This window comes from Drosophila erecta, unplaced genomic scaffold, assembly GCF_003286155.1.
Source record: "Drosophila erecta strain 14021-0224.00,06,07 unplaced genomic scaffold, DereRS2 tig00000055-arrow-pilon, whole genome shotgun sequence".
NCBI classification, from domain to species: Eukaryota; Metazoa; Arthropoda; class Insecta; order Diptera; family Drosophilidae; genus Drosophila; species Drosophila erecta.
The window spans coordinates 10,330,077-10,465,610 of NW_020825200.1; the positions used below are offsets into that span (position 1 = coordinate 10,330,077).

Genomic DNA, 135,534 nt, shown 5'->3' on the forward strand with positions numbered 1-135,534 from the left:
TCCTTTCCGCCGTACTCGAAACTCCCAGCTTCCAGCTCCCAGCTCCCAGCTTTCCTTTGCTTTCCGGAAAACTATGCACGAGCGCTGACATCATTTGTCATGTCTGCGCTGTGCGGGCGGAAAAAAAGCACCGGAGAAGGGTGGAAAAACAATAGCTCGTAGAAAAGTTGGCATGTGGAAAAAGTCAAAAATGGAAAAATTGCTGACAATGCAATCTGAATTGTGCATAAGCTAAAGTTTGTCAGCTCTGCGGTCCGCAGTCTCTCCTTCTTTTTTCGCTCCTCGCATAAAAGCTGAAGAAAACACAACGACATCTTGGATAAACACTTGGGTTGCAGATACGCCCACGATATAATGTGATATGGTGTGACATATCAGCGAGGTGTGATGATATCCGAGATAAAGTGGATAAATCCTTGGCATAGTGACTCCTAGTTGGGTGCGGATTGCTGCCACAGCAGATACAAGTACAATACACAAGTAGAACTTTATTTTCCAGTCCATTGCGTGCGGCTGTACACATTATATTTCTTGTCTTTGTGCTCCGAAGATTTCCAAGGGATTTCCCTCCAACTGTGATAAATAATGTTTTAGTTTTTAGGAGCTATCGCCTTTATATGCCATGCCTTACATACCAAGTAATTCAGCTCTTTATCACATCATATGTGCGAATCTCCCCTTTTTGCTTTCAGTGCGCATACATTGTTTTTAAATTAGCTATAAATCTGCTTTGATGAATGCGCTAATTTAAACTTATTCCCGGCACAAATCTGGGTTTGACCTTCACGTCACGTCGTCAGCCTTGAACCCGCCCCGCTGATCCTGCAAGGACCTGCTTAGTCCTTGCGTGGTCCTAACCCGCATGTCACACGGCGCACTGGTGGCCATCATGATTGATGGCTCCTCACGCTGTCGCGCTGTCACGCCGACTTCCTCTAGGTGCCAAAAAATTGTCAAGCTGGGGCAAATACTTGTTAACACGTTGTTGCTCACAATGTTGTGAGCCGGCGGCAGGACCTTCATGGCTCCTTCGAGGATATGCCGGCAGTAGTCAAGCAGTCAACTCGAGTTGCAGCTCAAGCTGCCCCCCTGCTGTCAACTACGTAGTTTGTGGAAATTATCGAAATTGTATTATGGTAATTTTATGCAAACCGAATTTTTCCTTTCACAGATGCTTTTTGCTTTGATTTTGTTGTTGGAAATTAGTTTTTCAATTTTCTTCGGCTAGGGCAGCCTCCACAGAGGCTGAGGCACAAAAAGCTGCCAAAGTGCACGGGCCGTGACCAAAAAACTTTCAGAACCGAACTGAACCGAACTGAACAGAACTGAGTGAAACGACAGGAACAGCCGGCTGGGCAGGCATCGCCTAAGTTATGTACATATTTATCGGATGGAGGGGCCCCCCAGCCCAATGTGCATTTTTGTTAATATGCAGATTGATTTGGCAATCGGAATCGAATATGTATGTATTTGCCTATTTATTTCTTTTCGACGCATGCCAGCCAGCGTGGCGCAGAGGAGGAAAACAGAAACAAAATCCTACTTGGCTGCATTTTTTAATTAAAAACTTTGCAGACCCGCAGACGCAGCAGGGTCATAGATAACCGACACGTCTCCGGTCGTCCTGGTCCACTGTTGCCAGCTGAATTTATGCCCAGTCAGAGTGCAAGGTGGGCAACACTCAGTCCAGTGCAAGGAGTCCAGGACCTCGACTCAACCCTTACGGCGCCCAGACAATCAACATGTTGCGGCCCAGTAATGCTCTGGGGCAAGTGGCCGGCACGTAATTGCAATTTAACCCGTTTTGAGCTACACTTAGCCAGCGTTTTATGGCACCGAGATACCCGACCTCGTCCTCGTCCTTCTGGGGCGACTCATCCGCCCTGCTGGCCGAGGCTTATGAAATTTATACGCGCCAAGCTGGGGAACTGAAGCTGATGCTCTCCTAAGGCCCGAAATTCATAAGCCGTGAGTTGTGGACTCCGGCGTATGGCGTGCGAGCTTCAGCCGCCGGCGTGCAAATACACAAGGACGAATCGGGAACAATGGCAGGACGGCCACAATGCCGGTGAATATTTTAGCCAGTTGACAACGCCATGAATTCGCTCTTGATGCAAAGTCGAAAAGTAGCAGTAGTAGCGGTAAATATTTAAGAGTGTTTTCATGGCGAATGCGTTGGCCAAAGAGGACTACTTCCGGCTGAGTTTGCTGGCCAGAGAAACTCTCAAATAAGTTAGGCCCCTTGAAATATTTACGACTACGATATAGTCCTAGAAAATTAACTTAAAGTGCTGCCATTATTCAGTAAAACCATACCATCTAAGTGTATTTTATGCAAATTATGGCTCTGTAAATTACACAGTTCTTAGTTAAAAAATTTATGTAAATAAATGACTTACAACCAAGACGGATTGATCGTTTGGCAAAAGGATAACACATATTTTTGAACTATATTAATATAAAACTTTTATTAAAAGCAAAAAGCAAATTTAATATAATTAAATTTATGGAATATCGGTAGAAATTGGGAAAAAATAATAAAATGAAAAAAAACGTAACAAATTTTTAAAGGTGTGGGCGTGCCAAAAAGTATTTTGCAAATCTATAGATTTCATCTATAGGCTAGAGAAATTAAGATTAAGATATTTAGAGTAACGGGTAGAATTTTATAAATAGATTTCTACATTTTAATGTAGATTTTTAGAGAATTGCGCCAGAAACATTTAGAGGTATGCCACTTCAAAATCCGATTAAGATAAGTTAAGTTATGTTTAAAACTTCAGCTTTGGGACATTTCTTAATTTTTTTTAATTTCTACAAGATAACCACATAAAAAAAAATAAAAAAATATTTTTCTAAATTTGAATGCAGATTCTTAGAGAATTGCTCCAGAATATACATACCTTTCAGCGAATCTAGTATACCCTTCTTTTGCTCTACGAGTAAGGGGTATAAAAATAATGTAAGTGTGTCCCTTCCATAGAGTTTAAACGTAGAGACCTGCAAAGTGCTTTTTACCCCTCGATCGATGATTGCCAAAGATTTCAGTTGATTACCCAGATACTAGCAAAGAATCAATTTATCCATGTATGTAGTTTATTGTGTTTGGAATTTTCGTGTGCCCGACGAACCGAGTTCAATAAATAATTTATTTTTCCCAGCTTCACAGACTCACGCAAGGCAAACGAAACGAAAACGAGCGGTAGAGCAGTAGCATCAACCTGCTAACCGCAAACTGGATGGACGGAAAAGTCGAGGAAAAACTAGGAGAGGAGACCACACACGCATGCAGTGCTACAAATGAGACAACACCTGTCCAGGATCCCCTGGATGTGGAACGGGCTGGGATTGGTAATGCGAATGGGAATGGAAATGGGCATGGAGGCGATGGCAAAGACTAGGCAACCAGAGACTCGGTTGGCAAGGCTCAAGTGGTTGGAGGAGCTTGGCAGGAACTTTGGCCCACATTGACGTGCCGACTGAGCCAACGAAGAAGCGACTGGCTGACTGCCTGACTGACTGACTGACATTTGAATTACAAGCGGTGAAAGCTGTGGAAATGGGGATATACTTGCGCAGCAAGGGTATGGGGTTGGGTATGGGTATGGGTATCTCAACGAACTCTCAACACAAACTCAACAAAATGACACGACTTGAATTGGCTGCCAAGCATGAACGCATACAAGTTAGTCGAGCAGCCAGGACTCGTCCAAGAAATGGCAAAAATTACCGGCTCAGAAAAAGAAAAGAAAACCCAAGATAGTTACGGTGTGGGGGTAATGGGGGTAAGTGTCCTAAAAGAAAACCATGCCGAAATACAGACAGCAAAAGAAGCCGAGGGGCTGGCAAACTAGTCGTCAACTTCAAGTTTTCTTTTCAACTGTTTTGTTTATTTATTTTTTCGGGCCGGCAAACTAACTGGGTAACTTTCCCAGAGGGGGACCTCCAATCAAATTGCAGGCAAACAGACTCTAAGCATAATTTAGATGTCACATCGGTGCCGCTTTAAGTTGCGAACTTAATTCGAAAGCCATTCTGCTGGCCGCAACAGCCAGCCGATTCATCAAGCGATTTAGCGAGTTTTCGAATTTCAAATTTTCATATTTTCATATTTTCCTATTTTCCAACTTGCCCGGCAAGTTGGCGGCGTCGTCCAGCGAAACGCAGCACAATGCTGGATGGGCTTGACTGGTAATTGCAGATTTATGACCCCCAAAACATGTGGACAGCTCCGGTCTGCCGCTGCCCCAAAGAAATGATAGATACATTCAAAAACACAAAAAGAGCAATAAAAAATGGCAAAAATCTAAACCGAAAGAGATGATTGTCCTGCTGTTTTTTTTTATTTTTTTGGGCTGCAAAGTTTGGCGCGAAAATTTTTGAACGTTTCTGCATAATAAATTTTGAAAAGTGGATTAAAATGGCTGAGCTAAAAAGTATTTTTCAACATTTTCCTTCCCTCGCTCTTGTTGGCATATGAACATGAACGTGTGTGTGCGTATGGGCCACTTTTCCTTTTGGCCAACAACAGACGTTCATGGGATAGCATATTTTTGGCCGTTCACCCGAATCACTCGTATGGGAATGTGTGAAATGCAAATAAAACAAATTGTTTGCCTACAATTTTTTGGCCATGTTTTCATCTTTTTCCTATTTTTTACACACTTGTATGTACGTTTGTGTGCTCGTATGCCCAGTGATTTGGCATTTTGACATTTGTCGCTGTCAGACATAACAATCGACCCGATGCCCAATGCCAATGGCAACAGAATTGGCCCACACTCGAGTGTGACAATGAAATTAGCCTGCAAATTGTGGAGAATTTAAATAAATGACAAATGAATCAAATTCCCCAATTTGCCACTTGATTTTCTGTCTACAAATATGGCAACTTGTCACATTTATGGCCCCCAAATTGCCGGTTAAGACTGCTGCCCGACAATTCCCCAGCGAATTGTGTAATTGGGCAAATCTCGCTGAAATCAAATTTCCTTCAGGTTGAGTCCTTGCCGACTTCCAGGATCGAATTTCCAGTCAAGTTGCGTGCTGTGGCTGCATCGAGCTCAAAGTCGTTACAACTCGAGTATTTGCTGGCATAAAAAGCAGTGATACTCGCTCATGGGAGCCAAAGCCAATTTTGTGAGTAAATATTCTATTAATTACAAGCCAGTGGATTTTACGTTGGCAAAAGTGGTTCCGAATCAATCAGACCGCAGCATGGACAGGTTTGTTTAATAAAGAGCAACTTAAGTAATAGAAATACGTACAAATAATTCTAGATTTTTGCTGTAAAAACCTTGTCAGTTTTATTTCCCTTTGTTACCATTGTTTATGTGGTGTGCCAACCAGTTCCTTCCAGTTCCAAACGCATTAATCTCAGTCTATATTCGGAACTGGGTGTAGTTATCTCTCATTTCGCTACCATTGCGAATAACAAATTGCCATAATTTAGTTAATTTTCTGTACGTGTCGCTGGGCCCAAAGGTTCGCCCAGCTTTGGGCCACATTGTGGGCATATGCTGAACTTGGCCAGGAAGCCCAACTAATGTCCCATCTACCGTCTATTGATATACTATCTCCATTTGTCTTTGCATTAATTTAATCTGACAGCAATTAAAGGCGGGCGTGTCATGTCTGGGTTGGCTTTGACTTTGGGGATTCGGGCACAAATATATCAGCGGGTATATATCTGGCATAAATGTTGTTATAATTTGTGTGAGCCTAATTAGTTGAATTTCACTGTTAGCCGACCCGATCCAATTAGTTAGATAATTTAATTCAAATAATAGAATGCCAAACAAAGATTGAATGCACCGGTCAAGTTTTATTTGTTTTTCATCGCATTCGAGGTGCGGTTAACAAAAAGGAAAGCCCCACTTTTACTGCAAAATACCCTTTCCAGCCGGTTACTTCCCTACATGTGCTTAATACAGTGGATTTAAGGGTTTAAGAGTTCTGAGATTATTTCAACTATCTATTCAAGTGGTAGAACAACTGTTTATTTCGCTCACTTATTGTTTTGCTGCCAGCATCTCGTAACCGGCTTACAATTACCAGTGCATCCGCCTGCGGGTGTAGAGTATCCAAGTTTCGCCCAGCCGGAGGGCGGCATTTCCTTTGGCTTTCATTGCATTTTGTTTTTATTTGGGCATTCGGGCTTTGTGCTTGTTAGCCAGATCTCCCTCATTTCTTTGGCTGCACCCTCTAGCCAAAAGTCAGGACCAACTAATTTACTGAACCGCCAGCTCCACCAACTGCTCCTCCTGCCCCCCGGCCACTGGCACCGAGGAATCGTAGATTCCCAGCCGGATGCAGATGCAGCTGGAAAAGGCGATGGCGATGGCGATGGCGATGGCAAGAGCGGCACCAGTAACAAATCAAACGAGTGCTTTTGTAAATTACATTTGAATTATCCGCTCTCTGTGTGACCCCTTTGTAATCCCCATTTCAGTTCCAGCCCCCGAATCCTGATCCTTCTCATGCATTCATTCATTTGCTCGCTGGCTCTTTCATTTGGTGCGTTCGCCGGACCATTTGGCTGGGTGGATCCTTTTTGTCTATGGCTGCCACCACCACATGGGCATCCTGGCATCCTTGGCCAACAGACGGCAACTGGCAGGCAAAGTGGATCAAACAGCCAAAGTTAATAAACACTTTGCCCCTTGATGGCCCCGAACTCTTTGTCCAAGTCCTTTTCCGTGTCCATGGCAATTTGGAGTGTGTGTGTTTGTTGCTAACTGAAATTGAATGCAAATAGAAAAACAAACACTGTTGCGAGTACAGGCGAATGCGAGCACATGAGCATTTCACTTAAATTTACGCGTTTTCCATTTCAATTAAAACAATTCGCACACCGCAAACGGCGAACCATTTAACGAACATTTGGCGCCATTAAGTAGGCTACGTGTTTGCGCCTATATCCTGAGTGCCTATGTGTGTGTGTGTGTGTGTGCCTGTGTGTGTTTCCCCATTTTTTCGGTGCATGCAAATGGCCTGTTAAGTGTGCCACAGAGCCAAATGACTAATTATTTATGGCCAAAAGGTACACACTCGTACGAGCCACCAAATTAAGGCCGTCGCTGCCAGCGCCGTTGTCTCTCAGTCATTTGTCTGATTAACAACAAATTCCCCTTCCGATGCGGTTCGCTGAATTTGTTGAAATATATTTCTGTCATCATCATTGTCTCCACTTGCATAACTAAGCAGCATTGCCTTATCGGGGCAAAATGTCTTTGGGGCCAAAGCACCAAAGTACTGCAAGTGGTGCATCAGCTGAATGACTTGTGACCCAGTTTGTGGGCAACGTATATTAAGATTTTCCTTTTAGCCGCCCAAGGATATTCATGCATTTTATATTTTCATTGCATTATGCCGCTCATGTGTGGGTGTCGCGCGGTCCATAGACCTCAAAATATTAAACACACTTTCACGTGAGCAAACAGTTGCGTTGGTTACTTACTTGCATTGCTTCGAAATTCAGCTATTGTATTATGTATTGCATAAAATATACAAATGTAAACAAATTATGTGGAAACTTAAATATTAATGTTATTGTTTTAAAGCTTGAAAAATTAATAGTTCCTGACAGAGGATGACAGATGTCTATACGAACTAGCCAATCACACTTCATCAGGTCGTAAAAGTAAGTGCTTTATATGTTTGTGAGCATTTTTCTGCCACACATATTTTGAAACAAAACACTTTTTGTGGCCAACTGGGCCAGCAGGCATTACATAATAAATTTAATATTTATTATAATCACTCAAACTCTGCCACTTCGTACACAACTAAGCAAATATGCAGCACATATGACTATTTTTGGGTCCTTTTTAAGCACACAAAAATCCCCACTAGGCTTGCAACAGAGTAATTTCGTGAATCTGATTCAAATCCCAAAAAAATACAAATATTTACCTACTGCTCTGGTCATAACTAACTTTAAACCATAGTGCTGCTGCAGAAAAACAAACTTGTCACATGTCAATGGCGAAAGGAAATCACTCGACCGAGCCCAGAGTCGAAAACTTGACCCGGAAAGAGTCTTCAACCGAGTGTCGTATAAAATGTCGCACTCTAACCGGAAATATTGAACCTTGCAGTGCGACCGAGGGGCGTGGACGGGGGCGTGGCCGTGTTGTGTTGTAATGAAGTTGTGTTAAAAATCGGAGAACCAAAGAAAACCATGCAGGATCGGCTTCAGGTCGTGTGACAAGTGAGCGACGTGAAAATGTGGCGGAAATGAATTTTATGCTCAGTCGGGGGCCAGAAAAACCAATAACATCAATATACATATAAACACATACATATATGTATATACATATATAAACAAATATATACATATAGTTTGGGAACACGGATGCAATCAAATGTGGGGGACAGCCCGAGGCTAGCGAAATGCTAGCTAAATGTTACGAAAACAACAAAATGTTTGTGCATTATTTACGCGTTGCTGGCATTTTATGCTAATAAATTACCAATATGCAGGACGAAACTTTGGTTGCCGCGCAGGTGGAAAAGGGAGCGAGTGCACATGCATATATAAAGCAAAGAAGTTCCAGTAAAACTGACAAACTGCACACCAAACCACACACACACACAGGCACACACACCCACGCTCACACACATATGGAGCAACGCATTTATTATTTTTGGATATTTTTTACCATACCATAACACACTCACACACGCACACACACACACACGGAACCTGAAAATCGAACTATGAAAAAAAGTTAGAGAGACAACGCGAAAAGTCAGAGCCACCAACTAAACCAACAATTTTCGGTATTTTTTTCGGGATCCTGCCCGCTATCAGTGTGTGGGTGTGGAAGGTCCTGTGCACTGGTTGACGCCAAAGAAATTTGGCGTCAGTTTTATGCGAGGAGCGGAGCAAAAAAGAAGGTGAACGGCGGGTTAGATCGGAAGGGAGGGTTGGAGAAAGGGGGGTCAGCAACAATGGCAAACAAAAGTCCGGAAAAAATAGCAAATCGTATAAAAATAGCTGAAACAGACACGCAGACAAACACTCAAAACTCCGAATGCTTCAGCAAAGTGCAGAGGGGCGAAAGTGCGGAAAAGTACACCACAAAACAAAAAGTTCCTTCCAGAATTAAGCCAACTCGAGCTATACGCCATGTGCTAGTCTTAAAACAAAATAAATGTCTAATAAAAACAAATAAATCATTTAAGGCTGTTTATTATTATAATTGAGCCTCATGGAAATTCACAAAAGAATAGTGTTTCTTCTTGGAATTATCGTTATATTATTCTATATTTATTTCTATATTTATTTAGATTTTACAGCATGAAAACTTTAAACCCTACTTAGCGGATATATTTCAAGGAATCAGCAAGTGCTTTCCGCCAGTGTAGCCAAAATGGAGCAGCAGCAGGCAGCAAGGATTCGCATCGCCACAACGAAGGAATCAGCTAATGTGGCATCTCGGCAGGAAGCGGCAAATGCAGCCAAACAGCCAAACAGCCAACAGGCTCAACTAATGGACCACCAAGAAAAATGGGAGTCGAAGGGAAAAGAGGTAGAAAGGTGTCGCATTTGGGTGGGCAAACAACGCCAATCTGCAAAAGCAAAAGCCGATAATTGGAAGACCATTCAATTTGGCTTACAGACTAACAAACGGTAAAGAGGGATCAAAGATGGGCTAGTTACACGTGGTAAACTGATTTGAAAAGAAGTCCAGCTGGTGGTCAAAGTCAATTAAAGCGCTGCTTTTAAGGCATACAAGTTTATTTTATTTTTAGCCAACTTTATTTAACTTACTCCAGATGCCTGGCTTTGCATGTTTTGGCACATTAGGCATTAAGTTTTCTGCCAAAACGGTAGAGGAAAAGGTAATAAATTGTTTTGGCAGTTGAAATACAGGTTGACATACAAAATATTCCTTGTGGTTCGCATGTGCAGCTTAAATCGAGAAATCCATTAAAAAATTGAATTGGTTTAATACCTTTATTAAGGCGTAACTTTCAAGGGGCAGCTCTGTTTAGTTTAGCTCTAAGCCAGCATTTTCTCCAATTTTCTACCATATTAGAGCGCATTCCGCACGCTACCCTTTTTTCGATTACCCCGCACTTTTGGAGTGGCGTACAGGTGAATTTCTGGCTGGCAAGCCCGCACACTCGAGTACTCTAAACACAGACAAACACAGACAAAATAAATGCAAGAAATTCTGCCGTTGAACTCAAGTAGCTATCATACCCACATATGTATATCCATGGAAATATAATTTTTTTTGGGTTGGCAGGTAAATATGGCTGTCGCTGCACAGATAACGCTAACACCGCTGAACTTTCACATCCGTGCCCCTCGAAGCCGCCCGCTTTTCCGCAGGGCCTCGCTTTTCTTTTCGTTTCTCTGGCTTGCGTTTTCCCTATTCTGCTGCGTAACCACATTTATGCATTTGCTATTTTTGCAAAAGACATGTAGACTAGCAAACACACACACACTCACGCTGCACACACTGCACACACACACACACACGAAAGCCGAAGCCAAATATTATTGAAAACCAAAATTTCAAGGTAAACACAGCTGCAGTTTGGCAACAGGAAAGAGGAATGCCCGGGGCGATTGAAGAGCTCTTACTAAACAATGTATACCTGGGTTGGGAAAAAAGTTATCTACTTAAATTTGATTCAAATCAAGATTTGCATTGTGTGGCTGCAAAAAAAATGCCATAGCGTGTGATTAAAATGAAACAAGTCACTTCGAGTTCTTGCCTTTGCAATAAAAGAAGTTTAGTAAATAGTGGCCCGAAAAGCAGCCTTTAAGCCGTGCTCTTAGCCAACCTACTTGGCATCGATCGCGTCCGGTCATTTTTGTGGCTTATCGGTGCAGTGGCATCGGGATGGCAATTAAGCGGCCATTGCATCTTGTGCCGCTTGCAGGATAATTTACAGAGTGTCGCAGAGTCCGTCTGTAGTGGCAACATAACTCAGGGCAGGAGCAACAATTGCCAGGAGCCGGGAGACTGCCTAAGCCAGCAGGAAATTATTGCATACTTATGGGGGCTGGGGGCTGGCGAGGGGTGCGATGCGTGCCAGCCCGTTGAAATGCATTTCGCAGCGGAAATGCCAGGGAAACTGTATAAAAACCGGGTGAAATGACGATTCTCTGTGTGGGAAAATGAATTTATATGGCACTTAAATGGCAGGACGTTGGTTTTGGTGACAGTTGAGCAGGGGAAAAGTGTAAACAAGCCAGGCAACATGAATGAGAACAAACACATTGAGCGTTGGACAAAGTAAAGTAAGATAAATACTTCATAAGGTGTCAGCTGCTGCACGAATCGGTTGTATGAAGATAGATTTGTGAGCGGATTTAGAATTTCTTGGGAAATTCTCGTTTAAACTATGTTTTAAGCCAAATAAAGTGCTTGACCCGAAATCATTAGGTATATTTGCTACCCCTTAAACTAATTTACTTAGACTAGTTGCCGGCGTATTCGAAAGGACTATTACCGTGGAAGGACACTTCGGGCGACATCGGTTGTGAGTCGTGAATCAAGTGCCGAATCCAAGTTAAAAGACTTACGAAGAAGCACTTCGTGCAGCGGTTAGCAGAAATTGAAGTTAATTAAATAAGTTAAGGAAATGCCTTCAAGGACGATAAATACTTCAATGAACAATACTTCCGAAAATCAAATACACATGTTCTTAAAAACTTTGAAAAATGCCAAGGCTATGCATTTATTTTTCCGTACAATTCAAACCACCTTTCGCATAGCAACGACTTTAGTTATGCTTGTAGGCATTGTTGGTCATATGAAAAGTTGGCCAAGACTTCTTATTGTCTAGGGCTACCTTTGCGAAATGCCTTTGCAAGCTGTGAATGCAAAATTGCTCCGTCAAGTGAATACATTTAATTGCTAACAAATGGCAAAGGGCGTAAAGGCAGCATGCACCAGGCGTCACTGCTTCTTGGTTTACATGTGGGCAGAATGCACTCGATAGTGCAATTTATTCCAACATTGTATGACCTATGATTATCCTGTAATAAATTCACTTTATGCTCTAATTGGGCGATTAAGGTCGAAGGAGATAATCCAAAAGGTTTCCATTAACTTATCTTGCGAACAAATCATCAGCCAATGTAAAACTGTTTACAGTAACGGTATGCTGTTATCCTTACTGCTCGTAACATATGTTACGCCTTAACATTACATTCTCTTTCGCTGTTTCCGGTAAACTCCCCTTCGTTTTTCTTACAGGACATTCTGCTTGCTAAAGCTTTTGATTTCTTACTACTTCAGCTGAAGGGGTGCATTTCCCACTATTGTGGCCCACTTATTTAACACTTTCATAACGGTCTCCCAATGCAAAAGGTTCCAAAAGATCGGCTTACACCCCAGTAGTCATACATGATTTATATTTATTTACTCACTCAATAAATCGAAAAAATAACAACTGGTTCAACAAGCTAGTATAAGAATCATTATCCATTTAACACACGATCTAGATTTTTTCTTCTTGTAAGAACTTTACTTAGGTACTGTAGTATACTATTCTATGAGGATCTTAAAAGTGCACAAACTGCTAAGATATTTATGTACATACCACCCATGCAGTGAGGAAACTTAGTCACGAAACTTACGCCTTGAAGTAACAGAACAGCTAAATGGGGAATGAAAGGATGGTACAGCAAGCTTTTGAAGTCGAGCCTGCAAGGAATCAAAATCAGATTTAACTGTCTTGTTGCTCTGTTAAGTGTTAACATTAACATTATATTAACAGGAGAAAGCATGGTAAGCAGATCATGTTAACTTTATTTTATGCGGTAATCTGTCTGCGAAACATTCCTAAAAATATGTAAAAACAAAAACAATATGTAAAAAAATACAACATTTAAAAAGAAATCCAAACTGTACAAGAGTCACTTTGTATTGCATTTCTCAGCTCAAGAAATAGAAAACTTAAGCATTCGCTTATATCTTTTATGCCTTTACTTTAAACTTTAAACATTGAGATTTATATTGGTGCATTTCTTCTGCGAATAAACAGGCACACAAGGCATTAAATCGAATACTTATTTAATATTTTATTACGTAATGAACCACAATTACTTACAAGCTTTCCCCGAGTTCATTCAAAACAAAGTAAACTTTTGCCACGCCGCTCTTTTTAACTAATTGCGAAAACAGAACTTTCCTTAAAATGCGAGCATGGATGGGAAGTGGAGAAAGTGTTGTTGTTGCTGCTTAGTTTTCTCGTCCATGAATTATTAGTAAAAAACATTTAATAATGCACTTCAATCTCTCTGAGCAAACTCTTTGCCGAAAGAGTACCCACCCTCCCCCTCCGGTTTTGCCGCCCACCAGCCCATTTGGTTACCGGCTTCATGCCAGCAATTTAATTAATCTGCACAAAATATGCAACACAGCAAAAGTTTGCCAGCCAACAAACGCAGACAGACACATAAACACACATAAAGCCAGACGTTCACACATGTGAAGAAATGGCCACAGTTATAATGCTTGACACATAAAAAGTGTGGGCGTGTGTTAATGCTTTTGTCTGTGCACAGAGAGAAATTTCTAGTCAGTTCTATCTGGTCTTACTGTACTGTACTGTAACTAATGAGAAACTAAAGCTTGCCAATCGTGTCAGATAAATCATAGACTTTTAAACATGTATTTCACTGTGAATAATCTTGATTTTAAGATTCCTCGAGATAATTTTCATTTCCTCGCTCTAAAATCCCCTAATTGGATACTTGGAAATGCAATTTCTTGCGGTGTATGCTCGAGTGCTTTGTAGTGCCTAAAAGCAGGCAACAGCGAAGTGGCAAAGGGCAGAGAGCATCTTCAGAGGAGCAACATGAGAAGCTGCAGCAGTGGCAATAAGATTACTTAATTGATTTAAATTTGCTTGTCTAGTAAAGAGATAGTGGGCGGGGGGCGGTGTGGGATGATGTTGCACAGTGTCGCAAGCGATAATGAAGTTGTTGACAAGCTCGTGGTCCAAAGGCAGGAAAATGCAAGGCAACAGCAGCCGTGACAATGGGAATAGGAAATGCAAGTAATTGAAAAGCAGCCGAAAGGAAAAATCCACTGGCAGCACAAAAATCTAGGAAACTTTGTAACATATTTAATTTCTTAAGTAATATGCATACACACATGTTGAAGTAATTGAAATATTCGTTGAATGCTGGTTTGTAATACATTTTCATTTAATAAATCAAAAATTACCCAAGCTGTTATGCAAAGCTACTAACTTTAGGTTTTGTTATTTTAATGCGACTAACTGGCATTCAAATCGTTTTTCCCAGTGTAGTCACTGAAGCTTTTCAGCCAGGATGTCGTTGCGGATAATGATGAGACGGCTGACGTTGATGGCAGCGAAGGAGACAACATGTCGGCTGCATTATATTCATAACTTGTATAATTAATCACATCACGCTGTAAGGAAAGCCCAAGAATTATATTCAATTTGACCCAATGCCCTTGTATTTGTGTGCGAGATTTATCCCGGCCATGTCCACTGCGTCAATTTAGCCCAATGCACACGGCCATAGTCCACAGTCCTTAAGCCGCCAAATCATGGCTCCAACAGCGTCAACTGACCCCCAAAGGCATCTTTTTGTTGCTCTTGTTTTCTGGCCATGTGTGTATGTGTGTCTTGTATCTGTGTATGCCCCTTTGCGGTTGGCTGTTATTACGCCGCGGTGCCACTTTTGCCACCCATTAGGACCCCTGCACAGAAAACAAATATTTGTTGTAACTTACAGATCAATTTTGTATATAGCACAGCTATAAAAATTATGCTAACTCGCAACAGATACATAAACAAGAAATAATTGAACCTTTTTACATGCCAATTCACAACGTTTTCTTGTTAAATTAATGTGAAAATAGTAAAAACTTCGATAATATCAATGGGACCATTAAAATAAACATTATTCAGTTGTACTTAAATGAAAGCAAAGAGCTGCAGCTGAAAGAACCATGCGACTTATATACCTTATTGCCCCTCCAAGACGATAGCATTGCTTAGCAATGCAGCTTCGATTTCGCTCAGTGTACGAGCTGTGCTCGTTAGCCTGGCCATGGCCAACAGGAGCCGTAACAACAAGGACGCGGATATAGATGCAGACTTGGACAGGGGCTGGCAGCTTAGTCATGCCTGCCAGTGCTGCGTCGACATCATAGCTTTATCTTTACCCGAACCCGAACCCAAACCCCTGCCACGCCCATTATCCAGCCAATCCAGCGCCCACCGCCCACCCCCCGCTGTTGTATGTGACTTGCATGCGGCGCTGAGCGCCAAAGTTTTGACTTCAATTTGCCCAGTTACAAATTTTGGTCTTCTCCGGCGGTTTTTCTCCGCTTTTTCACGTTGTTTTGCTTTTTTCGTGGCTTCGACCCATCTTGCAAATAAAAAAAATATAGAAAAGAACGTAAACCACAGTCAAGACGGAAGCAGGAGCAGCAAAATGTGGTGAAAGACTTGACCAGCATTGGGCGACGTGTTTTGGCCACATCAGCCGCATGCCATCATCATCATCATCACCAGAGACAACGGCCACAATAGATGGGGTTGGATGGTGAAAGTAGTTAAGGCCCATTCCTTGGAGCGATGACAAATCAGCCGCAACTAGACAGTTGCAGATGGCAAATGTGACAGGAATTCGGGAATATTTCAAATATTACAGGTCAAAAGATATAATACATATGCAGCTCAGAATTTCTTATAAGCGCAGTTCTAGTTAACTCTGTAAGTCACAAGCTGGGATTTTCAACCATTTATTTATTACATACAATTTCAATTGCAATTGTGTAATTGCGGGAAATAAATCAGTTCTATTACTTGATGCTTAGGCTTGAATTTACTTTTAGCATAGCCAAGTTCAAGTGTTCAACGACTCTGGGGCAAGAGCGAAATAATGCGAAACGTCTTTGCACTTTTGCCTTTTCTGGGAAACGGAAATTGGAAAAATACTGGCGGCATTTTGTTGGACAGGTCGACGTCGTCGGCGGGTTGGGAAAATAAAAGCGAGCCAAAGTGAAGTGAAGTGCGGGAAAAAAAACATACAAACTGTCAGTGACAGCATTAAAACTAACAGGAATGGAGAGCGGCATTCTCAGCATTTTGCACATTCCTGGGGCCATCGACAGGATGCAGGACGAGCACGAGCACGAGAACGAGGACCCCAAAGTGAGCGAACTAGCCTGCGACTCGTGTGGCATGCCACATGCAATTCAATAAGTATTTCCCACTTACCACGGCCATAAGGGCTGATTTGTGCGGAGCGAGTGCTGGGAGGGGGGCAAGTATTTCAAATGCATCCCAAACACTTGCTGCGGAATTCGTAATTGTGTCACATAAAGAGGCACCGAGGAGTCCTGGTCATAACTATAACCCTATGGCTACGTGATTCAAATCCGGCGAAAAGCCAACAAACTCAGAAACGCCAGGACTGCCGTCGCTTTTCCCCCTAAAACCCCCTTCCCCTAAGGACAACGCCCCTCCTCAATCTCCCTTAGTCCCGTCCCATAGAAGCCGCCTTACCGATTGATTTCATGGTCTGCCCAGATCCCCTCCAGATCCCTCGGAAATGGCCGGTCAACCACAGCAGATTTTCATTTCTTCGTGTACGAGTAGTGTAGTGGTGCGCTTCGTCACTACTTGAACTGATGGTGTAGTTCAAATCTGCCGCCTCTTTGCTCTTGCAAAAGCTGAAAACTTCAAAACTCAGCGCCACTTTGACCGGAACCAGAACTTAAAATCTCAAATTAAATGAGTCTGTGTGGAGGTGAAAAGCTGCCGGATATATTGAAAGCTCAGGACGTAAAAACTCAGTGCCAATTTGAACGGAACCGGGAACTGAAAATATCCAATTAAATGAGTCAGTGTGGAAGGTGGATAGCTTCCCTAATCCGAAATGGAACCATTTTTAAGACCCACCGACTTTGAGAAAGGGAAACTGTTCAAAAGAAATTAAAAGTACTTGGGCATGACAAATTTATAAGTTCAGTGACCATTAAAAACTCAAATATATATATATTTTTTAATTTTTATTAAAAATGTAAATTCTGAAAATGCGGAATACCATAGTTCTCTATACCATTGACAAACTTCTTAGGTTCTGTTTTCTCTATATGTGGTTTGCCGCGCTTCGATCAATTGCAATATTTCTGGTAAGCTGCGATGAACTTTTTCGACTGTTTACATTTTCAATAGCATCGATTTCTTCTGGAGATTACAATTACAATTATAATGCTGCATTATGCATGTGTAAGAGTTTGTGTCGTGTTTATAGGTATGTGTTATGCTTTTTCTTGGGGCCTTGGCAGCCACACAAATTGTGTCGATCACAAAAAAAAAAAGAAAAACCAAGCAGAAGGGCAATATACATAGATAATATATATATACGATGTCATATTTTATATATATGTATATTCTTTATTATATACTCGTACAACTAAAGTCCAAGCGTAGTCGTCTGACTGACTGACCGATCGGCAAAATGGGAGAGTGTTTGCTGAGTCACAAGCTGAATCTGTGGAATTTGATTTAGTTGCCTAACACTCACTTAGTTATACATATATATATATAGACGTACATATATACGCGACCGCATGTTGTATAATTTATGTTATATTGGTATATATATATATATATATTTTCTAGGCATATCCAATATTGCGCGAAGCAAGCAATTCGTTTCACATCTAAAACTTCATCTCTCGATGGAAAGCATTTTCGTAATACAATTTCTGGTTTTTCGGTTTTCTTTAGTTTTTTTTGGGCTTTTATTTTGGGTTTTCTTATCTTGGGTATTTCTTTAAGGTTTGGCCACGACGCTGAGACGATCTACGATGTTTGTGGCTGATGTTGAGCTGTCCAAATGCACCATAACCAGATGAGGCCTCGCTCCCCGTTTACTGCTCCTCGTCACCCAACTCGTGCTTGATCTTGGAAAAGTCAAACGTCTCGCCAGTGCCGCGCTTGAATATGTTCAACACATCCAGGCAAGTGGTCTCAAAGTGCGTGGTCGCATCATAAGACTCCGAAATGAAGATTTGCGACTCGGATCCATCGTCGATCGGCTCCAAGTAGTCCGAAATGGTCACGAACTTTTGTGCGATCGGCTCCAGCAAGTCCAAGCCTGGCTTGATCTCCACCTCCGGGTTCTCGGTCTCAACGGTGGTCGAGACCATGCCCACGAACCAACCCTTGGCGGCCACCTGGTGAGTGGAGCTCACTAGCGACACATAGATGTCCGACTTGCGGCCGACCTGCTTTTGTGGAATGATAATCTGCGTGGAGAGACCATCTTTGGTGCTGGCCACCGGATGGTCCAGAATGCAAATGCAGCGAATCACCTTGCCACGCTTGCGCACCTGATGGATAAAAGGGAGGAGCAACAATGTATATCAGTCATGATGGTTATGCCCATTAGATTTAAGGCTTATTTACAAAAGTCTTTTGTGGATCTCACCTTCTCGGGCACGTAACTGGGATCGCAGTAGACCTGCTTGCACTTGGCGACCTCGTCGCCGGAGCGCACGCCCACCACCTTGCCGCCCTCGCCGAGGACGATCTCATCGATGGGCTTGTCCAGCATGTAGGTGCCGCCGTAGATGGCCGACAGGCGGGCGAATCCCTGGGGCAGTTCACCCAATCCGTACATGGGGTATAGGTAGGGCGATTTGCCGTACCGCGCCAGCGAATCGGAGTAGAGCTTGATGCGCCGGATGGTGTTCACGGCCGGCTCGTTCAGATACTCATCGTCGCGGAAAAGGGCCAGGGCGTGGCCGGTGAAGTCCTGCGTGTTCTTGTCCAGTCCGAACTTGTCGTACAGACCCTGCATGTTGGCCTTGGTGGGGTCAAAGTCCTTCCAGGTCTTGGGGTCATCTTCTCGGAAGTCCTGCACGTAGACGAGGAAGTTCCGGAAGCGACGCTTCTCGAACATACCTGCAAGTATAGTCACACTTGTATATCTATATCTAGATCATGCCATATTGGTCAGTTTGGGGTTCAGAATCTGCATATAAAAGGGAGTGCACGAACCAAGGGTTTCAAGTTTCCCGTTTCCATTTCATTTGCATGCCACAAACACACACTTCTACACACACACACACTGGGAGTCCAGCACGCAACTACAGTTGGAAACCTTTAATTTAGGGGGCGGAGGACACACCACCAACAATCAGAAGCCACTTGGCCACCCTGTGACGTCATTTGGAGCATATGTGTAACGCGGACACAGTGAAGCATGAGCAATTAGCAAATTGAGACATGCAATCTGAATTTTCGCCACAGAAAGGTCTACAAAAATGATTTACTTATTATTAAATTTTTTTTTTTTTTAATGTTGCAAATGAATGTGCCAAATCGGTTAAATGGAAAAAGTAATACTTTTGAGGACAGGAACTGTTTTCTTATAGGCAATCTGCACTGTAAAGTGAAGGGGTTCAATGCGCCTGGCCGAAAAGCTGGTTGCAAAACTAAGTAAAATTGAAATGGAAAAATTCAAGAGCCAATCATAAATAAATAGAGCGTGTTTTAGCTAATTGCATTGCTGCCACGAAGAGGAATAAAAAACTTAAATTTCAAACAGCGAAATTCAGGTGTAAAATGGAGGCGACCAATTAGAGGCAGGTGTATGAATCAGCGCAGAGCGATTCAAATTGGGACTCCAATTGGAATAGGGCGATAATGGTTGGGCAAACAAACGTGGTGCGGAAATGCAAATGCGTGGGGGGGAGGGGGTTTAACTTTGGTATAAATTCTTTGCCCAGCGAAGAAAACAACTGTTTTTCGGCACACACATACGTGTCACATTAAAATAAGGGAATAACAACAACAAGAGCGTTGCCAGCGAGTGAAAAAGCGGAGACAAAGAAGAGAAGAGAAAGAGAGCGGTGCGGGCGAGTGAGGGGAAGCAGATAACAGTCGAGTACGAAAATACATACATACACACGCGCACACACAAGCACAGCTGGTAATTTGCACAATTTTTCGAGGGGGTCCCCCCACCCCCCACCGTGACTCCTACCCAGGCAAAAAGGCAACGGGACTTAAAAGAGCATTATTAACGAACCCATGAGATCGGATGCCAGGGCCTCCTTCTGGTCCACCGGCACCTTGGCTATCTTGCCGCCCTTGTAGACGTAGCTGCCCTCGATGGACTTGAACTCCAGATAGCGGGTGACGCCCGTGTGGATCAGCAGCTTGACCAGCTGGCCGTTGGCCATCAGGAACTTGGGTATCAGGTCCACGTTCCAGTCGCGGCCACGCCCAAACCGATCGCCGGGCGGCTCCAGTCCGTACCGCTGGAAGAGCTCCTCCAGCGGCGTTATGGAGGCGGACTCGCCGCCGTAGTACTTGTTTCGATCAATATGCAGCACCTTCTTGCCGGACACGGACAGCATCCCGCTGAGGATGCACTCCTTGAGGCCCGTTCCGAGCACAATCGCATCGTATTCCTCATTCATCTTGGATCGCACTTATTTATATATTGCAATCACAGTAATTTATATATAGTTTTTTATCCGGTTTTCGCCCTTTTCACTTGCTGCGACGTTCGATTTGGTGGACTTTTCTCTGCGCTCAATAATTTTTCTCTACTCGTTCGTCTTTCGCTCGTCCGCTTTGCGCTGGCCGTTTGCCGTCACGTCGTTTGCTGGTCACGTCACGTTACGTTTCGTACATGACAGGGCTGCATTGCAATTAGTTGTTATCGGCCGCTAATTGTGCATGGAAATTGGGAAAAAACGAAACGGCCAGGCAAGATATTTCATTTTACACAAAAACATTAATTTACGAAAGTAAATTGCTTGCAAGACTTTGCAATCAATTATGATTTTGCGATCCAACGTTTCATTCATAGGTTATTGGTGTTCCAGGACTGCATGCTGGGCGCGCAAGCTTATAGTTGCAAATTTAAATTATATTAAATAAATACGTTGGTATAAATAAAGAAAACGAGACATTGCGAAACAAAAAATCATTTGAAATTAACATTTGAATTTCACATTATCATTTGATAATCATGCAATCATGGTATTTTTTATTGTATACAGATTTAAGCTGTATCGAGTTGGCAGTTACATGATAACTCCCCGCACCATTTCTTGCGCATTCGTGCACTACTTGTTATTCTGAAAGAATTATAATTAAACAATTCCATTTTACAAGATATATAACAATTTCAAATAACCACAAAATAATGTGCACTTGATATCGGGTCCAATTTCGGAACACTAGGGGCATTCCTCTTACAGCTGTTAGCACGTCTGGTCACACCAGCCCGAAGCCTCTGCAAAGTTTTTCTGGTGATTTTGGTTGAAACGACGAGCCGATTCGGACGCGATTTTTGTATCGGGTTTATTTCGGTTGTTACGTTCTCTTCGCGTCGTTTCTTGTTTCTTTGTTTCGTCGGATTTTCGCGCGTGCAGCGAGCAAGGAAAACTAATCATACATAATCATACATTTTCGTGGAGCAAAAACACACGGCAATGTAAATGCTTGATTATATTTTCATTTAAAACGGAGCCAAACAACTGTGTACTTGTGTGAGTGTGTGTGCGTGCGGTGGCTGCGTGCTTGTGTGGAAAAGTGAAAATGCTATTTGGGCCATAATTGTATTGAAATTCTTAGCAACAACAAACCAAACCTCGAATTCGTGGCAAAAAAGAATTAAAAAAAATTCAAAAACGGAAAACCCCAGAAAAGGAAGGGAAAAAAGTGAGCGGCTCAGGGATTTTCATGCGGTGCTCCAAGTGAAATAATGTCTTTGGGAAATAATTATTAATTGCAATTCCTTCTCTGATGAAATGTACAAGAAGAAAACAGAGAGATAATCCCCTGTCCCGCTCACACTTTCTGCCTGACCTCGGTTATCATATGTTACCTCCCTGTTCTTGTTGTTGCTTTGAATGTGCTGCAACATTTTTGTATTGTTGCCATGCTGAAAAGTTGTTTTCATCCCCGTGTAAAAATAGTTTCAAACAAAAAATATAAAACAAAACCCCCACGAAGGCAAGGATAAAATACCACCAGGCAATTGAATTGATCGCAAAAAGGAGCAAATAAATCCACGTCAACGATTTTATTGGGTAAGTTTTTCGTTTAAACCAAGTTGCCATACTAAAAATTGCAAAGGCAAAAAGTCGGAGGGAAAAAAAACATAATAAGCCACAGACGGCGGCAATCTACAGAAAAAACAAGTTGGTTGCCAAGAACCAGTTAAGCGTTGCAGACCAACTGCCCCGCCCACCGCCCTCGGTCCCCATCCTCCCAAAAACAAAAAAAATACGACGGGTTTTTACCTGCCCGCATCCATCTCGCTTACTCCTTCAGACACAGCCTCCGATCGTTCTGGCCTCTCCCCCTCTCTTTCTCTCCCTATCTCGATCTCCCTTTGTCTCACCGGCATTTGATTAAAGGCAAACGATTCAAACAGTCGCGGTTTTAATTTTGCTTTTCGTTTTTCTGCGGCTTTGAATTCGTTTGCACCGTAATGCAGTAAAGATGCTGGGCCTCACTGTGCACAGTGGGACCAGAAACAGCAAGTTGACTGCGTTGGGCGGGGTGAAACCGACCCCCACATAGTAGTATCTATTTTGAGTTAAGCATTTGTTTTCCTTCCTTAAGCCGGTGAAATTGAATTCAATTGTGAATAATGGCTATGGTGTTTATTAACATCACATTTTATTACTTTTCTAAATTACAAATTTTTGTCTTTAATAACTTTGAGAGTCTATCCGACCAATAAAGTGTGCTGTATGGATGTTTTTAATGCTGATTTCAACCCAAATGTTGAGACTATAGTGGAAACATTGTTGCCGATCAGCAATTCAGTGGATGCTAGCAGCTGTAAAAAATTTCCGTTGTTTACCTGGCGGGAAAAAAGAAATTTCACTTACCTGTGACGTGTTTAAAAGTCCACAAAGGCGTACTTTTTATTGCATTTCCTACGTTATAAGGGGCAAAAAGGGGTTACTCTAGTTTCGTGTTGTAAATTTGTTGTAAAAATTTGTAAGACCTATTCTGGTCTTATTTTTACCCACTGTGCGATGTCTTCGGGTATTTCTTCATCTACCTCCCTCCCCTTTCGTCTTGTATTCAATTGAGTTCAACGGTAGTTGACGTTACTCGTTTGCTAATTGCAGTTGAGAGATGGAGAGAGAGAAAGAGAAAGACAGAGAGCAAACAACAACTTTTAACTGTTTGTTGATGCGTTGTTTGCTCGTTTGTCTCTGCTTCATGCAATCTATTAGTCGCTCTCCCTCGCACGCCCCCACTCTCCTCCCTTCCCCACAATGACGCTCCATCGCTCTCGTTTGCTCCAAGTACCGTTAAGACGGAGCTTGAGGCAATTGACTCCGATTCGCAGTCCACAATCCACAATCCGCAATCCGCGTTGCAGTCGACGCGAAAACAGCAAAAAGACGAATCAGAGGCAGAAACAAAGCGAAACAGCGGAAGCAGTCGACTTATCTCCTGTTTTTACAGTTTAACGCCGCCGATTATGGTTGGCTTAGTGCTCGTTCGATGTTTATAGCCAAAATATACCCACTGTTTGCTATGTGTCCAAACAGTTGACACCTACCGCCATTAAAATAGCAAAAATGTATACCAAATGGTATTTAATCTTGAACTTTTAATTAGTCAAGTTGTAAGTTTGAAATTTGTAGTTCCATTTAATTGCAGGCATTACTGTACTCTTAAACTACGAAGTAATGTGAATTCCGTATTTTAACGATTTCCCAACCCAAACTGAAACCGGTCTTATTATCATATAATAGGATCATCTAATTAATAGTTGTTTAGCCTAAATACTAGTCACACAACATGTGTGCATGCAATAATCAAAGTTATTAAGCCAAAAAACACTATTAGATTTAAATCATATTACATTTACAGATGTATGTTGGAAATACTGATGTTCTTATTAATTTTGGGATATTGAGATTTTTCACAGAGGTTTTTCATACAGAGTTTCTGCAGAATACTTTGGATACAGATGGATGATTGGACTGCCACATACCCCTTACGAACACGTGTTAGCTTTGATAAACGAATTCCACTCCAATCTCCACGAAGTACGTGGCTTGGCCACATCGCGTGGCTGTTTAGCTATGGGTCTTATCACTACGTCAGCTGTCAGAGCTGTATATTACTATGTGGACGCTGAACATTCAAGTGGCGTTGGGCTTATTTGTAGCAATAGCTGCCACCACCCCTGGTAAATTAGTATATTTATTCCTGGCCTAGCTTAATTGATTACTCATTGCGTTCTCATGGTTCGACTGCGAATTGAGTTTTCGGCTACGGAATGGATAATAAAATATGCGATTGGGAATAGTCAATTCGCATGTATAGGGCTCGTAAAACTCCCTTTTGTCATTATGATTTGTGCCTTATCGGTTATCACTTTATTTATAAGGCCTTCCTTATCTTTCGCAACTTTTTTTGTTGTGACAAAGAGGTGGCGACACTATTCATTTTCCTTTTGGAAAACCTAAATATACAATTTTACAAATAAGTTGCCGTACTTTGTTATGTAAACATATAATGGGTTTGTTTATTGCTAAACACCAGACGTTGACAAATTCTAAAAATACTCTAAAGGGAAATCACATGTGTTTACCAAACAAGATCAAAGAAAAAAGTAAAAAAGAACATCTGTGTCCATCTCTATAGAACTGTGCATTTCTGCTGACCGCAAACAATGGATCTCCTTCAACTGCAATATGATCTCATTTTTGTCTAAGATGATGCTGTTTGCCTTATCGCATACTGTACAATATATTTCCCCTTTCTTTTTTGCTACATTATTTATGATGCCATTCCTGAGATTCGCTACTGATATACACCTACTTATATACACCTACTGATTTATTACTTTAAAGAATAATAATAAGATTATTGAAATTGGTATTTTAAGAGTGCTATTGTTATGTCTCAGATCATTTGCTGTTTTACTGCCGTGCACTTTCTGGTTCATAGAAAACGAAGTACTTTTGCTTGTTTTCTATTCCCCTTTCTGTATACCCAACTTTTTGCCATTAACTTTAATGACTTGCGATTGAGCAGGTGTAAAAGGGGGAGGCAAGTGGCAACAGGCAGGGCCTATTGTTTTATTACTTACTTAGTTGGTATCGAAAGCCAATCGATCTCTGGCACCGTGGTAAATTGAGAAGGAATGCGAATAATTGAATACATTAGTATGTTAATTTGGACTCGGGCGCTTTGCTCAGGTCAAAGTTTCAATCAGACGTATATTTAGTGTAGGTGCACCGTTGTTGTCTAGTTAGCGATGAGTGCGTGAGTTCGTGAATACGAGAATTCGATATATTATAGTTAGGATTGACAAGGAAAAATTACATAGTATTTTAAATTATTTAGAAAGTAAGAGTATGTAGAGTATGTAAAAAAATATTTTTAATACGTAACTGCGATTGGCCGTCACGACCTCTCCACCATCGGAAAAATTAACCCTGTCTGTCAACTGGTGACGATGTAATTGAATAGATAGCAATAGCAAGCTGTGGAGGCGCCCCCGTCAACAGTTTCTAATTAGTTGCGAAACTTGTTGCCCCTTTGTGGAGATGGGTGTTTCGCTTTTGCCAGCCTCAAATTTGCCCGGTTGGCGCGAATATTCTCAGAGTGTTGGAAGATTCCCATGTCAAATGCCAAAGCATCGTAAATTTGAAACTCCATTGTTCAGTTTCACAAAGATGCCTTAATTAGGCAGCCCACGAAATTAGCATACGAACGACTTTATAGAGAGTATGGCTAGGGATTTGTGTGCTATTTGTCGTGCTCGTTGACTTGATAATATGTATACTACAATCCGCCACTTGAAACTTACAAAATAATTTATTGTGTTGCAGTTTTAAATTTAAGGCAGAATTTAAAACAAACGCTTGCCGTGCGCAATTACTATAATTTATTGCTATAGGTGTATATGTATGCTTATCGGTCGAAATAATTATTCATCACTCGGATTGCTATATCAATTATACGCCCCGTTGTACGAACATTAATATCTCGTCTGGAAAAATGGTACAACAGCTGCCGCCGAAGTGCTTTTGAACCCGATAAATAATTTATTTTGCTTTTAACTTAATGACGAGAACAAGCGATAGAAATGCAAGGAGAGCAAACCACACAATTGATTGAAAACTTTAAACAAATAATAGTCTTATTTGAATGTTTTTGTGCCTTAAGTTCTTCAAAACATAATTCATTCTGAAAATCAATAAATTTTTCAAATATTTGCGCATTGTAGATGTAAACAATTGGGCCGAATTTACCTTTTCGCCAAATGGTTGAGTTCAAGTTTTGATAGATTTGTATAATTGTACAAAGTGGAACAATGGGTAAACAATTCCATATTGCGCATTGAGTTTGAAATAATGGCTTACCTTTTACTCTATAGTCTCAAACTTTTATTGTTTTAAATTTATTGGCAATCTTTAATGAAACTCGTTTTATGTATATTTGAAAGGCCTAGCTTTGTGTCCAAAAAATATATGAGCCTCGAATTATTATAATTGCTAAACATATTGTTTACCTGCTCACTTTATATGTATATATAATTATTTTATAATTGGCCTGGCCATAAATGTGTTTTCAATGCAAGGTCGACCATTGAATGAACTAAAGTGAGCTCAAAAATGAAAATGCGAAATGTTCAAGCCACTTGAAATATTATTAGCTGGGCGATTCTTAAGTGAGTTTTTCACCTCGTAAATTGCGTTTTCAATCGTTTTTCCACCCCGAGTTCAATAACAATGACAAATGAGCTTCTTAGACATCTGGCGTCTGTTTGGTTGCTATTGAAAATCCAATGAACTTTACAACAGAGTCGCCATTTATTTTTATCTGTATCTTAATGCTCCCGTTTTTCTTGGTTTTTTATTTTTTTTTTTGTACCGATTGTGGTAATCGCACCCGGTTTTGGGCTTGGCCTGATGGAATTGTTTATCTTCTCAATTTATTTCGCATGTGCGTGGCTAAAAATAATTTCAATTTTGTTATTGCTGCTGCCGCTGGATGTATCGACAGCCGCAAAAGCTAAAAGCCAGATACGGATACGTCCACATCGAGATACAAATGCACTTTGAAGTTGGCCACTGAAGGGGCTTCCACTAATTAGCCGGGGCAGGAGTGAACTTATCAGTCTGGCCGCCGTCTTCAGGTCGTTTAACCCATCGGGGGCCAGTAAATAAATCAAGTTTTGGCACTCGAAAGTATTTTCTTGTAGCTCGTAAAACGGAAAGAAAGGAAAATTAAAAGTCGCAGACGGACATGGTTAAAGTTTCGTTCTTTTCTCTATTACACTTGTCTTCATTTTCTTTTTCATATTCTTGTCTGGGGTGTCTTTTTATGGTTCTCAGCCATGACAAAGTCAAAAACTCAATGAAAGCTCTATGACTAATAAAACTACAAGCAGAACTGCAGAAAAAGTGAAGCAAATTTAAGTCCACAAAAAAATGTAACAAAGAAAGTTTAACTACACCAAGTGATTTATGATTTGCCCAAATTGATTTTACTAATTTAAATCGTATGAAGAAAACGTATAGCTAAACTCGGTCGTGTGCCAAATACATTTTTAGCTTTCTTCTGCCCACTGAAAATTCTGTGGGTATTCACAAATATAACGTACATATATAGAAACCGCAATCGGATGTACATATATGAACATGCATATATTTGGTATTTTTATTACGCCATTGCCGCAAGTTTGCCATCTCTGAATGGCTTCACAAATTAGTTCTTCGCTCGTTTAATGTTTATTTATTTATTTATCAAAGAAGTTCTGCTCGAAAAGATATGCCTTCATGTAAACATTTCTATTTATTCAAGTATGATTATTATATTCTTTCAAAAAGCTGTACGTTCTCAAAAAAATATTTCGTATCCAGCGGAAGTCCGATTGAAATATTAAAATACTCATAACGTATAGTATAAAATGGCAACTAAAGCTTAAGAATCTATTTAAGGAACTGGAAATCATAGTAGATACCAGTCACTCTGGCTTTTCAATCACTTGCCAATATGAATATGAATATGAATATGAAAGAAGGTTCCAATTATAGTTGACCTTGTTTCAGACACTTTTGACAGCTCAGAAATTAAAGTTCAAGCCCAGTGTGATAAATGTTTTTTTTAGTCTCGAACACCTTGAACTTTTTTTCTGTCAATGCGGCCATCGATCGAGAAATCGAAATCTTGAAAAGCACCCACCGCCCACCTGCAGCTTTTGGAGTAGCAAAGGCCCCATTTCCTTGGCACCCGCGTTACGCTTGACCTTGTGGGTCTTTGTGCTCTTTTCACAGCTCTTTTCGTGATGTTTTCTGTTCGGATTTTTGGCTTATCGGAAGCCCCAAGTCTTGAATCAAGGCCAAGCTTAAAACGCGCGTTTTTATTACTATTATTGTATTTCGTTTTCATATTTTTGGTGCTTGAGTGCGTCGCACGGGTTCGACAAACTTTGGGCACTCTCGTTATGTTTTCATAGCTACGATATAAATTTGTATCGCATTGCTGCATACCCTATGAGAAAATATTTCACTTTGAATAAACTTCTAAGCATTTGAAAACAATGTGTTACTTATTTGTTTATTTTAATTAATTTCAGAAGATCATGGCCTCTGCAGCTAAGGGGTCAGCCCCAACATTCGTGACCAGGTGCTAGGAGCAACTAATCGATTCCCATTGGAACCGAGGTCCATTTGAACTGAGATAACCGCAGAGAATCCACACATATCCGGCGTAGATCGTGGCCAGGCCGAAGAATTTAATCTGATGTTTGTGGCTCGCGAAGATGCCTTCAGCGAACACGGAAGACTTGCGGCGAAAGTTTCTGGTGGTGCAGCAGCAGCGCTCTGCACCGCCCAATCTGACCGGGGATACACTGTCATCGGGTGTTCCGAATGCCAGTGTCAGCTCCGCCACCACCAGCCTGATGATGACCACGTCTACGGGTCTGGGCGGTGTGGCCCTGGGTGCCGGCGAACCCGAGCGTACATATGTCTTTCCAGGCGGCAATCCGGTGGTAGGTAGCGCACCTGGTGGAGGACAAGGCATACCCGGTGTGGCGATGGCAGCTCCATTGCGGGGTCATGCCCGCTCCATTAGCCATGGCGGAGGAGCCATCGTTGGAGCCAATGGGCGACCGATCAAGTCGGCCATGAAGGGCCACCAGCGAGCCTTTTCGCAGGGACAAATCACAGACTCACCACCCGGAAGTGCTGCGCCCGCGGGCCGAGGTCACAGTCGCGTGGGATCCAAGACGGATTTCATTCTGCCACCGGGTCACAAGGAGGAACCGGCGCGCGAACCCTCGGCGCCCACCTCAGCGACCGGGGGGCGTGGCCATTCGCGACAAGCCTCGCGATCCGAGTCCATATACACACTGCGGCGGACGGAAGCGCCACCCTGGTGGAAACGCCTCACCCTGTGCAATTACAACACCGGCGACAAGTTCGAGGAGCGGAGCTATCGCATGGTGGTTCCCAATCACACAGTGCCACCAAAGACCCCAAAGAGGGACCACCCCAACGGTCAGTTTGTGGGAAACAAGATACGGACGACGAAGTACACGCTGCTCTCGTTCATACCGAAGAATCTGCTGGAGCAATTCCATCGTGTGGCCAACTTGTACTTCATCTTCATTGTCCTGCTGAATTGGGTGCCGGAAATCAGTGCTTTTGGCAAGGAGGTGGCCATGATACCGGTGCTCTTCGTCCTGGGAGTGACTGCTGTAAAGGATCTCTTCGAGGATCGGAGGAGAAGGGCCTCCGACAAGAGGATAAACAACACCACATGCCGGGTCTACGATGGGTGAGTACTTCAGTGCATTTTATTAGTCAGAAACTGATAACTAAATCGCTGATTAAAAATTGTTCTATTGAAAATATGAAAATATGGAGGTAGAGGAACTAGATAACTAAGGCCTTTCCCCAGTCATTAGTTTGATCAAAGAAAATGATTCCAAATTGATTCATGCCCGTAATCTAGCATAATAAATTTGAATACGCTAAGCAAAGAGGCTTCGTATATAAAACTAGTTTCAACCAACGAAAATTGAAGTACTTGTATTATGCGCGCCATTCATTTGAGTAACCAGTTTAAACCCACAAATAATTTTGTCAATAATGGAACACTTGCCACACAATCCTCCCGGTAATTTGTCAATTTCCCGTGAAAAGCAAGCCAAAGCGGTTGCCAGATTTGGAACCCGCCGGCACAGACAGAATTGAACCCACCAGCAAACCAATTCCAGCCACATCGACCACTGGTTGCTGATGGAAATTGTTTGCCCCGTCTGCGATTTGTTTGGCACACACACACTTGCGGGGTATTGGTTTTAAAACGTGATCTAGAAATCGATAAAGTGCCAGGAGAGCAGAAGCAGCAGTGCCAACAATAACGCTAAACTTTCCCTCGCTGTTTGAACTGAACTTTTTCCCAACCCCCCACTTTCTTCTGCTGCGGCTTGGGCTTGGGTATGAGTTTGGCTTTGGGTTTGGGTTTGGGTTTGGGTTTTTGTCCCACATTTGCGCGTGGTTGACGCATACTTTTTATCTGCCAGCACCTTTCTTTTGCGAGACTTTCCAACCAAGTGACAATTTACTTGCATTGCACGTGTGCTTACACGGCAAGAAATTTGAGTGCATTTGGATACTTGGATAGGCTTGGGTTCTCCTTTAAATACATCACATTATGCTATAATTTTTCAAAAAGACAAATGTAAGGAGTTTGAATATCTTTGTTATGGAATAAACATGTATTAAGTAAGTGTAGCCTCGAACTCAATTGTTTGCATTCATTGTTTTATCCGCTGACTCCAACTCTACTTGGTATTCAATTGTTAAGCTGGCTTCCCGTTTGAATGAGGCAACAATAAATCCGGCAAAAGACAAGAAGACAATGGCCCCAAGAAAACTGAAAATTTGGTATACCCACGCAAATCTACAATGTAGGCCCCCATTTTTGCACCGTGTGCTGACCAATGAACTTACACATGGTTGTTGCTAATTATATTTGCATTTCCCTATTTTCCTTGCCGCTCTTTGCACAATTGTCATAAACCACAGCGATTTTGTTGCTGGTCACTATTGTTCGCATAACTTGTCCAGCACAGTGGTACGCAAAAAATACTTCCACACTACTACTATGTATTTGTTTATTATATTTGAAATAAGCTTTTGTTTCTCCAAAAAAAATTTTTCCTTTTCGGACGCGGATGGGATTTATTAAGAACTGTTGTTATATCGAGTTCTTTGTAATTACTCGAGGTTTTTAGCATGAAATGTATTTGAAGTCGTCAGGACTTGTAAACGATCATGTACCAGCTACCCACCATCAAACTTCGAATTCTCCGTTCACGAAATCGGCACGACACATGCAAATGGCACGCATTCGGGCCCCACTAAATAAGGCAGTTGGAGCCAACCAATCAACCAACCAACCAACCAACCAACTGGACAACTGACTCACTACAGCCGGTTGGGGCTGGAAGCCAAGCTCGGCACAGTGAGGCATGGGGCTCGAGAAACAGGCCTACCGGATTGCATATTTACCTTTCTGCTGGGGGCAGCATTTCCAGTTTAACGGCCCTGACCATCTCACGCCTGTCCGATTTTTGTGCACGAATCGAATTCAAGTGCGATCGCCGAATGATTCATGAATCATCATCGCGAACTCGAATGGGAGTGTGAACTGCTCGAGGTTTATTCGCTCCATCTTGTACTATCATTGTGATTACGAATGAACTATTTATTGGATCAAGGTGAACTGAAATATTTCACTTTTGGAAACATCTATATTTCGCTTCAATTTTTATTTATTCGTTTTTGCAACGATTTCCTTTTAAATGTCGTGTTAATTGCAACGGAATCGAATCGTTTTTAAAGTGCTAACTGGGTGATTAAACTGAAATTGAAGTGTGAAAAGACTGAGAATTTAATTAATACGAAATTGAATGCACACAAAGAACTACAATTAGTCACAGATACGTAATAAGGAAAGCAAAGGAATAATTAATAAAATTGTTGTAACTGAAAAACAAATGATTAAGATTACGAAAAAGGGCGCATGCGAATCATGGCTTGATGTATTGTATGAACTATGTACAAATCTGGTAATTCCCTTTATTTGCTCTCGTTGACTTCCAGTGGTTTTTCGTGGGACAGTTTTTGATAAGAAGTGCAATAAATGTGCAATCAAGGGAAATTGTGGCACTCGTGGTCAATCGACAGAATGATAGCACAGCAACTTTCTGAACGCCTATTGCATTCAAGACGAGGTCGCCCCATTGCATTTTCTGCTTATGGTCAAAGGTTTCCGCTTACAGAACAAAAATAAGATATTCATTCGTTGCACTTATGTAATGCACTATGCAACACAATAGCGCATCTGGCAATCTGAATCATACGAGATTTTTTCTGGAATTAAGCGGAAACTGCAAACTGCAATTGCCACTCACTGCAACTCGCCATGCATGAAAGTTTACATATTCTTTCATATTTCTGCTTGATTGTTTATCGCATTTTGTAAATGCTGAAAACCTATATTTGCGAAATTGCATTTCAAGCAGTGGGGTTTCAATGGAAATTTCAAAATTAATAATGAGAGAGAAACATGTACCATAAAATTTGAATGTTTATGATAGCAATAAAGTAAGCGCACTAAACGCCATTCTAAAAAGTTGATTTAAGCAAATTGAAATGTTACTTGTAGCGTTATGGATCTGATTTTAGGAAAATTAAAGCCAAAAGCGAAGCAACTGTGTGTTACGATCTTAAACTTGACTTGCCTTGAAATATACGAGTACTCAATAAATATTTAATGGGCTCATTTTTCCGCTCAAGCGCACTTTTGAAAACCAAATAAAAGTGTGCTACCTGAAATGCCGGAATAAGCTTATTGAACTGTCAACTTGAGATGGGCGGGAATCAGCTGCCGATTCTCTCAAGTGTCAAGTGTGCACTTTCACCGAAACTCCATGAATATATTCCGCCCCAGCCGGAGCTCTATGATTCTGGTTCTGGTTTGGAGGTCTCTGCATTAAATATAAATCTAAAACACGGTCATCAAGGTTGTGGGAAGACTTTGTGTGGGGCACGTTGCGGGTTCAACAAGCAAAAAAAAAATATATATATATAAAAAGAGAGAACGCTAACCTTGAAAAGCAATCGCGATGTGACCGCAGAACCGTACAGCCGAATGTATCTGTCGGATGTGGTTCTAAAGCCAGTTAGAGATGATGGTGGTGTTGATGATCGAAATGCAAATATCACATCCCCCTGATGGTTATGCTCTACTGGGGCGTATCGGTTCTTGTGCCATTACGCCGATCTCCTTCATTTTTTGGGCTTTCATTGGGCTATGGCTTATTGCTCGCTCGTTTTGGTAAAAGGCTTAACACTTTGCCTGCCACACACGAGCACAACGCAATGTAAGGCCCGAACTCATGACATTGAAAATGCTTAAATACAGCAACAGCAACAGACAAACGGGTTTTCCATTCCCCATTCAAGCAAACCGGTTGGCAATCATCGTTTACTGTCTCAAACTCACTCGGTCTCAATCTTGAATCTCAGTCCCAGCCTGGGAGACTCGCACACGGCCGCCGTGTTTGTCTAGCAAGAACCACAGACTCTGTATCTCTATCGCCGCCGGATTCCCAATCTCGACGGCGTTGGCTAAACCTGATGCTGATGCCCCTGCAAAGCCGGCTCTCCGTCTAATGGCCATGTTAACAAACCCCAGAGACCATTAACACCGCGCTGCAATTGTCAGTTGCGATTGCTGTTTGCTGTTGGTCAAGTTTTCCATTCGTATCTGCTGTCTTAGTTGGTTTTCTTGCAGTGTCACTGATCCGGCGGCTTGTTTCCAACTCAGTTGGGTTCAAGTGAAGCCAAAGCTCAGGGTAGAGTTTTGCTCAGGGCCAAGATAAGGGGCTATATGGTCAGCCAGGTGATGGCTTTGGGTTCAGACACACATAGTTGCAATCCACGCACGACTCTGCCAATTGAAAATGAAAAATGTTCAGTAATGATTTAGGCAAGGTTTCAGGTCTTGTTTTTTATTTTATCTTATTTTATCAGCAACTAACGACCAATGTTATCTTTTCGGAATATGTCGAACCAAAATTGATAATTACTTTTGTGACTTAACTTACTTCAAAACTAACGAGACACACAATTTTTTGCCCGCAACTAAGTAACTTCATAAAACTGTACAACATGGATTTATCTTCAAGAGGGAAATTTTTAGACTAGTTCTCCGCGAAGCTATCAAAACACTTGAGATAATATTTGATCAGTTCCAGTGACATACATACCTAAATATAATATCTCAAGAAATAAAAGCACGTACAAGAACTACGGGTTAAATAATTTATTTAAGTTTGTTTTTTGCTCATGTAAAACATTTAGGTGCTTATTTGGATATATCAAACATCCGCTTGAATAGTTTGCAAATATTAGCGCTCTAAATATCGAACACGCCCTTAGCAAACATTACCTAAAATTCCACCAGGTCATTTGAATGGCGTTAATTGTTAACTAAAAGCAGTAAACAGGGAATGTGATTGTTTGAATCCAATTTGGCTGGGCCAAGGGGAAGACTTTATTTGCCTTGTAGCTCTGTAACACAATTTGCAATCAGCGAGGGGAATGCCCATTACAATATTTACATTCAGAACTGACCAGATACTTCCCCCCATTTAAATTCCATATCCCAGCATTTCCATTCGTAATTCCAGTTTCTGCTTTTTGCCGCCAACAAGCGATTGCCAAGTGCAAAATGCTGTTCAGATACAAGAGGAATCTCAGAGATATGACCAGATATCAAATGACGGTTTGAGTAGTCCACATGGAGAAAAACATTTACAGCAGGCGAGGCAACTCGAATAGCTTCACTGACAAATGCCGATAGCTAGATGAAATATTAGAATGAGATACTGGGCATTCATTTGCGGTCAGTTTGCTTGTTTGCTTGGTTGGTCAGCTGAATGGATGGATGGCTGGACAAATAAACTGACTTTTGTTTGGCCTTTCCCAATAATTGACCTTACTTGCAGTGCTGCCCGATAATTGTCATATGAGTTTTTGCCGCCTGCGGCCACATTCCTTTGCCAGGGGAAAAGAGCTTTATTAATAATTAATTTAGGCGGGCAATTGAGCGATGGCCGCTGAAATGCCAACCAACACATACACTTGCGGCGGTTTGCTTAAGCTGAACTTCTCATTTCCAAGTCCTCTGTTGCGTGCAACGAGCTAATTACATGACCAAACTGTCTTTTCATTTCTGGGCGACGGAGTGGGCCAAAGGTGGGTTAAGTACACACCGGTCTAGCGGCAGTGCGGGCTCCATTGAACCGCTTTACGTACCGCCCAACGCCCTCCACACACCGCCCACCACCCACAACTTGTGCTTTAATAATGTTTACATGATTGATTCATGCGCGATGGCTCTTAGTCAAGTTAATGAGGCACGGCCACTGTTTCTGTTCCTGTTTGAGTGCCAGTGCGCGTGGGCGTTTCTTTTCCGCCCACCGCCCTTTCCCCGCTTGAATGGGCCAACTTTAAAAATGTATCATAAAAATCACTTGCGTGCTCTGTTTACTTGGCTTTTATTTTTTCATTCGGTGCCGAGGAAGTGGGTACGTCGCTTTGCCTTTTGGGTGCGCCTTAAATGCATTAACTCAGACCAATAAAGCTCGGGAAAACCAAACTCAGCATGACGGACATTGCAAGGACGACCTTCAAAGTGTTCCGACTTGGTGGGTGTGGAAGTTGTGGGCGAACTTTTCATTAATGGAAACAATGTAGCGCGCTGTCGGTGTCCTTTCAAGAGTAGCTTAAAGATAGGAAATGGTCCTTCACACATTACTTACTCCCCAAGACCATTAGCAGCCAATCAAATACAAAGGAAGTACATATATCAAGGATAATCTGTTTTTTGGGTATATTAACATAATGATTTATGGTGCCCTCCGAGGTATGACAATAGCCACCAATCTTTTCCCTAGCGAATAAAGAGTAGTACAAACAATATCGACATCTATCGGTCCAATTAAACGTACCTACGCCAATATCGAAATACTGTGCATATCGAATGCGAGTAAATACGTGTTAATTTACGTAGAGCCAAGTTCACCGTCACCAGTGGAGGAGTGCACAGTCCACTTTATCTGCGTGGACTCATCTGGGTGGAATGGGATTTCCGGGGGATATGGGCTTATTAAATGCTGAATTATTTATGACAGCACAGTGCGGGGTAGGATACTGCCGGCATAGTCCTTCTGGTTATGTTTACACAACCTGGCTAACGCTTCGTTGGCTTTTGCCTAATTTACTTCTCTGTTCAGGCTGCTAGTCGCTTTTTGGCTGCCTGGGCAAGTGTAAGTTGTCTAATCGCCGGGCCCGCACATGTTTACATTTGGTCTACGGAAAGTGCCTTTTAAATAACAACCTTGTCGCTACATGAACCTACATATAAGCGGATAGCTGTCTGCCCATTCCCATTTCACAACCCACATCCCCATCCCCACTCTCTGTTCCTGTTTATGTTGCAGCACTTTATTGACCAGGCTAACGGAGGGGGGCTGGCCCATTTGCCCACTTCTATTGCCCGGCCATGTTATGCGAACCTTTGGAAACTTACCCTAACATTTCCAGGTCCATAACTACCTCAAACGAACATGCATGACCCACTTTGGCCATATAAATTTCCATGTATACGATGGCAAACAGGGAGGCAGTTCGGCCAGATGGGAGCACTAAATAATCGAATGCACGGTCCAATACACTGAGAACACAATTTTCCGGTGCCCAAGATTTTCTTCACTAGGTATCGAAACCCATGACGCAATTGCCCTACATAAAATGAGTGCACTGATTGTTTGAACATGCATGAAACTGGCGTTGCACCTATCTTATCTGTAGTAGTGAATCACTGCTAATATTCTTGATAATAACTTATTGAGGAATTCGATCGAGGATTGAAACAAATAGGTAACTTAGTTGAGCCTCTAAAGTATGATATTTTTATGCTACATATCCTCTAAAAGGTTTACTTATAAAGAGTATACAACTTTATTAATTAAGTGCAACACTGAAGAGGTCGTAGATCAATAATGAATAATACGGGTTCGTATGTATCTCCATGACTCTGCTGAATGTTGTTCCCGTCATGAACATCATAAAATTCGATTTAAGAGAGGCATGTAATTACGCTTTTCAGTTAGATCGATACCATCACCATTTAGATTTTAATAGACACACTGAAGGAGAAAACACCCCAACTTCGCCCTATAAGTGGGGCGTATGAGAAGCGCGGAGAAAGGCGCGAGAATGAAGGAGGAATTCGATCGAGGCTTGAAACAAATAGGTAACTTAGTTGAGGCTCTAAAGTATGATATTTTTATGCTACATATCCTCTAAAAGGTTTACTTATAAAGAGTATACAACTTTATTAATTAAGTGCAACACTGAAGAGGTCGTAGATCAATAATGAATAATACGGGTTCGTACGTATCTCCATGACTCTGCTGAATGTTGTTCCCGTCATGAACATCATAAAATTCGATTTAAGAGAGGCATGTAATTACGCTTTTCAGTTAGATCGATACCATCACACCATCACCATTTAGATTTTAATAGACACACTGAAGGAGAAAACACCCCAACTTCGCCCTATAAGTGGGACGTATGAGAAGCGCGGAGAAAGGCGCAAGAATGAATAAATTGCCGCCAGAGGGCGTTGCCAATTCGACCCACATTCCCTTCAATCCAAACCGAAATCGAAAATACTACTTCAATTTGGGTTGCGAAGTTGCGTGAGTTTCACTTTTATTTCAAGTGGCTTCTTTTTTTTGTGTGCTCGGGGCGAATAATTCAGCAATCAACGTGCTCATCGCCAAGTTAAACTCGCATTAATTTTGCATTTCTGGAAAACGCCTAATAAATCGAGTCAGGCCCGGTAATTGCGCTTCGCCAAAACCGCATTAAAGATTCAACAGCCGAAACGCCCTCGGGGTAAATATGAATCCGCGACTAAGGCGGGGAGGGCCCAATTAGGTGACATGCAATAAAGCTGGGGTGGCACAAAAAACTTGTCTCACTGGGACCGAAATCCAGAGGAGCTGGTCTCTCCTGGCGTGGCTGGGCTGCATGTCCCCCCGAGGGATACAAGCGGATTGTCGCGCCTGGCGGTGGGTGCACTGCTTGGTTACTTGGTTGCTTGGTTGCCTGATGGGTTGGTGGCTTGTTAATGGACTTGACACTTGGCCAACAGTTGGTCACGCGCCGCAAGACAACGCCCATAATGATGATAATTACAAGACCAACAGCTGTCGCATTCTCGCTATAACTTGCACTTGTTGTTCCGCTCGATCCGGCTACTGAAGGTTTGTTTTGTATCCATAGGAATATGATTAATGACGTGGGCTCTGCGGTCAGCGGATGAGTAACACTTGACCTAAATACAATATATCGCCGGAGAAAGTGTGCGCATAAAAATATGGCAAACTTGGTGTTGCAAGGAAAGTGAGAGGGAAAGCAAAATCAAAACAAATGAATATGGTCATAAGAAGAACATCAAATAATTATATGCAATTGATCAAGTTCCGGTTCATTTTACAACCGGGATCGTTGCGATCTAATTTGGAGTTGTTAGCAATTTTGTTTTGAACAAATTAACCGGAATTCTATGTATAGCTTTGATAAAGTGAACATCTACAACAAATTGAATTTTACCTTTAAGTAACTTGTATCTGACACTAAAATTAGATAGATTAGTTCAACAACTAATACACCGATTTCACATCTTATCACAAGTGTTTGATAAAGGCGCGACCTTTATTGAATTAACGTTAAAACACAATTCGAATTGGCTGATTTAATAAAATTTCTAAAGGTTTATAGCACGCTTTCGCCATATAGAATAAGTTGAGCGCTTCATCGTGAACGAATCAATATCTTATCGGAGGAAGTGCTCCATAAAATGCGATTACATTTGAAGAACCTGGTCGAACTGGCATGTTATTGAACGTGATATATAAGGAAACTCAGTTCTGTCAACCGAACGGATGGCTTGCACCTGTCAATTAGAGAATTGCATTTACCGGCCAGAAACAAGAGTTGCTCGGCAAAAATGGTAACACAACACAACACAACATAAGAACAAATATAATTATATGGTCACAAAGGGGCTAAAAGGGGACGTGCGCAAATTGCGTTAGAATGTGCAATCTTGCTAATGACCCAATTAGAACGATGGCCAAAGCAAAAGCTTTCACCACCGACCTGTTTTCCTTTTTATTTTATTTTATTCTACTTTTTTCCGGTAGCTGGCTGGCTGACAGCAGGACATGCCAGTAGCATAGTCTGGATTCTAGCACTGCAAGGACACTGTCCACACAATGACAGAAAGTTCAGGGCAGCGGGTCGGGTCGGACACGCGACTCTTAAAAATTACATTTCCAACCATGACAATTTCGCGTCGAAGCGAGTGAACTTGAATGAAATGGAATTGTGTCTGTCCCTGTCCGAGTCCTTGCACTTCCTCCTCTCCATTCCCATGGCGAACTCTCTTTGCGGACTCTTTCATAAATATCAAAGCAGGGCAAAGATGACGCCACTACATGATTCCAAAAGCGAGCTGACATGCGACCCACGAAATTTTACAAAATTATGAGCGGACGGAGAGGAATACTTTCTCGTTGACGCAGAGGAAACTCCGGCAACCAGTCACCGCCGCCTGCTCATCCTCGTCATCTTCTTTTTGTCAAGGTCGAGGCCAAGTGGTGGCACATTATTTCGCAATTTAGTAGTTACTTTAATAACCCACCCACATGCGAGCCCTGACCGCCAAGCCACAGCTGGTCTCCCCACTTGGCACACCTCCTCCATTAACGCAGCACTTATCCCAATCCCTGACCTTAGCCGCCTACCCTAAACCACTAACCAAATAACCCGGCCAAACGGACCCAAGCCCAAGCAAACCAAAACAGCCCAGCTTAACTCGCATGTAAATTGTCTTGCGTGGCGGACCATCAATGTGTTCATTTGACAATAATTGAGTTTTGGTTATGACGAGCGTTTCATGAATATTGCATTGAAATGTATATCTGTATACGTAGGTATGACAGCCTGAGCGGCATTTCGTGACCAGAGGTTGACATTTTGAAAGCCAACTGGAGCTGCACTCTCTGGCATTTCAAATATTTACTTTAAAAATGTGTTTTCAAAAATATTGCAGGTCAAACTCTGGCACTTTCGGCTAGCCTACGTAAAATATACATAGGTTTTTTTATGGCACACTTTAATGTAGTTACTGTAGTTATTTATATATAATACAATTCAGCGTTATCGCTTTAGAAAAGTTGACAGCTAATCTGCAACAATTTGTACCATTCCACTTTGTTACAGAGAGACGGAGCGGTACAAGAAGGTGAAATGGCAGGAGCTGCGTGTTGGGGACATTGTCCACCTGTCCAACAACGAGACGGTGCCGGCGGACATCCTGCTATTGCGGACAAGCGACCCCCAAGGGGTGTGCTACATAGACACCTGCGATTTGGACGGGGAAACGAATCTGAAGCGACGCGAGGTGAGTTCGCAGCAATTAGCCAACCCAGTTGCTCTACGTGATTCTACAGATATTTGGCATTTCTTCGCAGGTCGTACGTGGCTTCGAGGAGATGCAGAGCATTTTTGTGCCCAGCAAGTTTGTTAGTCGCGTGGAAGCGGATGCGCCGACCACGAAACTATATAGATTCCATGGGGCCTTAATACATCCAACTGGGGAGCGTGTGCCCATATCGACCGAGTGCCTTTTGCTGAGAGAGAGCAGACTGAAGGTGGGTTCACCTCTAACCTGGCTTAATTCCTTAATACGAATGCGTTCTTTACTTCAGAATACGGACTATATCGAGGGTATTGTAGTCTATGCGGGACATGAAACGAAGTCTATGCTGAATAATAGTGGTCCACGGTACAAGCGATCCCAGGTGGAACAGCAAATGAATATTGATGTGATATGGTAGGCAAAACGATGAGATAATGAAAATACTTAATAAACTAATGGTTTCTCAACTTTCAGGTGTGTGATAATTTTGTTGATATTGTGCGTTGTTGGCGCTATTGGATGCAGAATGTGGTTGAGCTCGTTTACCCATTTCCCGGTGCCCTATCTGCCACCGAATAAACTGACTGCCAATATGGAGAGCATGTGGATTTTCTGGACGTACATCGTCATCCTGCAGGTGATGATTCCACTGTCCCTCTACGTGACCATCGAGCTGTGCAAGATCCTGCAGGTCTTTCACATCCACAACAATGTCGATTTATTCGATGCGGAGACTAACAAACAAACGGAATGCCGAGCGATGAACATAACCGAGGAGTTGGGCCAGATCCAGCATATATTTACAGATAAAACAGGTACGCTCACGGAGAACAAGATGATCTTTCGACGATGCGTTGTTAATGGTTCGGATTACAATCATCCGCCTTCGGAGCTTGAAAGGATATACTCTAAGCCAGGTGCCCCAGCGCCGCCACTGATTCCGAATGATAATCTCAATAGCGACATGGCGCAGCTTTCACAAGGCACATATCTCACACCTCATGCGCAGCGCATCCAGGAATTCCTTGTGGTGTTGGCCATCTGCAACACGGTTATCGTGGGTGCCGCTCCCCATCGAGATATGATGAATGCCAGTGGGATCATCGAAGTGCAGCAAATTGGCAACAGCCCGGCGAACCTAAAGCACAGCAAGCAACGCCAGAAGCTGCTGGCTTGTAGCACAACTGCGACCGCAACGGCGAGCATACTAAATGGACCTGCGACACAGCAACAGGTAGTGTCCATCCCAGCGGATCGTTACATCCGGCTGGCTGAATCACGTTCAGTGACTCCCTCTCCTCCTCCCAATCTGCTGTTTGCGTTGCCGGCTCAGAGTCATCAGCCAACTCTATCGCCCATCAGCAGTTCTGCTGAATCGTCGCCGAATTCCGAATCTGAATCACCATCACCGCCGATGAAAAACAAGTCCCTTTCCAACAGTATTTCACCCACCGGAAGGGCCAAGGCAGTCATTAACTCCAAGATTACCAGTATAGCGACCTTTCTGAATGCCAAAACTCAGGGAAAGCGAATGAAGTTGCCGTAAGTACCATCACTTATTGATATTTTAAAAGATGCGCCCTAATTGGTTGCCCTTTTATTTCCAGTTCATCCAAAACGGGAACGATTTACAGAACCGCCGATGGGCGTCCACTCTACGAAGCCGAGAGTCCTGATGAGTTGGCCCTCGTGAATGCTGCTTATAGCTATGATTGCTGCCTACTGAATCGCAGTCCCAACCAGATTTTGGTCAGCATGCCAATGGCGGGAGCAACCAGGGAGTACGAGATACTCAAGGTTCTGCCTTTTGATTCCAGTCGCAAGTGCATGTCAATTGTGGTTCGGCAGATTGGCACTCAGGAGATTGTGCTGTACACCAAGGGCGCAGATAGCTCCATCATGCCCGTCTTGGTGCCTTGCTCGCATAACAGCCCCGAAGGTGAGTTAGATAACTAATTTCTCTGTCCCGATAATTAACAATGACCGATTTTATTAATTTAAGGCATATTGCGAGAGCAGACCCAGCAACAGCTAGATCGCTATGCCCGCGAAGGTCTGCGCATCCTAGTGATGGCCAAGCGGACTCTGAACTCTGCCGACTATACGGATTGGTGGGCGCGGCATCAGGAGATCGAGATGTCGTTGGAGAACCGCGAACGAAGATTGCGCGACTCATTTGCGAAGCTGGAAAGCAATCTAACGCTGTTGGGGGCAACAGGAATCGAAGATCGCCTACAGGATGGAGTGCCGGAGACGATAGCCTCGCTTCTCTCCGCGGGCATATCAGTTTGGGTTCTGACTGGTGACAAACCCGAAACGGCCATAAATATTGCCTACTCCGCTAAGCTATTTACCCAGCAAATGGAGCTCATAAGGCAAGTAAAGTTCTAAATAAAAGGATTTCCGCATTTTTTATATTCAAGTATCTAATTGGAAGTCCTGTATGGTTTTAGGTTAACAGCACGATCCCGCGATGCCGCTGAAACGGCCATAAATTTCTATCTGACTGATATGGAGAATGACAAGACGACATCCTCGTTGGGCTATGGTCAGCCGTTAAGAAGGAAACAGCGCGCATTGGTGGTGGATGGAAAGACCTTAACATTTATTCTAGATCCCAAGTGAGTTGTACACCAAGTGTGTCTCTATTCTCTTATTTATTTTCGTTACTCTGGCAGGTCCAAACTAATTATGCCTTTTCTGCGGCTGTCTAAGCGGTGCGCTTCGGTACTCTGCTGCCGATCCACTCCGCTGCAGAAGGCATACCTAGTCAAAGTGGTCAAGGAGGAGCTCAACCTGAGAACCCTAGCCATCGGGGATGGCGCCAACGATGTGTCCATGATCCAGATGGCAGATGTGGGCGTTGGAATCTCTGGTCAGGAAGGCATGCAGGCTGTCATGGCCGCCGATTTCACTCTGCCACGCTTTCGTTACTTGGAGCGCCTTCTCTTGGCGCACGGCTATTGGTGCTACGATCGATTGTCCCGCATGATTCTATACTTTTTCTACAAAAATGCTGTAAGTTTCATTGAATTGAAATTAAATAACTGGACCCAATATTCTTTAGGATCTTAATATATGAACGGCTAACTAACCTTTATGTTCTAACCTTTGTTCAGGCCTTTGTCTTTCTGATATTCTGGTACCAATTGTACTGCGGATTTTCGGGCCAAGTGATGATGGATCAGATGTACTTGATGCTGTATAATTTAATATTCACCTCGCTGCCGCCATTGGCCATTGGAGTGTACGACAAGCGTGTGGCCGAAGATCTCCTACTGAAAAATCCATATCTTTACAAAAATGTAAGTTGACATACTACTTATGTATATATAATGAGACCCATTCACATTTGTCAGTCATTCATTAAACCGGATGTTCGATTAATTATTATGAAACCCATTCCATTTCAGGGTCGACTGGGCGTAGCCTATAGACCGCACGACTTCTGGCTAATACTACTGGATGCCCTCTATCAGAGCCTGGTCATATTCTTCGTGGCGCTGTGCGCCTATGCGGAGAGCGATGTGGGAATCTGGGAGTTCGGTACGACGATAACCGCGTCCTGTCTTTTCGCCAACCTCGTGCACTGTGCCATTGAAATACGTTCCTGGGTGAGTTTGTTAATCAAGGTACATAAATTATCTGCTTACCTAACTTTCGTATATTCTTTTACAGACTGTGCTGCATGTCTTATCCATAGTGCTAAGTCTAGGTTCCTTCTACCTCTTTTCGATCGTCTACGATTCTGTGTGCATGAATTGCTTTGGAGTCCGGTCCTCATACTGGGTCATCTTTGTGTGCTTTGCCTCCGCTGTGCACTGGCTAGTGATAATGCTCTCCACAGTGGTGGCAGTTCTGCCACGGTTAGTATTGAGTTTGAATTCCGTTTTAAGTTTCTTATTGACTTTTTGATTTATTTCCTACAGGTTGCTCCTAACAACAGTGCGTATATCGTTGTGTCCCGACGACAGCACCAAAGTTATCTTGCAAAGCAAACGCGAGCGCAGCAGAGGTGAGGGTTTGTTAGTTACTTGGTCGCGGTCCACGTCAGCCTCATCAATCTATAGGTAAAAAGGCACAAAATACTTGATTTGAAAGCAAGTTGCAGCTTTTTCATTTGCACGATTTGAGTACACCTTTTTGAGCATGTATTAGTTTATTTTGATTTTGTGTCTTTTTATTTGTACATTGTTGCGCAAACCTTCAATGTAATTAATTAATTAATGTAATTAAATTAAATATCTCATCCAATTAAATTCATACCGTTTTGCAGAATCACCGATTATGGGTCTAAGAATCAGATTATAACAACGATTACCTGATTAAGCGCCAAAATGCAAATCATCGGCTATCTCGGTGGCAACTAAAATTAGGAAGACGACTAGCAGCCCCTAAAACTTGTTCACATGTGCTTTCGCTCTAAATATGTGGCCTTCGACACCGATTATTGATACTATTGCGTTAGTTTAGTTAATCCACTTATCTTAAAAGTACTTAGTAAGCAATTGAAATAATTTGTTTAGCGAATGATTCGTTGAGTAAGTGCTTAGATTTCCGAGTTATCTATTTGAATTTTAGTTAAACTGTTTGCCTTAACTCTAGAATGAAAGCAATTGCACAATTGCATGTATGTCATAGTTTACATATTTATTTGTATAAAATTAGGGAGCTAGTGCTCGAGAATTGAACCCAACCTAACCGACTATTGTTAAAAAGAAGCAAAAATACAATGCTAACTTATGTGTACGTTTATTTAAACTAGCGACTAATAGATGCATCACCCTAACAGAAATACTTGACAATTCAAACACAACAGAACTCCATTGCGAGTTCGATGATAAGGCTGTGATTCTACACTCATGAAGGATATACCTAAGCATAAGATATATATACATACACAAACCTATAGACCTAGACTTTTATGTTAGTTGCATTAATTCAAGTATTGACAGAATAGTTTCTCACCTTCTGTTTCTTAGTTTGTTGTGTAAACATGAACATTTTTTACTTTTTTATTGAGACCATGCAATGACAAGTTATAGTAATCGATTGTTGTAATCTATTAGTTGTACTAAACCAATTAATCTACTTGTAGTCCTCTTCAAAAAGAATACAATAAGATAAACTCTAAATGCAATTCGAAATTAACTGGGTTTGTTAACAGAACGAATACCAGAGAGCAAAAATTGTTAGCTGAATATTTACATTGTTGAAAAGCAAGAAATCATTAAATGAAATAAATGTATATTTACCTAAACTACGCGGACAGAGAATTTATTTCATAAGTTGCTTATATGAACATTAGTTCGCAAACGTCCGAAGGGAACAATTGTATTTATAAATAGTAAGATAACAAATAACGGGATAAAAAGCATCGAACATTTTATTTTTATTTTTTATATATCAGCGGCAGTATTGAAAAAACTTCTATAAATACAGTAGTCACTGTATGCAAATCAATCAGTTTGCAAGAGAAAATGAAGCAGCATATATTCGTTTGGTTGGGCTACGTTCTCCTTCATTGCGGATCAGCTGAATCCTTGGAGCTGGAAAAATAATAAAATTTTTTCCGCCAACAAGAGATTGATGGACCAAACGCTATACCTTATGAGCGATTCGAAAAATCCCTGTAAAAATTTTGTAGATTATGCCAAAGGCAATTACGGACGAAGTTCGAATTCGTACTGTCAATTTGAACTTCAAGTGGTTGTACACGAAAAATGAACTCCAAGTTCCTGGCATTATTTGAGCAACTAAAGTACATGACTTTCGAAAAGGGAAGCCTAGAGGAGAAGGTTCTTCAATTCTATAAGACCTGCGAAATGGTTAAAGAGAACGAGCTGGATTATTTCAACTATTTGGACATTGTGCAGCCGGATGAAAGTCTTCCCTGGCCACATCAAACTCCATCTGGAACTGAATGGCCCAAGGAGAAATTTCAATGATTGGTAACGCTCGACCGATTAAAACTCTATGGCATGAATATACTCTTTGACATGAAGCTTGACTTAGATCACCAAGGGACCAGCCAGTACATGATAATGATTGCAAAACCATTTTTTGGAATAATACACTATTATGTAGCTGGTTCTGAAACTCGGTTTATTCGTCAGGGATTCAACAAGAGTCGGTCTTTAATGATTGGTATCCAGCAGCTGCATCGCGATTCGGAAACAGTTTAGACACAGGCTAGATAATTGGTGTACAAATTGGACAAAATGGAGTCAACCGACCCTTATCCTGGATATGAACAGGAGCTTGCTGTGGTGGGAAGTGGAACCTCTACCGTTGTTCCCTTTGGCATTTTGGAGGAGCCTTTTTTTGCAATACGTGGTCACGACGTATTTAAGGTACGCTCGTCGATACAAAGTTGGCGATTAAAAAATGTAATCATTTATTTTGTGTAGGTCAGCCTTCTTGGATATTTAATTGCGAAACAGGTGCTGTCGGCTCTATTTCCTTATCCAAAATTTTCGTTACATTCGATGATCTCGGAATTTATTTTGACGATTCTCCTTGCATCAGCCCTAGGGAAACCGAAATGTGGAACTATAAGGATATCACCGTGGTGATTTTAAATATGGTACAAGATGCATATTTCTCCTCCGAATCGGGATTTGATCAGAACCAACCCAGCTTCACCGATAAGACGCTGAAAGAACTCTTATAATTTACATTTCGCCCAGAATCAACTCCGTAGTTCATTTCACCAGAGGTCTGATTAACATTTCCAGTTTTGTGGAGGCCTTCGGCTGCGACAGATCGCGTAAAAAGTATGTCATTAAACCGCTTTAGTATACCTAATAAAGTAAGAAACTTAATTTTTTAAAAATCCGCTTCTATGAATGTGATAAATCTCCATAAAAATCCTCTTAAAAAATCATGACTGCATGCATGTGAGCCAGTGGAATCGATATATTTTAGTCTGTGGTCAAGTCGGTTTGTGTACCCACTAAATGTAAAGTACAACATTGGCTTGAGTCCAGGCTATGCTGGGATAGTGACGATAAAGACGAAAGTCACAACGACGTCTGATATAAAATTCTTGTTTTTCGGTGTAATTTTTTAAATATCTCTGCAAATTTGATCGTCTCTTTATATTAAACATATTATGAATTCCATAACAATTACATGGAGAAATATTGAAAAACCGATATATCGACAGTTGTACCATCCCTAGAATAAGAGCCAGAGCGGCGCATAATCGCTCTCCGTCTCTTCCCTATTCATTTTATCACCATTCGCCTTTTGAAATCCAAATTCGACGGATGGTAAAATCTTGAGCGGTTGAGATTGAACTGAACGAATTCGCGTCGAAGTGATTGAGCCAACTTTTTTGTGGCTTTCGTGTGGCAGCCAAGCGAAGAAGTGTTAAATTGATTTTGAGATACTTTCGCGACAGCATCGCTTCGGCTGGCGGGTGTGTGTGGGTGTGATCAAACAAAAATAACGTGCAATTACGGGTCAGTAACCCAAACAAAGAAGTGATAAGAGCGCAAGAGGTCCTTGATGAATACGAGTGTAAGGAGTGATAAAATAAAATCTATTTGTTCTGCGTGCGTGTGTGTGGGGCTCCTCACCTGTTTGTGTACCTGTGTGTGTGCGGACATCTGTTCTGTCTCGTCTTCTTATGTTGCCGTCCGTCTCTTTGTCTCCCCATCTTCCGCCGTCCCTTTTCGACCAGACTCGTCTCGTCTCGCTCTACATAGCCACCAGGTAAAGGTGTGAGCGTGTGGGGGATTACATGGTTGCTCTCTCTCTTTCTCCATCTCTCTCTGCGTGGTAAACGGCTTGTTGTTCTTTCATAATGCAACAATAAATTATTCAATCGTAATGCAAACCAAAAATGTTTTTTAAGATCACGATGACACAAAAATATCTTTGAATATCTAAATGATTATCTAAAGTTGTGAAAAGTATGTGCACTGTGAGTAATCTCCACAATTTCAAATCAATCAATTCAAACAATCATGACTGTAATTGAAAAAACAATTTAAAAAATGTATGCAATCTTAAACATCTGTGAATAAACAAATAAAAAAATTATTTGTGTCATATGTTCTTACACGAGAACACACATTTTCATACTTTTATTTGTAGACTAAATGCGATTTTAAAATTTTGAAAAACACTAAACAAATTTTTCAATGTTCGAAGAGCATTTCAATGTCAGTGAAAATGAGTATGAGCATGACAAAGCCGATGGAATAGTTTTTATTTCAGTGAGAGACCCTGTTTTCCTTTTAAAGCACTTGTTACAGATTCCCTTCTCCCCCTCCCCCACTTTTGGTTTCCCTTGCTCCCCCACTGAGTTTTCCTTTGTGGCGTTTTCTTGCGTTTTTTTCGTTGTTGCCTTTCAATTGATTTATTTTTGCATAATCGTTCATTGCCAGACCAAAGCAACTCATAAGTCGAGGAAAAAAATAAAAACGCACGCTAAGTACAATTGACACATGTGTACAAAAAGGTATATATATACATACAATGTAGGTATATATATATAGTACTCACGTAGTACGCACATGTTTACATTCATAGTATAGGATCTCAGATGGATTGTGCGATTTTCAAGTGATTTGCAGAGCAGTGCTAATGCCAAAATCATATTCCAATTGGTTGCCGATACTTCGATTTCTCGAGAATTATTCAGTCCTTTCGAAATTAACCGTTGAGCACCCGAAAATTGTTTAATAAAATAAACTGGTTTTTTCTAACACAGCCAGCTGTATTTCTCACAGCTCTACATTTGTACGACTGTGACAAATTTGGATTTAAAATTAGTACAAAGAAATTCATGGAAATGAGTATTTAAAAAGAAAATATATGTATAGTAAGGAAACACTTTAAAGCACAAATGCTTTCAGCTTACCTGAACTTTACTTATTGTTTGCTTATCAGAGAAGTTCATTTTTTAATTAATGATGACCTCAATGAAAACCTAATTTTTTTTTGTTATTTTCTAAGATTTAAACAAAAGCTTAATTAATTAGTATAGCTTTTAGTATAGCTAAATTAAATTAATACTAATTGTATTTCAGCCATCATTGAAAAAGTATGATTTTAAAGATTAGGTCTTCATTTTGGAGCGCCGAGCTGCAAAATAAAAGAAAAATACATTGCTGTGTTTTTAACCATATTCGCACAGGTGCTCAGATTTGTTTTTATCCGATTTTCCTGCATTTACACACCTCTATGTCTGATCCCAATATTCGTATGTTTGGTTTCATTTCTTGCGCTTGGCTGGCGCTCTCTTTCTTCTCTCTTCTCGGCTGCCCATCGTCCCTCTCACGCTCCCTTTGGTTGCTGGTAGCCCCAATTAGCTGGCTTTTCTTGCCAAATCTTCGCACGTAACAAAAGCAGGCGGGTAAAACACCAACAACATTGGGGTATAAACATAATCGGGCGATCGCGTTACGCTCTCTTTCTAACGGTGTTTGAGCTGGCCTCTCTCTCGCTCTCTCCATCAAACCGGTTAAAGCTGCGCTCACTAAAACGCACGCTCTCTCTCTTGAGAGAGATAGAGATAAATCGCGCGATTGTTTTTCTTCAATAAGTAAACGAAATTATCCAATAATTTTTAGCAAAACAAATATGTGCACTTTTAATGCGAAATAATTAAAGGAATCTCTTTGATTTGTGTGTGTTTACAAATAAATCAGCGAATGAATGTGTGAAAGAATCTCAATGAACAGACAAATTAAATGAAAAGTCGCTGGGAAATTTGAAATTTGAAAGCAAGGAGGAAACGCAAGGAAAGCAAGTTGAAGGTGAGTCCTCACTAAAGTATTTGTTTTGATTTTGCAATTGTTTCTTTCGTTTTGACAACTTGTCAACGGGTTTTGCCAACTTCCCACACACACACGGCCTATGAAATCAAGTTGTTGTTAGCCTTGCAATGGGCCAAATGGGCTAGATATTTATTACGTGATTTCTTCGTCGCCGAAAACCCCTGAAACTGAACTGCCATGGTGACGGAAATTGAAATCGAATCGCCGAGTGTGTCACACAATATCAATCAAAGTCGCTGAAACAAAGCTTCAACAACAGCTGAAACTGCAGTTCGATTTAATGGAATGTCGAGTGCGGCGAAGGGATAACTTTTCCGACGGTCGGAAAATCAACTGTGGGAAAATCGATTGCAACGGCAGCGATTGGCAGGACTTACGGGCTTCCTAACATTAAAACTTTGCCCACGAGGCCATTCAACCTAAGCCGAAAATCAGGACCTCAGGTCTCATTCCATTCGATTTGTGACACGATTCCTATGCTTTTGCCAAGAAAGTTAGTTAGCACTTTACTGAATTTAATAGAAGTTTCTAAAGAATCTACCAGATGCAATTGACTATCTGTAACTAAAAAAAAATGTATAATTTATAGTTCAGCCTTCCATTTTTGTACGCTTTTAAGAATAATTTATACTTCTAATTTATTTATGTATCATATATACAGCCTGCGTATTTTTACCCACAGTTGTTTAAACTTTTCATACTGTTTCCCAATTTCCCGACTATATATCTTTATTCGTTTGTACCAACGTTCGATTCGCCATGCATTTGGTTTTATGTATCTTTGTATCTGCGCCAGTGAAATGTTTTCCTTAAGCTCCGATTGCTTTGGCTTTTGTGCAAGCACCGAATGAGTTTTCACATATCGTCTAATTATGGCTTTAAGCGAACACTGAATATAATTTCATTTAAAAGTCATCGGCGGAAACGTTTTCATAATCTGAGAGCAACGCAAGGCGTTGTTATGTCATTAAAGTACTTGAAAATTGATTAATTTTGTGTGAGACGGCGCAGATGAAGGGAATGGATAGTTCTGCAATTAAAAGGGAACGAAAATATCAATTAACTTTTTACACAACGTCGGCAGAAATCTTGAAGAGTTGAGAAGGCATGTTTACTTAGGCAGACTGTGAAAAGTGGAAATTTCAGCCCAATATGACCGCTTTTGTTTACTAAAAACACTTTAAATGTTCATCTCGAAGTAGCAATTAAAAAGTCGTAAAAAACGTACACACAAAGTGCCCAGAAATATTTGCAAAATGTTTACAGCTCAGCTATTTGTCCAGATGTGTACAGATTTGGTAAAGTACCTCAGTATTATAATATTTTTTTTTTTGGGTAACTGCCTCATTTGGAGGAAGGAGTCACGCCAAGTGAATCATTTTTCTAGGGTTACTAGGCGAAAAACGAACGAAACCTCTCAAGCATTTGTCATTGACTCTTGTTTTCATTTCTCATTCTCAGTCGGAGAAAGCGCTTTTTTTAACAAAGCCAGCAGAAACAACGGCGATCAGAAATTATACAAATTTGGGTTGTATGGCGTCGAGCAGAATAACAACAATGATAACCATTTTAGTAAATTCACCAAAGTCTGTAAGAGAAAAGGCCCAGCACAACGAAACTGGTGTTTTGTGTTTACGTTAGGTTTTTCTTCCTCGACTGCTCACAAATTGCGTTGAACAGAGAGATTTAGGGCCACCCATCCATTCATTCATTCATTCATTCACCGACTCGTTTACTCGTTCACCCATTCACCTATTTGTTTAATTTTTCGTGTGTATTTTCAACTTTTCCTGTTGTAATTTGTTGATTGGTCTCACTGTGTCGCATGTTGGCGTTTTTAGGTCGGTTCCAATCTGTGTTTTTTCGCCCTGCCTGCACACGCAAATTAAAGTTTACCCCAAATAGTATATGCCTTTCCACTTTTCCCGATTTTTTGTATCATTTCAAAACATTGGCAATTAAAGTTTCCATTTTGATTGAAGCAGTTTTGGTGCTTCTACCTATGCGATTCGAATTTTAATGTTGGCCTGAGCTCTGTTTACTTTCTTTTTTATTTATAAATTCGAACATGGATTTTTCGGTAGCTTCTTAGCCGAAATGCAGTCATACATATTCACGAATCAAAAGCTGCACTGTTCCCATTTCCTTGTTAAGACTCTTCTATAGACTTCTGCCCCCTCCCATAGTTTCTTGGGTCGATGTTCGCCTTTAGATAATCCCGCCCTCTAGATTAAGTCCCGCCGAGAAGATGTTATACAAACTGGCAGAGAAGCAAACAAACAAACAAAGGAATCTAAAGCTCTTTTCGGGAAAGTGGTGATGGTGGGCGGAAAGGGCGAGCCTAATATAATCCGATCTATCCCATCTGAAAACGTGTCCGATCTGAGAGGTGCTACATACGTACATATGTGCCTATGTACATATGAACATGTGTACATGCATATGTGCTCTGTTGATTTGTCTTCATTATCAGCTCGTTGACTGTTTGCTTCTGATTCTCGGGTAAACATAGAGCAGACGACGTGGCCGTGATTGTTTGTAGTGTTTGCTTTTTGTGGTAAAACTTATTTTTAATCTTCGAGCACCCAGCGCGTTGCCAAGTCGCTCCTCCCACGGCTTTTTCAGCCCATCTCCTCCGCTGTTACAACCGGCGGAAACCACCACGGCATATGAGTTATTTTCGTTTCGTTTGGACTCAAGTCGATCGGACGCTTGCACATTTTTTGAATGCCTTTGACATTTCCAAGGAACTAAGATACACCAACACCAACCTTCACTTTTATCACATTTTGACAGTAATGGCATTGGTTACTCGGTTCTTGACAGAAAATCGATCAAATCAGGTCTTATTTTGCACTTTGTGTGATCTAAATATGTAAGCTGTGTCTGCGGAGATTATTCTATAAATAAAGCACATGCCCTTTACTCCAACAAAAGTGAAATACTTTATAATAGTATACTATATATCTAGTCATATAAAGATATTTTACTCAGGCAGTGCAGCTTGTTTATCTCAGATATATTGACGCATGGCTCCTGTTGTGGCTTCCATTGTTTCTATTTTAATTATTCCGCATCTTTATAATTCCCAAACATGCGTCAAATGCCCCCGAGATGCAAACACAGGCGGCAGATACATGTACATACTATATGAATGACTATAAAGGAATATGGCCAAGCTTTGGGAACTGGTACGTGAAATGATTTCAGCCAAATGTTGGCTTAATAACTGTTTTTGTTTGCTTCTGGCTTCCCAGAGCCATATATTCATTTCCTTTACCCAAAACCCCCTATCCCCATCGCTGTTTCCCCATCCCGTTTCCCAGGCAAGTGTCTTTTGTTTTATCAGCTGCAGAAAGTTTAGTTGAATAAGCAAGCGAACCTTTTTTTGCCTTGCCTATTGAGTTTTGTTGCGAGTGTGAATTATTAACCAAATGCCTGTGACGTCAAACTGCAGCGCGACATTAAGAAATGTGTGTATTCCCTGAATGATCAACAAATTTCAATGAAGCGCACTCAGCAACAAGGTTAAGGGATTTTGGCTACTGTTTTGTCAGCAAACGATTGAATAACATTCTTATCTGGCTAGTCAATTCTCAGGATTTATCTGTGTCACTTCGCTTGGGTTGGTGCCACTTTTCCTGAAACGGCCTTCATAGCCGGTCTAACGAGTACCAATGACCAATGCGATACAGCCGATGCAGATCTATATGTACCCAAAGATTCAGATACCGGTTTGCAGAAACACACCCACTTGAAAAGCTGTCGTTCAGTGCAGAAATGTCCAAGACGTGCAAATATCATAGATCCAACGATCGTTTTTGCTAGAATTGATTAAAAATTTAATTTATTTTGATGATCTCCAATATATTATAGTGATGTAATAGTATAATACTTCTGGCTTCAATGGGTTTTGTCCAAATTCTTTTTAGTTTCGTTTTTATTTTAAGCTTAGGAAATTAGTTTTCTTATATTTATTAGTGCTTATATTTTCTTGCTTGATTAAAAATATTTGATGATTGCAAGTTACTGACCACTTCAACCTTAAATAATAAATATGCAAGAAAAATTACTTTCATAATTTTGAAATTAAAACCGATTGAAATTGTTCCCTGATAATTCTTTCAATGTGATTAATGGGCGTAATTAATAAACGCAATTATGAAAAAGAATAAGTCTTTCTTGGAGCCTGAGTCTTGACCAGATCGCGAATCGATCAATTACCGTGAGAGGGGCCAAAACTGTGCCCCGGCCAATGATCGAGGTCAGCACTCTGTGAGTGGAGACAAAGCGGCAAGATCAGCGAACTTTCCAGGGCGGGAGGTGCCATGATTCAGATGGGGGCCACCTTATGAGGCAGTCGCGATGGGATGAGATCTTGGGCAATAAATTAATGCACAGTTTCCCGCCACTCTTGGCACAGCTCACATCTCGTTCGGTGACATGTGACTTTTGGCGACTTGTGCAATTAAGAGCAGCAGCAACAATGGCAAATGTGTCGCAGTCGCAGTCGCAGTCGCAGTTGTAGCCCCAGTTACAGATATTGTTGCCCCGTTCCATTGAAACTCACTCTTCGTGCCAAAACTCAACTCAACGCAACTCAACTGAACTCGACTCGTCTGAATCGAACTGAACTGAGCTGAGCTGACTAAGAGGATTATGTGGCACTCCGTTGCTGTTGAATCTCTGTGCTGTGGCCTGTAATCCGATCCACTCCATCTAACTCACACCGATTTGGGTGTTTTGTTGTGCTTGGCAAGACATCTGGGTGGGTGGCTTGAATACTTCGCGGAAGCCCCTTTCATTTGGGCCAATCCGAGCCAGAGTAATTTAAAACAAAAAGCTTACAACGAGTTTGTCGAATTCCAAAAGCCAAATAATTAAACGCAACGCATTCGAGTTGCACCAACGAGCGTTTTAAAGGGGAACCACGAAGCTAAGCCTTTGGGGCTTTGGAAACTTGAGAGTTGCATTCGAGTGGCCGAAAAGAACCCGTTAGTACTCACGAAACCGTTTGGGAGTATCTCCAACAAAGAAACATTTCGAGAAACCATGAAGCCTTTTTTTACTGAGCCGTTGAGTGTGTGGTCTAAACGAATATAATATATTACAATAGTCCAAACTCGGCTCAAAGAGCTCAAATGAGAACTCGACATATTTATCTGACTGTATAAAAGAGTAGTTCCTACATTCCCTTTGATTAAACAACACATATTCGAATTAAAGGAAATATCTAATGTCGAAATATCTAATATCTAAGAGAATGGCGTTCTGTTAGATATTCTGTTCTGGCACAAACAGAGCATTTTATAAATCTATACTACGAATTAGCTTGAATTAGCTTAAATAATCTGTAATTTATATAATTTTCTGCAAGTCCATATATCGATTTGCCACGTGACATTTCAAACTGTAGCAATTACCTTTCAATTATGCTCGGAATGCAAAGCTAATGGTATTATTCCACTTGATGCGGCATATAAAGCCATGGAAAAGCCAATCCAAATCAGTCGTAATTAAGACGCGCGATATTATGGGTATAGAACCGTTTTCTCCATTGGAAGCTTCATTGCCATCCGCCCAACTCAGGACTCCGAGTTGTCCGCCAAACTTACAGTGGAACTCTTTGGCTATGACTTGTCTCCCGACCTTGGATGCAAATAAATATATTCCAACCGTATCTGGGTCTCCGTGGAACTCAGTTGTAAAAAAACCTGATGGAAAACGTGAAGAAAAGCCTGGAGGAAGTTCTGGCGGAGGAAAGCCTGTGACTCGTCCTGTTGGAAAACCTGGCGGTAGTACTGGCGGAGAAAAACCTGCAGAAAAACCAGGAGGAAATCCTCAGGATAAGCCTGTAGAAAGTCCTGGGGCTAAACCAGCAGGAAGTCCTGAGAGCAAGCCAGCAGATAGTTCTGGCGGAGCAGCTGGAGGAAGTCCTGCAGGGAAACCTGTAGTAGGTCCAGAAGGAAAACCAGGAGATAATTCTGGCAAAGGCACTGGGGGAAGTCCCCAGGATAAGCCTGTAGAAAGTCCTGAGAGCAAGCCAGGAGGTAGTTCTGGCGGAGCAGTTGGAGGAAGTCCTGGAGGGAGACCTGTAGTAAAACCAGAAGATAAACCAGGAGATTCTGGCAAAGGCACTGGGGGAAGTCCTGAAGGAAATGCTGGAGAAAAGCCAGCAGCAAGTCCTGAAAGCAAACCAGGTGGTAGTTCTAGCGGAGCAGCTGGAGGAAGTCCTGGACAAAATCCTATAGACAGTTCAAAAGAAAAACCAGGATCCAAAAACGTAAATAACAACAATATTAGTATAAACGAAAAAGGCCGACTTAAAAAAAAAGAAATTTAAAGTGTAACCTTCATCAATTTGAGTACTGTTTAAATAAAATGATTTCAGAACTTGATGATTAGTTAAAGCAGAACATTTTTTATTTATGTTGGCATATAATATATATGGTTTTGGTTATATCGACTTTTAACTTTAAAATATTAATAATTAAAACCTGAAAAATGTTGTTAAAAATCATTTTAAATAAATACGTCATAGTGGTATTATTTATGATTGTATTAATCAGCAACATATTACGTAAAGTGCATGAATGTAGGTCGGAAGTTCAAGCAAATGAACAATCTCGTATCAAAAATTTCCAAGTGGTGGATTCAAATTCGAATAATTCTTATCTCTATGTATAATTGAGCTATAAGAGTATTTGAAATAATTTTCAACACGGTATCATAACAAAAATGAAATTTATTGAGCTAAATAAATAAATATCATCAGTTTAGCTTGAGTTATTTTTGTTTTTCTTATTTCACAGAACCTTGCCTTGAAAGTAATCGCCATTAATTTTGACCACAAACAGCTGCGTAAATAAAACGGAGCCTTATAAGATCGCTGTGCCATATTTATCAACCTTAAGAAATGCTCGTAATAGTGTGCATGGGAAATCTAATTGTTTGTTTCGAGATACAAGTACACGTCCGCAGTTTTATCGCACTGCTGTTAAAGTGTTTCGCCATAATTACTCCAGACTGAAAAAGTCAAAAGCCCATCTGCCCCTTTTCGCCTCTTGTTTTTGTTTTTGTTTCCACATTCGTGAAGGAAATCTATCGCAGTGTAGACACTCTTATCAGGAAATATAATATATAAGAAGTCTGAACATCTCTCAGCACAGAAATAATTTTTCCGTAATTAGTTGCTAACGATCGAAGCATTTCTGTGCCTTCAATTCTAGGGGAAATTTGCACTCGATCGCAAAAAGTATCTTTGTATCTTTCTATCTACTAACGCAGAAATCGGTTGGGCAAAAAACAGCAGAAAAGCGTAAAAACAAAGCAAAACAAAAACGAGAAAAGAAACCGCGCTCAAAAAACTTGTTTTGTAAACTTAACTTCCTGTATGCGAATCGCATAAGATCGCACATGTATCTGTATGTCTGGTTTATGCATACAAATTCACAGATATGCAGTTTGGGAATCGAGTATGGTAATGCACTTGTGTTCACTTTCCATTTACTTTTGATTGTTCTTCGAGAAATGCCATTAAGATTCTAAAAATGAATTTGACGGCCGGCTATTGACTGAATGAACAAGTGAACAGCAGCAAACGAGAGGGGCAGTAAATGACTCAGCCAGAGTCCGAATCTCCCAGCTTAAACAAGTTTCTTTATTTGGCTATGACAGGCTTTCTGCCTCCAACTTGGACCGACTGACCTTTACCATTACCATTTTGGCCAAGGAACCCATGAAATAAATCTTGCTTTGAGTTTGCACTTGCTGGATCTTCCCCTTTGTTGAATGTCGTCTAGATTACTTATTGTCTTTCTTAATTACGTTAGTCATCTCTCCGCCGTCTTCGGCAGTTCAACGTCCTGCCCCAGACAGAAATATATAGAATAAATTCAGGGCTTACTTAGAGAATGGATGAGAGAAGCATGCTGAGGAACCTGTGCGTGATCTGCATCTTCATGGTCTGGGGAATATCCCGCAAAAAGGGCGTGAGCACGGAACTAATGCCAATTGATCAAGAGATCGGGCCACAATGTGCATTAAAAAACAGTGATATTAAATCACCGACGCTCTCTGAATAAATATGAACTCGTTTGCCTGGCGGAAATGGGGATTTAATTCGCTGTGAAATTCAATTGGGTAACTTTTTCAATAAATTGTGTAGGGCTTCTTCGTCTAAAAGCTTTTTCCATAATCCATGTCACATTTTACCTTCTCTCCACTTTGTGAGCATTATGCAACAGTCCACCTGTCACTGCTGTCCTGCATTATGTTTTATATTCGAAAAATGCGAACTCAACTCCATATGATGGGTTTTTTCCTGGCCGCTTTCACCGCTCGAACTCCAGAAATCCTGTCCTCTTGCAGATGAAAAATTTCACAAATTATGTCCATTTGCGGTACAACTTCCATTCATGTAATGCCCTTTAAAACCCTAAGTTAATTCACTCCTTAATTAACTCGCATTGTGCAATTCATGCGAGAGTTGTTTTGACAATCATGCATTCGATAAATTATTGCTCGCAGAGGAAATATATTGCACGATGTTTGATGTTTTTATTTCCCGTGATAGATCTGATTAATGAAAACACTTCCGATTGTGCTTCAATTATGGATGTAATTCAGCAGTGGCATCATTAAAGCTTATTTACTTCGCTGATCTCTGGGATAAACATTTCCTGTGTTCTCGTAAAATTCGCGACTACCTCAACGAGAACAGGGTAGAATATGTATTTGGCAATTGGCCAGAAGCGAAGCAAAATAAGTAAGCCAAAAAAGTTGGCTCATTCGTCATTCCTCTGCTTCTTTTCATCCTGGTTCAGCTGCCGCATCTGTGACACCGAAATCCTCTAGAAAAATGGAAAACCCAAAAAGAAGCAGCATTCAAAAATGTGGAGCATGGAAGCAATAAGCGGCCGCATTTGTGGGTCAGTGGGGGGAAGACTCGATACTGGGAGGAGCATAATTGATTAACTGGCTGGCCAGCGGGTAAAGTGGTGCACACCAGCCAGAATGCAGCAGCTCATACCCTCTAAACCACACTTAAGCGGTCAGCCATCCAAGCATAAGGGTAAATCCTCAATTAGTCGCCATTCGCAGGGGTTCCCCATCCTCAGCTTCGCGGTGGGAGGAGGCACAGCTTGGAGGCACGGAGGTGCCACAAAGTAGCAGAAGTAGCAATCACCGGCATTAGCGTTTTGCTGATTTTCATTTTCATATTTCTTCCGAGCTGCAAGGCTCAGTCAATCGATAATATTCTGCCCCATTCCCGCCACCGAATGAATGCGTGCCAGGAGGCGTGTTCAAGTGGCGTCGCCCACATTGTTGATATAGCTGTAGCTGCTGGTCCTTGGCAGTATCGCATATTAATGAAAGGAAAATCGCCCGACAAAGTGAGCAACTGTTACTGCTCTCACCCGGATGGTTATTGTGATGATGACGATGACGATGACGACGCCATTGGAATCTTTTTGCATCTTGACGAGGGCATAGCAGTTTCATTAGCCCTTCCTTGAGCGGTTGGGTTGTGCGGTCTTGTCACGCATTTATCCGAGTTGGGAGTGGGGCATAAATTTGCAGGGGAAGGGGCAGGCGTCATTCCCTTTCGAGACACGAAGCCAGTTAAGCACAACATCTTTAACTTGCAACTTTTCAGGTCTGTGCTGAGCAAATCCCTAAATCCTTTTAGCTTAATCAGAGTTACTGAGTAACAGTGTTAATGATAACGCTCAACATTTAACTATAAAAAGTGGGCTTTGATTTGTGCCGAATCCGTGTAGAAACATTTCAGCTCGTTGGTTCTGTTCCAGATTTGCTGCAATCGATTTTAAAATGTGTTCTACTTTGAATATTAGTTTGAACTCTTACCAACCAATCCCTTGAAGCAGTTTCGTGCAGCTGTAAGCCAGCAGTATGGTGCCATGATTGCATCTCGAGTAAGGACATGCTCCGCCAGCCCAAGGATGGGCACACATCGCCATCGTCCCCACATGGACAAGTGGCTGAGTGTAGAGCGCGCTTTTAATAGAAGACGGCGTCAGCGAGCATCCTTCTCGTCCTGCGGAAGTCTGGGCCAGAGAAATGGGTGGGGGAAATGGGTGCTGAGTGGGCGGTGGTGCCTGTGTCACCGCCTTCTGTAATTATCTTTTCCCCTACTTTTTCGCTCCATCTTGGTCGCATGTTGCAGCGACTCTTCTGTTTGAGCTCAATTAGTGTGGCAATGGGGCGAGCATTTCAGGAAGTAATTGTCGGCTTCATCAACCGGAGTCTTGTGCTCCATGGGGATTATGTGAAGGTGTGTGTGGGTTGGAAAGTCCCTAATGGCAGTTGCGTGGTGCAACCTCTGAACCCTGAAAGTCAACGCCCATGCTAAGCCATTTATCCCGCTTCTCTGTTCCAGGATATGCCTCAAAGCTGATCGATTGACCGAGTGAATGATTGCGCTGCCAGTTGGTTAAATGCTACACAATGTCGGCCAAGCACATCGAGCAGTACACGAATCCCTCCTTCGAGCAGGAGTCCGACCCGCCGCCTCCCCCCTTGGGGGGCGTGGCAGATGTGGGAGCAGGCAACGATGCCGGCACGGCAAATCGCAAAGGTCACAGGTGAGGAAATCGCTGCCGTTGCCAGCTTACAGTTTCTAGCTTCCTTGTTTGTATTCGCTGTTATTATTTTGTATTTTTTGAGACATTAGGCCACCCCACCCCACCCCATTGTGGAAGTACAATTTACTATTGACACTCGCCTTGGGCAAGCAAACAAAAATATTATGTGCCGATACTTTGCTCCATATCAATAATTAGCTTCAGAGCTTCTATGGACACGTTTAGTAGCACGTGGATGGGCGGGTATGGGTGGTTAATAATTCATAAGACTGCAGCGCCTTGGTGCCGTCAAAACCAATCGATAACAGTCGATTACGTTGAGTCGGTCAAGTTTGAAATATTCAAAGGCCCCCAAGCCGAAAGGAAAAGGAAAGCGTGACAAACAAGTCCAGGGTGAGCACGTGAGCTTGAAGGCTCGACTAGCAACTCGCCGCAGTTATCCGCAGTCAACCGCGCGCTCTGCCCGTTGATGGAACTCCGGCACAGCCGTCGAACGGAGAACGCGAACGGAAAGTCCTGAACTCCCGAAGTGCCAGGATATAGCCGGAGTGTGTGGTTGCAGCTGCCGGGCCAAGAAAGCCAAGTGGGTAGGAGCGATGGATGCGGGGGTCGGGGGATAGAGGGATGGGCCAGTGTGTTGGCCAACAGCCCAGAGAGCTTGACATTGAGTGGGCCATGCGTCCTCGCCCTCGAGCGTCCTTGGACCGACCATCGCCAAGTTCTAGGCCGTCCTTAGATCAGGCTGGCAAAAAAGACACATAACACTACAGCAAGGCTGAAACTTTAAATACCCTGGGCCAAGGCGCGCCAAATCAAATTTTTATATAACATCGAAAGGACGTAACCGCGTGGTTAAAACACAAAACGAGAAATTTCAACATTCAAAATCCGATTAAGATAGGTTGAGTTATGGAGTATAGAACTTCAGCCTTGGGACATTTTTTAATTTTTTTAAATTTGTACAACATAATACATCAAAAAATTAAAAAAAGTTATATTAAAACCACTTCAAAATCGGATTAAGATAAGTTGAGTTATGGAATTTAGAATTTCACCCTTGGTACTTTTTTTCAATTTGTTCGAATTTGTACAAGATTATACATCAGAAAAGTTAAAAAAAAATTTTTTTAAATGAAATTCTAAATTTGAATGCAGATTTTAAGAGAATGGCGCGAGAAACATTTAGATATTTTGCCTGATATTCTTTATATGTTTGCGTGAAGTATAATGAGGATTGTATTATTTACAAATATTTACAGGAGTCACATAACTCCAAAGGTTTGCTGTTATAAAAGAAACTTGTTAAATTCATTAGTAAATGCATTATAAATAGTACATAGTACATAATAATTTAATAATAGTAGATAGGAAATACCACAAATTCAAGATAACTCCAATAGCCCCACCGATCATTCATATCCAACAAAATCCCAATAGGCAGGCGGCTTGTCATAAAATGTTCGGAAATTAGGTTAAAATTGAACGTTTTCAACGAGTTTTGGCTTGGGGTATGGCAAAAACCCAATAAAAAATGCAAAAAATCAGCGCCTATTGTCCAATCCTTCTTGATCTGAACACAGAAACAATCTCACTTGCAGGCGGCAGGAATCGATGTACCAGATGACCGGCCTCTACTCGGAGACGAATAGCGGCGACGACAGCAGTATAGATGCGGCCCTAGACCAGGACAATCAGCCCCATGCCACGTCCTACCTGGCCGGGGATCAGTTGCCGTCGGCAATTGGGGGCGCAGGTGGTGGACCACCAGTGGTGGCCGACGGCGTGACGGTGAAGTGCCACAGTCGACAGGCATCGGCTGGTAAATGTCCGGCTGAACCGGAGGAGGACTTCGACGAGGAGCAGTTCCGATCGGGCGATTGCGGCATTCTCAACTGCAGACCTTACGGAATCCAGCGATTCGCCCGCATCAAGATCTTTGTGGTGCTGCTCTCGCTGCTGGTGATGATGCAGCAGGCCCTTAGTTCGGGATACATTAACTCTGTGATCACCACGATCGAGAAGCGCTTCGAGATCCCCTCCAGCTACTCGGGGCTAATAGCCTCCAGCTATGAGATCGGAAACGTGATCACAGTGATCTTCGTTAGCTACCTGGGCAGTCGGCGCCACATTCCCGTGTGGATTGGAATCGGAGCTGTAATCATGGGCATCGGCTCGCTGGTGTTTATGGTGCCGCATTTTACGGGCGAGCCCAATCCGGGCATAGCGATCGTCAACAGGACCAGCGACAACATTTGCAAAAACGCATTGGTTAAAAATCAGGACATGGACCTGGGTCGCCTGTCCAGCGGACTATCCAACCAACCCCTGGCGCCGCACACGCTGCGCGAGGACAACTGCCTGGAGGGCAAGGCCTCCACCACTGGGCCGGTGCTACTCTTTGTGCTCGCCCAGCTGCTCCTCGGATGCGGAGGCAGCCCGCTCTTTACACTAGGCACCACCTACGTGGACGATCACGTGCGGACGGAGAGCTCCTCCATGTATATCGGATTCATGTACAGCATGGGAGCCTTTGGACCAGTGGTGGGCTTCCTGCTTGGCGCCTACTTGCTATCGTTCCACATGGACTCACTATCCTCCACCACCATATCGATCAGTGAGTAATATCCCTATGGGTATACATTTTGAATGAGAAAGTCAAACGTTATTAATCTTATTGATTTATTGCAGCACCCGGCGACAGACGTTGGGTGGGCATGTGGTGGGGAGGTTTCCTGCTATGCGGAATCATACTGCTGGTGGTGGCCGTGCCCTTCTTCTCCTTCCCCAAAGTGCTTGCCCGCGAAAAGAAGAAGATACGGAAGAGCAGCATAGTGCAGCCGGTTTTGCCGAACAACTCTAGAGCCACTGTGACGACGGATGAGATGGGCAAGGTGAAGAAGCTGGAGATAGTTGCCGTGACCAGCAAGGAGGACCAGTCGCAGCCGCCGCCCAAAGTGGACACGGGCTACGGGAAGGACATCAAGGATATTCCGCAGTCGATGCTGCGCCTGGTGAAGAATCCCGTATACATCGTGACCTGCCTGGGCGCCTGCATGGAGCTGATGATCGTCTCTGGCTTCGTGGTCTTTCTGCCCAAGTACCTGGAGACGCAGTTCAGCCTGGGCAAGAGCCAGGCCAACATCTTTACTGGCTCGATCGCCGTACCTGGAGCCTGTATTGGCATCTTCCTCGGAGGCTGTATCCTGAAACGATTCCAATTGAAGCCCAAGGGTGCCGTCCAATTTGTGCTGATCACTAACGTCATCTGCTTGGCCTGTTACGCGATGCTCTTCTTCCTCGGCTGCGACAATCTTAAGATGGCTGGCACCACGATTCCCTACTACACCAGCAACAAGCATGGATCTACATTGGAGCAGCCCTTCCAGGTGAACCTCACAGCCGCCTGCAACTTTGGCTGCGAGTGCCTGACCAGCGAGGTGGAACCGGTGTGCGGCAACAATGGACTCACCTATTTTAGTCCTTGCCACGCCGGCTGCACTGCCTTTTCGTCCACATCCAACACCAACTACACCAACTGCACCTGTAAGTGCACTGTAAATATTCCATAATATACTATATTTACATCATTTATATTTCATAGGTGTTCGCGCCAACATCTCGAGCAGCATTTATCGTGGCGCTGGTGGCAGCCAAGCCCAGGCGCTCAACGCCAACGAGAACTTCGCCGAGGTGACGGTGGTTCCGGTGGCCACCGCCGGTCCATGTGCCACGCCTTGCCGCACCATCTACCCGTTCCTCATACTGCTGTTTTTCATGACCTTTTTGGTGGCCTCCACGCAGATGCCGCTGCTCATGATCGTGCTGCGATCGGTATCCGAGGAGGAGCGTTCCTTCGCCCTTGGAATGCAGTTTGTAATCTTTCGCCTCTTCGGATACATACCGGCGCCCATTTTGTTCGGAAACCTCATCGACTCTACGTGCATTCTCTGGAAGTCGTCCTGCGGCGAGAAGGGCGGTCGCTGTCTCATCTACGACATTGAAAAGTTCCGATACAAGTATGAAAAATTTATAAAATATATATACATATATATGTTTTATTTATTTGTACTTCTTTTTCAGATATGTTGGACTGTGTGCATCTGTCAAGCTGATTGCCTTGGTTATCTTTATGGTGGATTGGTGGCTGGTGCGCAGGCGCAAGCAGCTCGAGAAAATGAAGCCGCTTAACGCCAGCGATCCAATAATCGGATCCATCATAAGCCTAGACAAATGTAAGCTTAGTACTACATTTACTAGTTAGTAATTGTAACTTATAAATCGTATATTATAACTTCTATCATTTTCAGTATTTGAAGAAAAGTTTTCGGGTGCCGAGCCGTCAACAGCATTTGTCGGTGGTGGAGGAGAGCTGATCATACCCACAGAAATACTTCGTCATTCCCGCAATGATTCACGCACCATGCAAATGGATTATTGGTTAGTCCTACCCTGCATTTGAATTCAAGTATTATGTTCCCAATTAATGGCTTTTTCTGCAGCTACGACAAATGCGGTCGTGTGGTGACACCGGCAAACACATGCAACCAGCCACAGACCAAGTCTAAGAAGCACTTCCGAAGTGCCTCCTGTGACGTGAAGATGATCAAGAGCTTTGCCCGGGATCACAACTCGTCCAGCGGACCTGCGGATGCGGCTGGTCAGGATGCTGGTGGTGGCAGCACCAAATACAAGAATCTCAAAAAGTTCCAGGCGCACACGCGCAATCACTCCACAGACCTACACGACCCCAGTCAACCCATCCGATATATTCAGAACCAGCTCCGGCCGCAGGACTGCGCCGAAGAAGATGATGACGAAGAGCTGACCACCGGCTGCGGACACTTCGTTAAAAAGCACTCGCGGAACCACAGCTACGACCAAATTTACATGCCCAATAACATACGCTTCGATGCGGACTTCCTAAGACATCCCCATTCACACCACAATCCCAAGAAGAATGTGAATGTTTTAAAGAATGTGGTTTCTGATGTCGGCAAGCTAAAGAATTCAAATGAAATAGAAGCTGGTGGATCTGGATCACGTGGACATTCTCGCAACAACTCGAAGGACTTGAACACCAAAATTTCCAGTGGTACTCCTGCAAACAACGCATCTGGTCAGGTAGCAACGGATGCCAGCACCACGGGCCTAAGTGTGCTGCGACATCGGCGAACCAACTCCAAGGATCTAAATTATCAAGTGCTGCCGGAGTCTGCTCCATCCAGCTCCGTGTCAGGGCACGCACATCCACAGCACTCGCGGAACACGTCGCACCACAAGATCCAGATCGATGACGATCGAAACGAGCTCATCAACGACAATGATGACGAAGAGGAGGAGCGTTCCGCGTGTGCTTAGTGCTAAGCCATGTAGCTTCCAAGGAGCTAGGACTATCGATTTGTGGCAACATCAGCAATGTCTCCATTCCTGGCGGCAATCGCCTCATCGTACTTTGAGTGTGTGTGGTTCATGCCCGTTTCCTGATGAAGTGACTCATCCCTCAGCTGCTCATTGTACTTACGACCGAGTGTTCAAATCTACTAATAGAAGGCATCTGAAAATAGAAATCTTTTGATATATGCAACATTCAACCAGAATTCGAATCCGAGTCAGATACGATTGCGAATCCTTGCAGATAATATTTATGTAACCAGGCGTTAGACTAGAAATCCTAGAAAGCAGCTAGCATATTTTAGGATAGGAGTAGATCGTTGTGATAGGAATATTTTTTATTGTATTTTAGTGGAGTGTAGATCCGTAAAAAGTCGATTAAGTGTTTGAACTGCTGCGTACGTTTCGCTTTATTTCGACTTTGTGCAATCTCGGTTTCGAAGTTAAACGATTGACTGAGAATCAGTTGGCGAAAAAAAAAAACGAAACGAATAGTAAATTACAATGTTTTAATAATCTGAACATATAACCATTGTCAATGGAAATTGTGCTGTGAAACAATTTGTGAGTATAGAAAACAAAAAATTAACGAAAACGTTGAATAGAAAGAAAGTGAAAATACGCTGAATGTAATTCTTATGCAATACGTCATTTAGAGAATCTTTGTGGGCAAACAAGCGATGGGTTCGAATGAAGAATAGGTCTGGAATAGTTTTACGAGAAATCCTAAATTCCCTGTTTTAATTGTAGCGAGAAAATCAAGTCTAGCCTAGATTTTAAAACCGAATGATGTACTTTAAATGCGATAATGCCTTAAAAAATATCAATTAAATATACACGCGGATAATATCAGTATCTCAACTGAAATGGGAATCCAACCGCTCCATCCGGTTGTTTTCCTACGCACTGCCCGAGTGCAAGACCCCAGTAGTCCTAAGTGATGCAATCTAGGTTAATTAGTACCAACTATTTCTATGTTTACACCAGCCAGCCACATACAGTAGGAAGGGAGGCAGAGTGCTCCTCGAGCACTAAATAGATACATCCATATAAATAAATATATGTATACAATTGTACGTTAATAAGTACCTACGCGTAGCTAATAATCGTATTGGGATACGTGTTTGTACAACATAACTTATACATTATTGAAGAGCGATTTTAAAACAGACCACAGAAAGTGAGTCTTCGGTGCAAAACTCATATATATATATATATATATATCATATATATGTTTACGCGAAAAGTGTGTTTAAGGAATACATATTTTTACTTAGAGAAATATTGCAAATAAACTAAATAAGGACATGTATGAAATGAAAACAATGAGACTCCTAAAAAGAAAACAAAATAAACCAAAACTGCAATAAACAAATGTATTTGTGTTTAATTCGAAATTATAATTTTAAATGTTTCATTTAAAAAAACTCATTTTGTAGTTATTTCAAAGGGGCTCAGTGGCGCCCCTAGTAGGTGGTACTCGATTTTGGAAACTACTTGAATGGTGTGACCATGATGTTGTATAGCCAAGGCTCAAACCTTACGTTTAGATTACGTTTTTTTAGATACAAATTTTCTTTTAAGTTTTTTATAATTTCGATTCACAAAAGAGTTAAAATATCATTAATATTTAAACTACAAAACAATAAAATAGTATAGATTTCCGATTCATTTAAAATACTAACTCCATATGTAACTTGTCACTTCTCTTCCAGCTATCGAGACTTAACAAAATATTATTTATAGTATTTAGTTTTCCTTAATAAAGAGCCTTAAAACAAATGCAAAAATAAAGGAATAAAAAAAGATTTCAATGAGTTTACCTTTTGAAGGACAACCATTCCTTATAAAAAAATACAGAAATATTTTTCTATCTATTTAGGGTCCACCTATGTGGAAAAAAGTGGTTCAGTGGTAATAAAATTGTTGAATTTAATTAAATTGAATTAGAATGATAAGTGATCGATTTTATATGTTTGTGAGCAATCGAAAAACTTAACAAAGTAACTCTGACATTCAACGCGCTGATAGCTTATCTTTACTGTATTCAGCCACAAAAGATATTCAAGTAGCTGAGTAATTTTTACCATTACGAGTTAGAGAATTACAGATCGATCAAATGGAAAAACGTGCCACATCTACCATCCAGGTGCTCTATGCAGAACTGGCAGCCGGTGCGTATGAGCAATGCCGTTGCGTATACGCAATGTATTGACACTCCTTTGCAGCGAAGTCCAGAAGTGCGGATCTGGAGGAGGAGAACATTTTGCTGCGCCATCGACTGAATCGTGCGTCTGCCAATCACAGCAGCGATGCGGCAATCAATGTGGAGGCCAAGATCATGGCCTTCCAGTTGGAGGAGGAACGAGATCGTCTGGTGGAAACACTGCAGAAGCACAAGAAGAAGTACAACAAACTGCATGACGCTTATCTGGAGAAGGTGAAGCGCTGTCGTGCCTTGGAGGAGATGTTTAAGCGGCAGAAGACACTTACAGGCCTGGTGATGAAGTCTTCTTTAGATCAAAGAAATGCAGGTGTGTTATGTGGATTTTAGCCAAGAACTAGATCAATACCATAAATTCCTTTGTAGAGCAACGAATGGCGTTTGAGAAAAGACAATCGGTCCAAAACGACGCCATTGAGTTGAACGAGCTGAAGGCCAAAGTAGAAAAACTTCAAAGAGCCCTTGATGAGTCATACGACATTATCGACGAAATGGATTTTGAACTTGAGAGCGTAAGACCCTTGTAAAACTTATTACTAAACTTAGGTAACGATGATTCACTTAAAGGTGGAATTACTGGAAATGCAAAACCAAAACTTACGGGACGAATTGGCCGCCTTAAGGGAAAACTCAGTAGCAGGAGCGACCAGTCTTCCAGCTTCAACCCCCAACGAAGACGAGCCGCCGCCCAAATATGAGGAAGACCATCCCGGACAGCACCATAAGGCTATGCAGGCCCGTCGCTGCTCCTCGAGCAGTGAGTCTGACCCAAAGGATGACGATGCCGACGCCGAAACCATGGAAAGAGCTGCCCTTACCCACAGTGTACGCTTAAAGCAGCATTGTCATTAATGCTATACGTCTGATGGTTCCTCATTTTCAGCTCATTCAAACGGTGGAAGCCGAGAGCAACGCCCTAAGACGGGAATTGTTGAGATCCCGCTGCCAAAGAACAATAAGGGCCAAGTTGGAGAAGGAAAGCGAGGCTGCTGAATAGATAGTTGGCAGGATTGACCTGTTAAATAACTACCAGCCTAAAATAAACTAACAACCCATAGATCGTAATGACAAGTAGCCACACTAAAGCTGATGAAACTGATCACTGAGTGTACGCACATGGAGCCATATCTAGTCCACTGGACTAACCCAGATTCCGAGCCTAACTACGCCTAACCAGTGCACATACCAGAGTTTGCTTTTAAGGTTCGACAAACACGCTCTGCGGCTGCGTTGAATCAAAACTTTTGAGATGGAGTAACCTGGTTTCTGGGACTGAGCGCGGAGGAAACTCGTCTAATGGCGATTAATTAAAATATTTGCTAATGCCATCAAACGAGTTGCAAGCGGATCACCTGCCAAAGGATCTGGCCTCTGAGCTGTGAAGGTTCCAGCCCCCAACTCCAATCCCCATCAACGTGGCGCGCCATCCATTAACACATGACAATTATTTTTATGACTTAATGCAGTCGGAGGCCTTGTTGCCCAATGCCTAATGTTGCAAATTATTGACAAAGTAAATTAATCTCCACATTTGCTGCTCGGACCAGACAAACTAGCGCGACACCTCTAAGATCACCAGGCTCTCCCACTTGCGGCATAATTTGGGTGCTTATCGCATGTGTGCCGCTAAAGGAAATTAAAATGGTCCATGTATACAAAACTCTAGAAGTCTTATTAGATTTTAGCATATTAAAAATGCGTAGTATTTTTATAGAAAATTGTTTTTTAATTTTTAATGGGAAATGTTGCAATTTTGAATGTCCAAAAGTATTCCTTCTCCGATTTGTTGGATTGGGAAATATATTATATTAAAAATGGGAAATTGTTTCCTTGTCGTTTTCATTACAAGGATATACATATTTACGGCTACTTAAAGGGAAAAATGGAGTACGTATTTCAGTGCTTCTTAATTTTTCTCAGTGCATATGGCTCAGGCTGGTGCGAACCACATTTTGCATATTTCTTGTTTAATTATAATTTTTCGGGGCTCACCTAATGAGCGCGCTCCACTTGGCGGCGATCTTGTTTGGGAGGCGCGTGCCGCAAGGCGACACGACGCTTTGGGTGGATTGCCACATCCAAGTCGGATCGCAGCGTGGCTCTGGCCTGGTAATCAGTTGGCCAGCTCGTATATAAGCAGCCTAGGACTGCCCAGATTAATTACTTCGATTTCGATCTCTGTCGAGTGCATTTCAATACCCAAAGAGTTCTGGAAGGAGCGAATACCACAAAATGATGGGAAAAGTGAGTGCAGCAAGGAGTGCGATACAAAGGATACTAATGCCTGCAGTGCTGTCTCCCTTCTAGGCTAGCTACTTGTTGTGCCTGTGCCTGTGCCTGGCCAGCGCCGTTTGGGCCATTGAATTGCAGGCGGAGCCGGACTACGGACCAGTGGCCTACGAGTTCCAGTGGTCGGTGAACGATCCGCACACCGGCGACATCAAGAGCCAGAAGGAGTCGCGCAAGGACGACAAGGTCGAGGGCGTCTACGAGCTGATCGACTCCGACGGCTATCGCCGCATCGTGCAGTACAAGGCGGATGATCACAACGGCTTCGAGGCGATTGTCCAGCGCGAGCCCACGGACATCAAGATACCGCTGCCAGAGCCACCCAAGAAGCTCCTGGCCGCCAAGATCCTGACTCCCGTGCTGCCGGTGGCGCCACTCGTCCACTACGCCGCCCCCAAGGCCATCGTCAAGCAGGAGCTGTCCTCCGGCAACTATGTCTCCGTATCCGGACCCACAGCTCAGTACAAGTACTGAGTGGATCTAGTGACTGACTTGCTGACTTCAGCCGCATAAGCCCATTAGGATCCCCGCCTCCACCCGGGAAAACTCACTGCCATACATCGTAGCTTAGTTACCATTAAGACAAATGAGTGTACATAGCCAGCTTACATTAACCTACCATAAAGATGCATCCCATTCAATCTGTTCGCAGAGGAACACAAAGAGCTTTGACTTTCATATGGAAACTATGGGAAATATGCTTCATACGAAATATATTAAAACAAATTCTAGTATTTGTAGACCAGTGCATATGTGCATATAGAATTGCAGATCAGTAAAGAAAAAAATAGTGAAGAATATTTTGCGAGTTCACATGAGTGACACAAAAAAGTTGGTAGATTATAAAAAAGTAACAAAAAAGTGTTGAATGAAATGCTTCACTTAGTTCAACTCGCTTGTGAGCTCAGCGAAGTCGTATCATAAAGTTTGCGACTTGATGTCTCATAAAGTGATGCGTCATGGTACAGGTGGCTTCGATACTGTGATAAGCATAAACTAATGCTATCGCCGCCAGACGCGACATGGCCCATAGATGCATAGATGACGCTAATCTCACGTAGCTGCTGCCACTTTGGGGGCGTCCAATTGCCGGCGCAGTCGACGTCGTCGATGGTGGTTCTATTGGATTTGGCTAACGCCCTGGCCCATGGATCAATGGGGCATCAGTGCGAAAATGGTCGGCTGCCCGGAGACACGACAACTGGTGGTCACACTGCTATTGGCCCTGGCCTTGTGCCTGGTAGGCTCAAAGGAAGCAGCTCCAAGCGCGGATGACAAGTGGATGGCCCCGCTCAAGCAGTTTGGGTACACGGCACAGCATCTGAAGAACAAGGTGGAGCATGGCGAATTCACCACCTTCGAGCTGGGCACACCCAACTACCAGATACTCAATCCCGAAGACGAGCCGGAATACATAACTGCGGATCAGCCGCACTACCAGGCGATGCTGAGGCGTCTTACCAGTGGCCAAAGTGGAGCCCAAACCATTGATGTGGAAATGGCCAGTCGCACGGATACAGCTCGAGATTCTACCGATCAGGCTCAAACCGAAAAGCCATCCAAAACCCAAGTGACGGTTAAGCCAAAGTCACAGCCCAAACGAAATCGCTGGGAGAAACTGAGAAAGCGCAGCTCCATCGAAAGGAGACGTGACCACAAGGAAGCCATGGAAGCTGACGCCAGGGATGAGCTAAGTTTCTTCCCGGAAATTCAGGTCTATCCAGGCCTACCCTTCCAAAGTCGTGTGGCCAATCTTAATTAAAATCAATAGGTCAGGTCATACAAATTCTCAGTCGGCTTTGGTTCTACGTGAACTCTGGTGACTCGGACAACGAATAAATAGTACCCGGTAATTTGATTTTATTTTTCTTGTTCTTAAGTTTTTCTAGCTTAACATGAAATAGAGTTATTTGCTATTTTATCTTTGTAAGGCTACAATTTTAATAAATGAAATTGTATAGCCCTTTACTAATGAAAAGAAAGTAGTTAAGCTCGTGTTTGTTAAAACAAAATGTAATTTATTTGTGCCCAACTTTTTAAGTAATTATTTTTATATTTTAAAAGTATATGATAGACAGGCAATTAATGTACTCAAGTTGTAAGAAGATTGCTCAGGCAACCAGCACTATCGCCTGCAATGTTTTTATCCGTTGTGCACGTGTAGACCTTGAGCTGCTCGAAATTACAACGAAAATTGATAAGTCAATCGACACAGAAGTTAATATCAGATCTAGGCCAAGACCCAGAAATTATAAATCCCCAAGCCGCCGGAAAAAGTTGTGCAGAACCGCAAAAAAGCCCAATGCGGTCGGAATGGGTTTGGCTATTTACGAAAGTAGGCTTGCGGGCAGATTGCCAATCCGAGCTCCAAAAAATGCCCTATAACCCTAAAGGTTGTTGTCATGTTGCCAAAACCCAGAGGTCAAGCCGAGATATGTTTGCTATATGTTCCTGATTAAACAACTCTTGTCGAGCACTCGATGTTATCGACTGGTGCGGGCAGAAATGCTTGAATGTGTATTACGGAAGCGGCGGCATCTGGCGATTGTCTTTGCCCCCGCGCCCATTCCGGACCGCCACGCCCCATTCCGAGCCGTTTGGGGCGTTTGGAACGTGACGCGGTCAACGCTTCCGCGACCCATTTGCTCGCTTGTTGTAAGAACGGGAAGAAGAAGCTCTCGGCCAGCGCAGCGTATTTAAGAGCTATTCAGCAAAATGCATGAAAGAGTTTCGCACGCGACCGACCAACAGCCAACAAGTGCCATCCATCGGCGATCCGGGACAGAAATTCCAGCAATTGTGGGGAAAGTGATCGCGAGCGAGGGAGAACTTCATTGGAAAGGTGGGTAACGGGGTCAATCGATTGGTAACGACGCCGCTGCACTTCTCTGACCCATTTTAAAGCCATATTCCCACCACCACCCGCTTTCAGATGTTCGAACGCTGCAATTTATTGTGCATGGCCCTGCTGATGGCATCGGCACTACTGACCCAAGCCCACTTCCCGCAATACTGTGCGGAATGCGAGCAGGAGGTGTGGGAACAGGTGCCGTGCAGCGAGGTGCCCACGACGGTGGCGCCCACAAGCACTGCAGCACCAGCGACCACTACCACCCCGGGCAGCGTTGAACCCACCACCAGCAGCACCAGCAGCACCACCAGTGCCCCGTCCACGCCCACGGACCAGACCACCCAGCCGTCGGCGTACAAGAAGTGCTACTGCGAGTGCAAGCTGGGCTGCAAGGAGTTCTGCCGCAAGGTGATCTCCTCGGAGCCCAAGCAGCCGCTCACCCAGATCTCCTCCATCGGGGAGTACGCACCTGGCGGGCAGGTGGAGTTCACACACGTCCATCAGCGCAAATACTTTCCCAAGTATGGAGGCGACTCCTATGCGGGTTGGGTGGGACCCGTGGGTGGACCCAAGGCCTATAAGCCCTATCCGTTGGTCTACGAACAGGCGGCCGCGGCATCTGCTGCATCGCCGGCTTCCATTCCCTCGGTGGCATCCTCGCCAGCGGTGGCCAGCATAGCTGCTCCGAATTACACGCTGGAAGAGTTGGCCCAGCTGCTGAGCACCGCCTATGGCAGCAAGAAGGGTTATCCGGCTAGTGTGCCAGCTCCACCGCCACGTCCCCAGTTTCAGCTGCAGCCAGCTCCCTCCGTGTACTACTCCCCGGTTCCAAGCTACGGAAAGCCAGTGGTTCCACTCGTGAGCAAAGTGCCGCCGGCACCCAAACTCACCTCCAGCATTAAGTACGCCGCCTCAGCGGTCTCATCATCCTCATCGGGCGTGTCGGTGGCCAAGATAAAGACTCCGTACGAGGAGAAGATTGTGGTGGCCACCCCGGCGCCCATTTATGAGAGGTCCACGTCGTATCCCATTGTCGAAGCACCCAAGGAATACTCGGCGCCCCAGACAGAGCTCTATCCCGTTGTGCAGAGCCAGACGGAGTCGTATCCCAGCCACACTCCCATATACCCGAGTCCCACGGAGTCCTATCCCAGCCAAAAGGACTCCTACCCCAGCGTCACTGAGTCATATCCCAGCCAAACCGAGTCCTATCAACCCCGTACGGAGGCCTATCCCGTGCCTCAGCCGGAGGTCAAGCCTTATGGTGGTCCCGATGCTGGCGCCGACAAGCCCTCCTCCAACTTTGACCTGGCCATCGATAATTATCTGAAGGACTTCGGATACGGCAGCCAGGGAAGGGGCTATGCGGACTACTGAATCTGTTGTTCGATCTGTTGTTTTAGGCTTAGTCTAGGCTAGAATGTTTTCTAGGTGTCAAATTATTTATTGCTTACTCCCCTTTCCTGTTGACCGCATGATGATTAAATTATTTGCAAAAAGTAATTAAATATTATTGGCTTACTGGTAACTTTGGAAAGTGTTGCATACTTTTGGGCTGCTGTTATCCAGCTTCAAAGTAAGCTAATTTCCCATCTTCGCTTTGTAAAAAGAATGAGGGAAACAATCTTTGAAGTTCATTACCCTTGAAAAACGAACACTTGTCATTCGGCTTTGACGCATTTTATTGTTTGTATTTAAAAAGTTTTCTTCGTTTGCATTCATTTATGATATACTTTCTTGTTGTCGATAACATTGAACAATGCTTTTTGCCAACTTGATTTTGCCAATCTGATAAGCACAGATATATACACAAATCAGAATCATTATTTTCGTATGCAAATATGTAGGTTTATGCACATGAATGTGTTCAAACAGCGCTTATATAACCGTTGATCAAGGCGAATCCAAATGGTTTTGCTTTCCAAATTTGTATTTTCATTTTCTCAAATTTTACGCACCAGCTCAAGTCTTTCATTTCGTAAGGTTCTGCATTTGTGGAGCTTATCATTTTCACATTCCCGATATAATGAACATCGAATTGGGAAAATGCATTAGGCACACAATCAAAATAGCCAAGGAAAGCAGAAAGTTATATAAGTAGCTCACTATAATTGCACTTGATAGGATATATTGAACAAACGGAGTAATAGTAATAAGAACAATTTGCAGAGTACACTTGCAAAGATGCGAATGTGCGGTTTTATTTCTTTTCAATAATGTTTGCATATAAAATAACAAATAAAAAAATTAAATCATAATATTTAGAACATATTCGTACATTGTAAATGAAGTGAAACTAAAAACGATAAATTGCAACACTTTGAAATAATGATGTCGTCCCAGCTATGAATTTAAACGTAAATTATCGAGAAGAAAATATAGTTATAGTTATACGATATTTTAAAATGTATATATACAGCTTCATTCATTAACAATCTCGATCCGTTGCTTTAAAGAATATCATTTTCGGATTCCGTAAATCTCCTCAGACCTTCCCGAATTCAATTTCGTTTCGAAAATGTTCAACTGGTAAACCAAAAACAGAGCCCAAGATACTTGATATCTTGTAGATACATTTGCGTTGCTCCTTAGTTGTTGGTGCTGTTTTCGGTCCCACAAAATTTTGCTAATTATACAAATATAGGTGTCACATCGTTACACTTTAAATATATAAATATGAGTACTTGTATTATTCGGTTGCCTTTTGTTTTGATTAAGTTTGCTGACTAATGCATTCTCAATTGCAAATAGGAAAAGTTTCTTGGTTTTAGTTTTTGTTTTTTGGTTTTCGGTTCTTGGATGCCTTGCATTTGCCTAGTTTGCTTTCGTATTATGTATTACATTAAGTAGCCGTAGATTAAATATATTACGCGTTTATTTATCATGATTAAACATTGATTAGGTTAAGGTGTTGTTTGTTTTTGTTTTTGCTTCTTTTGCCTTTATCTTTACATTAAATGTGTAGAAAAATTCGTTAAATTGATTTGCATATAGTTAATCGATCTCCACCCCCCAGCTCACCTGGCTAGCCACACAAATACAAAGTTGAATTGGCTCGACAAATTAAATGATTGGCTGCACAGCCACGCGGTTATAGTACGTTATGTATTTAGTTTGCTACGATTTGTGCCTTGCAGTTCTGCGCTATTTAGTTAATTTAATTATCCATTATTTGGCTGCAGTCTAGACTTGTAATTCGATTTCTTTTTCCCATCTCCAGCGTGTTGCTCATGTTAAACATATGATATACATTTATGGTACTTTGGATACTTATATAAGTTCTGCTTTATATCAACTCTTCTCTGCAAATGCTAAAACTCATTAGCCCCCACCTCCCCCGACGCAAATCGTGGGCAACCCACTATGGCCAGCAAACTCCCAAGGACCACGGCGAATCCCACGGCGTACTATCGCTGGCTGCCAAACCCACTGTGGCCACCCAAAGCCAGTCGCTGCCCGAATCCGCCCCTGTCCCGCGTCGTCCTGTGCATCCTCCGGCGCTAGGTGAGCATGTAGACAAACAGCAGCGCCAACGCCACGTTGAAAATCAGGACGAGCAGCATCAGCTGCTGGCGCACAAACCAGTCCTGGGTGATAAACAGCATTCGTTCGATTAGATTCAAATTGCATTCCATTGAAGCAATAATAACAATAATTTAAAATAGAATTTCAAATGTTTTCCGTATGAAGTCGAACTACGATTAGATATTATAGTGGCGCACATTTATGCTACACTGATATAGTGAAATATAAGCCATAACAAGTTGGGAATTATTGTCAAACACTATGGGCACCAGTTTCTAATTACAATTACCGATGTCTTGGTCTAGAGTTTACTTATTAAATTATTACTTATTTATATATTTATTTAAATTTATTTATATATTTATAATATTATATTTGAATTATTAGAAGAGAATAAGTTTGCCTTAAGCTTCTTTTGTTTCCCTGCAATATTTTGATCAAGAATTATTACACCAAAGGTGAAGACGTGAAATAATAAATGTAGTTTAGGAAAAATATTAGGTGTTTTGGCCTCGTGGCTAATGGCATTTAGAATTATTAGAAGCATCTCTAATTGGGAAAGAGCCCATAGTTTATGTTTAATTGCACCATGGACGTCAGAATGCTGTTTACAGAAATTGGTGCAAGTAAAGTGCACCAATTGTGGGTGCATGTGAACAGAAAAACATCAAAGGCATTTGGCAGCGAACTAGACTATCGGTGCACTGTCACTCACCTTAACCTGTGGACTGACCAAATACAGCAAGGGATTTGCCTTGAGCCGCTCGTTGACCTCGATCTGGCGACGCACTGCCTCCCGGCGGGCGGAACCCAAGGCGGACACCTCCTCCCGGCTCATGGCCTCGGTGGCCCGCGGCAGCTCCTGGAAATCGGGCATGGACTTCTTTCGCTGCAGCGTCACATTGATGGGCACCGACTGCAAAACGTGGCAGAGAAGCAAGCCGCAAATTAGTTCAGCGTTGCAAGGTGCGGCAAGGTGTTGCAAGGTGTTGCAAGGGCAAGGGCAAGGGGCTATCCACCTCAACGGGGGGCTCGACGATCCAGCTTTCGCTGGCTCTCCTGGCCAGCAGCGCCGGCGAGAACATGAGGTCCTCCTCATCCTCCTCCGGATACCAGTCCATGCTAGCCGCTCTTCAACTTGACTTTTCTTTGTGGGGGAAAAAGTTCGGTGACTGAAACTACAGCCAATTAGCTGCTTGCATAAGGTTGGACAATTCGTGTAATCTTTCTTCTACAGGCGGTTCCAACTTGCAAACGAGTTGGACATGGCGTTCCGCCCTAACTGAGCACCGAGCATCGATACACGGACACGGAGAGTCACTGCGTCCGTTTGGGCAGCCAAAAATAGTACCACAACCCGCCACGACGGCACTGAGCCAAAACAACAACGGATATTGTCGCTGGCTCTTCGCACGAAATTGCTTTCAGAATTCCTATGTGTTCTTCTTGTTTTGAATGCCGCACATATATGGTATATATGTATCTATATAATTATATTGCCACTCGACCTGGCTCTACAAATTCAATTGGCAATCCGTTGGGGCCGACGCGTCGTTTGCTACTAGCCAGTCCAATTCGGAAAATCGTCGCCTTTGGGGCCACAAGAAAGCAACAACCAGCAGGAGGCGAGCGACACTTCCCGAGAGGCATTTATTTATTGCCCTGTCGCCGGCCTGCCTTCCAATGGCCACTTGTGGAGCGCCTGGTGTTCATTCCGCCGCAGAGTGAAATTCTGAGCGGAGCGGGAAATTCTGAGAGTTGGCTGAAATCTCCGAGATTCAGCGGCACGCATGCATTCCAACCTGGCCGATCCGGCTGGCGTGCATTCGTGCCGTGCCCGTGGCTATAAATAGCCCAGAATGGGCACATGTTCGCCCCGAGATGGCCGAGAAATGTTTCTAAATGAACACCGAGTCTCCGGCCATCACCATTCGCTCTCACCACTCACTTTCTCCCCCGCACAGAATGTGCCCATGGCGCACGAATTAAGTTAATTGCTCGGATTAACTGTGTTATGAAATATATTTCAGGCGGCCGGCCCGGGAATTCTGCGATGCTCACTTGGGCTACGCTAGTGTGTCTCTAGGGATTGGAGATGAAAACCCAAAAAAAGGGAAAGGGCAAATATTTTGGATTTACCCCAAGCGCAAGGTGTATATAAAACTATTCCGGAAATATGGAAATGTGCATAGAAAGCGAGCTGACTCACCTTCATTTTCTTGCCGCCGCCACCGCCGCCGCCGCCTCCTTTTCCGCCCATGGCCATGCCCACCGGCGTGGCCGGCTTGGCCGGCAGATAGAGGCTCTCCGTGCGCTTGGGCTGCGAGGGCGAGGGAATGATGTCCTGGCCGAGCGTCCGCTGGCGCAGCAGCACGTCCTCGAACGGCTGGTTGGGCGACGAGAAGAGCGGCTCCGCCTTGCCCTGGCTGGGCGCCCGTCCGCCGGCTCCCAGGCTGGGTGTTCCGGCCCGCGACAAACGTCCGCCGCCGGTGCCCGTGGGCAGGGATCCGTTGCCCGTCATGGTCGATGTAGCGGCTCCAGGTTGCGGGGTGGATCCGCGGAATACTGAGCCCGCCCGGGGGCGTCCATCGGGTGTGCTGGTGCCGCCATTGGTCACCGGATCGGCCAGACCCGAGCGGTCCAGGGACGTTTGCCGCGATCCCGCAAAGGCGCCGCTCAAGCGACTGGCCGCCCGGGCGTACCGATCGATGGAGGAGTCGCGGCTGGGCGGCCGCTTGTAGTGATCGAAGTGGTCGATGGATGACTGCTGGCCCATTTGGCCCAGCATGGGCGGTCTGCCGCTGCGCTGCTGCTGCTGGGCAGCGGCCATGGCGGCGGCATTGGCGGCCATTGCTGCGGCGGTGGCCGCCTCCTGGATCTGCTGCTGTTGCATCTGGGAGGCGCGGCGCAGCAGATTCGAGGCATTGTGGGTGGGCGAGGCGTGGAGCGAGGGCTGCTGCTGGAGAGCCTGATGCTGCTGCTGCAGGAGTTGCTGCTGCTGCTGCTGCTGTTGTTGCTGCAGGAGCTGTTGCTGCTGCTGCTGCTGTTGCTGCTGCAGCTGCTGTTGCTGTGGGGAGACGGCCACTTGATTGGTGCCAGCGCCAAATGGCATCTGTGCCTGGTTTTGATTCGGTGCCTGGTTCTGCTTGAGGTTCGCGTTGAGATTGGGATTGATCTTGGCCTGGCCGGGCGGCTGCTGCTGCTGGAACTGATATGCAGGATTCATTTGCGGGTTGCTCTGTTGCTGGTTCAACTGCTGCTGCTGCTGCTGCTGCTGGTGCTGCTGGTGCTGCTGCTGGTGGTACATCTGATTGATGGCGCTGATCACCTGGGCGTGGCTGGGCTGGGCCTGGCTCACCAAGCCGGTGAGATCCGTCTGCGGCGAGACGGGCAGCTGCTGCGAGTACATCGAAGGTGGCACCGGGCATTCCGACTCATGTTTCTGCTGCGACATGCGCCGCTGCTGCTGCTGCTGCTGCTGCATGTGCAGATATTGCTGCTGGCGCTGTGCCTGCGTGGCATACGCATCCGATCCGCTGCTGCTCGTGGGCGAGAACTGGCTCTGCTGCTGCTGCTGCTGTTGCGTCTGCATGCCCACGCCCATTTTGACGGATGCATCGGAGGCGGCCGCGGGTCCCGGACGGAATCGTTCCCGCTCCCGGAAGCGCAGCTTCTCGAAGCGCTCCAGCACCGAGGGCTTGAAGTCGGGCGCGAATTCCCTCGCCATGCGCACCGCATTCTCGCAATCCATGCGCGCCTGCTCGGCCGCCGCGTCCGCATTCTGGGCCTTGGCCGCCGCGGTGGCCATGCGGGAAATGGCCATGTCGGAGCGCTGCATGGCCATCTTAAGGGCACGCTGCGCCGAGCTTAAAGCCGCCGCGATGCGGTCGCGGAGTTTGCGCGAACGCGCCAGGAACAAATGCTTCTTCTTCTGGCTGGTGATCAGTACGTTGTTCTTGTACTTGCCCTCCTCGACGGTTCCGTCGCGGAAAGTAGTCACTCCGTAGCCGTGCTTCCGGTTGTTGTACCACTCGCCCTCGTACCTGGTAAGGATTCACATGGTCAATGACGACGTGCCCATGCGGCATCAGGATATAGTTCGAAACTCACTTGAGTCCATCGCTGCGCTCCGCCACGCCGTGACCACAGCGCTTGTCCTTCTTCCACTCGCCCATGTACGTCTCCACCACCGTGGGGTCCAGCTGCTCGTCCTCCATGGTGAAGCTGGCATTGGACTCGGTGTGGTTGGATCTGCAGAGGCAGGGAAGTGAATGAGGTTAAGTATCTGGCATCTGGCGGCACTTACTTCGTGGTCAGGTTGGACTGCTCGGATCCAGTGCTGATCCAGGAGGCCGAGGACATGGTGGACCGTATGCTGCCGGATGCAATGGTGCCCCGCTTTTCCAGATCGCCCGTGCTGCGCTGCTTGCGCATCTTGAGGTTCTGTTGGGAGTATGAAGAGATTAGGATGCTGTTGCCACCATGGGAGCTGATGTCCCTCGAAACGCACCATGAGGAAACCCTTCTTGCCGGTCTTGTCCGTCAAACTGTTGCGCCGGACCGGCAGCTTATCGGACTTGGCCGTCAGGACGAAGCCGCCGCGTATCTCCTCCGCCTTCTCCGCCAGCTTGGCCGCATTCCCGTTCTCCCCACTCCGCAGGGAACTGAGCGAGGCGTGGAGGTTCTTGCGCCGGTGATGCGAGGCCAAACCGAAGGGCGCCGAGGTGCGGATTCCGTAGCCATGCCGCTTGCCCTCCTGCCACTGACCCTGGTACTTGCCTGGAATGCCAAGGAGTGCATTAATGTCCACTGCAGTCCACTGCGAGCAATTGTTATGCAAATGGAACTCCCAACGTTCCCCTTTTTTGCTCTAACCAAACGGGAGTTGGCCTAAGTGAAACGCTATCCGTTTCCCAACGGCTTCTATTAATGGCCACACGTGCCACTTCCTTTCAGCCCAATGGCATTGGGCCTTAAGTAATACTGCAGCGAAAATATGCAAATCAAGTGCTGAATAAGCTGCAAATGGCTAAACATGCAGTCAGTCGGTTGGCGGTGAGTCAGTTAATAATGCAAATTTAATTATTTTTGGATAAATAAACGGGAATATGGTTTTCCCATTCCATTTCGCTCAGTGCTTCTTCTGGCCAGGTTAATTGCGGAATTGGAAGTTACGCTAGTTGATTAGGAAATGCTTCTTAGCCCTCAGCTAAAGCTAATTGATAGTTAGGGCCAATTGGTTTGGCCAAAGGTCGACATTGCCATTTGCACTCTGGCCGCAACCAAAACAATTCCATAATGGTGGCCATAGAACTGGGCCAGCTCCGCGGGCGGCACTTGGACATGTGGCCATGTGTTTTACCCAGACTGCGAATTTCCCCAGAAAAAGCCGCACTCATGCAGAAAAAATGTACAAAAGGCGCAAGGCGAAGCGGCAAAGCCAAATATCATTGAACTGCGCGGGCAAATAAAATATGACGTCAGGCTGGGAATGGATATGGATGTGTAAGGGTAACACGGGATATGTGTGCGCCACCAGAAATGATTACAAAAGCGTCAAAAAGTAAAGCAGCGGCGAGGGAACGAACTCATATTCGCGCATTTTGAAAGTGAGCCAAAAACCAAACGCAAAATGATCTCATGCACATTACGTATACGCCGCGTATGGCGTATGGCGTATGGCGCCCCAGGGCCCACGCCCATCACTCACCGCCGTCCGCGTAGGTCTCGCATCCGGACCCATCCTGGTAGCCCTCATTCCAGGTGCCCTCGTACTTGGCCGTCGACACAGTGCTCTCCCGCACTCCGTAGCGCCCCTTGTGCCCGTCCTTTGACCACTCGCCGCGGTAGATCTGCCGCCCGATCTGCTCCACGCCCAGTCCATGGCGGCGTCCGTTCTGCCACTGACCCTCGTAGTGTGATCCGCTGCAAGCGAAGCTCAAGCTTTAGGTCACCAGCTCCCAGCTCCGAGTAGCTCCCACTCACCTGGGCCAGATGTACGATCCGGACACCTCGAAGCCGTAGTTCCAGGCGCCGGCGTAGGCGCCCTGGTGCTTGGGACCCGTGCAGACGCCGTGGCCATGGGCCTTGCCCTCATCCCAGCCGCCGCAGTAGGTGCCGCCGTCCTCGAAGTCGAAGCGCCCGCCGTTTATGGGGCCACGCCTACCGCCGGCCGCCTGGGAGGCGGCGTAGGCGGCCAGGTCGCCGCCATTTTGTTGCTGCTGCTGCAGGAGCTGCTGCTGCTGCTGCTGCTGCAGCTGCTGTTGCTGTTGCTGCTGCGGCGTCAGCTGGCCAGCCTGTTGCATGCTCGAGACTGGGGGTTTCTAAAGTTCGGGGCGGTTGAAAACTGTGGTTACTGCTGCTGTTGCCGTGGGCTTTTTGTGCCGCCGCCTGCTGCTCATTGATTTTCCGCTCGACTGCTGCACCGGCTGCTGCCTCATCTGATCCTGGTTGTGATCTGGGGTCTAATGGTTCGTTTCGCTTGGTTTCGTTTGCTCTGCTTAACCTAGTGGTGCTGTAGGGCTATTTAAAGTGTGTGTGTGTAAATTGTTGGCTTTTTCACTGAAACGCGAAAGTTGCAATTTGTTGCTGCCCTCCTCTGGGTTTCCCGACTCGATTTCAAAGCTGCATAAACCGATCGTCCGATGTCGATGTCCTCTGACAGTTGCGGTTGTGATTCTCTATGCTAATGTCGTAGGCCATGCTTGGTCATTTACCAAAAATAAGTCGGCGAGTGATCTGCAATTGGGTGTAGAAAAACGTTTATCAAACAGATTTGAATGGCGTGGATAAGCAAGCGGGTTTTCCAGGAAATAATCGCATTATGCAATTGACTTTGCTGCGGGCGGCCATAAAAGTCTAAACATTTGCTGGATTTTACTGAATCAACCGGAGAAGTGGAACTATTCGACTTGGGGAATGGTGCATATTGCGCTTGATTTATAAGGCGCTTTTAATTGATTTCTATCTGCCGAAAGTCTTCCACCATTTCCACCCATCATTCTGTGCTTGCCACGCGCGAAACGCGATTTTTATGATCCGAAATGAGTGGGATGAGTGCAGGGGCTTTTCCGGTGGGGGTTGGGTTGGAAAATACCTTGCATTGAAACGAGGGCGAGAGGATGACGATGTGAGGTGACGATGCATTATGGATACGATGCAATTGCATTCGATGGCGGTTTATTCAGCCGCCCTCAACGACTTTCGTTCTTATATCGCACTGGCACTGGCAGCAACCGATTCTATCCTATCATCGCATATAGACCGTATAATATGGGGATTTTGCCACGTCAAAGGCCGAAATTCTCAATGGCAGACCACCTCTCGAGTGGGTGGTGGTTTGCTCTGCTCCACTCAGCTGTTTCGCTGGCATATATACTCAAATGTATTGTATATAGACGAACGCATGTATTTATATGCTCAGAGGTACGCCCGATAGCAATAGTAGAAAATTAGGAAAAGCGCATAGTAGCAGGCGAATGCCACGAAAAGCACTTTCAGTGTCTTCATGGTTCTGCTTCTGTGTTTGGTTTTCTGTTGTCACTTTGACTGCGTTCTCTGGGTTTTTCCCGATTTTAAGCGGGGGCCATGTGTTTTCCAACTGGAGGAAATTCGCGCTGAGCACTGCACAGATTTAATTAATATTTTTGGTAGTTTTCCTCTGATTTAGCGAGCTTTTACTGAAAGAGTGGATGTAGCGATTTTGGCATTCTTTTTATAAAATGGAAAACACAGTGATTCAACGCATTTTTTTCAAGTGGGCTTCGTTGTGTTTCTGAATGAATGTGAAAAGGCATGACTGCTCAGCAGACTGACTAAGCCAACTAGCGCATACGCCATGTTGCAGCATTCCTCAATGCGAATCCACAGTCGGGCCAAATCGCGTATACGCCACGTTGCAGCATTCCTCAATCGAGGGGTTAAGAACCCTTCCACTCAATCGGGAATTCAGATGAATAGCGATTCGCTGGAATGAATGCGCTACATCACTGCCGTTTGATATATGCGACTCTGCGGAGCTGTTTACTTTAATCATCTTGCAACACGACGTATTCGGCAAACATTCAGATTCATTTTGGCTTTAGTCTATGTGTGCTGGCATTAGCTTCTGACTGCTGCTCGATTTTATTGTTCTTTTGCGGTCGACGCCAAAACGATTTGGGTTTTTCGAAACGAGATGGGTCGAGACAAGACGCCAGGAGAGGCGAATTCTTCACAAGCTTTGTTATTAATAGACAACGTGCACACACTGAACGGCATCGGTTGAATTGGAAAGACAAGAAGGAAACGTACGGGGAGCGGGCCGAAACAAAGAAGGGTGTCTCTATATCTCGGAGTCTCCCCATCTCGGAGTCTGGCAATGTTTTGTTTAAACATTTATGATGATGAAAACACACGCAACCAGGAGCCAGCTCTGCTCTCCTCTCCTCTCCTTCTTGGCCAACATTCCACCTCATCCCGGGAATGGTTCTAAACAAAACCGATACCGAGCTGGAGAGATTTGGCCAGACGATTGCAGCAACAGGCGGAGCGTGTTTATGGCCAAGTGAGTTATGTTTGCACACCTGCTGAAAAGTGGCAGTGATACAGAGGCCATTTTCGTGTCTGCCTGCGGCGACAATGTAGCCACTCTCGGATAAATCCGTTGACTTCAACTTTCTAGGTTTAAAAAGCATTACATATTTAATTTATTATTTTCCCACACTTTGCAGGGTAACATTTCATTAAAGTGCTAGTAATAAGTAAATATATTTCCAGGTGAAACTAGCTTCATTTTCCCCACCACCGCCGCCATGAAGTCAGCTGCAAAGTGTTTGCACACCAGATGGAAATGGAAAATCAAAGAGGTGGGCTGCTGCCTAACCATAAATCGCAGGTTTATTGCTTTCAGAACAAATAGAGCAATCGATCCCGAGAAGCCTCAGTAAATATTTCCCAGGCCACATTATCACTCTTTGATAAAGAACATTTACGTATGAGCATTTATTTATACCCGGGCCAGCGGGCAAAAAACAAATTTGTAGAAGACGGAGCGGCATGTATCATTGTTATTTTAAAAGATTTTCGAACAAAGCCAAAGCCAAAACGAAAGCAAAACCAAAAGGCAGCCCGAGAGCAACTGAACTGAACTGAAATGAACTGAACTGAAATACTGAAATGCTCACACCGAATTCGAGCAACGAAAATATTCGTAATATTGTTCAACCGTATTTTAGTGCTTGCCAAAGTCTATTTCATTTTCACTCTGCCCGCTGCTGGCTGTTTTTTTTCCTTCATTTTTTTATTTCATTTTCGGTTGGCAAAACTGTCCCCGCCCGCGTTTTCATTTCGAATCTTTTCTGTTCTTTTCTATTTTCCTTATTTCTGCCTTGGGCTAGATGGATAGAAAATTAAATAATAGTCCACTGACTGACGTCGATGTTGTTGATGATGATGTTTGTTGGATGCGTTTAGCATCTTGCATTGTGTGCTTTTTTTGCACTCTAATCAATTCGCACTGCACTCTCTCACACAAACACTTGCAAGCCTGCACAGACATGCACACACATGCACACGCACACACGCACACAGTGGCCACACTCACACACACGAAAGCGAACACGCAGCGTTCAGTTTTCGGTATTTTTAGCATATTTTTCGTACAACTCGCACTATATTATATAGAAGATGGCCGAGCCAGTCAACAGCAGCACATTCTCTAAATTGAAATTATTTATAGGTTCACATAAATTAAGTATTAACACCCAACAGGCCCGACTACTGTAGTTAGTCCGCCCCTTGCACTTTCGGCTTTTTTCGCTTGACACGATTTTACTCGACTTTATTTTCATTTTCTTTTTGTGGTCGCTGCATTTTCCTCTAAAGTGGCAAGTGGCAGGCGAAAAATGGCCAGTGACATCCTGGCAGCTCTTTGACCTATTGATCGCAAGGGATTTTTACTTTCGATTACTTGGCTGAGCGTGGTTTTCCCAGTTTAAAACACAGCTTAAGTGCAACAATTTGCAAGGATAGCAATTGCAAGTGTAAGACTGCAGTTAACTGCTTCAATTCAATTATATTCTTCAATTGACTTCTGCAACCAGCTCGTGACGTTCGTTAATCCATATTGTTTTATAACTTATTTAACGCAACGAAATTTTCCACTCACACACGCACAAAAGCAGAGAAACTCGGGCAATTTTGTTGAGAAAAAATATGTTAAATGGGAAAGGCGTGTGTGTGTGTGTGTGTGTGTGTTTTAGCCGCACCAACACACACACGTTAAAAATAGCAGAAATTTGAAAGTACTGAGGTTCGTTGAGTTCGGTTTGGTTTTGAGTTGAAACAGTTCCGTGCCTCGAAAACGCAGCCAATTCCAAAAGAACGCTCATCCGGTCAGCTGTTTGTTCGTATTTTCTTTGGAGAAGCGGATTCCGCTCCGGATGCGAATGTGCGAATGCGGATATCTAGAGCGAGCGGAACGAAACGCACGAGCGGCGGGCAGCGACTGGCAGCCGTTCGAGATCGGTATCCGTATGGGAATCGCGTAGTAACGACAGCCACACGACGGCGACGACGGGAGCAGCGAGTCCCCCGCAATGCCTCCTCGCACCACAGGGCGTATGCGAAACCTCTGCGGATGGGATGGCTACCCGTTGCGTATACGCCCAGTTAAACTAACTTTCTTGTGCGATTCCGACGCGACATTCGAGCGACACATCCAAACGCCAAACGCTTGCGAAGCGAAAAGAAATGCCCGCCACTGTCCACGGCATATGCAAGCTAATTCCGCTCCTCATTCCGCTCTTCCGCTCTTTCGCTCTCTCCGCGTTTCGTTGGAAAATTCATTTCAGGGATCCCTCGCTGAATTCATTCGAGCGACTGGAAAGCGACAGGCAGCAAGAGAGCGGAGCACAGCATCTGTCGCTTCTGCCATCTTCGCTCTCTCGGCCCGAAACAGCTGTTACATACCGGATACTTGTAGGCCAGCATGAGCAATATTTGGGCATAAAGAAATATGAATGAACGCGCGAATCGTGATCGTTGCCATGCACCCACCCATCCATCCATCCACCCATCCACCCATCCATCGCAGCTGTAGATCGCAGTGGTGTATACTCTATTCGCGCTGCTGTGTTCGCCTTGGGTCAGGTAATTGGCTGAATGACAGGCGTTTAATGTGCGGCTGAGTCACGACCTCACTCACAAAGATCTCTTGGGGCGAGACCTGGTATTAATAGGTGATAATTGAAAATGCTTTGCGGATAATATCGGTCATGGTTACTCCCGAACAGAGCTAATAGCAGGGCATGCACTTTATGGCCCAGTTGAAGTGCCCTGGCCAGTGGCCACTTAATATGCAGTCGACCGTCACATGTGCCCCACTTTCCTGTAAATGCAATTACCCCACATCTGGCCACGTCCCCCCCATTGGCAAGGAGCTTAGGGAAATCCTCCCCTGTCGCCGGCATGTGGGAAACGCAGACGCAAAGTAGCTCCTTTCGTGGCCCCCACCCACTCCATTCGCCTGTTCGCTGTACACGTCACAGGCCATTAACTGGAGTACACAGACACGCACCCGCCGCCAAGGGGAGTGGATGATGGAGCTGCTCGAAAGTAAACAGGTTATACAATTTCTAAATTAAAACACAAACAAGGGCCTGGAACATCATGTTCCATGCAAACGGCAGTTTGCATACTCTATGCAGCACCGAAAACATTCTACAAATTATCATTTGTAAATACTCGCAAGTAAGAAAAGCAGCTACACTTTTGCGCAAGCCCGAAAAGTACAATTTTAAAGAGGCAATGGGAAATCGATTCAATGGATTCTATTGTCTTAATGCAAATTCCCAACTAAAAGCAAATCAATTCCCTGAAAACAGCTGTCCGATCCAGAGAAATATCAATTTCCTGGCTGGTTGGCAGATTATGAATTTAAAATGCTCTTTTTAATTAGTTTTTGATTGCCAAGCATATTTGCGCTTTTTATTTTCGAATTCCATTATTTACGATATCTGTTCAATTTCGTAAACATTTAATTTGTTTTTATCGTTCTTGCTTTACGGACAGCCATTGCTCCGCCGTTCTGGCCAGAGATCGGAGATGGAAATCAGCAGCAGAATCACTTGTCTGAATCACCCAGTCTCCTGACCTCCGCTGGAAGTTTGACGAATGACGGAAGTCGAAACATGGAAACATTTTCCCGAGCCGAAAGCAATCCAATCCACAGGCAGTCCGAGTCCGAGTTGGAATCTTGTGGTCGGAGGAGATGGCAAATTGCCGGGGAACTCGGACACTGATAGGCAAATGATGCGCATCACGAGCGGATTTGATTGATGATATCAATCCCCCCATCAAAGCAGCCGGATACTGGCATGCTAATGGGTAACTTAAGCACAATTGAAGGCAGGAGAAAATCCTATAAAATCCTATTCTCTAAGGCTTGACCTTTTGACCAATTCAGTTGCAATGGGAAAATGTGCAAAATATATTCACTATTTATTTCCTCGCATGATGGACTTTGACTGAAATTTAAGAATTTTCTCTTAATTTTCCCAATCTTATTATTTTGTGAGAACTCCCAGGCATGTTCAAATCGGATTATCTCCGCTTAGCTTGTATTACATTTTAATTCCACTTGAATAATTAGTGCATACGAACTGATGTGTTTCAGAAGCACTTCCACTTCAAATCAGGCCGAGCGACAGGCACTTGGGAAGGACTTGACGGGTTCCCACAGCTGGGGGATGGCGAAATTGGATCGAAAGGGGCAGGGGGCTCCTGGAAATCCGATATATATAATGAAATATTCATATGCTCGTACATGTGGCGAGTCTGCCCCTCCCTTTTAGGCGCCTGTGAGTGTGTGCAACACTCATTGTTGTGGCAAATACAAAAGGATTGAGAACCAACACACATGCACTCACACGCACTCACGCACGACCATGCACTTACACTTACGCAAATGGCAGTTATGAGGGGGAGTGGTTGGGTGGTTGACATAATAAGAATAACGAGAACAACGAGCGACAGCAACTTGAGGCTGCTTCAAGTCAACCGACACTCTTAGGCAGGGAAATTGCTCGTCGCACTCACCCTGAGATACATCTACACCAGCGGGCGAAACAATAGTGGCTGCGTCTCCGAAAAGCGGAATATGGATACAGTGAAGAGAAGCTTTATGCTAAGAATAGTTCAAGCATTGTAATATTTGCTAAACTAAATGTTTAAGTTCTTGCGATACTCTTATTAAACCTGCCACCGCCACTAATCTTTCACCCCCAAGTGCGGATAGGGCTATCCTAAACCCCGGTGCTTCTGGATGGTCGCGATAAGCCAGAAAGTCGGGGGACAACAGCAATCGACATCAGCATCGACGTTAGGTGTTTATGGGATGTATTTATGCCTGTGGGTGTGAGTGAAGGCCGCAGGATTACAACAGCAACTAGGCATAACAATAACACTAAAACTGCGAGCCAAGCACCGCATCGTGGATGCTGCCAGTTGGGCCAGCAATTTGGCACAGATACGCGCACTCACAGATTTCTCCTCAGTCGAGAGTCTGGAATTTAAAATCCGGAATCCGGAGAGGTTCGGTGTCCTGCTGCGTGGCGACACCGATTGGAAAGTTCACAAGGGGCCACAGGAGGTGCAGCGGGAGGCTGAAACTTGTTTAACCAGCAGCGGCAACGGAAATTAGGTTGCTCCTGGGAGCGCTGTTACATAAGGTTCCCTTGTGTGGCTGACAGCAGACATAAATCTTGGCAAATATGCAAGTTGTTCCGCCCAGAATGAGCAACTAGGCCCAACAGGGCAGGGCACACGAGCCACCGCGTGGCAAGTCGAGCCAGGAGACAGGATGTGCAACAGGAGCGGTCCTGCCACCGGAGAAACAATACCCCAATCCGCTTCTTTGCTGCATTGTGCATCTGTTCCCCCGACAGGCCATTTGCATTAGCTTCTTTCTGTTGCCGTGCAGAAGATACATTTCGACCCAACGCGCCACACTGCAAAAAACAGCCGCGAACTGGTACTGGTGAACAGCGACTAAATAAAAGCAAACAGTTCGATCCCAGTGTTGCTTTAATACTTTCTTTCATTGCGTCTCTTGTGAACTCTGTGAGCTAACAAATCTGACCCAGTAGCCAACAGGACGAGAAATCTGAGCTAAGAGCAAACAAGAAAGCCGCGGAAACAGCCAAATGCAAGCAGACAACCCGTGGGCACACACTCGACTTAAAATTTCCTGCGCAGCGAACGAGCAAGGACACCAGAAGCAGGAGCTGCCAGGAGCCAGGAGGAGGAGGAGGAGGAGGAGGGTTGATGAAATGACAAACTGGAGACGCGCTTGGCGACGAAGGCGAACTGGGCAAAGAGCACACGGGATATCCGTTTCCGTCCGACAAGTGCTCCGCCCACCGCCCACCGCCCACACAGGCCCACACCAAAAGGTCGCACACAAATTTGCAATGAAGCGCAGTTCTAGTTAGCTTCCGGTATCCCCAAACCAGCCAGCAACACCAACACAAAGGACACATTCAAGTTTGCTGGCCGCATGCAACATTCAAATTGACATAAACAGCGAGACGAGCGCTTGATTGTGCGGCTTGTGTGACTGTTGCTGGCTATAAAAAGTGTGCACCACTCATCCAACCGCTCGCCATTCCACATACGCCGTGTGGTACCAGTACCAGCAGTAACAGCGCGGCAAATGACAAATACAGTGGAGCCTCTCACTCAGAAGATTATAATCTTAAGATCTGCCCCGAAAACGAATTTATAAATAATATTTGACTATGAAGATCAAACAAAAGATAATCTGTGTAGCTAGATCGAAAGAAAATAGGTACGGTGAAGCCATCGGAGCTCCACTGTTATTACGAGGATGGAGAAGGCGAACGCCGTGCCACACGACTCCCACTCCGCGCCCCAAAGTATCCGCGTGTGTGACGCAGACCACAAGGTGACTGAAGTTTGTTATTTCGATTACACAGCCAGGGAGATTGGGGGCTATTAGTCAATCTACTCACAGATCCTCGGGGCTCCGCCCGGCGGCTATGCCACATCCACTTTGCACCAGTGCCCTGCAATTGTCTCCGCGATTATTTTGGCTGCTATTTTTAGAGCCCAGTACCGCGGACCAGCAATTATCTGTGCAGTTATTTATCTATCCGTGGGCCAGCTACTTGTGGATTGCTTGTTGCTCGCACCTTAGCTCGCTACTGATTAATAATAAATCGCTCAGGTATTACTCATTCGCTGTTAATTGAAATTTCGTTGGTTCGATTATTGTTTACAGTTAGCATTGGGTTAGCGCTCCCGACCTCAGCGTTTCGTGTGTTATTTTTTATATATTTTATTGGGGGTTTTCCTTCTGGGGTTGGGGAGAGAGGTTAATTTGTTCTATTCTATTCTAGTTTTGTTTTTCTCGCGCGCGCGTTCGCGTTCGTTTCGTTTGAGTTGTTGGTTCGTTTCACACTGAGCTGGGGAATCATTGAAATTTCTGCTCAGGCGAGAAATGAAAATGTTTTTCGGCGGAGCAGCCGAAAAAACGGCAAGACACCGCTCTCAGCTGCACTTTTGGGGGCGGTATTTGTCTCGGGGAGGTGAGCGTATGAGGGCACCGCCGGTGGTCAGCGGGAAAGAGCTTTTCCGGCGCCCCCCACCCCTCCCACACTTTCCGACAGACCCCGGAGGTCGCACCTCAAAGTTGCCAGACTGGCGACGTGGCGTATGCGTAATGCGGGTTTTCCACTCTAGAACGTTAATTGCTTTTTTTCCTTTCGGGCTTGCCGACCAGTGGCTTATTGTTTAGCCAGCCTTAATTGCCGACGAGTCTCTGGGGACCCTGGCAGCCAAATAAAATGACGGCTTGTGTGCGCTTAACTGCTGGATGATCCCTGGTTAAGTTTCCACTTTATCGCATTACCCGACTTTCGAGTTACAAAAACTTGACTCCTGCCCCTGCCGATTCTCGGTGGAAAAGTTTAGTGCAGCTTCCGCGGAAATCGCTCAATTACAGCTGCCAGCGGGCTGCTTTTGAAGATTCTTACGAAAAACCCAACACCGAAAATCGCTGGGTCGTCATGTTTAACCTTCAGTGGCAGCGTATTGGACCTTGAATTATAAGTTAATTAGAGTCGGAAGCGGGCAGTGAAAGGCAGCCATGGACATGGATACGGATATGGATGTGGCATGTGGGTGGGCAACCGAAAGCCTCGTTCAAGGACTCGCACACACCCGCCTCCATGTCCGCGTATCTGTGTGTGTTTATGTGGCATCTACAGGTAGCCGCAGCAACGACACCCACAATTCCTCGAGAGCCTGGCCCGCTTTTGTTTCGATTTTCTAACGAAATCGCAACTCTACACTCTGAGAAAAACAATAGAGAGCGAGCGGGAGAGAGCGAGAGTGGGAGTGGGAGTGGGAGGGAAAAGCGTGGTAATGAAGGGGGTTTTTCACTGAAATGAGAAAGAGCCACATACTGCGCTTCGGAAAATGCATTCCACGTCCCAGTGCAGAGGAGACTGCATCCTTGATGCCGCTGCAAATTGTCAAACAAAGTGCTCTTTGAGTCGAAACTTTCCGCTGACTCAACTCGGACGTTCTTCGCACTTATCAAAACTTTCCAGCACTCGTTTTGGGTAAATAATTCATGGCGAATATATTTTTAAGCGCACACAAACGCACACAGATGGTCACCAACACTAGCGGGGCAGTCGCGTAACCAAAACAATCCTGACACTCGAGAGGCGAAGGACCGCTTTTCCGGGAGCCCGTTGCGACCAAGGACGAGCACTCGCCTCGACTGTCCTGTGGCAACTGAGCTCCGCTGCACTTGGAAGCTCTCTCCTTGCTCCCAGCGCCACCCGCCCCCCCCTCACCACCCTTTTTGGCCCCTTTTCCATTTCCCATTTCACATTTCCCACCCGGTGACCAAGTTTTCCTCGGCTCACGCGTTCGGCTCACGAACCGATTGCTCGTCCTTGCTGTGGCATGTAGGCCACAACAGAAACGAGCCTCCTTTTTATTGAATTTTTGAGCACACGCAGGACAAGACATCCTGCCCTCCGAGCAAAGCTTTTCCAGGCGAACGGAAAGGGGTGAAAAGCTGGGCTGGCTGGCAGGTCCGTATGCTGGCGGTAAATTGCAGGCAACAAAGTTGTAAACAAATCGTTAAAGTGCTGGAAATAACTGGGTTGGTGGTCTGCTGTCAGGCGTAACACATAAACTCTGCCTGTTTTGGCCTAAGGAGTGAGTCCTTTTGAGCTTTGTCGAGCTTTTCGCGTGTGAATCGCAATTCGAGTGTTTGAATGGTGCCATTTCAAATGACCGTTGGAGCCAAATGGAAGAGGTTTGTATACCAAAGTTACCAAAGGTAATAACTTATTACCAAAGTAATAACTTGTTATTTTTGTAAACCATATTGCTTAAATATTTTGTTTGCTCCTAAGTCACGGACGATTTTAAGGAATCTAAAACAGGTCTGAAATATCTGTTAAAAACATTTTTACATCTGGCATAAATCACAAAAAAATAGGAAATACGAAAATTGCTCTGGAAAATGTGTACCGGAAGTAGCAGGCGCACCCTAGCGATAGTCAAGCGAAACGTGTTCGAAAAATGTTCGAAAAGCTCGCCTAATAAATTTGGAATGTAAACAAATGTTGTTGGAAAGCTTGTTGGAAACACGGCCAGCAACAACACGACGCAAAGCAATCAACAAAAGCAGCGATGTCGGCAGAGGCAGCGAAATTGCAAAGCTTTTTGTGCAACAACAAAATGATTTTTGTTTGCTCGCTTTGTTGTTGGTTCTGAGAGCGGCAGCTGTTGTTGTGTCCGTGAGAGCAGCAGTCTATGTTTGTGTGCGGTGCTGAGTAAGCAACCGTTGTTGTTTCAATGTTTCCTGAGAGTTAGAGCAAAGTAGGAGAAGTAGAAGAAGAGGCAGCGCACACTGGAATTATTTTCAGGTAAAACTATTTGGGTTGTTGTTGTTTTGATATTTTTTGTGAGGATTCGCGTGAAAAATGTGTATTTTTCGGAAATAGTGAGTGAATACTGAAATGAATGGAAACAATACCATTACATGGGAATATAAACTCAAAGTTATATTTAATAATTTTCCGCTGAGAAAATTGTGTTTAATTTATAGAACTAAGGCTTGGAATTAATTTTTCAAGGAAATCATATTGTAAAACTGATATTGCGAAACAATAACCATTTAATACATTAAAATAGATCTTGAAAATAGGTTTCCATTTGAATAAATACCTAGAAGTACGCTAGAATGATCCTTTTGCCAGATCCCTTCGGGGCGACTTCGCCTCTAACGACAGGCCACATTCGTGATGCAGTGCAACAATTTTTGTTGGCCTGTGCCGTACCCCTCCCCTCCGCACCTCTCATCAAACGCATTGTATCTGTATCTTTGCATTTCGTACCGCGCAGTTGCCGTTTCTCCGACTCGAAAACACTCGTCATACCTACGTGTGTGTGTGTGCATTGTTTGTCTTATTTGTTGTTCGTTGCCAGCAACAACAATAAAAAGTTGCCTGCTGTTGAGCAGACAGCTGTGTGTGTTTGTATTACCGCGCTGGTGTGTGTCCGTGTGAGTATCTGTGTGTGTGCGGCGGAGAGCGGGGTCTTGTGCGTTGTTCTCTGTTTGCTCGCCGCCGTCAGGTTGTTGCTGTTGCTTCAGTGTTCTACGTATACGATAGATACTGGGTGATACACTGAGAAAATACGCATTTGATTGCTACTTATTAGAGCGTTATAACTATTCAATTAAATGAATGCCGCTTGCATTAAAATTAAAGAAGTCGCGAGATATTTATTCCCCCGCTAATTAACTTTAAAGCAACACATATTATAGAGACGCTTGAATAATGTACACTTAACTATTTGCATATGTTCTTATATTACATTTGAAAATTGCCAAGTGACCACTCGACTATTTTCCTCAGTGCATAGCTCGCTCTCGCAGGGCAGCAGGCAGCATTTGTGGCTCTGTGTGTTTAGTCGCCTTCGTCGCTTGGAACGCGAAACATACGACATTGCCAACAATCCAACAGTCCGCCGCCGATTCCCGAGCGCCGTGCACCGTCGACTCGACCGCCAGTTTTTCGAATTCAACATTTTTGAACGTTACGTCAGTCGTCGGTCGCTGCAGCAGCAGCAGCAGCAGCAGCAGCAACAGCAGCAGCAACAAAAATATTTTTGGCGCCGTTTTATTTGTGTGCCGTGTATCGTGTCGTTTTGAAATCGCTGCGAGCAAGGAGTTGTCGCGTTTGGAAATCGCCTCTGCAACAGGAGTTATTGGTAATCCAGCGATTTGCCAACGAACAATTCCCAAAGGTAATGAATTCTTCTCTTCGCACAACATCGCAAGTTAGGCGCAACAGCAACAACAACAGCCTGATAAGCAGCTGAAAGAAAAATTCTATATGCCATATTGTTTCCTTGTGTGCGATTGCCTCTGTGTGCAAGTGTGTGTGTGTGTGTGTGTATTGTTGTTGTTGGTCTATCTAACAAAGTTATGGCGATTGTTGTTGTTGCTGTCATTGGGCCACGGAATATACAATATACTGTATATATTTTTGTTGGTGGAGGGAAACAAAGAGTGTGCCGGGGTTTTTTGCAAGTTTTCTGTGTTTTGTTAGCTTTAGAAATAATTCTTTTTCTTTTTGTTGTTGTTGTGCTTGTTGTTGCTGTTGTTTTCGTTTTTCTTTGGTTTTTGTGTTTGGCTTTTGCTGTTTCTGTGTTTTTCGATTTGTACGTTGCTGTACTTTTCGCTGTGCCCCGTTGTTAATAGATAAACATGAACATTTCTCAAGGCATTAGTACGCTCATGCCGATATGTTTATGTTAAATAGACGTAATACAATAAATATTGCCATATAGCCCAGGCTAGTTGTTTTCCTACCCCTTCCAGTCGCCATTCCCGTTCCCCATTCCATTCCCCACCGCCCACACCGCACACCGCACACAGCAATCCAACAATAACATTAACAAAAACAACAACGGGTAAAGCCGAAACACGCGAGCAACGTTCTCCTTGATAATGATGTTCGCTGATAATAATGATGACTGGCCAAAGAACACAACAATGCTGCCAGCGCACAGTGGCTCAAAACTGCTACGAAAGTGGACGTAAATCAGATGGGAGTTTTATTTATACAGCAAGAGACATTTGCTAGTCTTTTATGGCGGAAAAAATAGAATAGGGATTGGGATCAGTCATTAAACTATAGAATTAAAAAATAAAATAATAATATACCAGATTACTGTACATGAAACAGGTCAGAAACCTATACTGCTCTCCACACTCTACAGTTGGTAATATTTTGAATAGTAAAAGGCGATTTTCTACAAATGTCTGAACAGTTAGAAAAATATATATAACTAATATATAGATAGATAAAATGTAGATAGATAAATGCATGTATACCATCTGATACCATCAACGTGGCTTCCTAATCGTTCTGGGCATTCCCATTTTCGCTTACTTCCATCCCACTGTGCGCACGTTTTTCGCTGTGCAAATGTGTTGGTGGGGCCGCAAGGTGCTGAAAGTGGCGGGAAAACTGTCGGAGATTTAAGAGCGGCCCAAGTGTCGCCGCGATGGGAGGATGGAAGGGGGCGGTGGCCAGAAGGGGTGGGCAGCTGAGTCGAGTGAGTGGACAGGTGGAGTGGGCTGATTAGAATCGAAACAGGTAGTCGCAGGTGCGAGAGCGAATCGCTGGCGAGCAGTGAATAGTGAGTGCGCGGTGGGTACTCGCACACATATTCGTGACTATTCAGCGGATTTGGTTTTCGGCCAACATGTTTTCGGATATTGCAACACAACATTGCTTGCTGCAGTGAGTTGCTGCTGCTGTTGCAGCCGCGTGTTGCTGTTGTTGCTGCTGCTCAAGCTGTGCCGTTGTTGCTGTTATCAGTGGAGCAGGCAAAAGCTTTCAGCTTTCGACGCCAGCAGCAACAGCAACACAAACGACAACAATAACACAAACAAGCGGCTAAAACAGCACAAACAGCCAAATTGCCTGTTATTTTTATGGCCGCTGCCATTGTCGCTGCTGTGGCTATAATAATATGAAAAGTAAACAAAGTTGCTGGCTGTCGTCGTTCCGCCGCCGAGTTGTCAACATCAACGCAACGCAACGCAATGCTTTCCTATCCAGCTCGCCAAACTGTACTCAAAATAATGGCAACTACAGCTACAACTACAACTACAACTGCAACTACAACGCTGGCTACGACTACAACAATGTTTTATTAAGTTTCACGAAATTGTATATATGAGCGAAAAGCTCTGTGCCTCCTCGTTTGCTGAGACAGCAGCAACAGACAGCGGAACAGAACAGAACAGAACTGAACTGAACTGAACAGAACAGAACTGAACAGAAACCAACACAAACAAATAACACGACAAAACGAAAAGAAACCGAACACAAAACCCCAGCAGAAAAGACAGAAAAAAAGCTGAAAAAAGAGTCGTTGAGAATGCTCTTTGTTTGCCAGCTCAAAAATAAATAGGAATATGTACATACATACATATATGCTTCAAATGTACATAAGTACATACATAGATAGGAAAGTCTAAAAATCAAATATTGGAGTGGCTAACGAAACTTCAAGTTGTCATTTCGTGGGCACTTAACGTGCAACAGGACAGCAAACCACTGGTAATCGGGGTGCGCCTAAACATTTCCCTAAATTAACGGAAATAACTTCAAATTTAATACGTACATATGCATGTATCTTTTAGGGGCTCTGTGGTGCACGATACCGCCATCGAATATGACCACCTCAACGCGCAGCAACAGCAACACAAATAGCAGCAACAACCACAGCAGCGAGCACGAGGAGCGAGCCACCGCCAACGGCGCCACCGCCTACAACCACCACAGTCCAACGGGATCGGGATCGGGTTCAGGTTCAGGATCGGGATCGGGAACAGCAGGCGCCTCCCTTGGATCCACCAATCGAGTGATGCAGGCGGACGAGGACTTCAACATCCGCTTCGTCAACCTGGTGCGCACCCACAAGTGTCTCTACGACAAGAAGGTGCCCGAGTACCGCAACAGGTGAGTCGCGAGTCCTTCAGACCCCAAAAGATGTGCTCAAGATTATCTTTTAAATAAACTTGTATAATTCATAATGATAAATTCACTTCAAATATATGTAATTTGTTGTATGCTTTGCTTATGAACCATAAGCCATAGTTGAAACTTTTCTGTTAGCTTTATAAAATTTCTATAAATAATTCATGTGTACAGATAATAGCACTAATTAGTTCAAGTATAGCAGCAATGTACAATAAAATATTGATAATTTGGTTTGTAATAGTGTTCTCAACTGAACTGAATCACTTTTCACAGGGATAACCAGGAAAAGGCGTGGGTGCTTATTTCAAAGGAGACCAGAGAAAGCGGTATGCAATAGTCGTAATAAACTCAGGCTCTTTAACTAATCAGCACTTTCGTTATAATTCAGTGATCCACTGCAAGGAGCGATGGCGAAACCTTCGCGCCTGCCTCTCCCGCTACATAAAGCAGCAATCCGGATCGGAGCCGCAGCACAAGCCATACTACCTGACCGAGCACATGGCGTTCCTGCTGCCCTTTCTGAAGTCCAGCCGTAACTCCCTGGAGGGAAACAACAGCCTGGCCACGCTCTACCAGATTTCGCAGCAGCACCTCCAGCACCAGCCCTACCTCCTCCACCCAGCCCTCCATGCGAACGAGGAGCACAAATACTGCGCCACCAACAGCATCAATAATAATAACAACATCGGCAATAATAATGGCGAGAGCATGGAGGTCTTGGAGATGAAGTACTCGATATCGGAGAAGGATGATGAGGAGACCATCGACGCATTTGATCCCGCGGTGACCAACACCCTGGGCATGAATCGCACTTCGTCCACGCCCACTCGCTGTTCCACGCATCCAGGGGGCGGAGGCAATTCACCTGCCAGGAGCGATACCGCCAGTGCGGACAGCATGAAGAACTTCATTCCAGATGTGCAGCTGGCCGAGACGGGTTCGCAGCTCATCTACAGCGATGGTGGACATGGCACACCACCGCCCCTCCACTACCACCCGCACTCGCACTCACACTCGCATCCACATCCTTTGACAATGGCCATGGAACACCACCCAGCGTCCTTCGAACCGGGCAGCACGAAAAGAATCAAGACGGAATGCGAGGCCACCAGCACGATGACGAATGCAGGAAGTGTCTACGGCGGATTAAGTTCCTCGGAAGTGGCGGACATGGAGTTCTTCCGCAGCATTCTTCCCGATCTGGCGGCTCTGACTCCCCAGCAGCGTCGCAAGTTCAAGATTGGGATCCTGGAGCTGATTGACGACGTTGTAACCCGATATCCCGCCCAGGATCACAGCAGCGGAGGAGGAGTTTCTGGCGTGGTCAACGGCAGCGGGGGAAGCAGCAATGGGGGATCTATGAAGCATCAAAGGCGCAGCTCTGGACGCGATTGGAGGAAACAATGAAGGAATACAAAGCGCAGCGGAAAGTCACTAATCCTTAACTAGGAATAGGATAAGTTTAGTTAGAAGCTTAAGGGGGAACTGAAGCTGGAATGGGTAGGGTACTAATTCGAATCAGAGCTACTTCAGCCCGCTCACTGTTAATGTGTTGTGTCTACTCAATAGTAAGGGGATGTTTTCAAAAGCCTTAAACTGACGAAAATCCGCGATTTGTTTCGATTTTGACCACACGTTTTAGAATGATCCATTTCCAAAGAGTTTCCAGTACTGTATGACAACTTTAAAAACAATATATATTTGAACAATTTCCTGCTTATGATTTCAAGCTATTCCAAGCAATAATTATACGGAGTGTCTTAAAATCGAACACATTTCAACGAACAAGTAGTAATGAGGCCTCCTTAAAAGCCATTTAGACCTGAACGAAGTAGTTGAGGAATTTAGAAAACCGATTTTTTGGGATTTCAAAATTGCTTCGTAGAGGTCGGAAACAGGTTAGTTAAGAAAACTGTATATATGTATGCTGCTATTGAAGCCTAAACTATAGAATCTGTGTACAAATGAATTTCCGTTCAAGTAAAACAAAGAGGGATAAAGAGATAGATCGATATCAAACTGCTGTGTGAAATAATAAACAAGTGAACGTATGGAAAATTACATGGTAAACTTTAATTTAAATCTCGACAACATCAACAGAGGGAGTTCTGTAGAGCCTTGCCCCATTTTTTAGGCGGCAGTGGACCATAAAAGGATTCCTTTCTGAGAAAAATGCACAAGGACACGCCGTGCCCCTGTCTTCGCACTAAAAGCTAAATTTCGTTGGCGGCTTTACGGAGGCTGGGATCGGATTGTATCGGACCTACAACTTCGAGGAGCCAGTCTTGGGATAGAACTTCTTCGCCGGGTCCTTAGCCATGTCTAGCAGGGTCTGTGCGGGCTTGAAGGGAGCTCCGTACAGCTCAGCGTAGGATTGCATCTTGCTGACCAGTTTGCCTGCTCCATACTGATCCACCCAGCGGAAGGGACCACCGGAGAATGGCGGGAAGCCCAGGCCAAAAACAGCTCCGACATCGCCCTCCAGCGGGCTGTCCAGAATCTTCTCCTCCAGACACAGCACAGCTTCGTTGATAAAGCGGGACACCATTCGCAGCGTCAGATCCTCGGGGACATTGGCTCCCTTTGAGACTAAGGCGTACTTCTGTTTGACGATCTCGAGGGCATCGTTGTTCACAGGACGAGTGCCCCTCTTCTGGCCATCGTACAGGAAAATGCCCTTGCCGGACTTGCGTCCGAGGAAACCAGCCAGGACCAGGTCATTCATCACTTCCAAGTTTCCGCCGCTGAAGCGGTCACCGAATGCCTTGGCCAAGTCTACGGCAATGTGGGAACCCACGTCGATGCCAACCTCATCCGCAAGGGTCGCAGCACCCACGGGGAAACCAAACTTCTTCGTGTATTGGTCCAGATCCTTGGGGTCCACGCCTTCCTGCAGCAGTCTGATATGAAAGTAGAAGTAGAATTATAAATTTAATTTAGTCCTCTTCGAATGCAAACCAACCTTATGGCTTCCGACAGCATGGTGGAGAGAATGCGGGTGGTATAGAAGCCAGGTCCGTCACCAACAGTGATAACAACCTTGCCCTGCTTGAGACCCACTGCCACGGCCTGAGCGATGGTGTCCTTGGAGGTGCCTGGGTGGGTGATGATTTCCAGCAGCTGCATCTTGTCCACGGGCGAGAAGTAGTGCATGCCGACAACCTTCTCGGGACGGGAGCTTCCTGCTGCGATCTTGGTGATGGGAATGGCGCTGGTGTTGGTGGCAATGACGCAGTGCGGGGGCACCACTGCTTCCAACTCCTTGATCACACGGTGCTTAACATTGATGTCCTCGAACACAGCTTCGATGATGATGTCTGCGTTCTTGAAGTCGCTGTAATCAAGAGTGGGGCGCAGGCTGGCAAGCGTCTGATCACGCTCCAGTCCAGAGATTCGCTTGCGCTTGACAGCCGTCTCCAAGCCTTTCTGCACCTGTCCAATACCACGGGCCAGACCGGCATCGGTGGCATCCTTCATCACCACCTGGTATCCCTTATCGACGGAGACCTGTACGATTCCGGCTCCCATCAGACCAGCTCCCAGAACACCCACAGTCTTAACAGGACGCTCGGGCTTGCCAAATCGGTTCTTCTTGCACTCCGTTTGTCCACGGAACAGGGCAATCAAGCCCTTGGACTCAGGCGTGGCCGATAGCTCGCCGAAACCCTTGCGCTCCGCCTCGTAACCTGCATCGGATCCCTTATCCACGCCAGCACGGATCACATCGAGAATCTGTTTGAAATTGTGGGTTAGCTTAGAATTATGGGAAGAGTTTGACCAATATCTAACCTTCAGGGGAGCGGGATAGAGGCCATTCGAGGCCTTGAGCACCTGCTTCCTGGCAGTGTCGAAGATTTTGTTCTTTACAAAGTCGGTGTCCATGACGAAGGACTGGATCTTGTTGACCAGACCGCTTTTCTCGCGATTAACCTGTGTGGAATATGGTGGAAGACAAGATTAGGGGCTAGGCCATATACCAATTTATTATTCATTCTGTAGAATGAACTTGTAGTGTTGTTTTTCTTACGCGAAGTTTGCCACTGGCCAGATCGTTGGCCACCTGCACGGCGGTCTTCTCCAGGTACTCGATGGTGTTCTGCTCAGCAGGCTGGAGTCCGGGACCCAGGGGTTCCACCAGCAGATCCACAATGCCCAGTCGCTTCGCGCGATCGGCACGCACCTGTTTGCCGGTCAGCTCCAAATCCAGAGCCGTGGGCACGGAGGTAAGCTTGGGCAGGCGCACTGTGCCACCGCCGCCGGGCAGCAGACCCAGCATAACTTCGGGCAGACCCAGTTTGGTCTTGCTGTCCTTGGTGGCAATGCGGTAGTGGCAGGCAAGGGCGAGTTCCAGACCACCGCCCAGACAGACTCCGCTGATGGCGGCCACAATGGGCTTCTTGCTGCGCTCCATGCGATCGAACATCACCTGGGCGCCGTGGGAGATCAACGTGGCCTCCTCCGGCGTCTGGCACGCCTCCAGCATCCCGATGTCGGCACCGGCCACAAAGCAGCCCGGTTTGCCCGAGATCAGTACGGCGGAACTGACGGCAGGATTCGTCTCCAGATCCTTGATCACTCGCTCGAACTCATCGCTCACCTCGGATCCCAGGGAATTCACCTTGGCATTGGGTGAGTCGATCTTGATCACGAGCACTCCATTCACCACCTTGGTGTGCAAATGCTTGTTGGCCACCGGTGCGGGATTCGAGGACATTAGGCGGCGACTCTGGAGGAGCTGCGCCGTCATGGGCAGGGCTGCGTGGGGTTAAGAGATCGTTGTTAGCGATTAGCGATTAGGGCATTATCTCACGGCACTCGAAATCAGAAATCGGAAATCAGAAAGCAAGAGACCGAAGCTATACGTCAAGAGAGAGTACAAAGTGCAAAGTCCAGTTATGCGGCATCGGTGGAGCAGAGCGAGCACGGGAACGGGAGAGAGACAGATACAGATACAGAGATACCGCTAGAGCGCTGCCCATTTCCAAGGGGCCAAATTCCAGTGTGGAATTATTACCTGCAGTTTGCACTTTCCCTTTTCATAGCACAACTGCCAATTAACCCACCTCTTGTGCACTTATTCTGCAGCAATTGCTGTCGCGAAATTTGGCCAACGGCACTCAGAAATCTCGTTGCCGACATTGCAAGCTCTCAGTTCGATGTTATAGGTTTGTCACTTTTTGCTTACGATAACTATTTGTTTTAGTGCCTAGCGAACTTTGATCCTGCCCCGTTAGTTATGTGGTCGCGATTCGCTATAAAAAACTATGCGGCAATTTCTACTTGTTGCACATCCCCAGTGTGACCGCGGCTATACCGATAAAAAATACCAGAATACCACCAAATGTACTCTCTGAGGGACAGCTCTAGCAAAATACCATTAATACCACGTGTGCCAGCACGACAAACTCACTCACCAGGTGTCGCTAGTGGCGGATTTTTCTAAACTAGGTGGCGCAGCTGATCCTTTTAAATAGTATTAATATCGAACTAACTCTTAATTTTAAAGTACATAAAAACATTAAAATGGGGGATGAATATATTTGAACAAAATCCTATATCGATTATAGTGAACATTTGTGAGGATTTTTGTGGGTAATTTATTTGTTTTTCAGATTGCACCAAATTTCAAACTTATTTTAGACTGCAAGTCAGATTTAGCCTATGCAATTACTATTATGACCTTTACTATTATGAAATCCAAACTATAAACTCATATAATACGAGAGTTTTACAATAACTCGAACCCGAATTTTACAATTTTTCACCAACATTGTTTGCGGGAATCTGTCACGCTGACCCACCCCACAACTCGAGGTTGCACCATTAAGAGGCCGCACAATTTGCGGGACACGCATGTCACTCGCATTTTTCAGGTCGCTTCCTCGGATCTCCGAGTTCGAGTCCATAGTCCAGGGTCCAGGACTCATTGAAGCCGCATTAATCGCGCCTCATTTGGTGCGATGCCATTGTCCTTTCAAGTGGCCACTCCTAAATAGGTTCGGATGAGATTTCGCCACATCGCCAGGCGCTTTATTGTGGCAACACGCCTTTGTGGCCTTTGACGCAGGCGTTTCATGTGGCGTGTACTATAAAGTAAATAGTTAATCGTTTTTCCCCGAGCTGCAGCTGCGGCTTGATTTCTCCGCTGATCCGTCCATGATGTGTGAAGAGTCAAAAAAGTCACACTCGAGATCATCGGTTTGTGTCAACTGCAAAAGTCCGTCAGTCAAATGCTGGTAGATGGCTGAGTGAGTGACCTGACCTTTCCAACCAGCGGGCCTATCAAATGGATAACAATTGGCAGATAAATTGACATAAATGCATACTTTCAAATGAGTTAAAGATATAATACATAAGATAGTTCTATTTATTAAATAGCAATATATGGCATCTAACCCTAAATTGAGACCTCTATTCGAGCTTCATTAGTGTGCGAAAATCTGCATTAACAAATTGCCGCCGAATCGCATTTGCATGCGAAATTAGTCTCGGGAATTGCAAATGTGAGTTCGCGAAACCTCAGATTAGATATCCTGTATTCGCGCACTTATTCACGCGAATATTGAATTACACCGGCAACAATGGGATCAGCATCAGTGAATTTGCATAATACCTTTGCGATCAAGGATTCCTCCCCTCGGCGCCCAAGGATAACACCAAAAGCAGCAGAGTCAGCGACTCCAAAGAGGACTCATTTGCATGCGAGGGTTCGGGCCGGGCTAAGGGCTAATCAAACAGCAAGGACAAATATTGTTGCAGGATGCGACAGGAAGCACACGCTCTGCTCTGATTTATGGCTGGAAATTAACATAAACGAAATCAAAACATTTTAAATGTTTTCATTTGGGCAAGGGTTCGGCGCAGCCGCACTCGAATTACGTATGCAAAGCTGCCCTGAAACAAAGTCATTCCTCATTTCTGATTTCCCTCCCAGTTCTCCCAGTTCTCCCAGTGTGCGAATATCCTTGAAGGTCGCACGCGTCAGCGGCACACTTTCCACCCAACATGACAACTAATGGGCGTTTTGTTTATGGTCGATCTCAAACCCCCATTAGGGTCGAGTACTCCTTGCCCGACCTGCCACTTGCAACCCCTTCCCTTCCCCAGGACTACCTACTTTTACGATTTTAATTATTTATAATCGGTTTAAAAAAATTGGAAACAATAACCAAACTTTTGAGTGGCCTCTGACAGGAGGTAAGCCGTTCAATCGAGCCCGGATTTAATTGCCATTGAAAAGGGAATATGACATTTATTTGGCTTAAGATACACAGGCATGTGTTCCGTATGTAGAAATAATATCTATAATAGAAAGACCATTCTAGACTGTGCATAAAGCATTGATATAAAGTAGGGAAGTAATTCGCTATTCTTCGTTTTGATCTCGATTCTGAGCCTGGGCATCCTGATCCTCCTGCACTTCAACCCGCCCATTTGCATCATCGGCATCTGGAGCCTGCGGATTCTGATTTTGCACATTGTTATTTTCATCGGCAGCCTGAGCTGCCGGATGAAGATTCCGGTCATTGCCGCCTTGAGCCTCTTGGTGCTGGCCATTTTGAACGCCATGATTCTCATTGCGCGTATCTTCACTTGACGCCAAGGTGAAATGAACTAACAAAGGTGTCTAAGTAGGCATCTATTGGTATTAGCAATTGTGCAGCTCAACTTACAACGCCCATCCAAATAGCGCACCATTACCGACAACGAATTTGGTTCGCGGTTCCCTGAAGCAAGTCCATTCAAGGCTGCCAACGATCTCGGCGTGGTTATGATGTTTGCCTGTCCCCAGAGTGGATTAGTTCTGGAGCTGAATGGGTTCTGCCCGGGATGTCCTAGCGAGGGCATTGAAAATGCAGCACGCGGTCTACGGTCGCCCAAAAGCATTCTCCTTCCGATTCTGCGATTTCTGCGACTTCTGCGACGCGAATTTAGCCTACGGGCTGGTCCAAGTATCTCAATGCTAGTGGGAGTTCTCCGATTCATAATTTGCATTCCCGTTTCTAGCACAAGCCTGTGCAGGGCTATCAGGCGAATTAGAGTTCTGCGACGACGCTTCTCAAGGATTTAGTGATTTAGTGGCTTTAGTGGGTTGAGTACTCACCACTGCAATGGTTCTCTGATCGACAATACATTTTCGAGGACGACAAGCACCCATTGTTACGCGATTTTGGTTGACTAACAAATTTGAACTTGTTGTTTTGGAAATCCTATAGGTGTTACTCCTGCCGCTAGTGATGTTGTACTGACTAATTTTCCGGCTCCCCTGGCTGGACAAGTGTCACAGCCCAGAAAAGGTTGCTTCGATTGGGTTTGTTCTGTGTTTTCTCTTCAAAAATGTTTATTACTACAAAAAAGTTCATAAATAGGTGGGAAGTGTGACTTAAAACTCGGTGTGTGCTTAAGGATATCATTACGTATCTTACGTGCTCTAAAACTTTGGAATAGCTGGGAAACAAGTACAAAAGTACAAACTAGAAACGTTCAATATTCAATACCGTAATCATATGTAATAATAAGACCAACAAGCAATGGGAACATGAATGGAAATCAATCAACTAGGGACTAGAACAACGCTTGAGTGGCTCAGTAATGGTAGTTGCGATGAGAGATCCGAACCCGATCCCCTAGCAGTAGATGGGATCCGTGCCGGCGACCGGCTGATATGTCGCGTCCATTTGGATGTTCCACGAGTTGTCCACTCCCGTGTTGCTGTAGTAGTAGTCGGCGGACTGCATCTGATCCTGCGGCTCCTGTTGGTAGTTGGTGAGGTGCAGGAACGTGCCCGGTTGCTGATGTTGCTGGTAGGCGGTTGCTTCGTCGTAGATGAGATCCACGCCACCGGACCCACCGCCATTTAGGGTCGACTCAAACACACTGAAGATCTCCGAGCTGGTGGTGTAGAAACTTCCGTCCTGGCTGGGATTCTGGCCCTGGCTACCGTTGCTCACGTCCAGCGAGTTGGGTAGGTATCCATTGTAGTAGCCATAGTCCTCGGAGCTGTAGCCCGAGCTGCTGGTCAAACTGGACGTGTCGTCGCAGCTCTCGTACAACGGCATGCCGCACTGCAGGCTGGAGGAGATTGGCTGGCTGGAGGAGATGGGCTGGCTGGGCTCGTAGCTGACTGGCACAAGTTGCTGCTGGTACTGCGAGTGCTGCATGTGCTGCGGCTTGTTCTCCTGGTAATAGCTGCCCGTGGAGCTGTGCGCGGAGAGAGGTGAGTGGAGCATGTCGTAGGAGTACATTCCATTGGCATAGGCTGCTTCCTCAGTGTCGTAGTAAATCTCTCCGTGCCACTGACTGCTCACTGATCCCAATCCTGCGGCTGCATATGAGCCCTGAGATGGATTGAAGCTGCTGCTGTGTGTGGGCGTCGATGTGGGCAGATAGCTGGGCGCTTCCACTGACTCCTGCTTGGCTTGGATCACATCGGCGGCACCCATCCTCCTGCGCTTGCTCTCCTGGATGGCCTGCGTCTTGGCCTGTCGCTTTGTGGGTCTCAGGCTGCTCAGCTTGTCGCTCAGCGCTGATTCCCTGGCCAACATCACGGCCAAGCTGCGCACACGTCTTCCGCCGGCCAAGAGCCGCCTGGCCTCCGTGGAGCCCTTGGCCTCGGGTCTGGGGTGGTCGTGGGTGCCCTTGGCCTGGAAGTAGATGCCGCTGCCGTCCCTGCGCCAGAAGTGGGTCACCGGGTAGCCGCAGTGGCCGCGGCAGGCCTGGATCTCCAGGCGACCATTGCAATTTCTGTCAGAAGGAAAGAAATATCTAGTTAGTTTTGACTATTTCCCTGATTTCGTTTTAGGGGAAACACCCACCTATTGGGACACTGTTTGCCCTGCTGCTTCCGCCTGGCCTTGTCGCAAATGGCGGGTCTCAGATGCACACTGGCTCCATTGGGCAGCTTGCACTTGGCGCTGCAGAGCAGCACTCCCAGACAGCTCTTCTTCAGGATGTTCACGTTGTGGTTGTTCGTGTTGCGCATGGCCCAGCCGCTGGCATGTTTCCTGGCCTCGTCGCTCTGCACGGAGTAGATGAGCCGGCAGTGTCCGTTGGACCAGTCGTTGAAGTCGTCGAACTCCGCCACCGACGGCATCTTGGAGTCGTTGATGTCCCAGTCGACAGCCACGCGGGACTTGGTGGCCGGCGGACTGGGCACGGGCATGGGCACTGGCATGGGCACTGGCATTGTCATGGGCATGCCGTTCAAGACCATTCTATGATATGTCTGTTTAATGGTTGGTATCGAGCTCACACGCGGTCACGATGGTTTCTTCTCTCCAATAGGCCACTACTATATCGACTTTTCTCTGGAGCGACGCGTCCGTTCGCATCGACTGCGCAAGGCTGACTAACTGGGCCCGCTCTGCGCAGCCCAGTTAAGTTGGAAGCGGTCGAATCGCACGAGGGTTGCTCGGTGGCCATGCGGCGCGCCCATTGGTCCGCTGCCTTCCAGTTCGGCTGCGCTTGTGTGCGGCTTATCCGCCTTATCCGGCACTCCAGCTTGGGCAGCGCGGAGAGCTCGCGAGCAGGTTTGATTGGTAGTAGTGGCAGCAGCAGCTGGGGATGGGGAGCTGGGATCTGGGAGCTGGGAGCTGCGAGAGCTGAGCACAGGGCGCAACTGGCAATTGGGAACTGGGCAGGGAGACGAGTGCCGTGCTGCTCTAGCACCTGCGGTTGCAGCACGCGCTCCACTGGGTAATTGTGCGATATGGAGACCAGGGGTCTGGGGCACTCGATGGCAAAGAACACGGCCCCAACCCCAGGCAAAGCTAATTAAGTTCGGAAAAAAGTTTACAACATCGGTGATGGGGATGGGGATGGGGATGGGCATGTGGATGGGGATTGCTGTATGGCATCGGTTCTGATGGGTACACCTGGCGACAGTCACTGGCAGATGCCAGTGGTCGGGCCTATTTACATTCGAGTTGGAGTTGGATGCCGAGATGGGGAGCAAAGTGGGATGGTTGGAGGGCAAGCAGAGCTCGGAACAAAATGGAGATGGTTCCATGGAAAGTACTTCAGCGAAGGGCTTTAAGACTTTTCCCATGCAAACATTAAAGCTTATAAAGGTACTTGAGTTTCAGAGGCAGAAAATATTATGTCAAAGACTAGCAGTTTAAAAGGACGCATAGAAATGACTATTATAAAAAGACAGTATTATATATTTTTTTACTAACGGAACTACTTCTCACGATCTCGAAATCGATAAAGAAATAAACGTTTGCAAAAAAGAAACCGAAATGTCGAGGCCCTGCCGATATCTTCAAGATGAAATCGGGGATCTCATAATCGTAAAACACAATTTAGCACGCAAAAAACGGAAATCAAAAAGCAGAAATCCCATATAGGAAAACCTACCCCTAGAAACCCAAAGGCAAGGACCATAACTCACGCATATGAATGAAGCAAAGTTGCCAAACAAACTCCTTGGGCCCCTTGGCGATCTCAAGTCAGAGATAAACGAAACAAACATAATCATTAAGATGCCGAAAGGGTGAGGGAACTCCATAATTTTCACACTTCCACGTCGACCAAATGCCATGCAATTATGACACGAACTGAGCGAGCAACCCGCGGCGTCTTTCCTCCCAAAGGAGTCGCCCAAAGATCAGGATCGTAGCACGCGATAGGATCTCAAAGGATTACGGCGCACAATGGGCTAGGGTGCTCCCTTCGCATCCGAGCCTATGGGCGTTGACACGGAAGAAAGTCATGACGTGGCATGCTATGAGGCTGTGAGGCACAGGGTAGCACATCCTACCTGGTCCCAGATTCCCGTACTCGCGGTGGGTGTGTCGCCCTAATGATGCCCGGAACTAACTGTTCCGTTTCAATTACGAGAGATCACTTTCCAATCAAATTTATTTGACACTTTCTCTGCGGGGGCCAGTGAAAGCAGAACTCTTTTCTCTGCCAACGGAGCTCCGTCCAATTGCGGCCATAAAACTCGACCAGAAATTACGCATAAATGTCATCGTAAATTCGATGGGGTAGACCCATCCGTCTGCGGTGTCGTGGGAAGTTACGCCCCTGGCAGATAGATAGTCTCTTCTGGTCGGAAGGGATTTGGCCAGGGATTACAGCGATTGCCAAACATGTGGCCGTGGCCATAGACAATATGTGAGTGCTCAAAAGATTTGTTGACCGAGCGTAGGATAATGCCTTCCTTAAATGCCAAGATTTTATGACTACTCAATAATAAAAAAGATTACTTTTGGGGATTTTCAAATATTGTTCAAACTCTTACAAGCTAGGTTTTATATTGCACTGAAACAATTGCATACTCTAAAAATGTATCATAAGTTGTTACCCACTATATAAGGACTGGTAGTCATCGATCGGCAGATCATTAAGCCATTTTTCTCGCCGGAAGCAGGGAAAGTTCCGCTTTCCTTTTGCCGGAAGCTTATCAACCATCGGAGATCTCATCCGCGCAGTCGAACAACAATTTGCAGCTAATTAAGTGGAACTTGCCTAGGAAAGTTGGATGGGATAGAAAAGTCAACTCGTAGCTGCCGCAATTAAAACCGCATATAGGACCATGGAAGCATTCAATTGGCAACTAACGACGAGAAATCCCAATGACTGATCCCAGCGATCCGATAAGTTGGCCAATGAGCAGCTTGGAACAACCCTGTGGGATCATGGCAATGTTAAATGGTAAATGATTTAAAGCAAGTCTCATAATTTCTCATTGTTCAACTGGCATTTCCACAAACTGATAAATGTAACTGAAAACATAAACGACAACAACGTTTTCGATGGGAGATCCAGTCAAACCGATAATACCTTTCACACTCCGCATGGGGCCAAAAACAAAAACAAAAACCAAGTGAAGGAAAACAGGGGAGATCGCAGGCCCTCGATAGCGGACATTGGACATTGGGCAACGGAAAATGGAAAATGGGAAATTGAAATGTAAGCCCAGCCGAAAACACCGAATTTCGGGACTAAATAGATTGACCGATCGTCCGGACAAGTGATCCTCACCCGACTCCGATTGCTGGCTAAGTAGCTTGGCTCTCTAATCTGTCCAAACAAACCGAGTTCGGGTCAACAGGATTCGAGTTGAGGTCAGTTGTGTGGGTTTTAGCTGCTCTGCTAATGGGCTTACACCTGGTGAATGTGCTGTGTATGTTTTCACACCGATCCATTGTACACTAATTCAATGGTTATGAGAAGGATTACAAGCGAAAAATATATTTTCATATTTTCCCACGCTTAATTTGTTTTTGGGCTCCAAGCCCGAAATTTCATCTAAATTCCTTCTCGTGCACATTATTTGCATTTGTTTTGTGTTTTGAAATTAAGGCGTTGGATTACATCGAATTTACAAGTATTCTCCCACAATCCGTGGAGCGATACCCGCATTTCATGTCCTTACAAAAAATTCCGATGGCCCAGGATTGTTTCGATTGTTCGAAAGCGCGTGGCATTTTGCGATGTCTGTCTAGGCTGAGCGAATTTCCCAGAACTCTGGGCCAAACACTTTTCTAATGTGCAATCAAGGTCCCGATAGATTGTGGCCAAGAAAAGAGATCGACGGCTTCTGAAAAACCCAATTTAAACCGTAAAAAGGAGCTGATTTTTCACACTTGCCAGCGGCGACAAAGCGATTGGCGACACGCAATAAAATGTAATTAGTAAACTCTCTCTGTGGAATTAAAAAACCGAAGCCGACGCTGTAAAATTTCAGGTACTTCAGTTAAAAAAACAGGATAATTCGCCATGGCGACGACACTTCAGCCCAAACAAAGATGCCCAGACAAAGGACACACGTACAGGGATACATATAGCGAAAGGGACGAGGACACAGGACACCCCTCCTCACAGGATACAAAACCACCCGATCCTTTCGGCCAGGGTAGCCTCGAAGATCTAACGCTGTTTACTCAAGCGCAAGAGCGAAACTTGCGAAAACAATCGAGGAGCAGTTGAATTGAAAATTTTACAATTTTAAAAAATCAAATGGCAAATAAAGTGGCAAGTTCCGCGTGCGCCGCGTGTCGAATGCTGTCAATATTTCCGGTGTGTCTAATGACAAGCGCATGTTTACACGAGTGCGAACACATCCGGACCGTGGAGCAACTGCATCCTTTCGCCATTCGCCATTCGCTTTTGCTGATTGCGGAGGCCGGGCAGCCAGGAGTATTTCACGGACATCAAGGACCCGCGATTCGCGCAGGCAGACGGCAATTAAGTGGATTTACTCAAGCGTTTGCCTTTATTGGATGCGGCAATTTATAAATGATGGGCGAGATCTGGCGATGGGGTTGATGATGAGCGATGGTCCTGCGGTGCTGTAAATCCCTAAATGAATTTCACAGAATTCACAGTGGAGAAGCCAACGACCTGGCCATCTATTACGATCATTTAGCAGTGCAGTCGTTGCCCAAAAAGTTTATTCAACTGCATTTGAATGTCAATTAGCGTAAATTGCTAGTTGTGACTTACAACAAACGCCGTGGCTATTAACACGCACGCCGCATCTAGAGCAATCCACCAATTGAAGGCTTTCGGGAGATCCGCAACACTACACTCAGAAAAAAATCTGCTGATAAATGCACAGGCATTTCAAACCAGAACAGAGTAAAGTGTTATAGTATAAAGTACAATTTATCATGGTTGCATATAGAAGCTTGTACTTAAAATGATAGATAGTGAATTTATTATTTTTTTGTCAGTGCAGAATCAGCATCGAGATGGGCACTATTAGAATGCGAGTGAGTGCATTCACCTCGGAATCGCCAAGACCTCTAATTTTCGGGGGTAGAGCGTAGACCAACTGGCTGGCTCAATAGCGTTTGATTTGCATCCGTATCTGAGAGATACACATGCATCCGCTGCTCCAGCAACTCCGTCGCACTCAATTTAATTTAATCAAATTTTCGTCCGCCGAGGGTTCGGCTCTATAACTATTTTCGGGGTGCCATTGCCGCGCTCTTGTAATTATTAATAATATTTTCGGGCCGATGTGTTGTGTGCACATAAAACGCAGCCATAAACAAAATGGCTGCAAAGTTGTTTGTTCATATCGGGCACATAACTTCAATTAATCTCAATTAAGTGGCAAATATTACGATCTCATGTCCGTTGCAACTTTCGTTTTAGGGTTCCCCCAAACTTAGCCCTTTTGAAGTTTTGTTTATTGGGATTCGGGGTGGAGCCACTGCCTCCGAGTCCAATTGAGGGTTTGCCCTAGGCCTTGGGCACATCAATTCCTATTGTAAAACCTCTGGAGTCGAAGTAGTACCAGTTTGTTGGCGTGTTAGGGCTATAAAAAACATTGTTAATTGTTTTGGAGTAAGAGGCTTGCTTTCAAAGAAACTAATTACGAGGGAATAATTTTTGGGGGGAGTGTATACAAAATATTGAGCATAAGTTGTGTGCCAAAACTCACTTATCAACTTCAATTCGAAGCACTGCCAACTCTATTTAGTTTATTTCTTTTCATTAAATATAAGTGTTAGCTTCATCATGATTTAAATTGAATGATTAAGTTATTTCTGGCATAAAGAGAAGCTTGGGTTAGAAATCAGAGCCTATTTACCAGACAATCGCCGAGCCATGGTGTGAAAAACATTTGCAGGGAAGCTTGGAAGGCAGGAAACCCTTCGTCCTGGCGCAAGTAGGACGTCACTCTCATTACAATACCACAAAGGTCTCGAGAGGAGAGCTACCCTGCAAGCATAACTCCACTCGTATCCTGCGAGTCCTTCAGGGCTTTTTGTTATTTCTGTTTCGCATTCGGGACATTTGCTCACTTGAGAAGAACTTTCCTCTACCCTTCCAGATTGATTAAAGGAATATGTGGCCGATTAGGGCCACGCAAGATGCTAATGCCAAACTGAACCCTTGGCCGGCACTTTTGTGCCCAAATTATCGCATTATGCTTGTACTGAATGCCAAGCGTACTTCGATATTGGTCTATTGTTTCGCTATCAGTTATGCAAAATGCCGGAGACCTCGCCCCTTTGTCCTGCCCCTCGCCTTTGTCGGATTGCGATAATTTCCATCTTTAAATATTCATTACAAGACGTCGACGTCTGGGTTTGCCTATCGCTTTGATTGATTACTCAAGTGGTTATCGTGTGCGGCAATTGTTGCGTTCCTTGGGTTTCCATCGGCTTTGTTCTGCGCCTTCTGAATGGGAATGGGAATGGTATTGGGATTGGGATTGGTATTGGGATTGGAATCGAGCTCAGCGAGGGGCGTGGCGTCTCGTTCGGTCGTCTGAAGAAAGGAAACCCACAAGGAGGCCTGCATGTTGGTCACTTGAGAGTTGCGACTGTTTCCATTCAGTTGTCATCTAATAGCCGAGCCAGTTACTGAAATATCTGCAAATTTGCATGGCTGAGCTGGCTGCTTTTTCTAGTGCTCTCTGCGGCAGCTGCATGAAAATTTGCAAATATGTATGTACTGAAATCGATCCTTTAATTTCCCATTTGGGGTGCGACTCCAGACCTCCAAGGGCGTGACCTCGCTAAGTAGCTGGAAAGGTTAGTGAAGAAAATCTGCACACTCGTCTCTCGAACATTTGACTTTGATCAACGCAAGCTCCCATTTCATATTAGATAATGACAAACTAATAGCCTTCTCCCACTGAACCCCACAATTGTTAACAGTAACGCGTGAGAAGTTTTTGCATCTCGAGCTTCGTGGCAACGTCATCAAGCCACAGGAAGCTGCAGCAGCCTGCCACAAAGGGTACACAAGGAGCCCTCAAGTGGCGCAGTTTGGGCTTCCTCGGTGATTGCGACGATGATGATGACGACGACGATGTCTGTCAAGAGGCCACTCATATATTGCTACAACTCGAGTGGCTCCGTGCAGATCGAGCTGGACGGGCAGGGTGGTTTCCTCCGGCCTCCGGCCTCCGATCCTCCCGTGGTGCTGCGGTGTGCACATGCGCACTCAAGTGTCCGGAATATTGGGCTCAGCTCCTCAGGAGCAGCGGCAGATTGTCGCAAATTGTTTCATTTGCGAGCTTCGCTACTCGGCGATGTGTGAAAATCGTTATTTTCTTATTTAATGGGCGCTGTGATCAGCGAGGGAATATTAATATTCATTGTGGATTGAATTTGAAGATCATCAGCTTGCTGGCACAATTAAAAGCCGGCGCAATTAAGTGCATTTATTTCGAAAAGGTCATTGTGGGATTTCCTTCGCCGCCACCATATTCAGTTTCCAATCTGGCTGAAAAGGAGAACGCCGACTGTCCCAGAGTTCGAGTAATTACCACTCGGCTTGTGTCAATCAAGGGAATGCTATATCGTGGGTAGTTTTAATTGAATATTACAAGAGGGATGTGCATTAATAAGGAAATCAATTTAAATCTCAGCCGCTGGCATGAGAAAAACTAAACTCGAAACTCTAAAAAATCTGCGGGCGTAGGATCCGATCCACGATCCACGGCCCATGGAAACCAACGGACCCACGACCCATCGGTGGTGCAAATCAGGGTGATGTGCCTAACGTCTGCCAATGGCGAACCCAAATCCGAAACAGCTCGGAATCCCACAATGAAGCAATAAGTCTCAATTAAACTGGATTTCGGCTATTCGGTTATTTAGGTGCAAGGTAATGAGAGAGCACAGCACAGTTGGCCTAATCTTGGGCTTACTCTCAACCATTCTGGCCACCACGAACAGCGCTAATCGTGGCCAACCAATCGATTAAGTTATCTCCAAGTGCTTTTCCAGATAGTACCACCCGAGGAAATAGAAACCGTGCGAAACCTGCAGTCACGGTTTCGCTGAGATACTCGCAACATGCGGGTGCGCACCACCAAAAAGGGGAAAAACAAATAAAAACTTGGTATTGCAAAACTCTGAGAACCGCGCAAGATCTCTAACAATTCCCACAGACAGTTTTTCATTTGGTAAGAACAAAGCCGATTATTCAAACTACTGAGCATTAAATCAGTTTCCTTTTAGACTTCTCAAAATGCCCCGATATTTTCAGTTTGCTCTTCTTTTATTTTCAATAACTTTCACCACTGCCGTAACTTTTGTCGGAGATGATCCTGTGGTGGAGCTCTCCTTGGGCAGAGTCCAAGGAGCTACGATGCCGAGCTTCCGGAACAAGACCATCTACGCCTTCAGAGGCATGCGGTACGCGCAATCTCCGGTGGCACAGCTTAGGTTCGCCAATCCACTGCCGGAAACCAGCTGGGGTGACGAGGTGCTCCAGGCCACGTCCGATTCGCTGGTGTGTCCCCAACCGGGCATTGCTTCGTATATGACTGAGGATTGCCTGAAGCTAAATGTCTTCACCAAGAGCTTCGAGGACACATTGCCAGTGATGGTGTACATTCATGGCGGAGCCAATGTCCTGGGAAGTGGACACAGCAGCTACGAAGCAGGACCTCAATATCTGCTGGAGCACGACATAGTTTTTGTGGCCTTTAACTATCGCCTGGGAGCTCTGGGCTTTCTCAGCACAAATAGCAGTGAGGCGAAGGGAAACTTTGGTTTCCTTGATCAGCTGATGGCTCTGGAGTGGGTCAGGGATCACATAACTCACTTCGGCGGTGACCCGGAATTGGTGACTATTTTCGGCATGAGTGCTGGTGCGATGGCAGTCAGTCTACACCTGGCCTCGCCCCTTTCCGCAGGCCTCTTCCACCGGGCAATCCTCATGAGCGGCTCGGCCACCAATCACTTTGACATAGATAACCTTTTCTGGACACGGAAACTGGCTCGTGAGCTGGGCTGTCCGCTGTATGATCCCATGGATGTGCTGGAGTGTCTGCGAAGCGAGAATTGGACACGCATTGTGGCAGTCTGTAAGGCATGGGAGACCTATCAGCTCATCAACATGAAGTGGAACTACGAGATCGATGGCCACTTTCTACCAAGCCATCCCACGGAACTCTTCACGCAGGGACACTTCAATAAGGTTCCCTTGCTGGTCAGTTACACGGCCAACGAGTTCGACTACAACGCCGATGGTGAGATGCGGGGGTTTCTATTTAAATATGCAGTGTATCTTATGCTTTTCCAATCCGTAGTGCACCTGGGAAACCAGCACTTGCTACACGATCTTGGCTCTAACTTTGTGGAGTACGCACCGGAGCTGTTCCTCTATCGTCAGGACGCAACAATTGGAACAGATCTGAAAGGTTTCTATCTGGGTGATAATACGACTGAAATCAATTCGGAGAACATTGAGGACTTTGGACGCATCTTCTCCGATGCGTACATTGGCCACGGTGTCCACCGCCTCGTCCAACTAGCCAGGCCCTTCACCCCAGTCTACTATATGCGAATGGATTACGTGGGTGACCGCAGCCTCTCAGCTCCCTTGAATGGCGAAGACAAGCCCGTGGGAGTGGGTCACGCGGATGATCTGCAGTATGTGATGCCGGGACTGTGGTATGGTGCCTTGATGGCAGAAAATGATTCGGATGTGTTCATGATGGAGCGCTTAACCGGCTGGTTCACCCACTTCGCCAGAACGGGGTAAGTAAAGGAAACTTTGGTAATCGTAATCGCCTTGGAAGTGAAGTCCAAGAACATATGGCTCTTGCTGGTGAACAATGAAACCGATTGCACTCTTCTTCCGCTCCAGGACACCCCTAAACAGTACGGACATGTGGCCACCCTGCAACGCGACGAACCTGGAGATGCTCTACAACGGGGTGGTGACCCAGGTGGGTTCGCCCGGCTATTCGGAGCGGTACGCCGTCTGGGACAAACTGTTTCCCACGGCCGCCCGGAGCGGAGGCGCTGCCTGGAAACTCAGCTTCGCCATGGCAGTCGCCACTGGTGTGGCCTCCCGGCTCATCGGGAAATTAATGTAGCAATTAGGTGTGGAAAAAGCTTATCAATCGGCCGTTTAGATTACGCTAATGACCTTCGACCTTTGTGCTTGGCTGGCTCATCGCTGGCGCATTGCAGCTATTTACTTTGATTAATTAATCAAGAAAGGCGTGAGATTTTCCCAGCTCTCCTTTGGGGCAATTAGTCTCTGTAGTTTTTGGCCTACGGCGGATTGGCCCAGCTTAAATACACATTAATTTGTCTTTAAATGTTTTCGGCTTGGCACTTTGTTTTTGGGGGGCGGTACCTTCGAACTCTGACCTCTTTGAGCTTTGTATAATTGTATTTGTCAGGTTGGCATGTGTAAAAACAAAACTGCCCCTGCGTGAAAATCCGAGGGGTTATCCCGTCACACAGATGCGCTGCTATTGACATTTACGATTTGCTCTTGCGTGAAAATGCCAAACAAAGCGATGGGTCACAAAAGGATTATCGCCTGCCCAGCCCCTTTTTGGGGTGGCTGGCTGTGAAATGACAGACTCCTCATGATGGGGAGTCAATAATCATTCCCCATGGAGTTTTATGTGGAAAACGGGCAAAGGTCTTTAAAGGATCTAAAATTCAAGCCAAGTCCCTTACGCTTTATACTCATTAGCACGCACTTTATTGGGGTCATTCGCTTAACCCTATGCGAACCACAAAGGATGCACACAAGGACTCGACAAAGTTGGGCAAAGAAAATATGGAAAATTAACTTGTTAACTTGGCCCATTGAAATATGAGGGGCAAAGGCAAACAGTCGACTAAGTATACGCATTGTGCCTTATTCCCTTTTGGGACAGATATATACATATATAGCCCACAAAAAGGTGGACAAGTCAACTTGACAAGGGCCTCGACATGACCTGGCATTTGGTGACATGACGGGAGGGACAATGAAAATGGGCAAAACATTTGCAAAATTTAATTAAATTTCCCTCAACATTAACACGCAAAATTGCGCTCTGCAGCCGAGATTGGTGGAGATTAAGGGGTAACATTGTCCATATGGCAGCTGCAAAACGCGGAAAAAGTTGTGTGTGGCGGCTTTTGTGGCTCAATTACAATAAGTCTATTACACTGATGTCTGCGGCTTGTCTAGAGCACAACAAACCCATCGTCTGAGGACACCAACCCGATCAGTCACAATGTCTCCTGTCTAGGCACAAAATCGAGAACCGAGCGCGTGCCCCTTTTGACTTTGGCCCTTTGTGGTCCTCTAACAGCACAGAAACAGCCTGGATGGCCTCGAAGGTGAGGGCATGATCATGATGATGGGATGATGATGCGAAGGTGTTCCAGCTGCCGATTCGATTGTGGCTGCGTCTCGATTTCACTTTCGCTACGCCTGCGCCATGGTTTTTCGATGGAAAACCTGGCCGGATCCCGATCCCTTGCTCTTTTTGTGACGCATCATCATCATCCCCTCAGCGAACTCGCGTTGTGGGTTTGATTACGTTTTTATTGAGCTCACAAAAGGAGTAAACATTTTGAAGTAGCGCCAAGGATCGAATGCTTTATAGGCTTGTCAGCGGTCCTGTCTGGCCGGGTCCTGGTCCTGGTCCAGGTCCTGGGGTACTGTTGTCCTGTCTGAAAATGCTCGATCCCCGCTTATGCGTTCTGTCAACATATCGGATTACGCCCCCCGACCCATAATCGCTAATGACAATACAAATTGAGAGAGTCGTGGCGGGGAAGTGGGGAAGGATTCGATTCCATCGGCTTGGGAATCGGGATATAGGGATATAGGGATATAGGCATATAGGGTTATAGGGAGACTTTGGCCAGAGCAAGCGCTTTGTTATGCGTAATTTCTGGGAAGACCCAGACCACTTGGTTGTTGGACAACACGCACGAAAGTATTTTATTTTGGCTGTCCTTTCAAGTGAGTTCGGTTTGCAATCGAAGAAAGGCAGCCCAATTGATTGGTATTCGTGGAAGGATCTGCTCGGACAGAGCTTTGATCACAAAGGACGAGCTCTTGGAAATCACTTTTCACTTTCCCAGCTCCAACTCCAACTCCTACTACAACTCCAACTCGAACTGAAACTCCATTAATTTCGCTCGCTGGCGCCTGGAATCGTTCCTTTTGAAATATACTTTCCTGCTCTGCGGTTAATTAAATATTTATACAAATCCAAATCGCTGTGATTAATGATTGGTCCTCCCGCACTTGCCGTAAACGCCAGGCTCAAAGGACCGACATCAAAGCGACTGGAAAAAAGGACACTCGTATCTGTTTGTTTTGGGTGAAAGTGTTCACATCAAACGACCTTAAAATTAATTGTCTTCCCCCTTTGCCGCGTTTTAGTTTCGATTGCGGGGTCCGTGATTCACAACTTGATTATTCGATAACCAAAGTGCCGGGCTCACATATGACCTGCCATACAAAAGTGCCCCATTGTCCCGCTGTCTAACTCAGGCTACTCCAAGTTCCAAGCTGCCTTGTGTGTGGTCGCCGGCTGAGTGTCTTTTGTTGTTCGCTCCGATATGGCGTTGTCGCTTTTGTTTGAGGGCCCGGCGACAAAAAACACAAAAGACACCAAAACGACGTCGGCCACAAGGAGGAGCAGTCATAATTATGCATGTTTTGGACCTTTGTGGCTAATAGACATGTTTACGAACGGCTCGCAGGACCACCGAGCTCGATTTATGCTAATCCAAGTCCACAATCGCCCCAACTGCTCATCCACACGTGTAACTTATGACTGCCACAAATCAATCGACTGCAACACGCCCACTTTCGATTGAGATGGCAATCTTTTGCACCCAATTCGAGGGCCATAAAAAGCGCAACCACCCACAAGTGGGCGAAACCACGCGAAATCTACTCGGAAAACTCATTACAAGCGCGTTAAGTGCCATTTCCCCGACTCTCGTCCCTTGCAAATATTTGTTTGCAGTTTTCCGATACGCGACTCCTGTCGCCCTAATCCTATTCCCATTCCCATTCCCATTCCTATCCCGCCTGCCTTCGTTGTCAGATGTGATTATTAATGTGCTTTAAATAATGAAAACGAAACAACAACCGAGTGAGTGGCACCCTCAACAACCGACCGAAATCAGTGCGCCCTGCAACGTATGCTAGTTGCCACAAGGGTGCGACGCTTTCCAGGATTCCAGGCGCAGCACTCGAGTGGCAGAAGGACCAACTAATGAGTGTAAACAACGGATGGATGCCGGAAAAAATACAGCAAACAAACTGCCACAAACTGTTTGATTTGTCGCTCAGGACTAATGAAACCAAACATTAGCGAGCCCAGGACAAACGCCCCTTCCTCAAATCCCCCGCTCCATCCCCCTCCACCAGGCGGAGATAGCTCGGAGGACTTGGTCCTGAGCTCGGGGGTTGCCTCTGCGGATTGTTGCAATTTTTTTGCTGTCCCCGAAAGGGATGTTGCTACACTGTTGTGCACTGAAAAAACTTCATTGAAGCGAAAATAATTTATAGATTTAAAAATAAAGTAAGACAAAGCGAATTACATAAAAATGTCCCTTTGAAACACCAAGAAAATTCAGCAAACTATAGGTACATCCTTAAAAGCCAACGGTTTTGCGCTCAGTGCAGAGCGTCGACTGTTTGTCCTGGCAATGGGTTCCTGTAAGTTGATTACGTGGTTGACGTTGACACTGAACTACAGTGCAATATGAGGGCACGGAATGCGGCTGCATCCTAGTTTTCCTCTGGCTGCTTCTGCAGCAGCTGTCTTCACGTGAATTGCAGTCGAGGCGGTGGGGCACTCAACTCTGCACCAGCTTGTGGCACCTTTTACTAGTGGAATGTAAAACAAAACGCTACGTGACCGCACTGGCTAATGCTCCACATCGGTAGCCACCTGGGGGTGTGGACTGAATATACATTTATGAGCGGAGCGCCGGTCAGGGGTCAAGCAGAGCAACTGTATCCGAACTGGGAGCTCGGCGGAGCTGGAGTTCAAGTAACCGAACTCGTGGGAAACTCTCTCGAGTGGCATGCGGGTGTGGTTTTCCTTCTGCGAGTGTGTTTTGGCCACAATTAATGAAATTGTATTCTGCGCCACAATTTCGTGTGATTAATAGTCTAATAGTCCGGCGTTTCAGCTTGGAGTCTGGGAAATGGAAATGGAAATACTCCATGGGCCCCCGGCGCATCTCGATGCACTTGTTCTAATGGGCTCCAGTGGACAGCTTGTGGCAGGTACGATCTTATTGAGCAATTAGTTAGGCGATCCACTAAATCGGGCTTCCTTAACATCAATCAGAGCTGCAGCTTATACAATTTGTCATCGATTTGCTGGTTCTGCCCACCAGTAGAATTTCTGACATGCTCATTAAAGTCGATCGAAGTGTGTTCGGGAAGAGCAGTATAGTGTGGAGTAGAGCAAATAACTCGAGGGCTTCCAGGGCTCACAAGACTCCAGCTCTCCACGTAAAGGTACTTCCATTAAGCAATCCAATCCACCCCTCTGTCAGTTAGTCAATAAGCGGGACACCGTGCCACACGATCCATCATCGCGAGTCGAAAGCTGCACGGCACTATTATTGAAACTCGATGCCGCGATGACAACAGATACATATTCGCAGATATCTGACATCCGGAAGATGCGTTGCCGAGGGGGCAGTACTCACTGACTGACAGATCGTCGGCACTGGCCCTCAGCATGGGATCAGGAAATGGCAGACGCAGCTTGCGATCGGCACGCGACTCTCCAAGCTGCCACTTCAAATGGCTTCCAATAAGCGGCGCCGCAGGACCAGGCAGTTATTAAAAAGCAGAACTCAGGCAGGATACTCCAAGCTGGCCCACCTCCAGTTGCTAATGGCTTTCTCGCCAGCTTATCAGCGTATTTCCATCAGCCACTGATGGATCGCCCACACGCCGCACGCAATTGCCTGTTAAATGTTTTCACTCGTCATATTTCCATTTTCCATTTTCCATTTCCCTACGGCTATGCTAATAATTGAGGGAAAGTCAGTGGATGTGCTGCCGACTGCCATGCACCATAAACTCGGTTAATGCCAGCACATGCCACATGCCCCGGCCCTTCTTATCAGAAGCTCCTGCTAGTAATTACCCATGTGGGTGAGGCACATGCCCCTGCAGATTTGGGTATTTCCAATTTGCGATGCTGGAACCGCTCTTGAAAATAAGTTTGGCTAATGTATAGATACTTCCCAGGCCATTTCTGCCCCTCCACTTACCCACAGCGACTGGTCCATGAAAATATGTCAATGCCTCCATCTCCAGCCGCTGAACTTAACCCAATAAATGCCTGGCATAGTTTTCGATCGGCCAGTGAGTCATAAATTGTGGAGTGCAAGCCGCATTATCCGTGGCTGAAAAAGAAACCAAGATGAAGAGTGTAGGGCCAAGGAGTCAGTTGCGCATAGGTGGACACTTTGTGGCTGTTGCAGTTGCAGCTTCAGCTGCTGCTGCCGCTGCTGTCGTTGTTGTTGTTATTTATGAGTTTTGTGATGTTTGTGCAAATTTTTCTATGTACGAGAGGACAGCGCTGCAGACTTGCGACCGCATCGCCTTCGTTTTGGCCAACTGTGTCTCTGGCTTATCGCGCGTCAATTGCCAGACAACTTCATTGCCAACTTTGGCCGCGGCTCGGCGAGATTCCTGCGCACTGATGTTGACAGCAGGAGTTCCAAGCACGCGTCTTGGGAATTTTCTTGGGCACTGGGAACTGGCTAAAAGCCACAAGGAAGGTGTTGGCTCTGGCGGTTCCAAGCCAATCTAATTACATTTTGTGGGCAAGCCAGCCAGTCAGCCAGTCAGCCAGTCAGCCAGCGGTGTGCAAACTTCAACCGCTCTCTGAGCGATTTCCATCAGTCAATAAAACCTGGCCGCCAACACCAGGCCACAATTCCTCGACAGGAGGAGGAGCAGGAGCAGGAGCAGGAGGAGGAGGAGGAGCAGGGGAGCATGGTGCAGTCGCAGCAGGAAACGCAGACACCTCATGGGACCTGGAACCATCTGATATGATTTGGACCCTGCGGGGCTTTGGATTGCCAATGCAGCGCTCTCACAACTTTATTTGCGCTTTGGCAGTTCGCGGAAATCGAAATCTTCGGCGACGCTTGGCCTCTTGTCCAAAATATTTCGCTGGAAATTGGAATGCCACAGTCCAACTCGAATCCACTCCCCCAGAGATTTTCCGCCTCCTCTATCCCTACTGCTTTTTTCCTGTTTTTGCCTTTTGGTTTTGTTTGCTTCTAACAAATTATGGCACATATGCTCGCTTTGCCGATCTCGATTGCTGATCTCTTTCTGCCTCCGCTGACAAGCGAGACAATTAAAACTAAAGTGGAAACGATCAAAATGAGCAACCCCGACATGCATTGATCTATGGCCGGCGATACCGCACCGCACTCGGTTGCCCTGCAATTTGCATAAATTAATATATTAAGTTTTCCAACTGGTGGCACCCTCGCAGGACCTCTTGGATGGCGTGACTCATGACGGACTTGCCGACTGCCAATTGGAAGGATGAGTGGGTAGATGGATGGATGGATGGATGGATGGATGGATGGATGGGTGGATGGCTGGATCGGGAGCGTCATGTGTTGCCCACTATGCTAATGAGCGGAGGGCAGGACACGAGCCACTCGAATTGGACGACTCCGCTTTTGGCATTGTCATGCTCTGGAGCGTAACCAAACTCCGATAAGAGCAATAAAAACGGGAACACATTGGTGAGCGACCCACTAACAGCCAAGTGGATGAGGCTACAACATCACAGATGTGCGGTGGCAGCGGTTCTGCACTGGCAAAAATAAGTGCGCTAAATATTGACAAGTTATTCACGAACAATGTGTTTGAATACACTTTCACAAACTCTTTTTTGGTAGTAGAGCAGAATAAGGCCAAAAAAGGAAGTTATCTCCTAATGGCATTAACATTTCTAGTTGTCACAACTTATTAGGCTGCATGACTACCCCTTTTCTCGCAGTGTCGCAGCATAGCACGCGATCGACGACAACCCATAATGCACGACACGTAGCGCTGTTATCGGGTGCCGACTGTTACATGTCATATAATATATGCACCCACACAGCGATGACACGAAGACCAAACAAACTTCAGGGGGAAGCCCGTCAAATTGGAGAGTTAAAAGTATGCCAATTGGCGTGTCACTTGGCAACTGTGCAACAGCAGAAAACAACAAAGTGAGGCAATTTAGGTAGAATTTAAGTATATGCCTAGTGGCCTGTATTTGAGAAGTACAGTTGTGCTCAAAGCATCATCCTTCAAGCCTCCTTCGTCTGCCGCCGCCAGTTGAGCGGAAAGAGTCGCTTCCAGATCTCGTAGTGCTCGGCGTTCAGGTTCTCCTGCAGAGTTATGTGCCTGCCAATGTCCAGGTAGTAACGCTTCTTGAAGCTGAAAGGGCGCCAGCGGATGTCCCTCAGGGCCAGGTCGGTGGGTTTATTGGGATCGCTATAAAAATACCCCTTAAGTTGGAGATTCAACAACAGTTAGCTCGCTATTACCCCTTGTAAGCGAAGGCTGAGAACATCCGCACCATAATATCCACCATGCGAAATTCCTCATCATCTTCGGTGAACATGCGACTTATCGAGGGCTCCACGAACAGATACATCAGGTCATCGTGGTGGACCACACCATAGGGCGCATCCTCTGGGTAGTAGATGTGGCTCCTTGCACCCTGGTACGAGAATCGATAGTAGTAGACCTTCGTGGACCTGGCAGCCAGATGCACAAAACGATGGATTCCGAAACCCGTCAAGGCGTCCGAGTAAAGATTAGATAACGCCTCCAGCGAGCTATTCGCATCGATGAGTTGCTGCGGGAAGTAGTGGCTCCTCAGCTCCTGGCTTATATTACCCGCCCGGGCATCACTCGAGTTGTACATGAAGAACACGGGGGCCAAGGACTCAAAGTTTTCGTTTAGGGCGCTCAGCAGAGTGGGGCTTTGCAGGATGGCTAAGGATATTCAAAGTTATCATATTAGTTGGAAGCCCTTGGGTTGGTTGCACTTACACAAGGCTGGCCCCACAAACTCATTCTTGGTCATTCCCGTGATGACGGGTACCTTCATGAAATCGTCGTTTTGATAACTTCTGATGGGTTCCTCGACCAGGAAGCGTTCCTGTCCAAAGTCGGGCTCTATGACAGGCTTCCACAAGATCAGGGGATTGTTTCTGTCAAACTCAAACATTTTCGGCAGGGTGTTCGCGAATTCCAGGTAGTGTTTCTGTAAAGTAAAAATGTTAACAAAAGGTTAGGATATCGCACTTCGCACGTTACCCCTTTCAGACAATCCACCATTTCGGTAACGTTCTCCGTGTGACAGTGCAGCAAGGTGGCCTGCTTGGTGGCCACATCCATTTGGTGATCCGGTAGCGACCACTGGCCTGTGACTGCTCCACTCATCACGATCGCCTTATGAAAGAGACCCCTGGACATGGGCGACACCATGTGCAGTGTCACTGCCATCGCTCCGGCTCCGTAACCCAGAAGGGTAATGGAGCTGGGATCTCCGCCGAAGCGAGAGATGTGCAGCTTGACCCAGCGAAGGAGCTGCACCTGGTCCTTGAGTCCCATGTTGCCCGGCGCTTCCCTCGTTCCCGTGGCCAGGAATCCCAGCGATCCCAGGCGATAATTGAAGGTGACCAGCACCAGGCGACGATTCATGAAGTACTGCGGACCCGCAAAGTTCTTGCTCTGACCGGAAAGTGAGTAAAAGCCACCAGGATGGATGAACACGATCACTGGTCTTCTAACATTCGGTTGCGCCTCGCTGGGCAGCTCCTTGGTGTATATATTGACCCGCAGGCAATCCTCGCTCACGTCCCCACTGATAAGTCCCAGCTGTGGGCACTTGGGCCCATCGAATGTGGCATCCAGTGTATCGAACCACTGCTCCACTGGCTCTGGTGGCTGGAAACGAAGCCGATCCACCGGTGGCTTTGCATATGGAATTCCACGAAAGGCATAGAAGTTGCGACCCGATTGAGAGGGCAGAATAGTTCCACGAATCTTGCCCAAAGCTGTGGTGATGACCAGGTCCGACAGCTCCTTGTTGCTGCCAATGGGATCATCCTCCTCCGGCACAGCCTTGCTGAGATCTTCATCGCTGTTTTGGCCAGCAGTCAGACCACAAAGGAGCAGAACGAATCCGCAGAGACGCCACATTCTGCCAAGCTCCACGCGGTACTGTGCTGGCTGGGGCATCCGATCCCGGCTTTTATAGCCGCCGTTCTGACTGGGATTATGTCGCATAAAGTGCAGAAATTGATGCGATTCCACTGCGCCACTGACATTGCGCGTTGGTTGTTCGCAATGTCTTCCCATATCCAATTGCCAACCGGGCTCGTAGCTGGCTGGATGGATGGCCATAAATTACACACCGCCGACCGCTTCCCACACACACCCAACTCAGAATTATCCCGACGGCCCACGCCAGTATCTCCTGGATTGGTTCTTGGGCCGCTCCAATTTTCCCACGTGAACTTGTTTGCGTGCTTGCGGCTTATTAGATTAGGTGTGCCACGGAACACCCTGCTAACCCCGACTTAACCTCGGCGACCTTTCCCAAAAAAATTACAGCCGAAAAGCGATCCTTAAATGCCCGCTAATGGCGTTTAATGGTGAGCACAAAAGGTGCGCAAGTCATAAACTTTGGCGAGGGCACATCCCTCGGCAGGATCAGAAACCCCAGAACCCCTGAGATATCGCCGAGACCCCGAAACTGATGAAGTGTGTTAGGAGATGCATTGTGCTCGTCTTCCTTTCGATCCGCTTGCTTCCTTTCATCCGATCCTCCACTCTCCTTTCTGCACTATACACTACACTGTGTGTTCCAGATCGGACAAAGGCGTGCTAATTGGATTTATATTGGTCTCCTGAAGGAAGGGGAACTGGTAGCTGCTTCTGGCCAAGGGTTCCTGCCCAGGGGCAGTGTGAAAACGCTTTGTCTTGCACTCTTTGACGAGGTAATCCCATAGATAGGCTACGATCTTCAATGGGAACCAAATACTTCAGAGGGAGCTATTACAATTTGATTAAGGGAACATTCAAGGGTTCTTCTCCAGTATGCTTCAAGTTATCTGGGCTATAACGTTTCAAAATAAGTATCTATAAATAATGTACCTCCAAAATGCGTCTTTCAAGACTTTTAGTTTCATTTTGCCATTTATGACTATTTCTTTTAAATATTTTCTTTTTAATGAAACTAATTTCTTAAAATATAACTTGTACATAGAAGTGCACCGAAGATGCTCCCTAACTTAAAATCTGGGGATGATAAATATTTAATAAAATGTTGACCGCAGGGGCTCCACACTCTCGAAGACCACAAGGCACTCGAGTTGGAAGCAGAAAATTGATGACGCTACCAACGTGCAGCTGAAGAGGATTCCCTCTGGCTGTGCTCACGTAGAGGTGACATCTCCTCGGCTCCTTGGGTGTTGTTTGCTGATTCTGTGGTCGTCGTCGTCATCGTGCCTCGCATTACCTGGTAATTGTAACATCAGGCGAGGCACAGAGGCAAAGGGGCACGGAGGCACGGGCTCGGCAGGTGGCAGGTGGCAGCCAAGGCAGAGACGCCTCCGACGGCCTGACGCTAATGACACCAAACAACGACGACGATGTCTTCGATGTCTTGCCATGCGCCACAGGATGCGTCTGGCCATGGACCAGGTTCGGGGGCTTCCTCGGGCGGAGTGTGAGATGTGGCGTTTCGAGGTGTGAAGTGTGCAATTGCCCTCGGGTCTTGAGGAGATTCCTGCAGAGTTCCTTGGACGACCCGTGGTGATTTTGTAGGATTTTCCTTATAAAAATGTTAGACTCTTAATTTCCACTCTGATTTAATTACCCGACATTTAGCGAAGTGAGTTGTGTGTGGGCTTATGTTTATGGTACCTGGAAAACTGGAGAGCTGAGATAGCAATCAATATGGAGAGCTGCGATGGCAATCAGTGAGGAATGCGATAGATGATATTGGCAAGCATGACTGTCAAAAGGCATAATTTATTAGCCCGAAATTAGCATCGAATTCTGTTTTGGGAGTGGTTCTATTCAACGGGCCAACCCTCCTCACCTCCCCACCGGAAAATGTCCTTTGACTAATGAAACGTTCGCCATGGTTGCAGTTGCATTTTCGAGTGTCCTGCTGACGAGGTCGTTCTGGGCCAAATGATTCGAGTTATTTATGGGCCACAAAATCGCGGTGGTTGCTGCTCCCTTCATTGTTTTGTTGTTTTGTCTGTTTACCTACCGTGTTTGGGCCTACAAATTCCACATAAAAATTGCCAAATATTTCGCCATGCCTTTTGGGTGTCCTATTCGACTATTATTATTTGCCTGGTGTGTCCGCTGCTAATTTGAATGCGATAATACGCCCGCGATTCTGTTGTTAATTAGTGGGATTTGTTTAGTTGGTTTTTATGGTTCTGATGGAGCCTCCGCTTCAGGCACGCGCCAAAGTTGAAATACCACATGCGGGAAGGGAAAAGGAATAAAGTGTATCAAATCGTGTGTTGGTTATGGTCTGGCCAACGAGCTGAACGCAATTCTCTAAAAAACTGCATTCAAATTTAGAAATTTATTTTTTTTTAATTTTTTTGTCATTTTTTTGATGTATGATATTGTAGAAAGGCAAAAAAAATTTAAAAATGTCCCAAAGCTGAAGTTCAAAACTCCACAACTCAACTAATCTTAATCGGATTTTGAAGTGGCATACCTCTAAATGTTTCTGAAGGAATTCTCTAAAAAACTGCATTCAAATTTAGAAATTTATTTTTTTGAAATTTTTTTGTCATTTTTTTGATGTATGATATTGTAGAAAGTCAAAAAATTTAAAAGTGTCCCAAAGCTGAAGTTCAAAACTCCATAACTCAACTAATCTTAATCGGATTTTGATGTGGCATACCTCTAAATGTTTCTGACGCAATTCTCTAAAAAACTGCATTCAAATTTGAAAATTTATTTTTTTGAAATTTTTTAGTAATTTTTCTGTTGTTGAAATTCAAACAAAATTTAAAAACGTCCCAAAGCTGAAGTTCAAAACTCCATAACTCAACTAATCTTAATCGGATTTTGAAGTGGCATACCTCTAAATGTTTCTGACGCAATTCTCTAAAAAACTGCATTCAAATTTGAAAATTTATTTTTTTGAAATTTTTTAGTAATTTTTCTGTTGTTGAAATTCAAACAAAATTTAAAAACGTCCCAAAGCTGAAGCTCTAAACTCCATAACTCAACTAATTTTAATCGGATTTTGAAGTGGCATACCTCTAAATGTTTCTGACGCAATTCTCTAAAAAACTGCATTCAAATTTAGAAATTTATTTTTTTTTATTTTTTTTCCATTTTTTGATGATGATATTGTAGAAAGTCAAACAAAATTTAAAAGTGTCCCAAAGCTGAAGTTCTAAACCGCATTACTCAACTTATTTTAATCGGATTTTGATGTGGCATACCTCTAAATGTTTCTGGCGCAATTCTCTACAAATCTGCATTTAAATTTAAAAATTTAATTTTTTAAAATTTTTTTGTAATTTTTTTGATGTATGATAATGTAGAAAGTCAAAAAATTTAAAAGTGTCCCAAAGCTGAAGTTCAAAACTCCATAACTCAACTAATCTTAATCGGATTTTGATGTGGCATACCTCTAAATGTTTCTGACGCAATTCTCTAAAAAACTGCATTCAAATTTAGAAATTTATTTTTTTTTAATTTTTTTGTCATTTTTTTGATGTATGATATTGTAGAAAGTCAAAAAATTTAAAAGTGTCCCAAAGCTGAAGTTCAAAACTCCATAACTCAACTAATCTTAATCGGATTTTGATGTGGCATACCTCTAAATGTTTCTGACGCAATTCTCTAAAAAACTGCATTCAAATTTAGAAATTTATTTTTTTTTAATTTTTTTGTCATTTTTTTGATGTATGATATTGTAGAAAGTCAAAAAATTTAAAAGTGTCCCAAAGCTGAAGTTCAAAACTCCATAACTCAACTAATCTTAATCGGATTTTGAAGTGGCATACCTCTAAATGTTTCTGACGCAATTCTCTAAAAAACTGCATTCAAATTTGAAAATTTATTTTTTTGAAATTTTTTAGTAATTTTTCTGTTGTTGAAATTCAAACAAAATTTAAAAACGTCCCAAAGCTGAAGCTCTAAACTCCATAACTCAACTAATTTTAATCGGATTTTGAAGTGGCATACCTCTAAATGTTTCTGACGCAATTCTCTAAAAAACTGCATTCAAATTTAAAAATTTATTTTTTTTTAATTTTTTTGTCATTTTTTTGATGTAGAAAGTCAAAAAAATCTAAAAACGTCCCAAAGCTGAAGTTCTAAACTCCATAACTCAACTTATCTTAATCGGATTTTAAAGTGGCATACCTCTAAATGTTTCTGACGCAATTCTCTAAAAAACTGCATTCAAATTTAGAAATTTATTTTTTTTCCATTTTTTAATGATGATATTGTAGAAAGTCAAACAAAATTTAAAAGTGTCCCAAAGCTGAAGTTCTAAACTCCATAACTCAACTAATCTTAATCGGATTTTGAAGTGGCATACCTCTAAATGTTTCTGACGCAATTCTCTAAAAAACTGCATTCAAATTTAGAAATTTATTTTTTTTTATTTTTTTTCCATTTTTTAATGATGATATTGTAGAAAGTCAAACAAAATTTAAAAGTGTCCCAAAGCTGAAGTTCTAAACTGCATAACTCAACTTATCTTAATCGGATTTAAAATTTTGAAATTTGAAAATTTTGAAATTTCTCGTTAGCTGAGTAACGGGTATCTGATAGCCGGCGAACTCGACTATGGCATTCTATCTTGCTTGGAGTATATTTGCGTTCTTCCCCACTATTCTCCAACAATATCTCCGAACAATGCAATTTAAATATCCATTAGGCAGCACTGCCTGCCACAACAGCTGCCCCGACTGATGAGCTGATTGACTGCCTGACTGACTGACTGACTGACTGTCCGATATCAATCACACCCCTGAATGCCGAATCCAAAATCCGCATATGCAAAAAGAGGCGCATGGAAGTAATCGGCGCGACATAAACAGCAATCGAGGGAAACGGTATGAACTGTCAAAGGCAATTGTCAGTGGCTTTGTTTGGACTTTAGGGGCAAGTCCCAGCCGGTAGAGAATGATCGATCATCGTGGGGAGGGATCAATGCATCAATCTCGAGTGGGCCGGCTCGGAGGCCCAAATGATCGTGGGAGTTTCTCGCTTTGTATCTGCTAGTTTGCACCTTTCGAGGCTCGCGCTGAACTCGAAACTGAATGCTGAGCACGTGCTGGCGTCGGGAACCCAGTGCCCGCAAGGCATTTAAATCTCCAAGTGTCGTCTAGTCGGAGCAACTGAAGCGGCAGAGGAAAATGATGGAGTAAAGGAGCGAAGGACCAGCATAACTCTGGGCCACAAGAAGTGCAGCTGTTGGACTGGCGGCTTGCCGCAGTCTTAGCCACTTCCTCTTCGTGGTCTGCTTGAAAAGTGCCGGGTGTGGAGTGGGGCCAACTGAAGCTAACCCGTGCCATCCCCATCCTCATTCCCAGTCCCATTCCATCTACGTGCCCTGCATCCACACGCCCATAATTTCGGAAACCAAATTAATTGTTGTTATTATTTACTTTGGTTCGTTCTGGGCCGCTTCGTTCTGTTAGCCGTACCACCTGTTATCCAGTTACACTAATTGAATATCAATATTCTGATTCCGCCGACAGCCCGCCGCACTTTTCATTTCTATAATCCCCCATTGATGGCCTGATAAGTTAGGCTCAATCCGAAGCTCAATCGCAGGCTCAAGCCCATGTCATAATCATAATCGTAATCATAATCGTAATTAACTTAAACGGTTATGCGCACCGTTCACTTTGTGGCGTCTCCAAGCCCCGTCTCCCGATCTCGATCCTCAATCCTGTCCAGCTGCTCTTGAGGCAGGTCAAGTCGTGCGTGTCGCTGTCGTCTGGTTTTTGGGTCTGGGATCGGGATCGGGATCGGGAATCTGGGATGACTTGATTACAGCCACATGCGGGATGTTGGTCAGAGATTTCTCAGCTCGCAATTGTAGGCCATCTGCTGCAGCCAAGTTCTAGGTTGCTAAACGAAATCGAAATCGAAATCGAGATCAGCAATCCAGTTAAGCTGGCTTGGCCAACCAGCGCCCAGTTAGTTGGGCTTTATCTTATCGCACTATCAGGAACACAGAAGCACTGGCTTTTAATTAATGCGCTTTAGATAAGAAGTTGGCCAGGACAAGAGGCGATCTACTTATAAGAAGAGCGTTTTAGGTTTACTATTTTCAAAAGCATTTAAAAACTAGGAATAATGCCAGCAGAAGTTTAATCTATGCTTTAGTATTTAAGGCAATTATCATTGAAGCTAGGCTTAAATGATAGCCTGATGCGTTTTATGAGGTTTCATTTATAAATCAACAATATCAATACACACTTTTGGAACAGAAGAACCGCCGAGCGCCCGAGGCAAGTAACTGCAAATGGAAACACCCCATTTGTGTATCCACGAATTCCATCTTCGATTCCATTATGAGGGTCGAGTTCCTTGACATGCCACTGCGAACCGCATGGGCCGTCCCCCAATCAAGCTGCTCATGAGCAAAGCACATTAGGCCCGGAATGGGATCCCGCCCCAAGCTCATTATGCAAACAATAAGTTGGAGGCAGTCGGAGGACGACGGTGTCGGGAGCCAAGTGCGCCGGGTTGATTACGCCGCGAATGTGCCGAATTTTCAACAGTCCATTTAGCTGATTAAAGTGTAGGACAGCGCAACTGCGGCAGCGATGCGATTTGGGGTAATTTGGGTGATGGGGAAATGGCAGGGTCTTTAAGCACCTCCGGTGCGAAAATTACAGCTTGCGATCTGCGTAATATTGGCACCTTACCTCGGGTCCATATCCCATACCCTGGACCACAATCGGTACTCGCTACTTTTGATATCTTCCTACCATTTTTATGCCGAACCATGGGTTTTTGTGGTTTTTTGATTGTTCTGTTAGGCGAAAGAAGTCATAAAATTAAATTTATGGGTCATAATTTTACGATCAAAAGTAATTCGGCCAGGAAGATGGCCTGTCCTGGAGCCATCGAAGCAGTCCACCCTTGTAATTGGGTTCTAATCGAGCTCATTTATGCGACCACGACTCCAAGAGGGCCATTAGCATTGGCCTAACATGGCGAGGGCTCCCCCGCCCCCCCACACATTTGTCAAAATTTCCGAACAACTTTTAAAATCAATTCCTCTTGTTCGCGTTTTGTGGGTGATGTGAGTGGTTATCAATCAGTCAATAGGCAAAGCATTAATCCGACGAGCTTTGCTCTAGGCCCTGGGTCTCTGACTTGGTCTATTAGC

The 135,534-nt window shown here is 44.8% G+C and overlaps 15 protein-coding genes and 1 long non-coding RNA gene across 31 annotated transcripts; 9 read left to right on the plus strand and 7 right to left on the minus strand.

The window, feature by feature from the left end:
- Nucleotides 1-17,392: 17,392 nt before the first annotated feature.
- On the minus strand, nucleotides 17,393-20,713 carry LOC6543129 (rab GDP dissociation inhibitor alpha). The gene is made up of 3 exons (XM_001969270.3): nucleotides 20,060-20,713; nucleotides 18,455-18,930; nucleotides 17,393-18,356 (listed from the first exon to the last, which is right to left on the minus strand). The coding sequence occupies exons 1-3, from the start codon at nucleotides 20,451-20,453 to the stop codon at nucleotides 17,895-17,897; spliced, it is 1,332 nt and encodes a 443-aa protein (XP_001969306.1). The 5' UTR covers nucleotides 20,454-20,713; the 3' UTR covers nucleotides 17,393-17,894.
- A 493-nt stretch (nucleotides 20,714-21,206) lies between these two features.
- Nucleotides 21,207-45,877, plus strand: LOC6543004 (probable phospholipid-transporting ATPase VA). Of its 5 annotated transcripts, none has more exons than XM_026979360.1 (16): nucleotides 21,207-21,478; nucleotides 21,937-22,076; nucleotides 28,613-29,817; nucleotides 40,419-40,599; nucleotides 40,670-40,849; nucleotides 40,907-41,031; nucleotides 41,092-42,159; nucleotides 42,225-42,556; nucleotides 42,620-42,992; nucleotides 43,071-43,238; nucleotides 43,296-43,635; nucleotides 43,737-43,922; nucleotides 44,031-44,231; nucleotides 44,296-44,483; nucleotides 44,547-44,687; nucleotides 44,894-45,877. In XM_026979360.1, exons 3-16 carry the CDS (start codon nucleotides 28,799-28,801, stop codon nucleotides 44,940-44,942), a joined length of 4,551 nt encoding a protein of 1,516 aa, XP_026835161.1. In that variant the 5' UTR covers nucleotides 21,207-21,478; nucleotides 21,937-22,076; nucleotides 28,613-28,798; the 3' UTR covers nucleotides 44,943-45,877. The 5 variants fall into 5 exon arrangements, with proteins under 5 accessions (XP_026835161.1, XP_026835160.1, XP_026835162.1 ...); XM_026979359.1 differs by having other exon boundaries at nucleotides 21,963-22,076; XM_026979361.1 differs by having other exon boundaries at nucleotides 21,208-21,478; nucleotides 21,963-22,076; nucleotides 44,547-44,632.
- A 1,909-nt stretch (nucleotides 45,878-47,786) lies between these two features.
- On the plus strand, nucleotides 47,787-67,402 carry LOC6542392 (solute carrier organic anion transporter family member 5A1). Of its 5 annotated transcripts, none has more exons than XM_026979362.1 (9): nucleotides 47,787-48,141; nucleotides 50,202-50,387; nucleotides 60,811-61,015; nucleotides 62,614-63,629; nucleotides 63,704-64,558; nucleotides 64,617-65,031; nucleotides 65,096-65,247; nucleotides 65,323-65,452; nucleotides 65,515-67,402. In XM_026979362.1, exons 3-9 carry the CDS (start codon nucleotides 60,879-60,881, stop codon nucleotides 66,371-66,373), a joined length of 3,564 nt encoding a protein of 1,187 aa, XP_026835163.1. In that variant the 5' UTR covers nucleotides 47,787-48,141; nucleotides 50,202-50,387; nucleotides 60,811-60,878; the 3' UTR covers nucleotides 66,374-67,402. The 5 variants fall into 5 exon arrangements, with proteins under 5 accessions (XP_026835163.1, XP_001969311.1, XP_026835164.1 ...); XM_001969275.3 differs by having other exon boundaries at nucleotides 50,280-50,387; XM_026979363.1 differs by lacking the exon at nucleotides 60,811-61,015.
- Nucleotides 55,907-56,821, plus strand: LOC26526037 (transcriptional regulatory protein AlgP). The gene has a single exon (XM_026979365.1). It carries the CDS (start codon nucleotides 55,942-55,944, stop codon nucleotides 56,749-56,751), a length of 810 nt encoding a protein of 269 aa, XP_026835166.1. The 5' UTR covers nucleotides 55,907-55,941; the 3' UTR covers nucleotides 56,752-56,821.
- A 1,010-nt stretch (nucleotides 67,403-68,412) lies between the features above and the next one.
- Nucleotides 68,413-70,342, plus strand: LOC6543064 (daple-like protein). Its single transcript, XM_001969276.3, has 5 exons — nucleotides 68,413-68,580; nucleotides 68,635-68,940; nucleotides 68,997-69,142; nucleotides 69,198-69,455; nucleotides 69,514-70,342. The coding sequence occupies exons 1-5, from the start codon at nucleotides 68,526-68,528 to the stop codon at nucleotides 69,625-69,627; spliced, it is 879 nt and encodes a 292-aa protein (XP_001969312.1). The 5' UTR covers nucleotides 68,413-68,525; the 3' UTR covers nucleotides 69,628-70,342.
- Nucleotides 70,343-70,800: 458 nt separating this feature from the next.
- LOC6542317 (cuticle protein 7) lies at nucleotides 70,801-71,579 on the plus strand. The gene is made up of 2 exons (XM_001969277.3): nucleotides 70,801-70,874; nucleotides 70,938-71,579. Exons 1-2 carry the CDS (start codon nucleotides 70,863-70,865, stop codon nucleotides 71,391-71,393), a joined length of 468 nt encoding a protein of 155 aa, XP_001969313.1. The 5' UTR covers nucleotides 70,801-70,862; the 3' UTR covers nucleotides 71,394-71,579.
- Nucleotides 71,580-72,066: 487 nt separating this feature from the next.
- Nucleotides 72,067-72,681, plus strand: LOC6541327. Its single transcript, XM_001969278.3, has one exon. It carries the CDS (start codon nucleotides 72,067-72,069, stop codon nucleotides 72,679-72,681), a length of 615 nt encoding a protein of 204 aa, XP_001969314.1.
- Nucleotides 72,682-73,714: 1,033 nt separating this feature from the next.
- On the plus strand, nucleotides 73,715-75,218 carry LOC6542163 (leucine-rich repeat extensin-like protein 1). The gene is made up of 2 exons (XM_001969279.3): nucleotides 73,715-73,761; nucleotides 73,852-75,218. Exon 2 carries the CDS (start codon nucleotides 73,852-73,854, stop codon nucleotides 75,145-75,147), a length of 1,296 nt encoding a protein of 431 aa, XP_001969315.2. The 5' UTR covers nucleotides 73,715-73,761; the 3' UTR covers nucleotides 75,148-75,218.
- Nucleotides 75,219-75,941: 723 nt separating this feature from the next.
- On the minus strand, nucleotides 75,942-94,099 carry LOC6541399 (junctophilin-1). 5 transcript variants are annotated; one of them, XM_015159524.2, is made up of 9 exons: nucleotides 93,762-94,099; nucleotides 83,281-84,033; nucleotides 83,006-83,220; nucleotides 81,806-82,074; nucleotides 81,602-81,738; nucleotides 81,406-81,546; nucleotides 79,505-81,338; nucleotides 78,011-78,211; nucleotides 75,942-77,357 (listed from the first exon to the last, which is right to left on the minus strand). In XM_015159524.2, exons 2-9 carry the CDS (start codon nucleotides 83,598-83,600, stop codon nucleotides 77,271-77,273), a joined length of 3,204 nt encoding a protein of 1,067 aa, XP_015015010.1. In that variant the 5' UTR covers nucleotides 83,601-84,033; nucleotides 93,762-94,099; the 3' UTR covers nucleotides 75,942-77,270. The 5 variants fall into 5 exon arrangements, with proteins under 5 accessions (XP_015015010.1, XP_015015008.1, XP_015015011.1 ...); XM_015159522.2 differs by lacking the exon at nucleotides 93,762-94,099 and adding an exon at nucleotides 92,307-92,755; XM_015159525.2 differs by lacking the exon at nucleotides 93,762-94,099 and adding an exon at nucleotides 87,956-88,135.
- A 2,193-nt stretch (nucleotides 94,100-96,292) lies between these two features.
- On the plus strand, nucleotides 96,293-101,444 carry LOC6541446. 4 transcript variants are annotated; one of them, XM_001969281.3, is made up of 4 exons: nucleotides 96,293-96,630; nucleotides 99,044-99,362; nucleotides 99,657-99,709; nucleotides 99,772-101,444. In XM_001969281.3, the coding sequence occupies exons 2-4, from the start codon at nucleotides 99,076-99,078 to the stop codon at nucleotides 100,788-100,790; spliced, it is 1,359 nt and encodes a 452-aa protein (XP_001969317.1). In that variant the 5' UTR covers nucleotides 96,293-96,630; nucleotides 99,044-99,075; the 3' UTR covers nucleotides 100,791-101,444. The 4 variants fall into 4 exon arrangements, with proteins under 4 accessions (XP_001969317.1, XP_026834444.1, XP_026834446.1 ...); XM_026978643.1 differs by lacking the exon at nucleotides 96,293-96,630 and adding an exon at nucleotides 97,812-97,947; XM_026978645.1 differs by lacking the exon at nucleotides 96,293-96,630 and adding an exon at nucleotides 98,274-98,960.
- Nucleotides 101,433-104,705, minus strand: LOC6541344 (trifunctional enzyme subunit alpha, mitochondrial). Its single transcript, XM_001969282.3, has 5 exons — nucleotides 104,447-104,705; nucleotides 103,411-104,138; nucleotides 103,173-103,313; nucleotides 102,346-103,115; nucleotides 101,433-102,283 (listed from the first exon to the last, which is right to left on the minus strand). The coding sequence occupies exons 1-5, from the start codon at nucleotides 104,520-104,522 to the stop codon at nucleotides 101,647-101,649; spliced, it is 2,352 nt and encodes a 783-aa protein (XP_001969318.1). The 5' UTR covers nucleotides 104,523-104,705; the 3' UTR covers nucleotides 101,433-101,646.
- A 1,899-nt stretch (nucleotides 104,706-106,604) lies between these two features.
- LOC6541354 lies at nucleotides 106,605-107,702 on the minus strand. Its single transcript, XM_001969283.3, has 3 exons — nucleotides 107,488-107,702; nucleotides 107,057-107,438; nucleotides 106,605-106,997 (listed from the first exon to the last, which is right to left on the minus strand). Exons 1-3 carry the CDS (start codon nucleotides 107,539-107,541, stop codon nucleotides 106,750-106,752), a joined length of 684 nt encoding a protein of 227 aa, XP_001969319.1. The 5' UTR covers nucleotides 107,542-107,702; the 3' UTR covers nucleotides 106,605-106,749.
- Nucleotides 107,703-107,751: 49 nt separating this feature from the next.
- On the minus strand, nucleotides 107,752-109,847 carry LOC6541741 (transcription factor glial cells missing). Its single transcript, XM_001969284.3, has 2 exons — nucleotides 109,199-109,847; nucleotides 107,752-109,127 (listed from the first exon to the last, which is right to left on the minus strand). Exons 1-2 carry the CDS (start codon nucleotides 109,594-109,596, stop codon nucleotides 108,011-108,013), a joined length of 1,515 nt encoding a protein of 504 aa, XP_001969320.2. The 5' UTR covers nucleotides 109,597-109,847; the 3' UTR covers nucleotides 107,752-108,010.
- A 2,737-nt stretch (nucleotides 109,848-112,584) lies between these two features.
- LOC113564122 lies at nucleotides 112,585-113,916 on the minus strand. Its single transcript, XR_003407806.1, has 3 exons — nucleotides 113,838-113,916; nucleotides 113,336-113,693; nucleotides 112,585-112,932 (listed from the first exon to the last, which is right to left on the minus strand). It is a non-coding gene; the product is annotated as an uncharacterized LOC113564122 (long non-coding RNA).
- A 3,179-nt stretch (nucleotides 113,917-117,095) lies between these two features.
- LOC6542865 (esterase E4) lies at nucleotides 117,096-119,412 on the plus strand. The gene is made up of 4 exons (XM_001969285.3): nucleotides 117,096-117,264; nucleotides 117,320-118,335; nucleotides 118,396-118,846; nucleotides 118,956-119,412. The coding sequence occupies exons 2-4, from the start codon at nucleotides 117,330-117,332 to the stop codon at nucleotides 119,185-119,187; spliced, it is 1,689 nt and encodes a 562-aa protein (XP_001969321.1). The 5' UTR covers nucleotides 117,096-117,264; nucleotides 117,320-117,329; the 3' UTR covers nucleotides 119,188-119,412.
- A 6,955-nt stretch (nucleotides 119,413-126,367) lies between these two features.
- On the minus strand, nucleotides 126,368-128,339 carry LOC6543036 (venom carboxylesterase-6). The gene is made up of 4 exons (XM_001969286.3): nucleotides 127,440-128,339; nucleotides 127,173-127,386; nucleotides 126,662-127,115; nucleotides 126,368-126,608 (listed from the first exon to the last, which is right to left on the minus strand). The coding sequence occupies exons 1-4, from the start codon at nucleotides 128,325-128,327 to the stop codon at nucleotides 126,422-126,424; spliced, it is 1,743 nt and encodes a 580-aa protein (XP_001969322.2). The 5' UTR covers nucleotides 128,328-128,339; the 3' UTR covers nucleotides 126,368-126,421.
- Nucleotides 128,340-135,534: the final 7,195 nt, after the last annotated feature.

Bases quoted from the DNA above. Each gene is read 5' to 3' on its own strand.
- LOC6543129 (XM_001969270.3), bottom strand. From the start codon at position 20,453: ATGAATGAGGAATACGATGCGATTGTGCTCGGAACGGGCCTCAAGGAG. The intron at 18,931-20,059 runs GTTCGTTAATAA...CTATACTTGCAG, and splicing joins CCTGGCATCCGATCTCATGG to GTATGTTCGAGAAGCGTCGC. The intron at 18,357-18,454 runs GTGAGATCCACA...TTTATCCATCAG, and splicing joins CCAGTTACGTGCCCGAGAAG to GTGCGCAAGCGTGGCAAGGT.
- LOC6543004 (XM_026979360.1), top strand. From the start codon at position 28,799: ATGCCTTCAGCGAACACGGAAGACTTGCGGCGAAAGTTTCTGGTGGTG. The intron at 43,923-44,030 runs GTAAGTTGACAT...ATTCCATTTCAG, and splicing joins ATCCATATCTTTACAAAAAT to GGTCGACTGGGCGTAGCCTA. The intron at 44,484-44,546 runs GTTAGTATTGAG...TATTTCCTACAG, and splicing joins GTGGTGGCAGTTCTGCCACG to GTTGCTCCTAACAACAGTGC.
- LOC26526037 (XM_026979365.1), top strand. From the start codon at position 55,942: ATGGGTATAGAACCGTTTTCTCCATTGGAAGCTTCATTGCCATCCGCC.
- LOC6542392 (XM_026979362.1), top strand. From the start codon at position 60,879: ATGTCGGCCAAGCACATCGAGCAGTACACGAATCCCTCCTTCGAGCAG. The intron at 65,032-65,095 runs GTATGAAAAATT...CTTCTTTTTCAG, and splicing joins ATTGAAAAGTTCCGATACAA to ATATGTTGGACTGTGTGCAT. The intron at 65,453-65,514 runs GTTAGTCCTACC...CTTTTTCTGCAG, and splicing joins ACCATGCAAATGGATTATTG to CTACGACAAATGCGGTCGTG.
- LOC6543064 (XM_001969276.3), top strand. From the start codon at position 68,526: ATGGAAAAACGTGCCACATCTACCATCCAGGTGCTCTATGCAGAACTG. The intron at 68,941-68,996 runs GTGTGTTATGTG...ATTCCTTTGTAG, and splicing joins TTTAGATCAAAGAAATGCAG to AGCAACGAATGGCGTTTGAG. The intron at 69,143-69,197 runs GTAAGACCCTTG...ATTCACTTAAAG, and splicing joins TGGATTTTGAACTTGAGAGC to GTGGAATTACTGGAAATGCA.
- LOC6541327 (XM_001969278.3), top strand. From the start codon at position 72,067: ATGGATCAATGGGGCATCAGTGCGAAAATGGTCGGCTGCCCGGAGACA.
- LOC6542163 (XM_001969279.3), top strand. From the start codon at position 73,852: ATGTTCGAACGCTGCAATTTATTGTGCATGGCCCTGCTGATGGCATCG.
- LOC6541399 (XM_015159524.2), bottom strand. From the start codon at position 83,600: ATGCAACAGGCTGGCCAGCTGACGCCGCAGCAGCAACAGCAACAGCAG. The intron at 81,739-81,805 runs GTGCGTTTCGAG...TACTCCCAACAG, and splicing joins GCAAGAAGGGTTTCCTCATG to AACCTCAAGATGCGCAAGCA. The intron at 77,358-78,010 runs GTGAGTGACAGT...TTTATCACCCAG, and splicing joins TGGTCAGTCCACAGGTTAAG to GACTGGTTTGTGCGCCAGCA.
- LOC6541446 (XM_026978643.1), top strand. From the start codon at position 97,905: ATGGAAGGGGGCGGTGGCCAGAAGGGGTGGGCAGCTGAGTCGA. The intron at 97,948-99,043 runs GTGAGTGGACAG...TGTATCTTTTAG, and splicing joins GGGGTGGGCAGCTGAGTCGA to GGGCTCTGTGGTGCACGATA. The intron at 99,710-99,771 runs GTATGCAATAGT...GTTATAATTCAG, and splicing joins AAAGGAGACCAGAGAAAGCG to TGATCCACTGCAAGGAGCGA.
- LOC6541344 (XM_001969282.3), bottom strand. From the start codon at position 104,522: ATGTCGGCAACGAGATTTCTGAGTGCCGTTGGCCAAATTTCGCGACAG. The intron at 104,139-104,446 runs GTGGGTTAATTG...AACCCCACGCAG, and splicing joins GCAGAATAAGTGCACAAGAG to CCCTGCCCATGACGGCGCAG. The intron at 103,314-103,410 runs GTAAGAAAAACA...TATTCCACACAG, and splicing joins TGGCCAGTGGCAAACTTCGC to GTTAATCGCGAGAAAAGCGG.
- LOC6541354 (XM_001969283.3), bottom strand. From the start codon at position 107,541: ATGGGTGCTTGTCGTCCTCGAAAATGTATTGTCGATCAGAGAACCATT. The intron at 107,439-107,487 runs GTGAGTACTCAA...ATCCTTGAGAAG, and splicing joins ATCAGAGAACCATTGCAGTG to CGTCGTCGCAGAACTCTAAT. The intron at 106,998-107,056 runs GTAAGTTGAGCT...CACCTTTGTTAG, and splicing joins GCGCTATTTGGATGGGCGTT to TTCATTTCACCTTGGCGTCA.
- LOC6541741 (XM_001969284.3), bottom strand. From the start codon at position 109,596: ATGGTCTTGAACGGCATGCCCATGACAATGCCAGTGCCCATGCCAGTG. The intron at 109,128-109,198 runs GTGGGTGTTTCC...TCCTTCTGACAG, and splicing joins GGCAAACAGTGTCCCAATAG to AAATTGCAATGGTCGCCTGG.
- LOC6542865 (XM_001969285.3), top strand. From the start codon at position 117,330: ATGCCCCGATATTTTCAGTTTGCTCTTCTTTTATTTTCAATAACTTTC. The intron at 118,336-118,395 runs GTGAGATGCGGG...TCCAATCCGTAG, and splicing joins GTTCGACTACAACGCCGATG to TGCACCTGGGAAACCAGCAC. The intron at 118,847-118,955 runs GTAAGTAAAGGA...CTTCCGCTCCAG, and splicing joins ACCCACTTCGCCAGAACGGG to GACACCCCTAAACAGTACGG.
- LOC6543036 (XM_001969286.3), bottom strand. From the start codon at position 128,327: ATGTGGCGTCTCTGCGGATTCGTTCTGCTCCTTTGTGGTCTGACTGCT. The intron at 127,116-127,172 runs GTAAGTGCAACC...GAATATCCTTAG, and splicing joins GTTTGTGGGGCCAGCCTTGT to CCATCCTGCAAAGCCCCACT. The intron at 126,609-126,661 runs GTAATAGCGAGC...GTATTTTTATAG, and splicing joins TCAGCCTTCGCTTACAAGGG to CGATCCCAATAAACCCACCG.